General features: G+C 36.3%; 2 protein-coding genes and 1 pseudogene across 26 annotated transcripts; 2 read left to right on the top strand and 1 right to left on the bottom strand.

Annotated features, from left to right (window-relative positions):
- The first annotated feature begins 2,794 nt into the window (after positions 1 to 2,794).
- On the top strand, positions 2,795 to 82,786 carry PARPBP (PARP1 binding protein). Of its 25 annotated transcripts, none has more exons than XM_065887954.1 (10): positions 2,795 to 2,947; positions 13,506 to 13,739; positions 19,198 to 19,305; positions 44,536 to 44,700; positions 46,003 to 46,157; positions 64,277 to 64,460; positions 67,439 to 67,617; positions 69,930 to 70,011; positions 81,839 to 81,974; positions 82,446 to 82,786. In XM_065887954.1, the coding sequence occupies exons 1-10, from the start codon at positions 2,795 to 2,797 to the stop codon at positions 82,784 to 82,786; spliced, it is 1,737 nt and encodes a 578-aa protein (XP_065744026.1). The 25 variants fall into 25 exon arrangements, with proteins under 25 accessions (XP_065744026.1, XP_065744025.1, XP_065744029.1 ...); XM_065887953.1 differs by having other exon boundaries at positions 44,530 to 44,700; XM_065887957.1 differs by lacking the exon at positions 13,506 to 13,739 and having other exon boundaries at positions 44,530 to 44,700.
- On the top strand, positions 9,864 to 11,097 carry LOC136130651 (E3 ubiquitin-protein ligase RNF149 pseudogene; annotated as a pseudogene).
- A 397-nt stretch (positions 82,787 to 83,183) lies between the features above and the next one.
- On the bottom strand, positions 83,184 to 84,551 carry PMCH (pro-melanin concentrating hormone). The gene is made up of 3 exons (XM_065887854.1): positions 84,268 to 84,551; positions 83,721 to 83,919; positions 83,184 to 83,417 (listed from the first exon to the last, which is right to left on the bottom strand). Exons 1-3 carry the CDS (start codon positions 84,514 to 84,516, stop codon positions 83,368 to 83,370), a joined length of 498 nt encoding a protein of 165 aa, XP_065743926.1. The 5' UTR covers positions 84,517 to 84,551; the 3' UTR covers positions 83,184 to 83,367.
- Positions 84,552 to 104,498: the final 19,947 nt, after the last annotated feature.

Here is a 104,498-nt window from a genome sequence, read left to right as displayed (position 1 = left end):
CACTTTTACATGTGCCAGGCATAGTTGTAAAAGCTTACCTTGTATTTATGTCATTTGCTTTTCACAAAACCCTGTGAGTTAGGAGTATTATTATTTTCATCTTCAGTACAGTACAAGGAAGCTGAGACAGGAGAGGTGACATAACTTGGAAAAGGTCTCACAGCTTTTAAGTGGTGGAGTCAGAATTCAGAACCATCTAATTCCAGATTAGTCTTCATTATTAGCAATCCGAACTCATAGTATCTTCAAATAATACCAGTAAATAATTTACTACTGAAGATTGATTTTAGGCAAACTAGTCATATCACTGAAGCTTTATTTCTTCACTTTATGTTTTTTTTTCTTTTAAGAGATGAAGGGGATATTTTGAAGAGAATTTTACTATTTATTAGGATATATAGTTTTATAGATATTTTAATTTATAGTCTTCTACCTGTATCTTTAAATTGCATCACTGATTATATTTATAAATTATTATTTTGTAAATGGCACATGCCCATTTTTTTGATCATACAAACCCAAGATACCTGGTAAACACCCTGGATTCTGTTTATGCCCCATAAAAAAAGAAGACAAAGATAACAGAGGAGTAAGTAAATGGGAATGTGTACAGTAAAATACCCCAAATAAGATAATGGCATGTGACTGTGTTGGAGACTGGGGTACTTAAAAGGAAGTAGGGAAAATAAGGATTAGAGGCATGTCTGTACACTCAGAGAAAGGAATTGGCTGCCTCATATAGGCTTGAGTATATAAAACATTGGAACTACATCCAATTGTTTTGAAAGGCCTTTGTCTATCAGGAGAAGTTATGTAATATAGTGATTTAAGAGCACAGCTTTTGGATTTGGGCATCTTGGATTTAGGTCTATTTCCCCATTTGCTAGCTGAGTGGCATAGGGTATTGCTTTCTTCAGATGTAAAATGAGGATAATAATAGACCTTCTTCATAGGACTCCTGTGAAGATTGAATAAAGTAATATTAAGCTTTTTTAAAAAATTTTTTTCACTTTATTTATTTATTTTTGGCTGCATTGGGTCTTCGTTGCTGTGTGTGGGCTTTCTCTAGTTGTGGCGAGCAGGGGCTACTGTTCGTTGCGGTGCGCAGGCTTCTCACTGCAGTGAGAAGCACTGCTTCTTCCCTTGTTGTGGAACACGGGCTCTAGGCACGTGGGCTTCGGCAGCTGCAGCACGCAGGCTCAGCAGTTGTGGTGCACGGGCTTAGTTGCTCCGTGGCACGTGGGATCTTCCTGGACCAGGGCTTGAACCCGTGTCCCCTGCATTGGCAGGTGGATTCTTAACCACTGTGCCACCAGGGAAGCCCATATTAAGCTTTTGAAAACTATCTGGCACCAAGAAAGCTTCTAAATATTAGCTATTACTGTATTGGTTATCTATTGCTGTGTAACAAAGCACTCTGAAATTTAGTGGCTTTAAAACAACAACAATTTAAAATGTTTATGATTTTGTGGATCAGCAATTTGGGCTGGACTTAGTTATGTGGTTCTGCCAGTCCTGCCGGTCTTGCCTAGGATCACTTATGGTGCTGTATTTCATCTGGCAGGTTGATTGGGTCTAGGTAATCTAAGATAGCCTCACTCACTTGTCTTTCAGTTGGTATTGGTTGTCAGCTGGAGTGCCTTGGCTCTCCTCCATATGGCCTTTCCAGCAGGCTAACTGGCACTTCTTCATATGTCATTCTGAGAGTAGCAAGAGAGTAAAAGCTAAAACTGCAAGGCCTGTGTCAGGAGGTCCCCAAGGTCACCTCAGGTTGAATAATTTACTAAAAGGACTCAGAGGACTCAGCATACAGTTGTACTCATGCTATAATATACTACAACAAAAAGATGCCAAGCAAAATCAGCAAAGGGACAAGGTATTGATACCTGGGGTGAAGTCCAGGGGAGATCAGGCACAAGCCTCCAAAAGTCTTCTCTTAGTGGAGTCACACAGGATATACTTAATTCTACCAGCAACAAGTTACGACAACACATGAAATGTTATCTGTCAGGGAAGCTCTTTAGAGATTCAGTGCCCAGGGAATCTACTGAGGTCTGAACATGTAGGTATCCTCTATGTTCCCAAATTCCAGACTCAAAAGAAAAGCATAAGCTATATTATTTATACAAATAGTTGAGGCACAGTGAACCATTCTTACAGGAAATCGTCCTGAAATCTAAGTTCCCAGATGCCAACCCTGTAAGCAGGCTTTTCAAAGGGCAGTAGTCAGGCCTGCTATATTAACTCTTTTCAGCATGGGCCTTTTGGAACTAGATCTAGGCTCGGAACTCCCATGATGGCATTCTTGCCACATTTTATTGGTCAAATCAAGTCACAAGGCTGACCCAGATTCAAAGGGGTGGAAAATAGACCATCCCTTTTGGGACAGTATAGGGATAGAGGAAATTGTTTCTTTTGCGTTTTACCGTAGATGTTACCATCTATCTCAAAATAAGTATTTTAAAAAATACAGCTTTAATTAGCTACGTTTGTGTCTATAATTATGTTTGCAGAATTTGCATTTATCTGTTTTGTATGAATTTTCAGATTGAAGGTTGGATTTTGTTATTTTCAAAGATTTGGCTTAAGAAAACTAGAGGAGAGAAAAATATGATTGGGCAGAAATTGTATTATTCTGTTTTCCTAAATTTAATTAAAAGCAATCTAATAAATATGAAAAGACCTCTTGTTCACTATTTATTTTTCTGTCACTCTGCTTCCTTATACATGTTAAATATCAATTTCCAATTAAAATAAGGCTTTTTAATATTGCCTTCTGTCTTACTTTAAGAGGATGGCTGTGCTTAATCAGAAGTCTGTCTTGGATATGATTAAAGAGTTCAGAAGGAATTGGCACACTTTTTGTATCTCTGAGAGAACTACTGTATGTGGTGCAGACTCCATGCTCTTGGCATTGCAGCTCTCCATGGCAGAGAACAACAAGCAGGTTAGTAGACTGTATTTAGGTTAACTTTTCTTTTTAAGTGAATTTTGTTTGCTGCACATTTGAATAAACTTAATTACATTAATTTCTTTGCAGTATATGCTCTCCTATGATAATATCAATATACTGTAGTCACAAATGCCTCTGCATATATTTGTCAAAATGTTACAATTGGATTTGAAATGATTTGTTTCAAAATTAAGGCTTTTATATGTATAATTGGACACGGGACATGCACATTTGATATTTAATTTAAAATCTTAAGGTAAATACACAACTATTACGATTATGGTTAAAAATTATTTTTATTTGATAAAACTTCTTCTCTGAAAAGTTCTAGAAAGCACACATAAATAATGTTTATTTAATGCAAGTATTTTATGACTAATTTCAGGCTCTGTAGTATAGATTAATTATTCCTAAGCCAGGCTGAGAAGCAGAATCATTTGGGAGGGCTTTTAAAAAATACTGGCTTCTGGGGCTTCCCTGGTGGCGCAGTGGTCGAGAGTCCGCCTGCCGATGCAGGGGACACGGGTTCGTGCCCCGGTCTGGGAAGATCCCACATGCCGCGGAGCAGCTGGGCCCATGAGCCATGGCCGCTGAGCCTGCGCGTCCAGAGCCTGTGCTCCGCAACGGGAGAGGCCACAACAGTGAGAGGCCCGCGTACCACACACACACAAAAAAAATACTGGCTTCTGTACCCCAGTCTTGGACACTGATTTTCCTAATCTGCACTGAGACCCTAGAAATTGTCTTTTTTTTTAACCTTTTAATCTTTTTTTAATCTGAAATGATTCTTACACAGTCGTCTTGGGCCAAACCAGTGTTTGGAATAAGCTCTACCTAAGGGGCTAGAGGCATTCAGATGAGAGAAGGATGAATGTAGGCTGGAGTGGTAAGGAAAGCCTTCTTGGATTTTATATAATATACTTAAAGGAGAGAAGTCTTTGGATGGGAAGGATTTAAAGAAGCGATGAAGGAAAGGAAAAGTCAGTTCAGTGGAAGCATCCAGGGGGATTAAAATCATGATGGTTTGAAAATGGTAAGGAGACTGTCTTGACTAGAGAAGAAGATTTTTGAAGGGTGGAATGGTTTCAATGGGTCTGTTGGGCTAGATAGTGAAATGGCATTCTCATGAATTTTTTTTTTTTTTTGGCTGTGCCATGCCGCATGTGGCATCTTAGTTCCCCAACTAGGGATCGAAGCCGTGCCCCCTGCATTGGAAGCGTGGAATCTTAACTACTGGACTGCCAGGGAAGTCCCTGATGAATTATTTTAATCCTATAAGTCACTAGTTCCCAGACTTTTAGATTTCATTTACCAATAAAATTTCCCCCCCAAATTGGATATTGACAGATTTGAACATTTCTCATGTTAGCACGTAAAGCCATTGAGAAAAAATAGTGACTAGAACCATCATTTTGAAAAAGGAAGAATAATTTAACACCTGAAAATTAGGAATTCTATAATCTTAAAACAAGAGATAGTTTTTCCTAAGTGTGGATAGTTTGCTGTTTTGCATATTTAAAACAATGTATATTAAGATAAATTTTGAACATAGAAAAATTTTGACAAAATTCTATCTTAGGTAGTCAGTTATTCTTTCCACACATTTATTAAGTTCTTAGAATAATGTTATTCTAAGAATATATATATTCTAGGAATATACCACTGAAAGAAATACCTGCTCTTATGGGATTTATCTTCTAGTGAGGAGAGACAGATAATTCTCTAATAAATAAGACATTTAGCATTTTAGGTCATAATAAGTGCTGCAGAGGAAAATAAAATAGAGATGCTACTAAGGAGTGTTTAGAGTTTGGGGTGGGAGAGTTCTTGTGATTTGGAATAGGGTGGTCAAGGAAGGCCTCATCAAGATGATGCCATCTGAACAAAGATTTGAAAGGGGGGAAGAAGGAAGAGTTGTGGAAATTTTTGTGGCAAGGGACTACCAAGCAAAGGGAACAGCAGATGCAAGGGCCCTGAGGTAGAAAATGCCTCGCATGTTCAAAGCATAGCAAGGAGGCCAGTACAACTGTTTAGCTGTCTATATACATGTTAATTTCTTCCCTTTCTTCCTCCTTGCCCCAGATTTTTTTTTTTTTTCGGTTCGTGGGCCTCTCACTGTTGTGGTCTCTCCCGTTGCAGAGCACAGGCTCTGGACGCGCAGGCTCAGCGGCCATGGCTCACGGGCCCAGCTGCTTCCTGGACTGGGGCACGAACCTGTGTCCCCTGCATTGGCAGGCGGACTCTCAACCACTGCACCACCAGGGAAGCCCCCCTAAACACTCTTGGTGTTGTACATTCTGTGGGTTTTGACAAATGTATAATGATATATGTCCACCATTATAGTATGTATGGAATAGTTTCACTGCCCTAAAAACCCTCTGTGCTCTACTATTCATCTTTCCCTCTCCTCAGTCCCTGGAAACCACTGATCTTTTTACTGTCACCATAGTTCTGCCTTTTTCAGAGTGTCACATAGTTGGAACATAGTATGTAGCCTTTTCAGATTGACTTCTTTCATTTAGTAATATGCATTTAAGGTTCCTCTGTGTCTTTTCACGGTGTGATAGCTCATTTCTTTTTAGCAGTGCATGATATTCTGTTATATGGATATATCAATTTATTTATCCATTCACCTTGTTTTACTTTTCTTTCAACCAATAGTCAAAGATTCAACATTTAATAGTTTTTTAGCTTAATGGTGACATAATTATTAGATTTTCTGCTAATGTCCTCTTTATTTCTAAGAGCCCTTTTTTATTCTCTTTTTATAATGTCAGACTGTTCTTGATTCCTGGGTCTAATATTTTCTCCTTTGAGACTATTAATAATATTTTGTTGAGGTTTTCATCTTCTTGCATAATGTGTTTCCTCCAAGTTCCTTGTTTTTGTTAGTTTTATTTGGGAAGGACTTCCTTTCTTCTGATTAGAGACTTCCTTCATGGTGATCCTTGGCCATCCACCTATATTTAAGCAGAGCACTAAAATGTTTATTGGAAGCTCTTTGTGCAGGGTTAGGGCTTGTCAACCTGATCTTGCTGGGCCATTTGGTTGGAGAAGCTTTGATGTTGATATCTTTAGGATATCCGTTTTGGAACAGTTTCCTCGGAAAAGAGTCTTCTTTCCTCCTGCATGAAGGGTGTAAAGTTGAGCTGCGTATGTGATGGGTGCCTGAAAAGTGTGTCAAAATTTAGAATATAAAATGTCATGTGATTCCTATGATTTTCATTTGGGTTCTCTTCCTCAGCTGCATTCTTCAATCCAGAGACTATTTTACCCTGTCCAGGGAATAAACCCCCAATTTTCTGCCAAGGTAGATGAGTGGTTTCCCCTATCTCAGCAGAAACTAAGTATTAGGCAAAAATCTAAGTGAAGATTACCCAGAGAGGTAAGCACAATGCTGAGACTGCTTCAGAAATCTCTTCACCAGCAAGTATCTCTACCATCACCTTCTGCTGGGCAGATTTTGTTCTAGTGGACACAGTAAGAGTGTTGATCTTCAGGGGCTTTTGGCTGTATATGGAAGGTGGGCAAGGAATGTCTCTGATCCAGTTTCCTGCCTTCTTATGGTCAGCTTTGTCTCCTAAACTTTGTGCTCAGAGTTCATAAAAATCAGGTTCTTAAATGCCAGGGTGTGGTAGACACCAGGGGAGCACAGACCCTGCCATTTGCTTACCCTTCTCTATTGGCACTTTTTCACTGCTTTTGACCTTTTGTAATTTCCCTTCTCTTATGGACAATTCAGTCATGCTTAATAAAAGTTTTCCTATTTTCTCCGTAATTTTAGGTATTTTATACCAGGAGGTGCTTCTCTGTATATCCAGTTGTACAAATTGCACTGTTAAAGTGTCTGTTTTAAAATTGTAACAAATGGTATACATTTTTCTGTGTCTTGGTTTTATCATCCAACATTGTTTTCAGGACTTCATCAGGTACTGATAGAAAATTTGATACGATTTATTCATTTTAACAGTCATCCTTTGTGTGACTAATACATTTTATTCGTAGATGGACTTTTGGGTTGTTTGAAGTTGTTTGGTATTACAGTTTTGCACTGAAATGAGATGTCTGTGCACTGAGCAAGATGTAATCTAAGCCCCATACTCAGTGGGTCATATAGTAGGTACATCTTTAATTTGCCTTGATACTTCCATACTGCTCTTCAACTTGGCTGTTAGAATTGACATTTATATCAACAGTGTAGGAGAGTACCATTTTCTTATTTCTTTCCATATTAGGTGTTATCAAACTTCATTAGAAAAGAAAAGTGATATTTCATTTTGATTTTTCTGCTAGCTAAAGCATTTAGCACCTTTTAAAATTCTTATCTGACCATTTAGGTATCCTTTTTTGAACTGTTTATTCATTTCCTATGCTTATTTTACTGTCGACTTATTTTTGTCTCTTTCTCACTCTTTGAAAGAGTTGTACATATATTTTAGATACTCTCTTGTTTTACACTTTGTTGATATCTTCCAGTGTGCTCCGTTTACCCCCTTTCACTGGATATACTTCCCGTTTCACCAGTATTCATATGCTAGACCTCTCTACTGAGTCTTACTGTGGTATGGTCAAGTACTCACTGGATATTTTACCTTGATTACTGTCTCCACATCAATTTTTAAAAGTAGATCACATTGTTTGCTTCCTCAACTTACCACCTACCTTACCTTCCACACTCAGTCACTGAAGCTAGATACCTAAGGATCATCATAGGGTCTCTTTCCTTTGCTCCTCTTTGCAATTCATTTTCAAGTCTTGCCAATTTTACTGCCTGAGCATTTTTTTAAAAATCTGTCCTTCTTTAGTAATCTGAAGAAATGGTACTAAGGTAAATAATATATTATGAGGATATTGTATAATGGAATGGGCCAGCTGAAGGTTAAACCTTGGTGACCATGCACTAGAAAATAAGGAGAGAGAGAAAGTGAAATTATTAAGAATCATTGAATAGTGATTGAGGACTATTGTTCTGGAATCAAACAGACCATGTTCAAATCACCTCCTTTGTTTGTTTGTTTATGAATAATTAAAAAAATATATCCACAAGCTAAGTGAAATGTACCCTGAAGAAAATTTAGTTCTCATTGTAAAAATTTTGACATATTGAAATATTCAATACAAGTCACTTTTTGTTCAGGATTTGTCTATGTAGCATTCACTCAGTATCTCTTTCTACTTGTTAATTTTCTACTTGTTAAATCACTTAATTCACTGTGAAAATTCAGACTCTGAGTGGGAAAGAAGAGGAAAGATGAATTGTAACTACATTTTTCCAAGTTCATGTATATATGCATGCACGTGTGCAGTGGATATGGTGGGTCGTGGGTCAGTTTTACTTTAACTCTCCATGTACAGAATCAGCTCAGGCATCCCCATCTGTGCTCAGACTTCAAGTCACTTGGCAATGTGAAACAACATACACTTGCCTGCAGGTGCATTCATAAGTAGCAGATAGTAATAAAAAGGTGGAGTTGGTTGTATATATCCTTCACCTATATTTTCCACCCTCTACTTTGAGCTCTGTTTAGTTTTTTAATTCTCTGAAGTTTGAGAACATAGGCCCCTAAAGTAATAGTCCTTACAATAACATTTGATTACAATGAAACCTTTGAATACCTGGTAGAGTTGTTAGTCTGTTTATTGGTGCGCTTGTTTTCTTAACTGCTTTAGTGGGGAGAAAGAAAATAAGTTTTGAGTTTTAGGGTCTTGGAATATTTTCTTAGCTGGGGGGATATTTTAGCTTAAATAATATAACACCTCTCTAGCAGTTTTAATACTGCTAAAGATTTAAGCTATTATAGATTCACTGAGGATTATTAATTTCGTTATATGGCAAATATGTATAACTTCATTACTACATTGCAAATAAAATTTTAGCCTTTCTTTTCTTCGGAATTGGCTTCATAGTTTTAATTTGTCTGGCCATTATGTTATTAAGGCTGTTATTCACCTTAAGTAGCCTTAAGAACATTACAAATGGTCCTTTGGATGAAACAAAGCTATTAATTTTATAGCTTCATAGGAAGCAATCACAGCACCTGGGGTTGACTGTTAGATTTGAAAATGATCCAACAGTGACATAACAAATAAGAAGAAACTGTTTTTAAAATTGTATTACATTTATCTACTACCCTTCCCCCAACAAACAAATACTTATTTTACTTTGAATAAGAAAAGAGAAAGGAAACTGACAGTTTTTATTACCTAACATTTATCAGGTGTTATTTAATCTGTACAGTCTTACTTTATAACCAAGGAAGCTGACTCAGAGGGATTTCAGTATCTTACTCAAGGTCACACAGCCATTTAATGCTCTTAAGTAAATCTGTTATTTTTTTCTCTTTCCATAACAAGAATTCCAGTTAGTTAAAAATGTAAAGTTTATCTAAAATTTTGAATAATTATAAAAGTAACTTTGGTAAAATGTAAAAAGTACAAGCGCTCTGATAAAACGTAACTCTCCATTTTTCTCATTTTTTTCTTGTGAAATACAATCCTTCTTATGTCCATCAGAGAACTAAAGCATTGAAGATTTTGAACTTCCTTTAGATGTTAGCCAGCTGGCATGTTTTCCTAGCAAAACATTTTCTGATTTGACCACAGACCCTCTCAATCAGTTGTTACTGGTTTGAATAACATTATGCTGTCATGGTGGGCACCTGATCATGAAAACTGATATTTGGAATGCATTTTTATTTGTATTTAAAATGTTTTTATAATCCCAGTATAAACACTGTTAATCTAGTCAAAACCTTTTCTCACAAGATCAAGAGCTTGTATAGGCTGCTGGGACTGGGTCTTCCCGGGCTCTGCAGCTGGCGTCGACTTCTCCGCGCTTTTTGGTGGCCTCGCACGCCAGCGCCCTCCGGCTCCCGCCCGGCCCTCTCCCAGTCAGCCTGGCGGCAGGGCCATGGCGTGGCGGCGGCGGCGGCCCGAGGCCCGTGGCGGGGCCCGCGGCGCGCTGGCGCTGCTAGCACTGGCCCTGTGCGCGCCCGGGACCCGGGGACCAGGGACCGGGGCCCGGGGCCGGGCACTCCAGTGATACTCGGCCATGGTGAGCACCGAGTACGTGGACCCGTAGGCCAACCAGAGCGTGTGGAGCGCGCCTCGGAGAGCGGCCGCTTCGGCGAGAGCTCGCCCAAGGAGGGCGCGCGGGGCCTGGTGGGCGTCCCGCACACCGAGGACCGTGACCCCGAGGGTTGTGCGTCCTGCACGCGCATCCTCGTGCCCCGCGGCCGCGGGGGCGGCACCTTCAAGGACAAGGTGTTGGCGGCAGTGTGGTGGAACGCCTCGGCCGTGGTCCAATACAACGAGGAGCGCCACGGGAACCTCACCGCGCCCTTGTCCCACGCGGGAACCAGAAATATAGTAGTCATTATTGTTAGCGACCCCAAAGGAAGAGAAATTGTGGATCTGGTGCAGAAAGACATTCCGGTCACAATGACCATAGGGCTCGGCACACGGCACGTACAGGAGTTCATCAGCCGTCAGTCAGTGGTGTTTGTGGCCATCGCCTTCATCACCATGATGATTATCTCATTAGCCTGGCTAACATTTTACTATATACAGCGCTTCCTATACACTGGCTCACAGTTTGGAAGTCAGAGCCATAGAAAAGAAACAAAGAAACTTATTGGGCAGCTTCCTCTTCGTACTGTAAAGCATGGAGAAAAGGGAATTGATGTTGATGCTGAAAGTTGTGCAGTGTGTATTGAAAATTTTAAAGGAAAGGATGTTACCAGAATCCTGCCATGCAAGCATATTTTTTATAGAATATGCATTGACCCATGGCGTTTGGATCACCGAATGTGTCCAATGTGTAAACTTGATGTCATCAAAGCCCTGGGATATTGGGGAGAGCTTGAGGACATGCAGGAGACGCCTGCCCCAGAATCTCCCCCAGGGGCGTTTCGACTGCAGATCTGAGTCTTACTTTACCAGATGGTGACAGAAGTGACGCGGGCAGCTCAGCACTGCCCACCACCAGCGACTCCGTGCTGCCTTGCGAGGCCAGTTTTAAGGAGGATGATGATGAAAACACGGCCTTGCTAGAGACAAGCAGGAGTGACCCTCAGCTTGAAGGACCTTTCTCCTGGCGTATTACCTGCCGGCAGTTTCATGGACAGAGCTTGGGCTTGAATTAAAGGACATTTTATTTTTTTTACTTTAGCACATAGTTTGTATATGTGAAAATAATGTACATTCTTTTACCTTTCAGGTTCTGATTTGATATACAAAGGGCTAAGATACTTTATTCTTAAAAATAATTTTTGATTAGTCTTCATATATTTATCTACTAAAATGTATCATAAGATTAATTCTAATCAAGGATGGTTCTAGACTAAGCACATTGAATTCAGACTAGTTCAAATGGAGTTGTGTGATTATATTCAGTAATTGATCACATGAGGTTCCCTGGAGGAAAGGCTTTTTTAGAACATTAAACTTGTAAATGTGATGAGAGAAATCTATCGCTTCCTTACACCTCTGTACTATAGAGAGATTTCCAAACCTTAGAGCACTTTCATTGTTGTTTTTTATTTGGAGTTATGGGAAAAGCACTGGTTGACTTTAGGATTTGCATTTCTCCCTTTCATTACCTAATTTCTTCTAACAACCTTGATGGGGAGGGAAGTTTTGTCCATTTTTTTCTGTACACATAAAAAAAGCTACGATTCCGTATTGTGCACGAGCATGAAGTTCTTCATTGCTTGTTAAAGAAATGGAGTAGACAGACTCTGATGTACTCTGATATGGCGTTTTTTGGGGTAAATGATGAATATACTGATTCCAACTGCAGTTTAATCTTTACAGTTATAAAAGGTGGTAGATGGGGACTTTTCATTGCTGTTGTAACACAATAAACAAGTAACCAGTTTTCTTGAAAAAAATAAAAAAGCTTGTATAGTTTTACTTTAACTAGTTATAGTCATTAGGATGAGATTTGTACATTTATTTTAGGCAAAATCTTAATTTATTTTTAACATGAAGGATGTTATACCAAAATAGTTTTTAGGAATTTTTGAGATAAAACAATTTAGTTTTGAAACTCTAAATAACTGGATTTATTTAACTTAAATACCACTTGGAAATTTTATGGTACGTAACCTTTGTGGGATTGGGAAGTAAAGTATACAATTTTGATGCAATGCTGAGATATTACAAATCTGTCTTACATTTGGGTTATGGGTCCAGTGTTTGAGAGTTACTCATTCTTTTGGTTGTTCATTGAACTAATTTCATGAAATATAATTAATTTTCGTAATTTTTATATAACAGGTCTCTACTCCAAGAACAATAAAGATAATTTCCTTAGTTGCCTCCATATGGTTGAGTAAAGAGTTAATTATTTTAAGGCAGTTTGAGCACCTTGTCTTAAATTTGGATAGTAGTTAGAAAATATCTTTATAAAAGATATAGAGATTTGAAAGAGTCAGATATGTAGAAAATAATATATTATTTGGCTGTGTTTGATTTCTTTCTATTAATCTTCATTGGCTTGGCTAAAGATGATGTTACAATTTAGTTCCAATGACTAGTACTATTTAAATACGCACCCATTATTTTAAATGCTATTAATGGGAAGATATTGCTGTTAGCAGAAACTACTAGCATATTAACTATGGAAGAGGACAACAAAATCTGTATCTCAAAACCACGTATGGATACTTAAAATTATTTGTTACTCATGCTGCAGAAAGGAGTAGTTAGAATTTTTTTACTGAATTAGGTCTATCATGTTTTGGAGGGCACCATTATTAATATCTGAGATATTAAGTGGGATGGAATGCAATCAATTAAAAATCTTCAACATGTCCACTGAGATAATTTATCATGTAGATATTGAAGAAGAGGAAAAAACGAACAATTTTGTCTGATTAGTAACATCTGACAACTTATAGAAAGAAACCTGACTATGGGCTTCTCAGCACTTGTTTGTTATAGTTTAGTGCGATGATGAGCAGGGAATATTCAAAATTCTTTTCTGACCCCAAATTTTAGCACCGATATTTTGCTTCTGAAATAGTAATGAAATAAAACATAATTTTTAAAAATTTAATTTTTATGTTCATGCATTAAGACTAACACTTGGAATAATGTGATATGTAGGAATTCAGTATGACATGACAGTTTTAAATAAGAGATTAAAAATACATTAGCAAAAAGAACTAAAAGGAACTAAGTATTAACAGAATCAAATGTTTCCCCAGTCAATAGCACTTAAGTTCGGTTCACTGCTCACCCATCTCCCCACTTTGGGTAGAAGAAATTTAGTGAAGTTCAGGAAATAAGATGACTATATTTGCTAAATTTGTCATGTGCAAACTTATTATAGTTGTTCATATTTTTAAAAATCATCAAAATCTTTTTCTTTTATATCTGGTTTTAAAATTATGCCATAGCTCAACTTTGATGTTCTTTTAAAATCCACAGGAATTCAATGTAGACTTTTCTATGACAAAATTCAGTTTGTACTTTCTATCTTAATTGTAAGTTAATGAATATCTAGCGTCCAACTTTATCATTTTATTTTTGGCATTATCTCTTTCAGTACAGTGGAGAATTTACAGTCTCTCTCAGCGATGTCTTATTGACCTGGAAATACTTACTACATGAGAAATTGAACTTACCAGTTGAAAATATGAAAGTGATTGACCATTATGAGAACATTAGGAAGATTTATGATGATTTCTTAAAGAATAGTAACATGTTAGATATGATCGATGTTTATAAAAAATGTAATGTTTTGACTTCTAATTATGAAAATTATGCCAACATATCTCCTGTAAGTATTTTTTAAATAATTTTATCTTAATCAAATTAAAATTTGGGTAGATTTATTTTTACTTTAAATGATGGTCAGCATTTATAATAACTTGATAATGCTTTTGCTCTTTGGATCATGTTAAGAATGGAAAATTTAGCTACTTGAAAGCTAGTCATTACTGGAGAGAAATATTTTGGTGGTAAATTTTGTTGAATTTGTGTTATTATTTGGTTGAAATATAAGGACAGCTACTTATTAGATCAAAACATTTTTAATAAATCAGTATCAAGTACGTGATTTCTTTTTGAATTATGTCAGGGATTGATTTTGTATTTTATTTTCTTGGTTTAATGTGCATCTGTTCATTTGGCATATATTGTATAAATGATTGCTATGACTCTTTCTATGGATTAGTAAAGTTTTTTATTAAGATAGAGTATCATTTCATGAGGATAGTATGATGCAATATACATGAGGTAATACACTATTCCTTTTTTTTTGCAGACACATTCATTGCCTTATTTTTTTATAGAGTATAAATTTTAAAGTTAATGGAATAGCATCCCTTGCAGTTTGGTTTTGTCTACATTATAGTTGATAAACTGTTTTAGAATATATTTGAATGTATCTAGTTTGTTTTAAAGTATTGAAAATATATTTCTTTATCTTAACATATACCAAGTGCCACTAAAGTAATAATTAAACAGTGGTAATAAAAGAATAATTGCAGCCATAACTAGAAGAAAATGTTTACTGGCTTTTCTCAGATATTAAAATAGTTTATAAATATTACTATCTGATACTTGGGAATAATGTTTTGTCTGCTTAGAATAGAAACCGCAATAACAGTTGTTTAAGGCAATGGAAGTTTGTTTCATTCTTTTATAAAAGATGTCAAAAGGTTAGCATCTAGGACTGATATGATAGGTTCATGGTTATCTGATAGTACCTAGGATTTTACTGTCAGTCTGCTCTCCTATCTTAGTTCTTGACTTCTACCCTCAAGATCATTTGTGGTCCAAGATAGTTGTTGGAGCTCCAGACATTGTATCAGCATTTCATGCAGCAGGAAATAGTAAGGGAGCACCGCACTCTCTTTTCCTTTGAAAGAGATGTAGCTCTTTTGCTTCCATCTCATTAACCAAAGCTTAGTCATATGGCCAGACCAACATGCTAGCAAGGATGGAGAATATAGTCTTTATTCTGGGTAGTAATATGCCAGAAGATAAAAGAAAGCTCTGATACTAAGGAAGAAGGGGAGAATGGATACTGGCAGGTGGTTTGTTGTCTTTGCCTCATGGGGCTATCATGGAAACCTGTGCCTTTTTGTAACTTTCTCAAAATACATGCACACACGTGTACATGTATACCCACACATACTCATCCACACCATGATGAGGATACTTGTGAGTGAAGACAGTTTTTTTATTCTTCTCTAGTTATGTTTTATTTGCTTACCTGTAGAGATGATTTTTAACTACTTTTCACAAAGTTAATTTAGAGAAGTTCATCAAACACAAGTATTAGATTGTAGGAACAACAAACATGAGTTTCTGATAAGCCAGTGAGAGTATAATCTGCCTGAAGTCTTTGTTTTCATTTTATCCTTTGCCTATAAGTCCTCTAATAAGTTTCTTCATTTAAGTGAATCAGCTTATAGTGTGAGATATATAAGGTTTTACGTTTGAGGAAGTTCTGTCTCCAAATATCAATATGTCTCCTTTGAAGAACATCAGGAATGAAGTGGGAACTGCTGAGATGGTAATATATGAAGCAGAAAATTTTCTGCATTTAAATCTTAGAAGGCTAACAACTTGATCTCTGGTACTTATGTTACTCAAAGGAGATTTGCAGCGAGGAAAAAGTGAGCAGGAAAATATCCCTAGATTGACATTTCAAAAATATGCTAAATGTAACCCTAATTTATGCTAAAAGCATCTTTAAAGATACATATCAGAAAGTTCTAAATATTTCTGAGCTTCAGGGTCCTGAAATATCATGATTCTAATAAGCTTTTTTGTTTTTGATTTATTGTAGCCTAAATAAGGCAAGAATTAAGAGGAATTAAGATAAAGGTAAGAACAGGGAAGTTCTGGGAACATAATTTGAATGATAGCCCTTTCCCCTTTGTTTCCTACTTTTATAATTCCTCTCCCGAGGAACATGGATGCAGGGCCCATGGGCATCTGGGAGCATAGAAGTCCTTGGATGCTAACTGGACTCTAAGTAGGGAGAATTGTTACAGAGATTGCTCTCATGAACTGAGTAATTATCTGGAGGACAAAATCAGAGACCTGGGCTGAGGAGCAGAAGTAGTAGGTCCTGAGAAGAGCTAAGCAGCCCTCAGAAATCTGAGGAAGGTCAATAAATGCCTTCTATGAGTGTGCCAGGGTTCTTTTACTCTCAAGAAGCAGCAAAGTAGCTGAGTGGATGGTCTTACTGTTGGTGAGGCTTGAGAGACCACAAGAAGACTGTTTTTCAGCCTAAGCAGGTGACTGGCAGCTTGCTTATTTCTCCACTGCTGCTCAATAAGGAGTAGAGACCATTTCAACTTCCATTACTCATAGAACTGTCATCACTTAATGGACCTCAACAGTCAGCTGGGCCCCAAAGAGCCAGTGAGGAGAAGCAACGGTCACCTAAGGGGTCTCAGTGGCCAGAAAGATGAATCAGCTAAGAACACACATGCCTAACAAAATAGAGCTGCTCGAAGGGAATGATAGCAAATTGAATCCAGCGAAATAATAAGTACTCAAGGAACTTCAAGTATATACCTAAACATAAGACTTTCTAGACATTAAAAAAAAAAGAAGAAAAGTTTTCCCAATGTAACAGATGAATTCAGACTCAAATTAGTATCCTGAAAGTCAAGTACAATAAGTAAAGCACAGAGTAAAACACATAAAGAAACAAAGAGGGAAAGTTAAGAAACTTGGAGGTTAGATCTAGAGGATTAAGAAACTTAGAGGTTAGATCTAGAGGATTTAACATGTAAATGTTAGGAGTTCTAGAAGGAGAAAAAAGAACAGATGCAAAAGAGGCCATGATAAAATAAATCATATATTTGTTAACAACAACATTTGTTATAATAAATATTTTCCTGAGTCTCCTAAGGAGTGTTTATGAAGTTCCAGGCTGAATTGATGAGAAATGACACATACCTAGACATATCCTGGTAAAATTCCTGAACTCTTAATTTCCTGGCAGAACAAGTTATTTAAAAAGAACAAAAAATTAAATAGCATGTCCTGAAAGTGACCTAAGAATTCCATCCTCAACCAAGATATCATTTATCAGCCAAGTTAAGGAAGGATTTGTGAGGATATGCAAAAATTTAAAGAATGTCATCATCATACCTCGTGTGAAGCATTTACCTTTCCAAAGACTAATAATTAAACAGATGAACTGGAGCAGCGGTCTATCTAGGGAAAGATGGTAGTGAGCACTAAAACTTGGAGTGTGTATGTGCAGTTAAAATGATAAGGATGGACTGGGAATATGTGAGCTAAAATGGAAGACTTACACTAAGAGAGATTCTGATACTAGTTTAGAAATAAAACTGCTAAACTTCGTAGTTTGTTAGGGGTAAGTAGCAGGCATTATCACTTTTAAAAAAGAATAGAGAAATATGAGTCTGATTTGAGTACAGGGAGAGTAAAGGCAACTATTAATGGAATCGAAAAATACAGTACATCTTCCAAATAAGAGGATAAAAATACAGTGAGTAGCAACCTGTCAAATCAGTAAAGATACAAATCAGTAAAATTAATAGTGTACCACAGCAAATATATTGTGATTTTTATCTTGCCTAAGAAAGCTTTATGCTATATATATATATATATTTTTTTTTCTTTTTTTTGCTGTATGCGGGCCTCTCACTCTTGTGGCCTCTCCCGTTGCGGAGCACAGGCTCCGGACGCTCAGGCTCAGCAGCCATGGCTCACCGGCCCAGCCACTCCGCGGCATGTGGGACCTTCCCAGACCGGGGCCTGAACCCGTGTCCCCTGCATCGGCAGGCGGACTCTCAACTACTGCGCCACCAGGGAAGCCCTATGCTATATTATCTAGAGTCCTTGTCTAACTTTGAGGTCTAGGAACTGCTTTACACTAAAAATTATTTAAGACTAGAAGGAGATTTTGTTTATGTGGATTATATCTATTGATATTTTCCATATTAAAAATTAAAGAAAATGTTTAAAATGTTTATCAGTTATTACAATATTGATATTGAACCTATTACATTTTAATATGAATAACATTATGTTATGAAGAATAACTTTATTTTCCAAAAATAAAAAAATTGTGAGAATAGTGACATTGTTTTACATTTTTATGAGTATCTTTAATATCATGTGTGATAGAAAATACCTGGATTCACATGTCTGCTTCTATTTGATAAGTTAGTTTGATTGAAGTATATCAAGAAAATTCAGATTCACATTGATACATAGTTGGAAAAGGAGGACTTCCCAGATCTCCTGAATGGGTCTTAAGGACCTCAGAAGTACTTGGATCATACTTTGATACCCACTGAACTGATCTAGAATAATGTACTTTGCATGTAATTAAATATGAAAGTGTTTTTTAACTAGAAGGTAATATTCTCCCATTTCTAAAAATAATATTGTGTTTATGGAAAAATAAATCTTTGCTTTCAGTATCTCTTCTGAAAACATAAGAACCACAAGTGTGAGTACCACCATTATTCAAAATTTGTTAAATAGTAAATTCTTATTTTGGTGATCTTGAATTTTGAGATTGAAAAATTGTATATGTTATAAACAACAAAATTCTAGGCTTTCTAGTTTTTTTTTTATCACTTGATTAACTCTTTATGAGTACCAGCTTATCATATCAGTAGAACTGTGGCAAATGCTATTTCTTTTCAAGGAGTATATATTGGTGAGTTACTTTAGTTATAATTTTGCAATATCTCACTGGACTTTGTTAATTCAGTTTGTCCCTTTCCTTCAGGTTTACTTATCAGGAATTGTGTGTGTGTTTGTGTTTGTACATGCCTGTATAATCTTCAATCCCTTAGAATAAGTGAAATAATATGGAGATACTGAGTAGTGTGTCAGGCTGAAAGCAGATATCTCTTTATAAATTATTTTTTCGTGAAAGCTCTTATTTTGTTTGAAATATTGTGGCTTAGGAAAATAGATTTACTTATGTATATTCCAAAATGAAGCATTTATTGTGGGCATTAGTTAAGACTTTCTTCCGTACAAATAAAAGGCTCAGATGAAATTTCCAAGGTCATCTTTTAACTCTGAACTTGTAAAACTCTTTGAGTACAAGTGCCATTGGAAACAGATTGTTAGGAAATTTAATTGCGTGTATATTATGGACTGCCAACAAAAGTCAGGTAATGTGCTGTACGCTGGAACATCAGAGACACTAAGTAGAGCTAGGTGTGAAATATTTTTTACAGTTGGCGTAGCATTTTGTTAGTAACATCTTGTATTTCTTACAGAGTCAACTACGGGATTTTCTGTCTGGCAGACAGTATGCAGTAGATAATGAAACTGATTTTTCTGAACCAATGTCACCAATTCGTAAACACAACCAGGATAATGAAAAGGTATGGCTAAATTGTGAGTAAATAAAAGCAGGATATGATCCTCTTAAAATCACTATGACTTTGTACGTTACAGTTACTATTTTTTTTAATTTTTAAAAAGTTTTTAATTTGCTTAAATAAAAAAAATTTGTGAAGAGTAGTACATTGGAGACTGCCAAGAGCATGGTAATAATCAGTTTATTCATGGTTTTGGGCCATGGTAACAGGCACTGTGCAAAAATAGGTATCACTAAGTATCGGAAAAGTTGGTACAGGTTGCCAGAGTTCTTTGAATTGTTACATTTGGTATGCTTCACAGTTAGTATTTTATTTTATTTTATTTCATTTAGTAATATGCTTATTTATTTATTTATTTTTGGCTGCGTTGGGTCTTTGTTGCTGTGCGCACTGGCTTTCTCTAGTTGTGGCGAGTGGGGGCTTCTCTTGCTTGCGGTGCGTGTGCTTCTCATTGTGTTGGCTTCTCTTGTTGCAGAGCATGAGCTCTTGGCACACAGGCTGCAGGAGTTGTGGCACGCAGGTTCAGTAGTTGTGGGACACGGGCTCTAGAGCCCAGGCTCAGTAGTTGGGGCACGTGGGCTTAGTTGCTGCGCAGCATGTGGGATCTTCCCAAACCAGGGCTCGAACCCATGTCCCCTGCATTGGCAGGCAGATTCTTAACCTCTGTGCCACCAGGGAGGTCCCACAGTTAGCATTTTAAATGGTTGATTCTTAGGAGAATATGTTCTGTTCTCCACTCTTCAAAAAATCTGTTTCTACTCTTTGCAGTAGAATAGCTGATGCATCATGAGTTCTGATAACAGGATTTGCTGTCCAAACAAACCACAGAAAAGTAGTACAGGTTTGGTTTAATATAAGTTACTTTCAGCTGAACACTATTCTAGGTACCTAATTACATGTAGTAATTCCTCACTAACGATGGGAGTTGTGTTTATGAAAGTTTCTTACTAAAATTACCATTGACAAGATGAAAGGTTAAGAGTACTGGAAAGAGCATATCTAAAAATATGTTATGTGAGATTGGTTCAAGATGGCGGAGTAGAAGGACATGCTCTCACTCCCTCTTGCGAGAACACTGGAATCACAACTAACTGCTGAACAGTCATCGACAGGAAGACACTGGAACTCACCAAAACAGATAACCCACATCCAAAGACAAAGGAGAAGCCACAAGGAGATGGTAGGAGGGGCGCAATCACAATAAAATCAAATCCCATACCTGCTGGGTGCGTGACCCACAAACTGGAGAACACTTATACCACAGAAGTCCACCCACTGGAGTGAAGCTTGTGAGCCCCACGTCAGGCTTCAGAACCTGGGGTTCCGGCAAAGGGAGGAGGAATTCCTAGAGAATCAAACTTTGAAGGCTAGCGGGATTCGATTGCACAACTTCGACAGGACTGGGGGAAACGGAGACTCCACTCTTGGAGGGCACACACAAAGTAGTGTTTGCATCGGGACCCAGGGGAAGAAGCAGTGACCCCACAGAGACTGAACCAGACCTACCTGCTACTGTTGCGGGGTCGCCTGCAGAGGCGGGGGGTGGCTCTGTCTCACCGTGAGGACAAGGACACTGGCAGCAGAAGTTCTGGGAAGTACTCCTTGGCGTGAGCCCTCCCAGAGTCCGCCATTAGCTTCAACAAAGAGCCCAGGTAGGCTCCAGTGTTGGTTCACCTCAGGCCAAACAACCAACAGGGAGGGGACACAGCCCCACCCATCAGCAGGCAAGTGGATTAAAGTTTTATTGAGCTCTGCCCACCAGAGAAACACCCAGCTCTACCCACCACCAGTCCCTCCCATCAGGAAACTTGCACAAGCCTCTTAGACAGCCTCATCCACCAGAGGGCAACAGCAGAAGCAAGAAGAACTACAATCCTGCAGCCTGTGGAGCAAAAACCACATTCATAGAAAGATAGACAAGATGAAAAGGCAGAGGGCTATCTACCAGATGAAGGAACAAGATAAAACCCCAGAAAAACAACTAAACAAAGTAGAGATAGGCAACCTTCCAGAAAAAGAATTCAGAATAATGATAGTGAAGATTATTCAGGAACTCAGAAAAAGAATGGAGGCAAAGATCGAGAAGATGCAAGAAATGTTTAATAAAGACCTAGAAGAATTGAAGAACAAACAGAGATGAACAATACAATAATTGAAATTAAAAATACACTAGAAGGAATCAATAGCAGAATAACTGAGGCAAGAACGGATAAGTGACCTGGTAGACAGAATGGTGGAAGTCACTGCTGCAGAAGAGAATAAAGAGAAAAGAATGAAAAGAAATGAAGACAATCTAAGAGACCTCTGGGACACATTAAATGCAACAACATTTGCATTATACGGGTCCCAGAAGGAGAAGAGAGAGAGAACTGACCCAAGAAAATATTTGAAGAGATTATAGTTGGAAACTCCCCTAACATGGGAAAGGAAATAGCTACCCAAATCCAGGAAGCACAGAGAGTCCCATAGAGGATAAAACCAAGGAGAAACATGCCGAGACACATAGGAATCAAATTGGCAAAAATTAAAGACAAAGAAAAATTATTGAAAGCAGCAAGAGAAAAATGGCAAATAACATACAAGGGAACTACCATAAGGTTAACAGCTGATTTCTCAGCAGAAACTCTACAAGCCAGAAGGGAGTGGCATGATATACTTAAAGTGATGAAAGGGAAGAACCTACAACCAAGATTACTCTACCCAGCAAGGATCTCATTCAGATTCGATGGAGAAATCAAAAGCTTTACAGACAATCAAAAGCTAAAAGAATTCAGCACCACCAAACCAGCTCTACAACAAATGCTAAAGGAACTTCTTTAAGTGGAAAACACAAGAGAAGAAAAGGACCTACAAAACAAACCCAAAACGATTAAGAAAATCGTCATAGGAACATATATATCGATAATCACCTTAAACGTGAATGGATTAAGTGCTCCAACCAAAAGACACATGCTTGCTGAATGGATACAAAAGCAAGACCCATCTATATGCTATCTACAAGAGACCCACTTCAGACCTAGTGACACATACAGACTGAAAGCGAGGGGATGGAAAAAGACATTCCATGCAAATGGAAATCAAAAGAAAGCTGGAGTAACAATACTCATATCAGATAAAATAGACTTTGAAATAAAGAATGTTACAAGAGACAAGGAAGGACACTACATAAAGATAAAGGGATCTATCCAAGAAGAAGATATAACAATTATAAATATATACACACCCAACATAGGAGCAACTCAATACATAAGGCAACTGCTAAGAGCTGTAAAAGAGGAAATCGACAGTGACAGTGGGGGACTTTAACACCTCACTTACACCAATGGACAGATCATCTGAACAGAAAATTAATAAGGAAACACAAGCTTTAAGTGACACAATAGACCAGATAGATTTCATTGATATTTATAGGACATTCCATCCAAAAACAGCAGATTACACTTTCTTCTCAAGTGCGCATGGAACATTCTCCAGGATAGATCACATCTTGGGTAACAAATCAAGCCTCAGTAAATTTAAGCAAATTGAAATCATATCAAGCATCTTTTCTGACCACAATGTTATGAGATTAGCAATCAATTACAGGGAAAACAACGTAAAAAACACAAACACATGGAGGCTAGAAAATATATTACTAAATAACCAAGTGCTCACTGAAGAAATCAAAGAGGGAATAAAAAAATACCTAGAGACAAATGACAAAACACAACGATCCAAAGCCTGTGGGATGCAGCAAAAGCAGTTCTAAGAGGGAAGTTTATAGCTATACAAGCCTACCTCAAGAAACAAGAAAAATCTCAAATAAACAATCTAACCTTACACCTAAAGGAACTAGAGAAAGAAGAACAAACAAAACCCAGAGTTAGTAGAAGGAAAGAAATCATAAAGATCAGAGCAGAAATAAATGAAATAGAAACAAAGAAAGCAATAGCAAAGATCAATAAAACTAAAAGCTGGTTCTTTGAGAAGATAAACAAAACTGATAAACCATTAGCCAGACTCATCAGAAAAAGAGGGAGAGGACTCAAATCAATAAAATTAGAATTGAAAAAGGAGGAGTTACAACAGACACCACAGAAATACAAAGCCTCCTAAGGGACTGCTACAAGCAACTCTATGCCAATATAATGGACAATCTGGAAGAAATGGACAAATTCTTAGAAAGGTATAACCTTCCAAGACTGAACCAGGAAGAAGTAGAAAATATGAAAAGACCAATCACAAGTAATGAAATGGAAACTGTGATTAAAAATCTTCCAACAAACAAAAGTCCAGGACCAGATGGCTTCACAGGTGAATTCTATGAAACATGTAGAGAAGAGCTAACACCCATCCTTCTCAAACTCTTCCAAAAACTTGCAGATTAAGGAACACTCCCAAACTCATTCTATGAGGCCACCATCACCCTGATACCAAAACCAGGGAATGATACTACAAAAGAACAAAATTACAGACCAATATCATTGATGAATATAGATGCAAAAATCCTCAACAAAATACTAGCAAACAGAATCCAACAACACTTTAAAAGGATCATACACCATGATCAAGTGGGATTTACCCCGGGATGCAAGGATTCTTCAATATACGCAAATCAATCAATGTGATACACCATTTTAACAAATTGAAGAATAAAAACCATATGATCATCTCAGTAGATGCAGAAAAAGCTTTTGACAAAATTCAACACCCATTTATGATAAAAACTCTCCAGAAGGTGGGCATAGAGGGAACCTACCTAAACATAATAAAAGCCATATACGACAAACCCACAGCAAACATCATTCTCAATGGTGAAAAACTGAAAGCATTTCCTCTAAGATCAGGAACAAGACAAGGTTGCTCACTCTCACCACTATTATTCAACATAGTTTTGGAAGTTCTAGCCATGGCAATCAGAGAAGAAAAAGAAATAAAAGGAATACAAATTGGAAAAGAAGTAAAACTGTCACTGTTTGCAGATGACATGATACTATACATAGAGAATCCTAAATATGCCACCAGAAAACTTCTAGAGCTAATGAATGAATTTGGTAAAGTTGCAGGATACAAACTTCATGCACAGAAATCTCTTGCATTCCTATACACTAATGATGAAAAATCTGAAAGAGAAATTAAGGAAACACACCCATATACCATTGTGACAAAAAGAATAAAATACCTAGGATTAAACCTACCTAGGGAGACAATAGACCTGTATGCAGAAAACTATAAGACACTGATGAAAGAAATTAAAGATGATACCAACAGATGGAGAGATATACCATGTTCTTGGATTGGAAGAAACAATATTGTGAAAATGATTATACTACTCAAAGCAATCTACAGATTCAATGCAATCCCTATCAAATTACCAATGGCATTTTTTATGGAACTAGTACAAAAAATCTTAAAGTTTGTATGGAGACACAAAAGACCCCGAATAGCCAAAGCAGTCTTGAGGGAAAAAATCGGAGCTGGAGGAATCAGACTCCCTGACTTAAGACTATACTATAAAGCTGCAGTAATCAAGACAATATAGTACTGGCACAAAAACAGAAGCATAGATCAATGGAACAGGATAGAATGCCCAGAGGTAACCCAACGCACTTATGGTCAACTGATCTATGAGAAAGGTGGCAACGATATACAATGGAGAAAAGACAGTGTCTTCAATAAGTGGTGCTCATTAAACTGGACAGCTAAATGTAAAAGAATGAAATTATAGCACTCCCTAACACCATATACAAAAATAAACTCAAAATGGATTAGAGACCTAAATGTAAGACCAGACACTATAAAACTCTTAGAGGCAAACATAGGAAGAACACTCTTTGACATAAATCACAGCAAGATCTTTTTTGATCCACCTCCTAGAGTAATGGAAATAAACACAAAAATAAACAAATGGGACCTAATGAAACTTCAAAGCTTTTGCACAGCAAAGGAAACCATAAAGAAGACGAAAAGACAACCGTCAAAATGCGAGAAAATATTTGCAAACGAATCAACAGACAAAGGATCAATCTCCAAAATATATAAACAGCTCATGCAGCTCATTATTAACGAAACAAACAACCCGATCCAAAAATGGGCAGAAGACCTAAATAGACATTTCTCCAAAGAAGACTTACAGATGGCCAAGAAGCACATGAAAAGCTGCTCAGCATCACTAATTATTAGAGAAATGCAAATCAAAACTACAATGAGGCATCATCTCTCACCAGTTAGAATGGGCATCATCAGAAAATCTACAAACAACAAATGCTGGAGAGGGTGTGGATAAAAGGGAACCCTCTTGTACTGTTGGTGGGAATGTAAATTGATACCGCCACTATGGAGAACAGTATGGAGGTTCCTTTAAAATCTAATAACAGAATTACCATATGATCCAGCATTCCCACTACTGGGCATATACTGAGAGATAACCATAATTCAAAAAGACACATGCACCCTAATGTTCATTGCAGCAGTGTTTACAATAGCCAGGTCACGGAAGCAACTTAAATGCCCATTGACAGACGAATGGCTAAAGAAATTGTGGTACATATATACAATGGAATATTAATCAGCCATAAAAAGGAGCCAAATTGGGTCATTTGTTGAGACGTGGATGGATCTAGAGACTGTCATACAGAGTGAAGTAAGTCGGAAAGAGAAAAACAAAAATCATATATTAACGCATGTATGTGGAACCTAGAAAAATGGTACAGATGAACTGGTTTGCAGGTGAGAAATTGAGACACAGATGTAGAGAACAAACGTATGGACACCAAGGGGGGAAGTCGGGGGGTGGTGTGATGAATTGGGCAATTGGGATTGACATGTATACACTAATGTGTATAAAATGGATGACTAATAGGAACCTGCTGTATAAAAAAATAAAATTAAATTAAAAATAAAAACTATGTTATGTAAAACATCTAGAACATGCCTACTTCCAAGTCAAATGCTCCAATAAGTTAATGCATTTGATGAATCACTTTCTTCATTTCCTGGAAGCATTGCTAAGGTAGATTCTCCCGTAAGTCCCATGCTCTACAGATTGCAATTCTTTTTTTTTTTGGCCTCACAGCGTGGCTTGTGGGATCTTAGTTCCTCAACCAGGGATTGAACCCCAGCCCTTGGCAGTGAAAGCGTGGAGTCCTAACCACTGGACTGCCAGGGAATTCCCCAGATTGCACTTTTAAAAATATATTTGATCACTACTGTCAACTACTTGTATATGTACTTCTTAGACTTAATAATGTAGCTTATATGTGCATCTAATGTTTTTTCTGTCCTGTTTGAAAGTTAAATTGCTGACGCCATGACAGTTAATCCCTAAGATTCTTCAGCATATCACTTCCTGAAAATAAGGACAGAACCACAATACCATCATCATATATAAGAAAACTGAAGTATTCCCTAATATCATTCATTTACTATTTTCCCTATTCAAATTTCTCCATTTGTCCCTGTAATGGGTTTTATGTCTCTTTAGAGTCTTTTAGAATTCTCCTCAGGTTTTTTTTTCTCTTGTTATTTATTTGTTGAGTTCCTACTGGTATTATTTAACTTGTTCCTCTGTTTCCAATAAACTGGAAACATCTAAAAGCTTGCTTAGACTGAGCAATGTAATCTATGAAATACTTTATAACTGATGCTGAGTATTTCATTTTGTATCACACTAGGAGACACAAACTGAAGTTGTCCTGAGTTTGTGAGTTCTTTCCAATATAAAGATGTAGTTTTTCTTTTGCTGTCAAAAAAGATCTAGTGATACTCTAACTCTGTAAATATCCTGTTTCCCAACAACCTTTCACCGAATGGTTTTGAGCATGCACTGATGATCCTTGTCTGAATCAGTTATTTCTTTAGAGTTTGCAGAATGGTTACTTTCCAACTCTATCATGTCTTTATAGTAATTTGCTGCCATTTCTCAGTAAAGAAGAGCTTTATCTTATTAACTAGGATGAAGTACAGTTCCCTAAAAATGGCAGGGTCACTACTTAATTCTTTCTCTTTAATTACCAGTTTAGGAGTTAGTATAATAATTACTTACAGGAAGAAAATTAGATGTTTTTATTTCTGTTTATGTTTCTCTTTTTATATGTGTTTACATTAATATGGACTCATGGATTTTTATTTATCCAGAGTTTTAAAATCAATTTGTCATTAATCTTTGATGCTAAAATGTAGGGGTCCCCTTTGATCTGGCTTCTGTATCTTTTTTTACATGCCCTATTAGACTTTTGAGCACTTATCTCTTTTCTGGTACAAGAAAGTATCCCAAGCCCACCTTTGGTTGTTTCCTGCTTAGGCATGGTTTCTTTTAGTGATTGTAACTATTTTCTGTTGCTTTACATTCATTTATTGCTTACATTCTCATTGTTTGTTTTTCCTACCTTGACAAGATATTTACCAAATTGCGTGGTCTTTTCTCAGTGATACTTAAGGAGTACACTCTTTTTTTTTTTTTTTTAGGAGTACATTCTTATAGGCTACAGGGAGGAAACAATAATTGTTATTGTGCCTTTCATTTAAGAGGAATGAACTAATTTGTACATTTAAAACAACCTAAATAACCAGGAATGAGGACCTGCCCATTCCAATGGAAAATCCTTATAAGGAGCCTCATAGAAAATGTATCTTGTGTGGAACATGGTTAGATTAAAAGAATGTACAGCTTTTTTCTCAGTTTATTTTTCCATTTATAAGATGAATTTATGGAAGGGAACATAATAGGTCTTTGTGGAAGAAACAAAAAGAAATTACAGAAGCAATTAAGAGAGCTCAAATAATGGGGTTTATGTCAGTTGCATTTATTTATTTATTATTTATTTTTGGCTGCGTTGGGTCTTCGTTGCTGGGTGTGGGCTTTCTCTAGTTGCAGAGAGCGGGGGCTACTCTTCATTGTGGTGCACGGGCTTCTCATTGAGGTGGCTTCTCATTGTGGACCACAGGCCCTAGGTGTGCGGGCTTCAATAGTTGTGGCATGTGGGCTCAGTAGTTGTGGCTCATGGGCTGTAAAGCGCAGGCTCAGTAGTTGTGGTGCACGGACTTAGTTGCTCCTCAGCATGTGGGATCTTCCTGGACCAGGGATCAAACCTGTGTCTCCTGCATTGGCAGGCGGATTCTTAACCACTGTGCCACCAGGGAAGTCCCCAGTTACATATTGATATAAGGATCCTGCATATCTCAAACACCCTAATGTTTGTAACATCAAATACCGGCAGTAAACTATGTAAAGTTGTCATCAATAAACTTATTTTATGATTAAAAAAATCTTAAAGGGATAGCCATGAAAAAGAATTATAGTATATAGAAACTGAAGGGTCTTCACTGTAAGCATATAGTTTTCTCATTTAACAAACAATGGTAGTTTCGTCGTGTTAATCCTCTACTTTTTATCTTTTGCCTTCTTGGATTATATTTTCTAAGAGAATTTTATCTACCAGTTAGCTGATGGATTAGATTTTATGAGGACTATTAAAATAGCAGCTATCCTCTCAACCATTTTTCTGTTACTTGCGGACTTCTGATTTTTCTTTTGCAAAGTATTTTATTTCTATTAAAATTCCTAAGTGACTTTTTGGGCTACAGTCGTAAAAAGATATATTTTGATCACCAAATGCTTACTAATGTCACACCAGCTCCTCAAGTAGATGAATGAAATGGACTGGAGAAACAATATTTTTGTTTACTTATTTTATTTTACTTTATTTTATTTTCCCCTGAGGTACTAATCTATTGCTTTAGAAATTCTGAAGTAATGAAGGGAAAAACAGAATAAAGGCCCCAAAAGAAAATCATCAGTTAAATAAAAACATTATACGAGTATATTAGTTCTAGTCCAATCTTGTTTGTTCATTATATGTAAGAATTTATGTGTTGACAAATAAAAACAATATTTGTATAAATTTTAATATCAATTTAGAAAAACTGACTTTATTCAAATTGAGATTGAACATGAGCATTTCAATAATAGTTAAGAGTTAGTAAAAGCAACTTGAAGTTGTCAAAAAGCTTAAATAAAATTGTTCAACTTCTAAACAAACATTGCAAATATTTTGTGGTATGGATAGAATCAGTTTATTAAACAGATAAATGGAACAGTATCTTTATTTTTGGTATCTGGGTAAAAGCTTCAATATTGTGGATTTTTTCAATTTAAGCCCTTGCTTCTGGACATCATAACTGTATTTATGTGGAATGCTTTTCCAGAGAGCCTCTTTAAAACCCACTTGCAAATACAAGAGCAGGGAAACCATAACTGCCATGTTATCTGACCATAATGATAGGGATAGATTTCCAATTGCAGCCATGAGTTAAAAGAAACACTCTAACTGTGAGGACTCCAAGATGTTTTTCGCTGATGTTTGCCTAACATCACAGATCAGAAGGACACTATTTGCTAGCCTTTAAGAACAAGTTGTAGATGTGGGAGTTTAAGCCCTGGTCTTGTACCCAATAAGGGTCAGACATATACATATTAGTAAACTCTCATTATTTCTGGACAGCAGAAGCACAGTGAAACAGAGATTGCATGAAATTAAATGTAGAAAGAGTAAAGGAATTTCTGATTACGACGTGAATATCTCTTTCCTCTGCTTTGATTTTTGGGAAATTGTGTCACGCTTCCTGTATGTTTTAGACGGGCTATTGCACTGTTAGGTTAAAATGGAAACTTTGTATTATAGATTCACATGAAGTATTATGATTTACTGTGAAAGTAAAGATAAAAGGACTTTTGAAATAAAGCAGAAAACTATGTTATACCTTACTTTATAAAATTTTAGGACAGCTCTTTTTTAAAACAATATATGTGAAAGCACTTTAATGATGAAAAGTAACCTCCTACTACTATTAATAATAATAGTAATAACAATAACAACAATAATACTTAATATTAGCAGTAGTATGTTCTACCGTATAAAATAATCTTACAGTTTCAGGAGTAGTATGTGGCTAAGTTGAGTCCCCAGAGAGTAATATACTACTTATTTAAAGAAGAAGAAATAACTTTCAAAAAATGTTGAAAAACATTTCATTTATTACTCTGTTTCTCTAGCATTAATGGTAACCTAGGGTTCTTAAAGATTTTTGTGCGTCCCCAGGTATTCAACTCACTACTAGAAGACTCTCTTCTTTCTTTCTTTCTCCCTTCCTTCCTTTCTCCCTCCGTCCCTCCTTCTCTCTCTCTTTCTTTCTCTCTCTCTTTCTCTTTCTTTCCTTTCTTTTCTTTCTTTCCCAATCGCCCAATTCAGCACACCACCATCCACACCCCACCGCGGTTTTACCCCTTGGTGTCCATACGTTTGTTCTCTACATCTGTGTCTCAATTTCTCACCTGCAAACCAGTTCATCTGTACCATTTTTCTAGGTTCCACATACATGCGTTAATATACGATATTTGTTTTTCTCTTTCTGACTCACTTCACTCTGTATGACAGTCTCTAGATCCATCCACGTCTCAACAAATGACCTAATTTGGTTCCTTTTTATGGCTGAGTAATATTCCACTGTATATATATACCACAACTTCTTTATCCGTTCATCTGTCGATGGGCATTTAGGTTGCTTCCATGACCTGGCTATTGTAAATAGTGCTGCAGTGAACATTGGGGTCCATGTGTCTTTTTTTTTTTTTTTTTTTTTTTGGTGGTATTCAGGCCTCTCACTGTTGTGGCCTCTCCTGTTGCGGAAAACAGGCGCTGGAGGCGCAGGCTCAGCGGCCATGGCTCACGGGCCTAGCTGCTCCGCGGCATGTGGGATCTTCCCAGGCTGGGGCACGAACCTGTGTCCCCTGCATCGTCAGGCAGACTCTCAGCCACTGCGCCACCAGGGAAGCCCCATGTGTCTTTTTGAATTATGATTTTCTCTGGGTATATGCCCAGTAGTGAGACTGCTAGATCATATGGTAATTCTATTTTTAGTTGTTTTTTTTTTTTTGCGGTATGCGGGCCTCTCGCTGTTGTGGCCTCTCCCGCTGCGGAGCACAGGCTCTGGACGCGCAGGCTCAGTGGCCATGGCTCACAGGCCCAGCCGCTCCGCGGCATGTGGGATCCTCCCGGACCGGGGCACAAACCCGCGTCCCCTGCATCGGCAGGCGGACTCCCAACCACTGCGCCACCAGGGAAGCCCTATGTTTAGTTTTTTAAGGAACCTCCATACTGTTCTCCATAGTGGCTGTATCAATTTACATTCCCACCAACAGTGCAAGAGGGTTTCCTTTTCTCCACACCCTCTCCAGCATTTCTGGTCTGTAGATTATCTGATGATGCCCATTCTGACTGGTGTGAGGTGTTGCCTCATTGTAGTTTTGATTTGCATTTCTCTAATAATTAGTGATGTTGAGCAGCTTTTCATGTGCTTCTTGGCCATCTGTATGTCTTCCTTGGAGAAATGTCTATTTAGGTCTTCTGCCCATTTTTGGATTGAGTTGTTTCTTTAATATTGATCTATATGAGCTGTTTATATATTTTGAAGATTAATCCTTTGTCCATTGATTCATTTGCAAATATTTTCTCCCATTTTGAGAGTTGTCTTTTCATCTTGTTTATGGTTTCCATTGCTGTACAAAAGTTTTGAAGTTTCATTAGGTCCCATTTGTTTATTTTTGTTTTTATTTCCATTACTCTAGGAGGTGGATCAAAAAAGATCTTGCTGTGATTTATGTCAAAGAGTGTTCTTCCTATGTTTTCTTCTGAGAGGTGTATAGTGTCTGGTCTTATATTTAGGTCTCGAATCCATTTTGAGTTTATTTTTGTGTATAGTGTTAGGGAGTGTTCTAATTTCATTCTTTTGCATGTAGCTGTCCAGTTTTCCCAGCACCACGTATTGAAGAGACTGTCTTTTCCCCGTTGTATATCCTTGCCTCCTGTGTCATAGATAAGTTGATCATAGGTGCGTGCGTTTATCTCTGGGCTTTCTTTCTTGTTCCATTGATCTATGTTTCTGTTTGTGCCAGTACCATATTGTCGTGATTACTGTAGCTTTATACTATAGTCTTAAGTCAGGGAGTCTGATTTCTCCAGCTCCGTTTTCTTCCCTCAAGACTGCTTTGGCTATTCGGGGTCTTTTGTGTCTCCATACAAATTTTAAGATTTTTTGTTCTAGTTATGTAAAAACTGCCATTGGTAATTTGATAGGAATTGCATTGAGTCTGTAGATTGCTTTGGGTAGTATAGTCATTTTCACAATATTGATTCTTCCAATCCAAGAACATGGTATATCTCTCCATCTGTTGGTATCATCTTTAATTTCTTTCATCAGTGTCTTATAGTTTTCTGCATACAGGTCTTTTGTCTCCCTAGGTAGGTTTAATCCTAGGTATTTTATTCTTTTTGTTGCAATGGTAAATGGGAGAGTTTCCTTAATTTCTCTTTCAGATTTTTCATCATTAGTGTATAGGAATGCAAGAGATTTCTGTGCATGAAGTTTGTATCCTGCAACTTTACCAAATTCATTCATTAGCTCTAGAAGTTTTCTGGTGGCATATTTAGGATTCTCTATGTATAGTATCATGTCATCTGCAAACAGTGACAGTTTTACTTCTTTTCCAATTTGTATTCCTTTTATTTCTTTTTCTTCTCTGATTGCCATGGCTAGGACTTCCAAAACTATGTTAAATAATAGTGGTGAGAGTGAGCAACCTTGTCTTGTTCCTGATCTTAGAGGAAATGCTTTCAGTTATTCACCATTGGGGATGATGTTGGCTGTCGGTTTGTCATATATGGCCTTTATTATGTTTAGGTAGGTTCCCTCTATCCCACTTTCTGGAGAGTTTTTATCATAAATGGGTGTTGAATTTTGTCAAAAGCTTTTTCTGCATCTACTGAGATGATCATATGGTTTTTATTCTTCAATTTGTTAAAATGGTGTATCACATTGATTGATTTGCGTATATTGAAGAATCCTTGCATCCCGGGGTAAATCCCACTTGATCATGGTGTATGATCCTTTTAAAGTGTTGTTGGATTCTGTTTGCTAGTATTTTGTTGAAGATTTTTGCATCTATATTCATCAATGATATTGGTCTGTAATTTTGTTTTTTTGTAGTATCATTCCCTGGTTTTGGTATCAGGGTGATGGTGGCCTCGTAGAATGCGTTTGGGACTTTTCCTTAATCCGCAAGTTTTTGGAAGAGTTTGAGAAGGATGGGTGTTAGCTCTTCTATGTTTCATAGAATTCACCTGTGAAGCCATCTGGTCCTGGACTTTTGTTTGTTGGAAGATTTTTAATCACAGTTTCCATTTCATTACTTGTGATTGGTCTTTTCATATTTTCTACTTCTTCCTGGTTCAGTCTTGGAAGGTTATACCTTTCTAAGAATTTGTCCATTTCTTCCAGATTGTCCATTATATTGGCATAGAGTTGCTTGTAGTAGTCCCTTAGGATGCTTTGCATTTCTGTGGTGTCTGTTGTAACTTCTCCTTTTTCAATTCTAATTTTATTGATTTGAGTCCTCTCCCTCTTTTTCTGATGAGTCTGGCTAATGGTTTATCAGTTTTGTTTATCTTCTCAAAGAACCAGCTTTTAGTTTTATTGATCTTTGCTATTGTTTTCTTTGTTTGTATTTCATTTATTTCTGCTCTGATCTTTATGATTTCTTTCCTTCTGCTAACTTTGGGTTTTGTTTGTTCTTCTTTCTCTTGTTCCTGTAGGTGTAAGGTTAGATTGTTTATTTGAGATTTTTCTTGTTTCTTGAGGTAGGCTTGTATAGCTATAAACTTCCCTCTTAGAACTGCTTTTGCTGCATCCCGTAGGTTTTGGATTGTCGTGTTTTCATTGTCATTTGTCTCTAGGTATTTTTTGATTTCCTCTTTGATTTCTTCAGTGATCTCTTGGTTATTTAGTAACGTATTGTTTAGCCTCCATGTGTGTGTGTGTGTTTTATGTTTTTTTCCCTGTAATTTATTTCTTATCTCATAGCGTTGTGGTCAGAGAGATGCTTGGTATAATTTTAATTTTCTTAAATTTACTGAGACTTGATCTGTTACCCCAAGATGTGATCTATCCTGGAGAATGTTCCATGCGCACTTGAGAAGAAAGTGTAATCTGCTGTTTTTAGATGGAATGTTCTATAAATATCAATGAAATCTATCTGGTCTATTTTGTCATTTAACGCTTGTGTTTCTTTATTAATTTTCTGTCTGGATGATCTGTCCATTGGTATAAGTGAGGTATTAAAGTCCCCCACTATTACTGTGTTACTGTTGATTTCCTCTTTTATAGCTGTTTGCAGTTGCCTTATGTATTGAGGTGCTTCTATGTTGGGTGCATATATATTTATAATTGTTATATCTTCTTCTTGGATTGACCTCTTTATCATTATATAGTGTCCTTCCTTGTCTCTTGTAACATTCTTTATTTTAACGTCTATTTTATCTGATATGAATATTGCTACTCCAGCTTTCTTTTGATTTCCATTTGCATGGAATGTCTTTTTCCATCCCCTCACTTTCAGTCTGTATGTGTCACTAGGTCTGAAGTGGGTCTCTTGTAGACAGCATCTGTATGGGTCTTGTTTTTGTATCCATTCAGCAAGCGTGTGTCTTTTGGTTGGAGCACTTAATCCATTCATGTTTAAGGTGATTATCGATATATATGTTCCTATGACGATTTTCTTAATCGTTTTGGGTTTGTTTTGTAGGTCCTTTTCTTCTCTTGTGTTTTCCACTTAAAGAAGTTCCTTTAGCATTTGTTGTAGAGCTGGTTTGGTGGTGCTGAATTCTTTTAGCTTTTGATTGTCTGTAAAGCTTTTGATTTCTCCATCGAATCTGAATGAGATCCTTGCTGGGTAGAGTAATCTTGGTTGTAGGTTCTTCCCTTTCATCACTTTAAGTATATCATGCCACTCCCTTCTGGCTTGTAGAGTTTCTGCTGAGAAATCAGCTGTTAACCTTATGGTAGTTCCCTTGTATGTTATTTGCCATTTTTCTCTTGCTGCTTTCAATAATTTTTCTTTGTCTTTAATTTTTGCCAATTTGATTACTATGTGTCTCGGCGTGTTTCTCCTTGGGTTTATCCTGTATTGGACTCTGTGCTTCCTGGACTTGGGTGGCTACTTAATTTCTCATGTTAGGGAATTTTTTGACTATAATCTCTTCAGATATTTTCTCGGATCCTTTCTCTCTCTCTTCTCCTTTTGGGACCCCTATAATGCAAATGTTGTTGAGTTTAGTGTTGTCCCAGAGGTCTCTTAGGCTGTCTTCATTTCTTTTCATCATTCTTTTTTCTTTATTCTGTTCCGCAGCAGTGAATTCCACCATTCTGTCTTCCAGGTCCCTTATCCGTTCTTCTGCCTCAGTTATTCTGCTGTTGATTCCTTAGAGTGTATTTTTCATTTCAGTTACTGTATTGTTCATCTCTCTTAATTTGTTGTTTAATTCTTGTAGGTCTTTGTAACATTTCTTGCATCTTCTCGATCTTTGCCTCCATTCTTTTTCCAAGGTCCTGGATCATCTTTACTATCATTTTTCTGAATTCTTTTTCTGGAAGGTTGCCAATCTCCACTTCATTTAGTTAGTTTTCTGGGGTTTTATCTTGTTCCTTCATTGGTAGATAGCCCTCTGCCTTTTCATCTTGTCTATATTTCTTTGAATGTGTTTTGTGTTCCACAGGCTGCAGGATTGTAGTTCTTTTCTTTTTCATTTATTTCTCATCTGATCTTTTTTTTTTTTTTGCGGTATGTGGGCCTCTCCGTGTTATGGCCTGTCCTATTGAAGAGTACAGGCTCTGGACGTGCAGGCTCAGCGGCCATGGCTCACAGGCCTAGCCACTCTGCGGCATGTGGGATCTTCCCGGATCGGGGCACGAACCCTTGTCCGCTGCATCGGAAGGCAGACTCTCAACCACTGCGCCACCAGGGAAGCCACTTTTTTTTGTTTTTTAAAAATTTATTCATTCGTTTATTTATTTTTGGCTGTGTTAGGTCCTCGTTTCTGTGTGAGGGCTTTCTCTGTTTGCGGCAAGCGGGGGCCACTCTTCATCGCGGTGTGCGGGCCTCTCACTATCGCGTCCTTTCATTGCGGAGCACAGGCTCCAGACACGCAGGCTCAGTAATTGTGGCTCACGGGCCTAGTTGCTCCGCGGCATGTGCGAGCTTTCCAGACCAGGGCTCGAACCCGTGTCCCTTGCATTGGCAGGCAGATTCTCACCCACTGCACCACCAGGGAAGCCCTGATCTGATCTTTTTGCTTTTTTTCCTTCTGCTAACTTTGGGTTTCTTTTTCTTCTTCTCTTAATTTCTTTAGGTGTAAGATTAGGTTGTTTATTTGAAATTTTTCTTGTTTCTTGAGGTAGGATGTGTTGCTATAACCTTCCCTCTTAGCACTGGTTTTGCTGCATCCCATAGGTTTTAGGTTATCATGTTTTCATTGGCATTTGTTTCTAGCTATTTTTTGATTTCCTCTTTGTTTTCTTCAGTGATCTCTTCATTATTTAGTAGTGTATTGTTTAGGCTCCATGTGTTTGTATTTTTTATGTTTTTTTCCTTAATTGATATGTAGTCTTATAGTGTTGTGGTCGGAAAACATACTTGATACGATTTCAATTTTCTTAAATTTACCAAGGCTTGATTTGTGACCCACGATATATTTTATCCTGAGAATGTTCCATGAGCACTTCAGAAGAAAGTGTTTTCTGTTCTTTTTGGATGGAATGTGCTATAAATATCAATTAAGTCCATCTTGTTTAATGTATCATTAAAGCTTGCGTTTTCTTATTCATTTTCATTTTGAATGATCTGTCCATTGGTGAAAGTGGGGTGTTATAATCCCCTAGTATTATTGTGTTACTGTCGATTTCCCCTTTTATGGCTGTTAGCATTTGCCTAATGTATTGAAGTCCTTGTATATGGTTGGTGCATAAATATTTACAAATGTTATATCTTCTTCTTGGATTGATCCCTTGATCATTTTCGGACAGATCTTAAAGATGATTTTAATTTAGTTGTATCTTAGTACTTTTCTTTTTAAGGCAATGTAATAAAAATATATGAGCACTTATTTGATCCCAACTTCCCGATAAGTTTTTATCAATAGTTTCTATTTTGAAATATCTAAAAGGGGCAAATACATGTATTAATTTTTCTTTCGTTTATCATTGTACAAATGCTGATTGAGAAGTTATTAATAAGAATGGATTGATTACCTGTTCTTATGCCAGTCATTCTTTTAGGGCCTAAGGATACATCATTTGCTCTCAGGGCACTCATAAAATAGTAGAAAGATTAATAAAATAGACAAAGTATCAGAAAGTATTAATATTTATGTAGAGAATTATAATTGGTTCATATGCATTTTTATAACAGGTTGATAAGAAAGAGAATATGTGAATTGCTTCTTTATACTGGAAAATCAGGGAGCCTCTCTTCAAATGTAACATTTAGTATCTTTAATATTTAAGAAAAATAGTTTCATAGAATTCATATCAAACTTTTTGTTTTAATGAATTTTGCTTAGATTTTATTTGGAGTCCATGTTTAAGGTAACCTTTTCCTGTGCATTGAGGTTTTTTAAATTGACCCTGACTGCCTTACATGTTTTAAGAATTGTTTTTTACATGAAAGTTAAATAATACCAAAGCATGTTATCTTTAGAAGTGCTTTTAAGATGTGTATGAACTTGAAACTTCCTTTATAACTGTCTGAGAGACTTCCTATTGATTTGTAAGTTTTATTTCTACCTTTTAACTCTCTTTTATGCTTCTTAAGTTAATGTGATTAGACAGAATATTAAGAAATCTTAATTTTAATAAGGAAAATATTTTCTTAGAGTTTACAGATGATAAATTATTGGGTCTTTAGCTAAGGTGTCAGTCACTGATAGACTTATGAATTTCATGAGTTTTGAGCATAAGTTGAGTTTAGCATTTGTGAGTCTATTTTCCCAGGGTAATAGGCAAGGAGAGGATTTCAAGTGCACATTCTGGGAGCAACATCTAAGAATTAAAAACAAACAGGATTCCAGAGCAGGGTGAAAATAGTTGAGAGTGTGAGAATAAGGAGAGAATTTCATGCAAGGAGTTTAATTTTGATGAAATCCAATTTATCATTTTTTTTCCATTATGTTTTGTACTTTTTTTTTTTTTTTTTTTTTTTTGCGGTACGTGGGCCTCTCACTGCTGTGGCCTCTCCCGTTGCGGAGCACAGGCTCCGGACGCGCAGGCTCAGCAGCCATGGCTCACGGGCCCAGCCGCTCCGCGGCATGTGGGATCTTCCCGGACCGGGGCACAAACCCGTGTCCCCTGCATCGGCAGGCGGACTCTCAACCACTGCGCCACCAGGGAAGCCCCTATGTTTTGTACTTTTGCTGTCATATCTAATAAGTCTTCCTAATCCCAAGTCATGAAGATATTCTCCTATGTTTTCTTCTGAAAGTTTTATAATTTTATACTGTACATTTAGGTCTGTGATCTACTTTGAGTTAATTTTTATAAAAGGTGTGAAGTTTAGGGGAAGTTCATTTGTTTTGCATACGGATGACCAGTTGCTCCCACACCAATTATTGTAAAGACTGTCCTTTCTTTATTGCTTCTGTTGCACCTGTATCAAAAATCAAATGCAATATCTGTGTTCTCTTTCTGGACTCTATTCTGTTTCATTGATCTGAGTGTCTGTCCTTTTGTAAATACTATGCTTTTTTTGGTTTTGTTTTTACAATTTATATTCACTTATTAAAAGGAAACGTTTATAATCTCAAGGTTGAGAAGGATTCTTAAGACCCAGAAAGCAAAAAAAATTAGGGAAGAGATTAATGAATGTGATCATTACAAAATGTAAAAATTTCTTGACCTATATTATTAACAGTGGTAAAATATAAGAAACAGACTGAGAGGAGATCTTTGCCAGTACATAATATATGAGGGTTAAAATCTAGAATATAAAAAGAATAAGAAAAAAGCAAACAGATTACACAATAGAAAGCCATGCAGTCAGTTAACAGGAAAAGAAATAAAGATGGCCAACACATTTTTAAAAAGATTCCTAGTCTTCCAGGTAACAGAGGAAATAGGTAAAACTTTAAAAGTTTTATAACATTAAGTATTGGCCAGGATATAGGAAAATGGGAACTCTCCTTCACTGTTGGTGGGGGTATAAATAGGTACAAGTGAAGGACACTTGGCAGTATGTATTAAAATAATAAAAAAGTACATTCTCTATAATCCCAGCAGTACTATAAAAACACTCAACATATATACAGGGAGATCAGTATCAGAATATACATGCAGCGATGCTTATAATAAAATTTGGAGGAATCTAAATGACCCTCATTAGGGGAATGACTAAATTGTAATATTTTTATATTAGAATGCGATATATTACTGTTTATAAGGAGACAGGTTAAGTTTCTCTTTATGGGCCTGAAAACTTCCTGACACTCATTATATAAGCAATATTTTTTCCTTCTTTCACAGAAGAAAGGTAGAATTAAATTGTAACATTGGCAGTTTACAGCAAGATTTGTGTGCTGTTTTCAAGAAAATGGATACTCCTGTGAGAAGTCTTTGTTCATAAAAACATGTTTTTCTGTTGTTTAATGTATCTATTGGGTTGGCCAAAAAGTTCGTTTGAGTTTGTCCGTAAGATGGTACAGAAAAACATGAACAAACTTTCTGGCCAACCCAGTATTATAAAATAAGAGGGAAGCACCCCTAGTGCCTCAAAGGAAATAAGAAAATTAAGACTGAATATCACCTGGGTTCCAAGTTTCTGCCATGGGAAGGAAATCAATACTGTGCTATCTTGACTATTGTAATTGTAAAGTACTTTTTAAGATCATTTTTCAGCAGATCATTTTTCAGTCTTTCAGATCATGTTTCATTGTCTTCTAGCTTACATACTTAATTTTTGATGTTCTATTAACCTTACTATTGTTCCTGTGTATGTAATGTGTCATTTTGCTCTGGCTGCTCTTAAGATTTTTTATCTTTGGATGTCAGAGTTTAAGTGTAAAGGAGTGATTTTCTTTGTGTTTTCCTACTTGAGTAACTTCTTGGATCTATAAATTGATGTTTTCCACCAAATTTGGGATGCTTTTTGCCATAATTTCAGCAAATATTTTTTCTGTTTTTTTCACTCCTCTGCAGGGATTTCAATTACATGTATGTCAGACTTGTTTAATTTGACCTGCAGATCTCTTTGGTTCCTTCTTCTTTTTTTCTCTTTTGTTTTTCAGATTTGGTAATTTCTATTTATATATCTATATGTGCACTGATAGTTTCTTTCACTTTCTTCAAGTTGCTGTTGAGCACACCAAGCAAATTTTGTTTCAGTTATTGTACTTTTTATCTCTAGAATTTTCTCTTTATAGTGTCCACTTTTCAGTTCTCATTCCTCTATTAAGTCACTGATAACATAGTTTCCTTTAATTCATTGAACACATTTTAGTTTAGTTCTTCGACTATATTTAGAGCAGATGCTTTGATATTCTGTCTGAAAATCTAACATGTAGGTCCACTTGGTGACATTTTCTATTGACTGTTTTTTATCCTAAGAAGGGGTCACAGTCCCTTTTCTTTGGCTGTCTAGTAATTTTTGGATGAAACCCAGACATTTCAGGTAATATTTTATAACAACTCCAGTTTTTTCTCATGTTCTTCTGAGCAACATTGGTTTTTATTTCTAGTAGGCAGGTAACTTGCCTAGATTCCAACTTCATAGTTTGTTTCCTTGGTGGTATGCATTGGATATCTGTTCTTATAGTTTCCCTTCGCTGATTTTTTTAGCTTGGCTTTTATAAGCCTTCCCTCTGCCTGCCAAATTTGGCAGTCAGCCAAGCATTTGGGGGAGATATGGAGCTTATTTCTGTGGATTCCGTTTTCCTAGGGATTTTCATGAATTTTCCAGTTGTTCTGACAGGTTTTGGCTTTGTATACTTAACATTTCAAGCCTGTTCAGCTTCAGTTTTCTGCCACTTAAGCTATACACAGTTGTAGAGTGCACTCAGTTTAGCAAACCTTCAGACGCATAGCTCTGGTTCTTTATAGCTCAATCTTTCTAATATATTTCTTTCTGTTTTCTGTCTGTGTTTTTGATGGACCCCCTGGAATCTTCCCCATGCTTGCATAGTTTTGCTGTCAGCTAGGGGTTTTGGATATTATGCTCTCAATTGTTTCCAGGAATTCCTCCTTTAAATTTCTAGCTGTTTTCCCAGCTCTGAATTCTAATCTCTGGCACCTTTAGTCACTTCTATAGTCATGAAACTTGGGCCAGTAAACCACAAACTTAATTCATACCCTTCTTATTGCAGTTCTTTTAAAACTAAATGTTCCTCCAGCCTCTAATATTTGGACACTTACCAGTGTCTTTAAATACTATTTAAAATTTTTTATTTAATATTTAATGTTTGTTATTTAAGGGGTTCACATGATAAGTTGCGTCCCCTCCTTTACTGGAAGTTGTAGGGACTTGAATAAGCACAAACTTGCAATTCTTACCCTTCTTGTTGCAGTTCTTCTAACATTAAGTTGTCCTCCAGCTTGTGTCTGCTTTTTGGATGCTTTCCAGTGTCTTTACATAGTTATGTTTTAAAAATTTTACCTAATACTTTGTAGTTGTTACCTGTGGGAGTTCACAGTATCACTTCTGTAATACTAGAAGTTGCAAGGCTTTGAAAAGCTATAGTTAGCTAATTTTAAGAAAAAGATCATTGAATACCCTGGTTTATCACTTGGCTGTGAAGGACAAGTGCCGTATATATGAAAGAACTGTTGCCCTATCAAGTTCTCACAAATGTTACTTATCTTGTGTTTGAACAGTCTATAGCTCTGTTTTAGGCCAGTTAATGTCAACATCAACTACTTGCTATTATTTGCTAACATTTGGTTGAATCTCTATTTTAATTCTTAGTTGGTTATTTGGTATTGTGAAAGTCAGTATCTAGTAATTCTTCAGAAATTTAACAATTTAACTTCAGCCCTTATATCTTGCCCTGTAAAGAGACATGGGTATGGGACCAAATAGTGGCAGTTGGCCCATTCCCTACGCTTCAGGGAGCTTCATTGTTAGTGATTATTTAGTGGCAAATGTATGTAGGGAAATGAGATCAGGTCTCATCAGAAATGCAGCTGTATCTTTTATATCATTTTCTAAGAGACATTTTCCAACAATTATGATAGTTATTTACTTATAGATTCTCATTGGTGGCAAGTTGTTTCACGAGCCAGGATATGTTCATTGTTTAACCCAAACTTTTGGTTTATATGGCAATTCTCTTTTCCCAAAGAGCTGAGTGAGATACTGTCATTGAATGATCATAAGTATTTTTGCTGCGTATTAAAAAAACATTGTTGGAATGGGAGAAAATATTTGCAAATGATACGACAGGCAAGGGCTTAATCTCCAAAATATATAAACAGCTCATACAACTCAACAACAAAAAAATAAACAACCCAATCGAAAAATGGGCAGAAGAGCTTACTAGACATTTCTCCAAAGAAGATCTACAGATGGCCAGTAGTTACTTGAAAAGATGCCCAACATCACTAAATTATTAGAGAAACGCAAATCAAAACTACAATGAGGTATCAACTCATACCAGACAGAATGGCCATCATCAAAAAATCTACAAACAATAAATGCTGGAGAGGGTGTGGAGAAAAGGGAACCCTCTGGCACTGTTGGTGGGAATGTAAATTGATACAGCCACTATGGAGAACAGTATGGAGGTTCCTTCAAAAACTAAAAACAGAACTACCATATGACCCAGCAATCCCACTACTGGGCATATACCCTGAGAAAACCATAATTCGAAAACAGTCGTGTACCACAATGTTCATTGGAGCTCTATTTACAATAGCCAGGACATGGAAGCAACCTAAGTGTCCATTGACAGATGAATGGATAAAGAAGATGTGGCACATATATACAATGGAATATTACTCAGCCATAAAAAGAAACGAAATTGAACTATTTGTAGTGAGGTGGATGGACCTAGAGTCTGTCATATAGAGTGAAGTAAGTCAGAAAGAGAAAAACAAATACCATATGCTAACACATATATATGGAATCTAAAAAAAAAAAAAATGTTCTGAAGAACCTAGGGGCAGGACAGGAATAAAGACTCAGACCTACTAGAGAATGGACTTGAGGACACGGGGAGGGGGAGGGGTAAGCTGGGACGAAGTGAGAGAGTGGCATGGACTTATATATACTACCAAATGTAAAATCGATAGCTAGTGGGAAGCAGCTGCATAGCACAGGGAGATCAGGTCTGTGCTTTGTGACCACCTAGAGGGGTGGGATAAGGAGGGTGGGAGGGAGGGAGATGCAAGAGAGAAGAGATATGGGGATATATGTATAGCTGATTCACTTTGTTATAAAGCAGAAACTAACACACCATTGTAAAGCAATTATGCTCCAATAAAGATGTTAAAAAAAAAAAAAAACAACTCCAATGAGGTACCACCTCACACTGGTCAGAATGGGTATCATTAAAAAGTCTACAAATAACAAATGCTGGAGAGGGTGTGGAGAAAAGGGAACCCTACAACACTGTTGGTGGGAATGTAAGTTGGTACAGCCCCTATGGAAAACAGTATGGAGGCTCCTCAGAAGCTGAAAATAGAGTTTACCATATGATCCAGCAATCCCACTCCTGGGAATATACCTGGACAAAACTATAGTTCAGAAAGATACATGCGCCCCTATATTCATAGCAGCACTGTTCACAATAGCCAAAATATGGAAAAAACCTAAATGTCCATTGACAGGTGAATGGATAAAGATGTGGTATATGTATACGATGGAATACTACTCAACCATAAAAAATAATGAAATAATGCCATTTGCAGCAACATGGATGCAACTGGAGATTATCATACTAAGTGAAGTAAGTCAGGAAGAGAAAGACAAATACCATATTATATCACTTATATGTGAAATCTAAAATATGGCACAAATAAGTTTATCTACAAAACAAAAACCGACTCAGATATAGAGAACAGACTTGTGGTTGCCAAAGGTGGTGGGGGGAGAGGGATGGACTGGGAGTTTGGGGTTGGTAGATGCAAACTATTACATTTAGAATCGATAAACGACAAGGTCCTACTGTATAGCATGGGGAACTATATTCAATATCCTGTGATAAACCATAATGGAAAAGAATCTGAAAGAATGTTTATGTGTGTATAACTGAGTCACTTTGCTGCTCAGCAGAGATTGGCACAGCATTGTAAATCACTTATACTTCAATAAAAAATAAATAAAAGATTATTTATGAATTTAGAAATCTTCAATGAAGAAAATATTTTATTGTACAGGTACAGTTACTAGCAAAGAAAATTATCTACTCATATTTAAACCTGCTGGTGAATTCAAAGAACGACTTGGCTCTGGCTCATATTCTCAATATTCCTGATAGAGGACTTGGAAGAGAAGCCTTCACTGATTTGAAACATGCTGCTCGAGAGAAACAGATGTCTATCTTTTTGGTATGGACATGTTACCTTTTCAATATTTATTTTAAAGACTCTCTGAACAGTGGATCCGTGTACCTTAATATAGAATTCTTTTAACTATGACAGAGCAACTTTTAAATTGTGAATATGTGTTCTATGTCATGTATTTGAAAATCCGTAGTAGTTTTGTTTTTTACTGTATATTTTACTATATATATAGTTCATAAGGGAGAATTTCTCTAAAGCTGTGTTTCCCTACATGTGTTCTGCGGAGTGCTAACCCTGTTAGATTCTCCTTGAATAAATTATTTCCAGAGGCAAAAGTGCCTGTTCAATGCTCTTTGAATAAATGTTTCCAAGGGCAAAAAGTTGGAAATCGTGTATACTCTTACTGGATATATGTAATGCATGTATACTTCTTTCAAGAAGTCCTACCATAAAGAAACCTGCTTAAGTTAACCTTGTTATTTAACCTGTCATTTCCTAAGTTATTTAACCATGGAACTTTCCCCAGATTATTTAAATTTCATAGATTTTTCCTTTCTTAGGATATGCTTTGGAAAATACAGCTTTAGAACATTTTGTCTTTGATGGAGATGGCCTAATGTATAGCCATCATATTATATATACGTATTTTTATCATTGTAAAGGCAAGACCTTTTGAACTACACATGATCAAATGATCCTAAAATGTGCAAGCTAGATGGGGCTTAGTGATTATCTAGTCTAAATCTTTATTTTACAAATAAAGAAGCTAAGGCTTGGAAGAGTTGAATTAATTGTTCAACTTTGAATAAATCAACACAATTGACACAGAAAAATCCCTTTGTTCCATATAACAATTCCAGTAGCCAGTCTATTTAAGAATATATTTATTTTTTATAGGATACCACTGTTTAATTCTTTATAGACAGTGATATACTCTTTTTTTATGGCCATGCTGTGCGGCTTGCGGGATCGTAGTACCCCGACCAGGGATCTAACCGGAGCCCCCTGCAGTGGAAGTGCAGAGTCCTGACTACTGGACCACCAGGGAATTCCCAACAATGATATACTCTTATGAACATATTCTTACGCCCTTAATTTGTCTCTAACTTGGCTCTTCAGTTTCAGTCTCCACCCGTGTTGCCATCACCCTTGCTGGCATGAATTCTACATAACAGTTGTTTCTTTGATTATTTGCTTCCGAATGAAAATGTGGCATGAGTTATAAAAAGTGCTTCTCTTTACCTGTGTACCTAGAAATATGTAAATGTGCCTAGCTTCATAAAATAAGGTGTAGTTTTAACTTACTAAATCATTAAACATAACCAAATTATTTGTTTTAATTCATAGGTGGCTACATCATTTATTAGAACAATAGAGCTTGGAGGGAAAGGATATGCACCATCACCATCTGATCCTTTAAGGACACATATAAAAGGATTGTCTAATTTTATTAATTTCATTGACAAATTAGATGAAATTCTTGGAGAAATACCAAATCCAAGGTATGACAAATGTGTTATTAGTCTGTCCTTAAAACTTCACAGAATCAGAGGTAGATTAAAAATTAAGAGCTATTGAGGGCTTCCCTGGTGGCGCAGTGGTTGAGAGTCCGCCTGCCGATGCAGGGGACACGGGTTCGTGCCCCAGTCCGGGAGGATCCCACATGCCGCGGAGCGGCTGGGCCCGTGAGCCATGGCCGCTGGGCCTGCGTGTCCGGAGCCTGTGCTCCGCAACGGAAGAGGCCGCGACGGTGAGAGGCCCGCGTATCGCAAAAAAAAAAAAAAAAAATTAAGAGCTATTGAAATGACCAAGCATCAGACTAAGCTAGGAAGAAGAAACAAAATATCTATATGAGGGAGGGATAAATTAGGAGTTTGGAATTAGCAGATACAAGCTACTATATATACAGTAGGTAAACAACAATGTCCTACTATAAAGCACAGGGAACTATATTCAATATCTGTGATAAACTATAATAGGAAAGAATACACCAGAAATTAACATGACATTGTTAATCAACTATACTTCAATTAATAAAATATCTAGAAATAAATTATAATCACATGACCTTTCCCCTTAAATTTCTGCTTACCTGTCATTCTAAAATTTTTGCCAAAGTCAAATGGCATGTTCAAATTAAATTTGACTAGAGAAGAGGGCTTACCATTCATTTTTTTTCTGGAAGAAATAGATATTTGAGGATTGGAAATGACTGAATAGATAATTTCTTTAAACTTTTTATTTAGCAATAAAGGAAACTCATACCAAGAATGAGTCAGGAAATTGATAAAAATATGATGAATTTTATATTCCGTTTTCTGCTAGGTTTTTTCATTTTCTTTTTTTTTTTTACATCTTTATTGGAGTATAATTGCTTTACAATGGTGTGTTAGTTTCTGCTTTATAACAAAGTGAATCAGTTATACATACAAATATGTTCCCATATCTCTTCCCTCTCGCATCTCCCTCCCTCCCACCCTCCCTATCCCACACTTCCAGGCAGTCACAAAGCACTGAGCTGATCTCCCTGTGCTATGCGGCTGCTTCCCACTAGCTATCTACCTTACATTTGGTAGTGTATATATGTCCATGCCTCTCTCGCTTTGTCACAGCTTACGCTTCCCCCTCCCCATATCCTCAAGTCCATTCTCTAGTAGGTCTGTGTCTTTATTCCTGTCTTACCCCTAGGTTCTTCATGACATTTTTTTTCTTAGATTCCATATATATGTGTTAGCATACGGTATTTGTCTTTATCTTTCTGACTTGCTTCACTCTGTATGACAGACTCTAGGTCTATCCACCTCAGTACAAATAGCTCAATTTCGTTTTTTTTTATGGCGGAGTAATATTCCATTGTATATATGTGCCACATCTTCTTTATCCATTCATCTGATGATGGGCACATCTTCTTTATCCATTCATCTGATGATGGGTTGTTTCCATCTCCAGGCTATTGTAAATAGAGCTGCAGTGAACAATTTGGTACATGACTCTTTTTGAATTATGGTTTTCTCAGGGTATGTGCCCAGTAGTGGGATTGCTGGCTCATATGGTAGTTCTATTTGTAGTTTTTTAAGGAACCTCCATACAGTTCTCTACAGTGGCTGTATCAATTTACATTCCCACCAACAGTGCAAGAGGGTTCCCTTTTCTCCACACCTTTTCCAGCATTTATTGTTTCTAGATTTTTTTTTTTTTTTTTTTTTTTTTTTTTTTTATGCGTTACGCGGGCCTCTCACTGTTGTGGCCTCTCCCGTTGCGGAGGACAGGCTCCGGACGCGCAGGCTCAGCGGCCATGGCTCACGGGCCCAGCCGCTCCGCGGCATGTGGGATCTTCCCAGACCGGGGCACGAACCCGTGTCCCCTGCATCGGCAGGCGGACTCTCAACCACTGCGCCACCAGGGAAGCCCTCTAGATTTTTTGATGATGGCCATTCTGACTGGTGTGAGATGATATCTCATTGTAGTTTTGATTTGCATTTCTCTAATGATTAATGATGTTGGGCATTCTTTCATGTGTTTGTTGGCATTCTGTATATCTTCTTTGGAGAAATGTCTATTTCGGTCTTCTGCCCATTTTTGGATTGGGTTGTTTGTTTTTTTGTTATTGAGCTGCTTATAAATTTTAGAGATTAATCCTTTGTCAGTTGCTTCATTTGCAAATATTTTCTCCCATTCTGAGGGTTTTCTTTTGGTCTTGTTTATGGTTTCCTTTCCTGTGCAAAAGCTTTGAAGTTTCATTAGGTCCCCTTTGTTTATTTTTGTTTTAATTCCATTTCTCTAGGAGGTGGGTCAAAAAGGATCTTGCTGTGATTTATGTCATAGAGTGTTCTACCTATGTTTTCCTCTAATAGTTTGATAGTTTCTGGCCTTACATTTAGGTCTTTGATCCATTTTGAGCTTATTTTTGTGTATGGTGTTAGGGAGTGATCTAATCTCATACTTTTACATGTAGCTGTCAAGTTTTCCCAGCACCACTTATTGAAGAGGCTGTCCTTTCTCCACTGTACATTCCTGCCTCCTTTATCAAAGATAAGGTGACCATATGTGTGTGGGTTTATCTCTGGGCTTTCTATCCTGTTCCATTGATCTGTCTTTCTGTTTTTGTGCCAGTACCATACTGTCTTGATTACTGTAGCTTTGTAGTATAGTCTGAAGTCAGGGAGCCTGATTCCTCCAGCTCCATTTTTCGTTCTCAAGATTGCTTTGGCTCTTCGGGGTCTTTTGTGTTTCCATACAAATTGTGAAATTTTTTGTTCTAGTTCTGTGAAAAATACCAGTGGTAGTTTGATAGGGATTGCATTGAATCTGTAGATTGCTTTGGGTAGTAGAGTGATTTTCACAATGTTGATTCTTCCAATCCAAGAACATGGTTTATCTCTCCATCTATTTGTATCATCTTTAATTTCTTTCATCAGTGTCTTATAATTTTCTACATACAGGTCTTTTGTCTCCATAGGTAGGTTTATTCCTAGATAGTTTATTCTTTTTGTTGCAGTGGTAAATGGGAGTGTTTTCTTGATTTCACTTTCAGATTTTTCATCATTAGTGTATAGGAATGCCAGAGATTTCTGTGCATTAATTTTGCATCCTGCTACTTTACCAAATTCATTGATTAGCTCTAGTAGTTTTCTGGTAGCATCTTTAGGATTCTCTATGTATAGTATCATGTCATCTGCAAACAGTGACAGCTTTACTTCTTCTTTTTCAATTTAGATTCCTTTTATTTCCTTTTCTTCTCTGATTGCTGTGGCTAAAACTTCCAAAACTATGTTGAATAAGAGTGGTGAGAGTGGGCAACCTTGTCTTGTTCCTGATCTTAGTGGAAATGCTTTCAGTTTTTCACCATTGAAGACGATGTTGGCTGTCGGTTTGTCATATATGGCCTTTATTATGTTGAGGAAATTTCCCTCTATGCCTACGTTCTGCAGGGTTTTTATCATAAATGGGTGTTGAATTTTGTCGAAAGCTTTTTCTGCATCTATTGAGATGATCATATGGTTTTTCTCCTTCAGTTTGTTAATATGGTTTATCACATTGATTGATTTGCGTATATTATGGAATCCTTGTATTCCTGGAATAAACCCCACTTGATCATGGTGTATGATCCTTTTAATGTGCTGTTGGATTCTGTTTGCTAGTATTTTGTTGAGGATTTTTGCATCTATGTTCATCAGTGATATTGGCCTGTAGTTTTCTTTCTTTGTGACATCCTTGTCTGGTTTGGTATCAAGGTGATGGTGGCCTTGTAGGATGAGTTTGGGAGTGTTCCTCCCTCTGCTATATTTTGGAAGAGTTTGAGAAGGATAGGTGTTAGCTCTTCTGTAAACGTTGGATAGAATTCGCCTGCGAAGCCATCTGGTCCTGGGCTTTTGTTTGTTGGAAGATTTTTAATCACAGTTTCAATTTCAGTGCTTGTGATTGGTCTGTTCATATTTTCTATTTCTTCCTGATTCAGTCTTGGCAGGTTGTGCATTTCTAAGACTTTGTCCATTTCTTCCAGGTTGTCCATTTTTTTGGCATAGAGTTGCTTGTAGTAATCTCTCATTTTCTTTTGTATTTCTGCAGTGTCAGTTGTTACTTCTCCTTTTTCATTTCTAATTCTATTGATTTTAGTCTTCTCCCTTTTTTTCTTGATGAGTCTGGCTAATGGTTTATCAATTTTGTTTATCTTCTCAAAGAACCAGCTTTTAGTTTTATTGATCTTTGCTATCGTTTCCTTCATTTCTTTTTCATTTATTTCTGATCTGATTTTTATGATTTCTTTCCTTCTGCTAGCTTTGGGGTTTTTTTGTTCTTCTTTCTCTAATTGCTTTAAGTGCAAGGTTAAGTTGTTTATTCGAGATTTTCTTGTTTCTTAAGGTAGGATTTTATTGCTATAAACTTCCTTCTTAGAACTGCTTTTACTGCATCCCATAGATTTTGGGTCATCGTGTCTCCATTGTCATTTGTTTCTAGTTATTTTTTGATTTCCTCTTTGATTTCTTCAGTGATCACTTCGTTATTAAGTAGTGTATTGTTTATCCTCCATGTGTTTGTATTTTTTACAGATCTTTTCCTGTAATTGATATCTAGTCTCATAGCGTTGTGGTTGGAAAAGATACTTGATACAATTTCAATTTTCTTAAATTTATCAAGGCTTGATTTGTGACCCAAGATATGATCTATCCTGGAGAACGTTCCATGAGCACTTGAGAAAAATGTGTATTCTGTTGTTTTTGGATGGAATGTCCTATAAATATCAATTAAGTCCATCTTGTTTAATGTATCATTTAAAGCTTGTGTTTCCTTATTTATTTTCATTTTGGATGATCTGGCCATTGGTGAGAGTGGGTATTAAAGTCCCCTACTATGAATGTGTTACTGTCGATTTTCCCTTTTATGGCTGTTAGTATTTGTCTTATGTATTGAGGTGCTGCTATGTTGGGTGCATAAATATTTACAATTGTTATATCTTCTTCTTGGATTGATCCCTTGATTATTATGTCGTATCCTTCTATGTCTCTTGTAATAGTCTTTATTTTAAAGTCTATTTTGTCTGATATGAGAATTGCTACTGCAGATTTCTTTTGGTTTTCATTTGCATGAAATATCTTTTTCCATCCCCTTACTTTCAGTCTGTATGTGTCTCTAGGTCTGAAGTGGGTCTCTTGTAGACAGCAAATATATGGGTCTTGGTTTTGTATGCATTCAGCCAATCTGTGTCTTTTGGTGGGAGCATTTAGTCCATTTACATTTAAGGTAATTACCGATATGTATGTTCCTATTCCCATTTTCTTAATTGTTTTGGGTTCGTTATTGTAGGTCTTTTCCTTCTCTTGTGTTTCTTGCCTAGAGAAGGTCCTTTAGCATTTGTTGGAAAGCTGGTTTTGTGGTGGTGAACTCTCTCAGCTTTTGCTTGTTTGTAAAGGTTTTAATTTCTCCATCAAATCTGAATGAGATTCTTGCTGGGTAGAGGAATCTTGGTTGCAGGTTTTTCTCCTTCATCACTTTAAATGTCCTGCCAGTCCCTTCTGGCTTGCAGAGTTACTGCTGAAAGATCAACTGTTAACCTTATGGGGATTCCCTTGTGCGTTATTTGTTGTTTTTCCCTTACTCCTTTTAATATGTTTTCTTTGTATTTAATTTTTGACAGTGTTATTAATATGTGTCTTGGCGTATTTCTCCTTGGATTTATCCTGTATGGGACTCTCTGTGCTTCCTGGACTTGATTATCTATTTCCTTTCCCATATTAAGGAAGTTTTCAACTCTAATCTCTTCAAATATTTTCTCAGTCCCTTTCTTTTTCTCTTCTTCTTCTGGAACCCCTATAATTTGAATGTTGGTGCGTTTAATGTTGTTCCAGAGGTCTCTGAGACTGTCGTTAGTTCTTTTCATTCTTTTTTTCTTTATTGTGCTCTGCAGTAGTTATTTCCACTATTTTATCTTCCAGGTCACTTATCCGTTCTTCTGCCTCAGTTATTCTACTGTTGATCCCATCTAGAGTATTTTTAATTTCATTTATTGTGTTGTTCATTGTTGTTTGTTTCATCTTTAGTTCTTGTAGGTCCTTGTTAAATGTTTCTTGCATTTTGTCTATTTCCAAGATTTTGGATCATGTTTACTATCATTATTCTGAATTCTTTTTCAGGTAGACTGCCTATTTCCTCTTCATTTGTTAGGTCTGGTGGGTTTTTATCTTGCTCCTTCATCTGCTGTGTGTTTTTCTGTCTTCTTATTTTCCTTATCTTACTGTGTTTGGGGTCTCCTTTTTGCAGGCTGTAGGTTCGTAGTTCCCGTTGTGTTTGGTGTCTGTCATTTTCTTATGCATAAGTTTTTGATTTGTTTTTAAATGATACTGGAATTAAGAGGTGTTTTTAATCAGATAGACTCTTATTTATAATATTGGTATATTTTATGGTGAGTTAATTTTAGATTAATTTGTGGGGGGCAGAAATGGGTTGTATATGCTAGCAATCATGAGAGATCATTGTCAGTTTGATGGGTATGCCATAGCATAGTACTAATAAAAATAGCTGGTATTTATTGAACACTTACTATGTATCAGACATTACACTGAACTCTTTATGGGGATTATCATTTGATCATTAAAAAAAACCTTACATTGTAGTTGCTAGATAAATACTCAGTTTAGAGAGGAAGAAACTGAAGCACTGGTGTAACTTACCTTAGTCACATTGTTATTAAGTAGCAGAGTTAGGATCTGAATTCACTTCTGACCCAGGGACCCATTCTCTTAATCGCTATATCTTATTCTACGAAACATCTTTCCATTTTAAGATTCCAAGAAGAATTTTTTTCAGGATTTTATTCTGAATTGTTTCCTTCTGTCTTCTTATATGGATATCTATTACAATGAAGTGAATTTGGAAGAGGGTTTGAATATGACTTATATTCAATATCAGTGACATCTGAATTTCTAAATAATATATTGGCCAGCCATTTCTTCTGAGATAGCAATATAATTAATTTTAAAGAATACTATATTTTTGGCAAAGCAAAATAGATATATTTTGTTGAAGTCAAATGGTACTATAGACTTACAGTAATAAAATCCTCAGAGGAATTGACTTTTAATATTTTTATGTGTGTTTATTTCTCTATTTACCTCATTTAAATGAAATTTTTATACAGCTATTTTTAAAATTTTTATTGAACTATAGTTGATTTACAATATCATGTTAGTTTCAGGTATACAGCATAGTGTTTCAGTATTTTTGCAATTTATATTCCATTATAGGTTATTATAAGTTATTGGGTATAATTTCCTGTGCTATACAGTAAATCCTTGTTGCCTATCTATTTTATGTATAGTAGTTTGTATCTATTAATCCTGTACTCCTAATTTATCCCTCCCCCCTCTCCCCTTTGGTAACCATAAACTAGTTTTCTATGTCTGTGAGTCTGTCTGTTTTGTATATATGTGTATTTGTCTTTATTTTTTTAGATTCCACATACGAGTGATATCATTTAGTATTTGTCTTTCTCTGTCTGACTTACTTCACTAAGCATAATATTCTCTATGTCTATCCACAGTGTTACAAATGGCAATATTTCATTCTTACCTGTTGGATTAAGCGCTAGGGTTGCTTCCATGTCTTGGCTATTGTAAATAGTGCTTCTCTGAATATTGGGGTGCATATATCTTTCCGAATTAGTGTTTTCATTTTTTCCAGATATATACCCAGGAGTAGAATTGCCAGATCATATGGTAGCTCTATTTTTAGTTTTTTAAGGAACCTCCATACTGTCTTCCATGGTGGCTGTACCAGTTTACATTCCCAGCAGCAGTGTTTGAGATTCCCTTATCACCACATCCTCTCCAACACTTGTTATTTGTAGACTTTTTGATGATAGCCATTCTGACAGGTGTGCGGTGATACCTTATTGTGGTTTTGATTTGCATTTCTCTAATAATTAGCGATGTTGAGCATCTTTTCATGTGCCTGTTAGCCATCTGTATGTCTTGTCTGGAAAAATGTGTATTCAGGTCTAGTGCCCAATTTTTGATTAGTTGATTTGTTTTTTGATACTGAGTTATATGAGCTGTCTGTTTCTTGGATATTAAGCCCTTGTTGGTCTATGCAGCTAATTTTGAGTTTCAATTTTAGGCATTATTTATTAACTTCCTACCATGGAAGATGAGGATTTGCCACCCACTCACCAACCTCCCAATACTCCTCTTTTCCTCTCCCCCTCCTACCACACACACAAACACATACACACACTTCTCTTCTTCTCTCCTTCTAATATAGTTATACCACAGTATCAGGTTAAATCATATTTTAGAGTTTATATTATTATAACTCAGTAATTATTACCTACAGCTAAGCTGTATTATATACTGTTATTATACTTCCTTTCTTGTATACATTTTTGGTTTTTTCTGGAGTCAATGATTATCTACTTTTTTCTCTTGCTTTGCTTCTTATATATTTATTATCAATTCTTTATCGTTTGCCAATGAAAGTATACAATTTCTTCTTTTTTATTAGGTCATCTATCAGTTCTTATTTTTGCCCTTGAAGACATTCCTTCTCTAGAGTCATCTATCTTCTTCATTCAGTTTGTATACTTTTGCTTGCTAGGCCTGTTTCAGAGTGTCAGCCATGAAGCTTCATCACCTTGTGAATTTTCTTTGCCTCTGCCTTGTTTCCAGGATTCCATGACTTTATTTTTAATTGGTTAAACCCCTTATTTTGCTCAAGTATCTTCCTGAGAAAAAGTAAGTGGGAGATATATATCATTATTCTCACATTTGATTCTATGTGATCTTATGCTTCATTTATTTCTCCAAGGTTATTTAATTTATGTGATCATTTTTCATCTGCTTCCTGGATAGTCATTGTTTTATCTAGTTGAATGCTTTTCTTTTTGCTTCTGTTGCCCTCTTTCATGTTCCTAAAATGTCGGGTGATTCTGGACTGTTGTTTCATATTTAGGAATGAGACCCTATAAGGGTGATTAGCAACTCTATACAGTGGACTTCATTATAGCATAGTAGCCAGTTGGCTCTTTTTTTTTTTTTTTTTTTTTTTTGTGGTAAGCAGGCCTCTCACTGTTGTGGCCTCTCCCACTGCGGAGCACAGGCTCCAGACGCGCAGGCTCAGCGGCCATGGCTCACGGGCCCAGCCGCTCCACGGCATGTGGGATCTTCCCGGACCGGGGCATGAACCCGTGTTCCCTGCATCGGCAGGCGGACTCTCAACAACTGCGCCACCAGGGAAGCCCCAGTTGGCTCTTTTATTGGGAATTCTCCAAATGTGAATAATTGCAGGTCTTTTCTTTGGAACTTACCCCAAAATTTCCACAATGGCATCCTTTAGTCTCTTTCTGAAAGCAGTAAGTCTGGCTAGCAATATTCTGGGATTTGAGGGAGGGTAGGTTGATGCTGAGCCACCCAGTTCAATATGTAGACTTTTGCTCAGTCCCTCTGTTTTCAGTCATTGGTACCTATAGGTCTGGAGCCTCTCTGGCTTAGTTTCTTCAGCGTAATCCTGCTTTCCATGCTGAGGTGACAGAAGTGCACTAGCCTGATTGCTCAGAATAAGAGAGGAGATTCAGGGGTCTAAGTGTTCCTCACATAGACTGTCAACCAGCTTTCTTATTTGCAATGACACCTTCACCATAGCCTTCAGTATTGCCTTCAGTTTCTGAGATTACTTCTTATTGGTGTATCTTTTAGCAGTTAACTTAGGTTGTAGCTTTCTGTGTTCTGGGTAGTCAGTTATCACCTTTCCATCTGCTCTTCGTCTTTCTGTACTTTCATGATATGTCTCTGCTCTCGACTGTTGTCTCCTCTCCCATTCTGTTTTTCTTTATGGATTTAAAACATTTTCCTTTTTGTCACTTTAGTGGCACTTTAGGAGGGAACAGATATAAGTGCATATATTCAATCCAATGTAATTTGTTATAATTGCATTCCTTTTTGGAGGAATTTCTAGTTGGGGTAAGTTAACAGGGTAAAAGTACATCCATACATACACTTTTGTACAAAAGGGTAGAAGTACGTTTTAGAGGCACCTAAGGTAAACTTCAGTTCTTCAATTTAGCAGCCATCTATTTTGAATATCCTGTTTGGTCATAATGAGCAATTAATCTGTGTTCTAGGGACGATACTGAAGAAGTGGGTGTTTAAATAGTCCATCTGAGCAATCTCTATTTTCTTCTGTAAGGTGATTTTTGCATATGTTAAGTATATATGCATTTCATGGTTATAAATAGTAAAGTTATCAAAAACTTAAAACATGTATTCTATTTATGTAATAATGGAAAGATGTACAGAGGAAAGGACAGTTGACTTAGTTTGTGGGAGCCGGGGATAAGAGTGTCAGGAGTATTTACCTGTATGTTTGTTAATGGTTGAGCTTAAGGATGAACTTGAAGGAGTTAACCAGACATGGAGAATGGTGGTGAAATGAAGTCCAGATGGGGAGAAGGGAGGATATTTCCTATAGTATGGGTAACCTATTGGGACAATGTTTCATTGGTTATTCATTTTGTCTCATAATTTCAACTTCTACTAGTCCTTTAGCCACAGTCTATAAAGATTATAAGAAAAAACAACAAATCATCTTCTGTTTTTGTCAGTTCATTCCTTTTATAGCTCAAATTCTTGAAAAAATACTGTCTTTTATTCCACTTCCCAATTTCTAATGATTTAAAATATCTTGAATATGTCTCATGAGGCTGTAAACTCTATGAGGGCTTTATTGATTTTCTTCACTAATATTCCCTAGCCCTAGCACAGGTTCTGGCACAGAGTAGGCACTCAATACTTATTTACTTGTCTGTTTTTAACTGACTCACACTTATTCACTTTTCCACTCTACTGAAGCTGTTTTGCGAAAGATCTTCTTATGATCTTCTAGTTGGCATAGCCTCTGGTCTCTTTGAGTCCTGAAGTTTGATCATTTTCTCTTTTAGAGCTCTTTTCCCCATAACTTCTGAGATTTTGTTTTCTTATTTTCTACTTAGCTCTCTGACTGCATATATGCAAATTCTAAATCCATATTTCAGTGAAATCCAAACTCTTTCCTGAGCTTCCAAAATATATCTTTATGTACCTATAGGTTGTTACGTCAAATGAAACTCAAACTTAGCATCTCCCAAACTAAATCTTCATCTTTCCCTGCGTACCTGCTTGATGGGTACCTCCTCCCAAAGTACCCAGCTTGATGAAGCCTTTCTGCCTCCAGCTGCCCAAGCAGAAATTTGGAACATATCTTTTTATTATTATTATTTTAGTACATCTTTATTGGAGTATAATTTCTTCACAGTACTGTGTTAGTTTCTGTTGTACAACAAAATGAATCAGCCATATGCATACCTATATCCCCGTATCCCCTCCCTCTTGAACCTCCCTCCCATCCTCCATATCCCACCTCTCTAGGTTGTCGCAAAGCACTGAATTGATCTCCCTGTGCTATGCGGCTGCTTCCCACTAGCTATCTGTTTTACATTTGGTAGTGTATATATGTCCATGCCACTCTCTCACTTCGTCCCAGCTTACCCTTCCCCCTCTCCATGTCCTCAAGTCCATTCTCCCTTTCTCTGTCCCTTCATTCACTAAGATCCATCAATTCTTCTTACTTAACATTTTTGATATTCTTTATCTCTATTCCTGTAGCTACTATCTCATTTCCATTTTTTATGGAAAGTCTGTTTTCAGACTTTCATCCTTTCTTGCCTGGACTTTTTTTACTTATCTCCAAGTTGTTCATTCTGCCTCCAGTCTTGAGTTGCCCCATCCTTTTGTGCTCACTGCTGTCAGTGGTCTTTTCAAAACTGCAGATGTTACCGCCATAATTAAAACCCTTCAATGATTCCATATTAGGTACAGGATACAAATCCAGAAACCTCAGTATGGTGTACAAATTCTATACTCTCTACCTCCTGATTGTATCTCACCCTGGCCTCTGTCCCTCAACCTTAAAACTCAGAGATAAAAATGTATTTAACCCTTGTAGCTGAGTGTAAGTTTGTACTAATTGTCTTATAATAGGGTGGTGGTGGTGGAAGGGAATCACAATAATCTTTGAGTCCAAGGAATGGTAGGGAATAGACAGACAGGGGAGGAATCCAAATCACATTTACCTCTCTGCTGCCAGCTTTTCATCAGACCATCTTAGCTATAGTATGGCTGCATTTCTACACTTTGCCAGTAGGTGCCACCATAAAATACATACTGTACTTTCACCTGAAAAACATCTTAAATTAGGAGTTTCAGGTTACATAAATTAGTTAGTACCCTGTTGTTCAAATGTTTAAAATTCTGTATTTCAATTTTATTACATAACAACTTTTTAGTACACACCTGCATTATATTTATTGGACTAAATATTATGCATTTATAGAATGTTAAGTCTAGCTGAAATTATCCAGTCCAGAATCCTAGTGTTACATTTTTCATTTTAAAATATTTCAGAATCATTTTTGATACATTTCATGTAGTACCTTTAATCACATTTAATTTTTAAAGATACAATTTATTTAGCAAATAGTTATCAAATTCTTAAAGATGGTAGGGAAAAGACAAGTCATTCTATATAGTAAAGATAGTCAATAATTCATTAAAATATTACCCACTATTTGTATTATTGCTTATTGTTCTCTTTCAGTCACTGTGTTTTGATTCAGTCTTGGGGATTTAATTGTGTTTTTCCTCACTAACTTCATTTTTCTGTTTCTGCCCCAGAGTTTTAATGTGATGCATTTAGCAGTCAGGAACTTTGGTTAACCTCTTTCTCACCTAAATTCTTCTATTAATGTTTATCCAGAGTAGTCATATCTTCTGGGATGCTTTCCTGAAGACCTCCTTGTTCTCCTACCTCCCCACTTAAATCCCCTCTATACCTTTGTTATCTCATTGTATCAACTGATCAATCGTGACCTCTTAAAAAGAAATCTTTTATTCATTTTGTATCCCCAGTGCCTATGACAATGTCCTGGCATCATTTGGATTAAAACTTCAGGAGTTTCTAGGCTCTAGAGGCAAGAATTTGAATTATGCTACGTTGCTGAGCAGGTATTTGAGGAGCTAATGTTGGCTCTTATAGTGAACATATAGCAATAGACTAGTCATAGCACTGGTGTTTGCGGTATTTTGCTAAGGGTCAAAATGCTGAGCTTGGCAAGCAACTGAAATACAAATCTTATGAATTTTTCCTAAATACAGTTCATTCAGGGGATTATATCATCTTTAAAATTTAGAATATTTGTTCTTGTAGAAGGAATGGGAAAAGAGGACAAATGTGACTTTTACCTTTAATAGTACTGAAAGCTTTTTTTTTTCTTTTTTGTTCTTATAACTGATACTGTGACACTTTCATATTTGATTATCCTTCTGAATCTTTTCCAAAACTCTTCCATTAGAGATTACTTCCCAGAAAAATCACATAGTGTTAACTATGTTTTCATTTTGGCTACATTTCATCCAATTATTTTCTGTGTTTTTAAATGAAAATTAAGAAAAAGCCAGTTGGAAAAGAGTGCCTGTTTACATAAAATAATTCTTAAGAGTCCGTTCAGACTTCTGATTACAGATGTATCGCAGGCTAGGTCCCTTGATTGACCCTTCCATCGAAAATAATTAATACTGCTGGACAACATATTTATAAAGTACTTAAATGCATTGATGAGTAGGTGAATGTAATGAAAATAGGCCAAAAACTGGGGGAAGGAAGAAAGTCAGAGAGGGAAGTCAAGAAGGGAAGCCAACTTTTATTTTGAAAGAACTTGCTGAATTTGATGATCTGGAGGGTCTGTTCTTATAGTCACTAAAGTCTGAGGGAGCAGGGGACAAAGCCCAGGGACTGCCCAAGGTGAGGTGTCTGTTGGGACATACCCAACCTGTAGGGATACTACCCTTTCAGCATAAAATGAACTAAGAATGAGAGCTTTAACTTAATATAGGGTTTCTATGAAAGCCTACTTGGTAAAATGTTTTAGCACATTATTTAAGATTTAGAACAAGACAAGAGTTCCTGTTCTCATTTCTTTTCAGCGTAATATTGGATGTCCAATTCAGTGTTGTAAGGCAAGAAAAAGAAATATGAGATGTAACAATTGAGAAGGAAGAAATAAAACTCTATTTAGTGATAATATGATTGTGTATGTAGAAAACTCCAAGAATCTAAAGGCAAATTATTAAAATTAATGGTAGAGTTTAACAGTGTTGCTGGGCACAGATCAATTTAAAAAAGCAATTGTATTTCTACGTCATAACCAAATAAAAAATGTTTTTTTTAAAAAACTTCAAAAATATAAAATACATAGAATAAATCTAATAAAAGCCATACTAGCTCCCTTCCCCCTTGGAAGGTTCAGACTCAGTGTGGAAATCTCTCTCCCACTTAGGGTTTGCGTCCTGATCATATTGCTACTAGAGATTTTTGTCCTCAGGAAAACCCCCATTCATCCTGCTTACCACTCACAGCTTTCAACTTTCCATTCCAGCTTTTGTCACTTTTTTAGGGAAGAAATTAGGTGGTACTTGAAGATTTCCCCCGATTCTTACCAAGCTTAGGGGAATGTTCCCCTAGAGTAACTAGTCTGCCATAGTGTAAGTTGAAACTCTCTGAGTGCATTTCTACTGCAAATAATAATATGAAAAATAGTAAAATGTATGTCTTTTAATCTTACAAGTAAAAACTTCACACTCTTATGTGTGATAGCGGTCATTTATTCAATAGTGGTATCAGTTACTTCTTCTGTGTGCCAAGTTAGTATGATGATTAGTAAAGTATGGTTCCTTTCTCAGGGAGCTAATTTTTTCATGAAATGTTTCCCAAGCTTGTCTAGTCATAAGAATCTCCTGTGATATCTTCAAAAGAAATGCAGCTATTTAGTATCCTTGTCTGGAGATTGTGATTCAGTAAGATGGGATCTGGAGCTGATATTTTATTTTATTTTCTATTTTTTACTTATTTTTTATTTTTAAAGAATCAGGCCCTTTTTATTATATGTGCTCTGACCAGACTCTAACAAAGGGCTGTTTGGCCGTGATCCACATCAAGCTCAGCAGATGACATATAGGTGAGCCCCTAACCCCTAAGAAGGACAGCAGTGCACTGAAATTAGCACATCATTGAGTGGGTTCTTTGTATCAGCAGAGACTAATCTACTAGTCTCCCTTTCAGATATTAACCAGTTACATTGTTAGTATTTGCATTACAGCTCCTATATTTTAGACTCATTTATTAGTGAGGGGACCTCCTTTTTCTCTGGCTTCACGTGTCCATGTGGAGGAACTTCCTCCAGAAAACACTACATTTCTCTGTCTACCTTTCATTCATTCTCCCCGACTCATAACTGGTAAGATTATAAGAACTGGGTATGGTTCCCTCAGCCTCTTTCTCCCTTTTAGAGCCGGCCTGCCCTCCAGGTGGAGGTGTACTCACTGGAGCTGACATTTTAAACAAATGCTGAGTATGATTCTGATGATCAGGCAAATTTGGAAGATACTGATGTAATGCACTCTCTGCAGTTTTCTTCTAACTTTCCTTCTCTATTTGGACAAGCTATTTGTATGTGAACGGTCATGTTTCCAGTGTCGTTAGGGAACCTAGCTTCTTTCCTAAAACATAAAGCCTGGCAATGAGGCAGTGAGGATGAGCACTATTCATAATTTCCTTTATGCTACTATAAAAGTCACAGAGAGGTTAAATAGCATATTCAAGGTAGAAAGTGAGGGAGCTGTGATGTGTGCTTAGGTTGTCTGACTCCATAGCCAGACCACACCACCTTCTCATTAGACACTGTGCAGCCTTTCCAGGGATACCTCTAGGGATGAAGATCTCTTAACTTCAAAAAAGAGCCCTCTTTTATTGTTGGACACCTTTAATGTCTTCCTTGTAATGGACCAAAATCCTTCCTCCTTGTAACATTGATTTTAGGTCAGCCTTCTAGAGCAGAACTGCAACCCAAATTCATTGAGGTTCAGGCTCAGTATAAAGAAACAATTGATTTCATGTTTGCAAAAATACTTGTCTGTTGGCCATAATTGGTCCAGTCTCTGGTTTCCTTTAGATTAGTATTAACTAGTTTAATTTCCTCTTCCATATAATAACCCTTCTCATGTTAGAGTGCAATATCATGTATTTAAGGTCAGTCTCCTTCCTTACCACCTTCTTCCTAGCCGAGAACAAACACTGTGTGTTCTTGGACAAGCTATTAAACCTTTTTGAGACTCAATTTTTTCATCTGTAATAATACTTATTGAATTGGTTTAAAGATTAAGTTATGTAACCTTATCATTAGTGTACAGGAATGTAGAGATTTCTGTGCATTAATTTTGTATACTGCTACTTAACCAAATTCATTGCTAAGACAGTCTCTTCAGTAAGTGGTGCTGGGAAAACTGGACAGCTACATGTAAAAGAATGAAATTAGAACACTCCCTAACACCATACACAAAAATAAACTCAAAAAGGATTAAAGACCTAAATGTAAGGCCAGACACTATAAAACTCTTAGAGGAAAACATAGACAGAACACTCTATGATATAAATCACAGCAAGATCCTTTTTGACCCAACTCCTAGAGGAATGGAAATAAAAACAAAAATAAACAAATGGGACCTAATGAAACTTAAAAGCTTTTGCACAGCAAAGGAAACCATAAACAAGATGAAAAGACAACCCTCAGAATGGGAGAAAATATTTGCAAATGAAGCAACTGACAAAGGATTAATCTCTAAAATTTACAAGCAGCTCATGCAGTTCAATATCAAAAAAACAAACAAAGCAGTCCAAAAACGGGCAGAAGACCTAAATAGACATTTCTCCAAAGAAGACATACAGATTGCCAACAAACACATGAAAGGATGCTCCACATCACTACTCATTAGAGAAATGCAAATCAAATCTACAATGAGGTATCACCTCACACCAGTCAGAATGGCCATCATCAAAAAATCTACAAATAAATGCTGGAGACGGTGTGGAGAAAAGGGAACCCTCTTGCACTGTTGGTGGGAATGTAAATTGATACAGCCGCTATGGAGAACAGTATGGAGGTTCCTTAAAAAACTAAAGATAGAGCTACCATATGACCCAGCAATCCCACTACTGGGCATATACCCTGAGAAAACCATAATTCAAAAAGATACATGCATCCCAATGTTCATTGCAGCTCTATTTACAATAGCCAGGACATGGAAGCAACCTAAGTGTCTATCGACAGATGAATGGATAAAGAAGAAGTGGCACATATATACAATGGAATATTACTCAGCCATAAAAAGAAACAAAATTGAGTTATTTGTAGTGAGGTGGATGGACCTAGAGTCTGTCATACAGAGTGAAGCAAGTCAGAAAGAGAAAAAAAAATGCCTTATGCTAACACATATATATGGAATCTAAAAAAAAAAAAAAAAAGGTTCGGAAGAACCTAGGGGCAGGACAGGAATAAAGACGCAGACGTAGAGAATGGACTTGAGGACACGGGGACGGGGAAGGGTAAGCTGGGACAAAGTGGGAGAGTGGCATGGACATATACACACTACCAAATGTAAAATCGATAGCTAGTGGGAAGCAGCCGCATAGCACAGGGAGATGAGCTCGGTGCTTTGTGACCACCTAGAAGGGTGGGATAGGGAGGTTGGGAGATGCAAGAGGGAAGAGATATGGGGATATATGTATATGTATAGCTGATTCACTTTGCTATAAAGCAGAAACTAATACACCATTTTAAAGTAATTATACTCCAATAAAGATGTTAAAAAAAAAGATTAAGTTATTTAGGATTTTAGGTTTTTAATGAGAGGTGGCTAGTGTTATCTTCGTTGTACCTAAAGGTATGTATTTTAAGTATATTGCATGTATATAACTGCATCTGAATCTTTTATCATATATCATATATAACTAAATTATTTCCCCTAGCTTTTAAATCAAGGAAGAAGTAACTTACCTTACTGAAATAACTTGCTTTTAGAAAAACTTTTAAATTTTGTTTCTAATGGTTCTCATCCTTTTCTTAAATATGTTACTGTTTGATTTCTAAGATTAAAGCCATATTCTTTGAAAAGTGTTGATTAACTCTGAGAATTATATTTTCAAGCTTATAAGCATATTGACATTTCTCATACTATTATAAAAGTGATCTTATTTCTATTTTCAGTATTGCAGGGGGTCAGATACTCTCAGTGATAAAGATGCAGCTGATTAAAGGCCAGAACAGCAGGGATCCTTTTTATAAAGCAATAGAGGAAGTTGCTCAAGATTTGGATTTGAGGATTAAAAGTATTATCAATTCTCAACAAGGAGACTTAGCTCTTAGTACCACTGACATCAGTCCTGCACGGGTAATGAGGTTTTTATTTTTCATTATCCTTCTGTACAAAACATTATATCTTCTACTTGCTGTAGAAATGGTTTACAATTGCTACTTAAGTCAGAAGAATGTGTTTCCTCTGTTATAAGATGTTGAAAATATAAGTTTCTCAATAGATTATGCAGGATTATGTTCAACTTGGGTAAATCATAATCTCTATGGGCCAAATTGTCTCTGTTTGTTAAAGAAGCACATTGGATAGTCTTCAGTATCCCTTGTAGCACTAGAAATTTATAATTCTTGATGGATATTAAGGTATTTTGTCATATTTTTCAATAATTATTTTTCTAAAACAATTATTTTCCCATTTAATCAGGTATAAAATAAGAGTCTGGTGTCTCTGGTTATGACCCCAGTACTAGGCACTCCACAGAACAACAGCAGAAATAGTTTCTACTCAGCAGTTTATTTTTCTTTTATAGAATTTTTCTATTTCCATGATCTCTTATTTACTACCTCCATTGCCAGATTACTGCAGACATTAGGAATTTTTCCTATGCTTAGTAATTGTTTAATTATATATTCCAGAAAATTTACCTCTTTCTTGTTTTTCTTACATAGATAGTCTGACATTATAAGGTATTAAAACTATAGTTTTATAGGAGAAATTGACTACCATGTCTTTAGTTCTAGAACAGAATTTTGGAGTACGTGTTATAGTAATTCATCTGTTGCAGTTTAATTGTTCGGGTAACAAAATCCCCTTTTTATTAGGTATAATTGTGATAGCCCGTGTATGAAGAAAGACTTTTGCTTAATTTTTATGATTCACTTATTCTTCTGCAGCCCTCGGTCACTATTTTTAGCTATTTTCTATAACAATGCGTGTTTTTAGTTTAACTTGAAGGCGGGACGTGGGGGAGATTCTGAGTTATTTCCCCACATATTTCATGTGTGTTAACACTTCCTATGACAGCTTGGCTCAAATGACAACCAGGTTTTATTATAAGTATAAATCAGGAACTGTCACAGCTCAGATAATTAAGAGCGCCCAATCTCTCCCATTTCCTGTCACAAGAAATAAAGATGCAGACAACCTGGTTCTTAATTTTATGTTTTCAACTAAATTAGACATCTTTGAAAAATACGAATCAGTAATTCTCAATGAAGTTAGTATTAAACAGTATGGACTTCTCGGGTACTAATGAAAAATATATGTCAAGCACTAGATTGTGATAGGCAATTTGTTAAAATTCTGGTGTAGCTATACATTACAGTTCACTTGGCAGCCTGAGTCAGCCAAGTAGAGAAAGGAGGCCAAGACCATGTTGATGAAACCTGAGGAAAGTGGTACAACTATAATAGATGTCCTCAAAAGGGTGACTCTGATATTTAAGCACAATGTCCAACAACCCTATGGGTTAGGCACTATCATCATCCCTATTTTACCAATGATTTAACTGAAGCACAGTGAGGTTAAGCAACTTTCCCAGAGGTATACAGCACATACAACTGGTTAGTTGGTATGAACCCAGCCAGAAATGCCATCAGAGTTTGTTCTTACGTGTGTCTATGTGTAATATTATCTTATCATATATTTTCCCTATTCTCCTATCTAGTTACTAAGTTTTTCCAGCTCTTCCCTTTTAATCTGCTTTTTCTTTATCTCCACAGCTACTATTTTAGTTCACTGCTACTACCTTCTTCATTTCTGAGCTGGACTATTACAGTCTCTTAATTTGTGGTCCTGTCTCCAGATTTAATAACAGTCTTACCCTGGAATATAAATATTTTACACATTTCCATCGTTGCTGTCATTTTTCTAAAATGTAAATAGTATCATTTTATTTCCTTGCTTAATAAAGGAAGAGATTTTATCCTTGTAACAGATTGACTTATAACTTTTTTGTCTGATATACAATGCTTTCCCAGGCTCATCTCACATGACTCCCTGTCTGTTACCCTGATCTTCAGCCATTTCATGCCATGTAGTCTCTGAAAATACCATGTTCTCTCTTACCTTTTGTGTCTCCTCTATGAAGCCATCCTTGATCCCAGGGTAAATTGATCATGACCTTTGGGTGTGCTCCCACTGCACAATTTATACATTCTCTTCGAAATAGCACTTAGGGGACTTCCCTGGTAGCGCAATGGTTAAGAATCCGCTTGCCAATGCAGGGGACACGAGTTCGATCCCTGGTCCGCAAAGATCCCACATGCCGCGGAGCAACTAAGCCTGTGTGCCACAACTACTGAAGCCGGCACGCCTAGAGCCGGTGCTCCACAACAAGAGAAGCCTGCGCACTCCAACGAAGAGTAGCCCCCACTTGCTGTAACTAGAGAAAGCCCACACACAGCAACGAACACCCAATGCAGCCAAAAATAAATAAATAAATAAATTTAAAAAAAGGAAATAACACTTAGCACTCTGTAATGCCATTATTGGTTACTTATTTATTTTATAAAAGAGCCTACGGGTTCCTTGAGACACTAGTTTTTACCTTTGTAGCCTTAGCTTCAAATGCAATTCTTGGGACTTAGTATGTGCTTATGGGTGATTACTGAATGAATGAAGGTCAACTAGTTTTTTTATTTTTGCATTTGAGTAGATCTTTACAGCCATCTGTGGGGTTGGTATTCAGATCACCAGAATCTCACTTCTGGTATAAGAGAGAAAAAATATCGGTATACAAAGAAGTTAAGTCACGAGGCTGAGATCACATAGATTGTAGCTAAACTTTCTGACTTATAAAGACTAATGTTATTTTGACCAAAATCTAATGTCTTCCTTTGATGATACTATTTTCTATATTTTTTGTGCTTCTGGAAGTTCATAAGATTGATTTTATTATGGCTTATGGCTCACATGCTGTAGAGCCACTTCTCGTGGCTGATTTTTTTATAGCTTAATAGAAGAGGAAGAACAATAGCACATGAAATGGAAAAGAGTGGCTGATTGACCCAGCTGGGGTGATTGTTACATTTATTTGAAACTGTTTCCTGTTCTAGCCAAAATCTCATGCCATAAACCATGGCACTGCATACTGTGGCAGAGATACTGTGAAAACTTTACTAGTTCTTTTGGATGAAGAAGCAGCCAGTGCTCCTACCAAAAACAAAGCAGAGCTTTTATATGATGATGAAAACACAATTCATCATAATGGAACTTCTATTCTTACACTTTTTAGGTAAGTAATATGGAAGTTATATGTATGTGAATATTAACTTAAGTCTATAAAGGAAATTTTTGAAAAAAACACCTCATTTGTTATAAAAGAAATACATGCTATGGTTAGGAAGCTTGGGAACTACAGAAAAGTATGAAGAGAAAATATAAAAGTTAGTTAAAGGGAGATTGAACATTTGAATGTGAGGGAGTTATATAGAAAAGTATTTTGTGAGAGTATGACTGGTGTTTTTTGTTTTTGTGTTCTTGTTTTTTGCTGTGGAAATATTTGCATAGATATTTGTGTCAAAAACTTTGCTAAATGCTTTCACTTATATCAGCCCTCACAGCAGTGTCTCCCCAATTTATAAGTGAAGAGTTAGAGACTTGAGAGAGATAGCAAGCAATTTGTCTAAGTTGGCAAGCAGCAAAGGTGTCTTTCTCCAGAACCTGAGGTCTCTGCTCCAAAGATTGTGCTATTTTGCTTGAGAATAGGAGAGTTGGTATACACCAGACTTACACTGGAATTGACATTTACTTGTTCTTCATCGCATTATGGAGAAAATACTAAATTACTGTTGGTATTCTGTGCAAGACATTGATACTCACCAGTTTTAACAACAATTCGGTCAAACACTGAGTTGGTGGTATTTTTAATTAATGAACATTCATTTATAGAAACATTTAAAATTTTAGAATAGCGGTTTAAAATTGTATTATTACATTGTGGAGGATTTTTAAAAAATTGTCCTGTTTGATCTTTTCTATTTTCTGCTTGAGCCACTTTCTAGAAATCTGATTTTAGTCTAAAATTGTTCATATCTATCTATGATTGCTTTACCTTCTCTCTCTCTCTCTCTCCTGTGCTTCACTATCTTTTCTCTTTAAAGAGAAACTTTATAATGCTCTATCATTCAGTGTTGTCTTCTAATTCCTTTGCAATGAAAATTTATTTTATCAATGATTTACTTATACCCTGTGTTGGAATCCCAGAAAAGAGTATAAAGAAAATGAACCTTTGTTTTTTTCCTCCTGTCAACTTACTTCTGTTTAACAAAGTTTGCTTTTAGGTAGAAATATAAATGATTTAGATTTTCTCTTAGATTGAATTCTGTCATTTTCTTAGAGAAAGTTATTTTGTGTTTGTAGGATTTTCTAAATAAAATTAATCCCCACATACATTTTAAAGAGGTATTTTTCTATACTCAATTATGTGGCCAAACACGTTTATAGTTACCTTAGCATTTTCAGTTGTCATTGTGCAGACAAGTACCAGTCCATGGTAAAGTATATATATATATTTTTTAAAGTATATTTTTAATGGTCTGCATTGAAATGATAAAATTAAGGACAATGTATATGAATGTAAGTCAATGTAGGGTTATAAACTAGTCTTTCTTAGAATAGACTATCCTTTATTCTTTTTATAAAAAATAAATTTATTTATTTAATTAATTTATTTTTGACTGCATTGGGTCTTCATTGCTGCGCACGGGCTTTCTCTAGTTGTGGCAAGCGGGGCCTACTCTTTGTTGCGGTGCATGGGCTTCTCATTGCGGTGGCTTCTCTTGTTTCAGAGCATGGGCTCTAGGCACACGGGCTTCAGTAGTTGTGGCACACAGGCTCAGTAGTTGTGGCTCTCAGGCTCTAGAGTGCAGGCTCAGTAGTTGTGGCGCACGGGCTTAGCTGTTCCCCAGCATGTGGGATCTTCCTGGACCAGGGCTGGAACCCATGTCACCTGCATTGGCAGGCGGATTCTTAACCACTGCGCCACCAGGGGAGCCCCCTTTATTCTTATGTAATGGTCTTTTGACACAAAGGGGTTATGACTTTGGCTCTATTAAGCTAAAAAGGAATTTACTGAGGAATCCATGTTTGGCTCCAAATTGCCAGTGTCTCCTTCTCTATCATGTCTTCTCTGACCCTCCTATTTCTAAACTATGCTTTTCTCTTTTGAATTTTCCTGCCATGGCATCTGTCCTTTTTTATTTTGAATTTTAGTTATGTGGATATCTTATTTCCCTTCCTTAGATCAAGATGCCTGAATTCAGAGCCAGTGAATGAATGAACTTTCTATTCTTCACAACGTCGTATACAGTGCCTTACATATAGTAGAAGCTCAAATATTTAGTGGCTGAATTAATTAATTAAGCAAATTATTAGTATTTAGAACTCTCAGAATAGAAATATGCACACTTTTAAATAGTATTGTAAACAACTAGGTTCAGTTGTTCAGAATAAACTTTTATTCTCTAACTGCTTTTGGATAGCGGAGAGGTGTAAACTAGTTTAAAAGCTACTTTGGTTTATAAACTTTTGCTTTCTTTGGACTAGATCTCCCACACAAGTGAATAATTCATCGATGAAACCCCTAAGGGAACGTATCCATATGTCAGTGCAAGAGAAAACAATTAAGGTACAATTTAATATACTGTCATGAAAATGATAAAAATCGGTTTACTTTTAGAAGAATAAATATATAAAGCTGAGCTGGGTATTATAAACATACATTATACATGGAACAATAGGGATTAAATGGAAAATAAGTTATGACAGTTGACACACAGAAACTTTCCTTTTAATACAATCTTGGCTAATCTGTCTCTGGTTTATTCAATACCTTGGACCTAAAAGAAGGAAATGAATAAGCACCTGCTATGGTAAGTGTTCAATAAATATGTGTTCAGTGAATGAGGGGGAAAATAAAGAGGAGATGGTTTTCTCATTTACATTTCTAATATCTTCAACTGAATCTTGAGAGTCCATATAATTTCAGTTTTGTTCCCATCTGAAGACATAATGGCAGAATATAATTGATTTTGGATTGAGACAAGGAGAACATTTCACATTGTTCATTGACTAGAGCTATTCTTTATATTTTCACTTGGTTTGAACTGAGTATCCCAGTTCTCATTTGAAACATTTGTGCCTATAAGTAGTCAGTAACATGTTTTTAGGCACTTAAATTTTTCTTGGTCTTATTTTTCAAAAAAGAAGCTTGCTTTTAACTCATTGATTTATTCAGCATACATTTATTGGGTATCTGCTATGTGCCAGACACTGTTCTATGGTTGGGAATTCATTCATTTGTTCAACAAAATTTTCATGTAAAATTTACAATTATCCTTAAATTATCAAATAATTATTCATCTTTTGATATAACTTTGAGAACTCTAATTTGTTCTTTATATTCCCATTTGGAAAGTTAGTCCCAATTAGCAAAGCCTTTAGTTATCTGTTTCTTCTACATACCCCAAATCCATTTAGTTTATTTAGATTAATAAGTCTTATCTTCCTATTGGTTATTAGTAGCTGTTAGTAGTTAACATCTATGGAATACATCATTGATTTTTATATAATTTTTCTGTGAAAAAACTTGTCAATTCTTTGTTATATTAACCTAAGTACTTGTAGTCGAGGTGTAAGATTTTTGAAAAAAAACATCTATCCTTTGGACTTGATTAGAAACGGAAATGTAACAAATTCTTTATTTTTTCCCTGCTATGGCTACTGACAAACTTTAATATTTTCATTTAAAAATCATTGGGAGATGCAAGAGGAAGGGGATATGGGGATATATGTATACATATAGCTGATTTACTTTGTTATACAGCAGAAACTAACACAACATTGTAAAGCAATTATACTCCAATAAAGATGTTAAAAAAAAATTCAAGTAATATCATTAAACAGTGAAGTAGATATCTGTAAACTACTTAGAAAATTGTCTGGAACCTAATAGATTAACGATAAAAGTTATCTTCCTATGAAATCTTCTATATGTAATAAATTCAAGTAAAAAGTAAAAAAATAAAGATCATTGGGATATTTTGTTAAACTAAGTAAATCAAAATGAAAAGATCTGTCTGAATAATGAGAAGGTGTTTTTAGAAATTGGTAAGAGTCAACTAATTACTGTAAAATTTATGAACCAATTTGTAAAGTTTTGGGAGGTAGAAGAGACGGTATCTGATCCAGTCTCATTTATAGATGAGGAGATCAAAATCCTTGAGAAAGCACCTTATCCAAGATATCATAACTACCAGGAAATATTTTATGCCATTGTGCAAAGCCATGGATAAATACTAATAAGACTATAATTACATTGCTTCTGTTACTTAATAGTGGAGCTGGCTTACTCCACGTAGCTCTGAAACTAAATGGCAATAGAGAAAGGAAGGAATTGGTGTTTTTGGTTATATTTTATAGTACAGTACTCTTTATGAAAGCAAAGTGTGAAAGTAATTGGTTTAGCCAGGTATACAGCTGAACCATGGCCAGATCGAGTACTTGCTGGAATAACAAAAAATGCTGCTAATATTTAGTACTAAGTAACTATGGGAAAGTAGTTTAACAGCTTGTTACCTTATTATCCTGTTACTTTTTCTCTTTTGGCATTTAATTCTCTTTTTTATCATGGAAAGGATATATGATCTACACTTGAAAAACTGTCTTGGAAAGACAAAGGTAGATACTGTTAGAGAACTTAGAATTTTGATGTTGTAGATCATACTTGATTGTGAAATATCCATGTCATTATTATTTGGGGCAAATTAACTTTTCTTGGATTTTCATTTCCTTGTTCATAAATAGAAATAGGCACTCCTGATCCCCAAATCCTATGAAACCACTTTGGAAAGTGTTCATTAACTCATTTGAAATGCTCAAGTTTTATTTTCTACTGTAGCTTATTTGGAAAATTGTCTATGATGGTCAAATAAATTCCCCTGGGAAGGAAATTAGAAGGTTCTTCCTGAACCTTTATGGGTTTGGTAGGAGCCTTTAGAGAATGCTTTCTTCCCATTCTTACCCCAGTTTCCAAGCGATTTATACAAGTACCTTCATACCTTTTTATTATAAGATCTTTCCAGGAGACATTTACCTTCTTAAGTCCCTGTAAATTAATTAGTTTTATTCCTTCCAGCTTGATTTAGCCATATTTTGCTTTTCAGACACAACTGAAAAGTTGTATATACATATCTTTTTCCTTATTCTGAGTCTAGTGTTTTCCTCCGTATTATATGTATGTCCGAATAATCATCACTGTTAACTAACTTAATAACTTGTCAGTGGATCAGAAAAATGCTAGATCTTTAAAAGTTGACATAGTTGGGACAGTGAAAATTAGGACATAGGTAGTTGGAAAAAATAGACTGGCTCTAACTCTGGTACCTATTATAAGCAGCCAGGCAGTACAATGCTCATGGTGTTGGAAAATTAGACATCCATGTTTAACCTTTAGGGTATTCCAAAACTGAGTATATCCATATAAAATGGTATATTGAGTTCAATTAGAATTTCTTTCCCCTAATACTTAAAATGAGTACAAAATAGCAATAACTAGCAAAAATATTCACCAAGAGCAAACAACAGAAAATAATTTGATTGGATACAATAAACTTCAGAAACGATGGCCAAGGAAGGAAAGATTTCAGAGGGAAAAGGCACAACATGATTTAGCAACTTAATCTAGCCCCAGTCTCCACATAGTGTGCTAGTGAGTTGACAAAGTCCTGAGAATTATCACTAAAATATTTCCAAAACTGAGAAGCCAACTGTGTGTTCTTTTTTTTTTCTTTTTAGAGAAATAGTAGAAGTGGCAACTACATAGTAATGTGGAGAATGAACTCTGGGATTTACACATTGACACAGTGAAGGCTCTAGTGCTGCATACTGAATTGTGGAAATTATCCAAATGATCCCCTTGCATTTGAATGAAATACAGCCTCTAAATAGAGGGACTTTTTATGGTACATATAATACACAATAAATTCTTAGAAGAAAGTGAGGAACCAACCCAGAAATTTTTTCAGATTGCCTATCTCCTCAACTGAATGTTACTTTTGCCTCCAGGCTCCAGCCTGCCTCCTTCAGGCTACAGAAAAATGGGGGATAACAGAAAATATGCAGCCTTCAACATGTAACTGAGGAGCAAGTAAAATGCTGTCAAATAAGGAGGAAACAGAATCAAGAAACCACTCACAGGCTTGGAGGCTTCTGTTTCTAACTAGGATGTAGTAGATCATGGCAAAATACCATTTCTGCTACAATAACAAAATAAAAGGCAGATAAGTTGGGGAAAATATTTTAAAAGACATAAGAAAGCTATGTAAGCAAAACAGTTTAAATAAACTAAAAATCTGGAGAGGGTAAAGTTCTTCTGAGGTGAACAGACTATTATCAGAGTTTTCTTCCCTGGGATTATTTTTCCAATTTTGGGTATGAGCCAAGGATTGATCTTGGCCCATGTAAAGAAACTCACTGACAGAGGAACTAACAAATATTTTGATGTCTCGAGGGGCTGGCAACAATTTGGAAACTTTGGGGCCCTGAATGCACAGTTATTTTTACCTGCGGCACCTATGCTGAATTTTGGAGCTGAGTGGGAGGTTAAGGAACCTCAATCCAGTATACTAAAATCACCTGTAGTCTTGCAGTAGCTCAGAAGACAAGGCTCCTCTTGAGGAGTGTGACCTGGCTGAAACGCATGGCTGTTGCCTTCTCAAGATATTTGCCACGTTTGGAAATGAAGTGGGTTGGGAGCCCGAAGAATACAATGTAAAAACCTTTGGAAGACAGACTGAATCCCCCAGACTTTCAGGTCAGAGATGATAGAGATCCACAAGGCTCTCAGTTGAAAGCTTGGGAGGGACATTCCCGAAGGAGAGGTTAAGAACCAGAAGTCAAATATGAGTTATGACAACTGCAACCCAGCTTTGACTCAGGTCAGTCCCTGTCGGCATTGCGGTTATCAGCCCCTCTCTGTGTCTGCCTAACAGAGACAAAGGAAACCCTTGATAGAAGGTTTCATCTGGAGCCTCTATAGTTCCTTTATATACTGGACATGAGAAGAGACAGGAAGACTTGTCCTTTAATCAAGAGAAAAAACTAACAATAGAGGCAGACTCACAAATGACCCAGCTACTGGGATCAGCTGACAAGGAATTAAATTTTTTTTTTTAACATTTAAAGGTAATTAGGCTTCCCTGGTGGTGCAGTGGTTGGGAGTCCGCCTGCCGATGCCGGGGATGCAGGTTCGTGCCGCGGTCTGGGAGGATCCCATGTGCCGCGGAGCGGCTGGGCCCGTGGGCCGTGGCCGCTGGGCCTGCGCGTCCAGAGCCTGTGCTCTGCGGCGGGAGAGGCCACAGCAGTGAGGCCGGTGTACCGCAAAAAAAAAAAAAAAAAAAAGGTAATTAAAGGAAAAGGGCAAAATGGATGAAAAATTGGGAAATTCCAACAGAGAATCAATTTTTTTACTTTTTGGCAAGGTGCACAGCTTGCGGGATCTCAGTTCCCTGACCAGGGATTGAACCTGGGCCATGGCAGTTAAATTGCCAAATCCTAACCACTAGACCACCAGGAACTCCCAAGAATCAAAAATTTTAAATCAGAACCAAATGGACATTGCAGAACTATAAAAACATTATCTAAAATTAATAATTTATTAGGTGAATTTATTTATTTTAAAGATTTTTTGATGTGGACCATTTTTAAAGTCTTTATTGAATTTGTTACAATATTGCTTCTTTATTATGGGTTTTTTTTTTTTTTTTTGGCCCCGAGGCATGTGGGATCTTAGCTTCCCAACCAGGAGTTGAACCCGCACTCCGTGCATTCAAAGGCGAAGTCTTAACCACTGGACCATCAGGGAAGTCCCTAGGTGAATTTAATAGTAGACCAGACATAGCATTAGGTAGCATAGTGGACATGAAGATAGGTCATTAGAAAAAAGTCCAAACTAAAGCAAAGAGAGAATAAAGAATAAAAAAGCAGAAGAGAAGAGTAGGACACAGAAAATGTCTAACATATGCCTAACTGGATCCTCAGAACAAGAGGAGAAAATAGGATTGAAATAGTATTTGAAGATATAATGATTGTAATATTTTCCAAAGCTTAATTGGTCCTTTCACATCAGGTAGTAGTTAGAAGATGTGAGGAACAGATGTGTGGTTTCCTTTAATAATGTACAGTTGCGTATGTGTTCCAATATTATGGACCTAGCAAACTAAAAAATGTCCCTGAGTCCTTTGAAAATCCATCTGCCTTTCATGTATGTGCCACACACACACACAGGACATAGATTGTAAAGCTTCTTTCCAGAGCAGTGTTCTCCAGTAGAACTTCTGTGGAAATGTTCTGTAATTTGTGCTATCCAGTACTGTAGGTGCTAGCCACGTGTGACTTTTGAGCACTTGAAATGTGGTACTGCAACTGAGGAACTCGATTTTTAATTCTATTTAATTTTAATTAATTAGCTACATATGGCCAGCATATTAAACAGTTGCATTTCTAGTGGATTAAAGATACACACAAATGCAATAACTGAAAACCCATAATAAGTAGAGGAAATGGTGCTCTGACCATGAGAGATTAGAATAAATAGGATTTAAATAGGGAGAGAGGATGGAAGAGAGCATTGCAGGTGGAGCAAACAACTGATGAAAAAGTATAAGATTGTCTTAGCTAGTATAAAGAGGCTGTGCATTCCATAGTGAACAAAATAAGTGAATAAATAATGTGGGGCAAGGTTAAGGAAGGTGTGGCTTTTGTGGTTTTAAGGAACAGTTACTTTTTGTGGGGCTTATTGTAAGGATATGTGCATGAGAACCTAAGAAAGGTGGAATATTTAAGAACTTGAAAGTAATGGTGGATATAATGGGGCTTAAGGACTTCAGCTGCATGGTTCTCTGTACTTAAATGTGATGTAACTTTGTGTGTATACCTCTCTCTTGTTTCTGTACCAAATGGTTTTCTTACTCTATTGAACAGAGTAGTTTACTCTGTACATGTTTTTCTATTGATATATCAGAGCTTTTGCCCTTAGGGTGCTTTAAATGTTCTTTACCAGTCTACTTCTCTCATTTCTGTGTGCTGTGGTTTCTTTACTCTCCATACATCTCTTTCTACCTCCAAGCTTTTGCTTACTCTTGGTTTCTGTTCCCTCATACCTTCTGCTCGCATACACCTGTTAGAGTGTGTTATAATTTTACTTAATTAATGCACTCAGCAAACATGTATTAAATGCCTACTGGATACCGGGCTCTGTCCTAGGCACTGTAAATATATCAGCAAGCAAAACAGACAAAAACCCCTGCCCTGATGGGCAAGTTGTCCCCCAATATTTGTGGGACTAGGGTGGAAGAACATAAATGGAAACCCCTGGTCTACCCCCGCAGTCCTTTTAATGCTAGTTCTGTTCCATACTGTTAGACACACTCCACCCAGAAATGTATACATCCCGCTCCCTGTCACCCTTGTCATAAACAATCAGCCCTTCCTAAAGGAAGAGGCCAGTGCTGGCCCAGTGCCTAGGCAGTTTAAGCAGGGAATTCTGGGGTGCCAGGTTCTTGGAACAGGATCTAAAAGGGAATCATAGTCTCCTAGTGGGCATATCCAAGTCCCTGTGGACTTATTCCTCACCCGGCGTGATGAAGAGGGCCAGAGCAGGCCATCAGTTGGCAAACTAAGGTTTTGTTCATGGAGCTTACCTTTTAGTTGGGAGAGGCAGATAATAAACAAAACAAACAAGTGAATTATATGGTATATTAGAAGGTTATCAGTGCTATGGCAGGAAATAAAGTTGGGGAGGGGGGTAAGAAGAGTGTGTTCCTTTGTGTGTGTTTTGGTTTTAAAGGGAACGATCAGTACAGGTCTCTTTGAGAAGGTGACATTAAGCAAAGGCTTTAAGGGAATGAGCAGCATTTTTCATTAGAATGAAAATGGGATGTTTGTATTAGTCTGAACTAAAATTTGAACTTGTTTTGGCTGAAGTAATGAGGTTGGGATTTATTGCGTACCTCCTAAGTGTCAAGTGTTATACTAGGTATTTTATATCCCTCATTCCAATTAATCCTTGTTGAAATCTAGAAGGCATTATTTTCCAGACCATATACCTAGTAAGTAACAGAACAGTGGTTGTATTCAGGTGTAAGACTTCAAAATTTATGCTGTTTCCAAAGTGTAAACGAAGGCATAGTAATTATAATAGTCATCATTTGATATACTTACAAATTCATATGCCATTAAGAATAGCAAATCTCTGTTCTTTTGAAAATGTGATAATGTAAGAATGAAAAGGTGAATTTTGAATATTTATTTTAGTTATATATTTAATAGGTATGTTGAGTAATTTCTTTTTCCAAACTTGTTGATAAAATTTATAGCCCCCGCTATAATGGGGGCTTAGAAATTTCATTTTCTTATTAATACAGCTAACTGAGAGTTTCTGTGACTTTTCAATATTTTGACTCATTTGTCTTAATTTAACTGGAGTCAGGCTTTCCTATGTGAAGTACTATTTTCCTCAAACTGGGAACCTACTAATAATTTCAATTTAAAAAGAGCTTGTGGCAAAAGGACTTTTCCAATTCTTGGCAAGTTTGAAGTTCATTGCAATTTTACTGTGGATAGAAATCTTTCCAAAGGGGGGAATTCACTCTACAAAGGAAAACTTTGAATCTTTTTCTCTCATGTGACTTGAACATAAAATGATTTTAACAGCCATGTATGAATCTGGACATTATTCTTAGTTGTTAAGTACTTCAAAAGCACTTTCAAAAGGGAATTGTTTTGCTTATTTGTGATTCCAAATCAAATACACAGAGAGATTTGGAAGATTTGCAACAGGAAGTAATCTCAATTCTATGTAGCCACTAATCTTGTGCAGAAAAATTCAACTTTTATGAACAAAGGAAAAGCAATCTCTTTTAAGTTATAAATACAAGTCAATGTAGCTTGTATTGTTTTAATAACCAAAATGAAGAAGCTGATTGTAAGTTCATTTTTTGAGCTGCATTCCTAGAATCATTTTAGGGTTGGCCAGGTCCTGAGAAACCTAATTCAACAGATTTCTTACTCTATAGGAGTACTTTCTTTATATGTTACTACATTAATAACTGTATAGTATCTACATATATCTTTAGAGTTACATAGCTGTTTCATATTTTTAACTTCATTTAATCCTCACAACTCTATGAGGTAAATATTCCCATTTATATGTGGATAAGTGAGAGGTTTAGAGGTTTACCCAAGATCATCTACTTAGTAAGTGATAGGGCCAGTATTAGAAGCCAGGTCTTTTGACCACAAATCTGATGCCTTTTCCATCACATCATCTTGTTTCTTTGTGCGGGTTTCTTAGTTGGACATCACATTGTTGGCTCCAGTCAAGTTCATGATCAGTTAAAATCTCTAGGTCTTTATTTCATATGTTGTTTTTAAGTCAGGTTCTCCTCATCCTGTACATCTGTAATTGATATTTTGAACTTAAATACAGGACTTTGTTTATCCTCATTCATTTTCATCTTATTATTTTCTACTTATGGTTCTAGCCTTCTGAGATCTTTTCAATCTTGATTCTATTATCCAATTTATTTATTATTTCTTCCAGCTGTGTGTCAACAGCAAATTTTATAAGTAGAATGTCTTTGTGATTATGGAAGCCATCCTAGTAATCTCTTTAGTATACTGTGTGCCTGTCACATAGTTGGAACTTAATAAGTGGTAATTGATAAAAAAGATCTTTGTACAGGGCAGGGAAAAAACACACATATAATCTTTTACAAAAAAGAAAAAAAACACCCTCAATATAACTACTCTCGGTTATTACTTTTGGATATAAGTATTCCAAGATTGCCATAGAACCATTGTGGTTCTCTCTTGTGTTTTGATACGTTTATAAATAATATTTTTCATGGTAAATATAGTGGTTAACTGATTTTCTTTCACATCTCAACCCATAATCAGTATTTTAAGAATTTCCTTCTAACTCTAGTTTTCTGAAACTGCCCTACTGTCACTAAGGGCTAGAGAAGTTCTCTATGGGGGGCCTAAGGAGAAGAAATCTAGCTGTTAGGAGGGTTTATTGAACTTATTTTGCGACTGTATTTACATAGCAAAGAAAGCTTTTTACTCAGATGTATGTTTAAAATTAATAAAAATGCCAACTTTCTAAAGAAATTTTTATTCACATGCAGCATGAGATTGAGAAAACATCAGTTGTCTGTATTAAATAATTATTGTATTTTTATTTAGAGTGCTTTATGAGTGGTACTGATGAAGGTTTTGTGGTGGGAGGCTCTAGTCCCCCAAGCCACCTGTAGGTGCCATCACTATCTGGATATTATGGGAGTGATCCTTGCCAGCCACTTAGCATCCATTTACTTTCATGGCCTTACCATACTCTTTATAACTCTCTGTAAGCAATAAGTTTATAATTTTCTATAAGTAGTAACTGGCGAAATGAAAGAAACGTATAAAAAGATGTCAGCAGCTAGTATTGGTTTTGTAGATGGAAATAAATGTTTTTGGATAATTTACTACAGTGATGATATGATGTAATATAATATAAAGTTTATTTTATTAACAAAATTTATTTTAATGGCTTTATTAATTGTTTTAATTCTCTACTTATGGAATTAATAAAATCCAAAAAGGCCTAGTTAAAACCTTCAGTTATATTTTAGGGCATCTCATGGTAGAAAATATATAATAGTAGTTGCATTCATGTGGATTCATGAAGATATTGGGCTGTAGCTCCATTCATTATCAAGAGCCTACTGTATTTCACTTCTAAAAAAAATAGTTTTTCATCTTTTACATTTTCACATTTTTTTCAATTTTGTGTATTTTTGTGCTTAAATGGAAGATAAATTCTAATTGTCTACTTCTTCAAGCAAATTAAATATAATTTTTAGTCCTCTGGGAGTTACAGTCTCTCATAGACACCATTACTCAGAAAGATATAAAATTTGTCATCCTGAGAAAACTTGATTTATGGAGCAGCTGGACTGGAGACTATTCTGATTTCTTCTAAAATATAGTCAGTGGATTTCACTGCTGTTATCTTTGCAAACATCTGAGTGGGTTAATGTAGTTATCGTTCTGAATATATAGCATAGTGTATAATTACTGAATATATAATGTAAAGTCATGCTGTTTTAGACTTCGTGAACTGTATCAATACATGCTCTGTGAGTATTATTCAGCATAATGTAGTTATACTTTGAAGTATTAATTTTTGAATTGTTGAAGTCCTCTTTATTTAATCATGTATTTGAAATAAGCTTTGTCTGTTTCTGAAAAAGATTTGAGATGATTTCTAATTATTTGGAGAAATCTCCCTACTATAACCAAATGGCATTACACAGCAGCTGCAATTGTTGAAATTTGCATTATCTGTGTAGATTACTTTTGTTCTGAAATTAAGTTCTCTCCCTAAAACAGCCACTGGTTTTATGTTTGCAGAATACATTTCCAAAAATACTTTCTTGGCATGGTGCTTAAGAATTAAATTTAGCTTTCTAATTTTCTCCTATTTGTCATGTTTGAAGATAATTACAGGAGTATACTTTGAATACTCAACTATTAAATTCCTTGGTCACATCTTCTTAGAATGATATAATCAAATCATATTTCTTAATTTTCTAAATATTCATGTTTTGTTTTGTTTTTTGCGTTACGCGGGCCTCTCACTGCTGTGGCCTCTCCCGTCGCGGAGCACAGGCTCCGGACGCGCAGGCTCAGCGGCCATGGTTCACGGGCCCAGCTGCTCCGCAGCATGTGGGGTCCTCCCGAACCGGGGCACGAACCCGCATCCCCTGCATCGGCAGGCGGACTCTCAACCACTGGGCCACCAGGGAAGCCCTAAATATTCATGTTTTTAATTAAATAATGCCTTTCATTCACCACTTTGTTTTATCTTTCACCTTCTTTGTTAGTTTCCTATCTTTGTTTCTTTCACCTTCTCTTATTTTTCTTTTTTATCCTAACATTTCTCCCTTCCTTAATTTCTCTAATTTCTTGAATTCCATATGCTATTTTTTCCTAAAAGAGTTGTACCCTGTAATTCTTTAAGATTGAAAACTTGTATTTTTCTAGGATTACATATATCATGTATATCATTATTAAACATAATAAGACCACTTTCTAAAGCATCTCAGACATAGGAAGGTGTAACAAAGGCCTTTGAAGAGTTTATAATTGATTTGCCTAAGCTTTTACAAAAATTATCAAAAACATACACAAAGCTGGTATTACTGAAAAGAACAAAAATGCTGATTGTAGCAGTGAATGAGTTTGCAAACTATGAAACATCAAGGATTAAAAGTTCCCACAGATAATGAAATATTTAAGGGAAATTTTTATGATACCTCAGTGACTACAGAGTATATTTCTGTCTAGATGAAAAACTAAATAAAAATAAAGGATAAATTGTGTATTTTCTCCTTTTTTCCTGTTACCAGATGAAGCAAACCTTAATTAGATCTCAGTTTGCTTGTACTTACAAAGATGACTGCATGATAAGCAAGGATAAGTGGAATAGTGTTAATTCAGCATCAAAGCCTTTGTGTGTTCTTCACATGGAAAATGACCATTCTGGTAATTGACCTTATTTGAGCAATTTAATAACAATTCAATTCTAGTGTACTAATTGGTTTTAACTTAAGTAAAACTAGATTTTTTTTGCAATGTAAAGGTTTATATTTTTATAGACCTGAGTTTATTTAAAAAGTTATATCTAAGTACAAATATATGTATAGGAATAGGACTCAGTTTGATTTAACTAAATGTATTTAAGAAATAACTTGCAGCATTTAAGGATTAAGTGTTATGCATTCAGACAAAGCAAATTTATTGTTTGTAGGGATGAAAAGTGATATGGTAAAATGCAAAGAAATGTGATAGTAATATAGCTGTATTTGTTCATCATGTAATTTATATCATTATTTGATTGTAAATCATAAATTTAAAAATATTCTTTAGCCATTTAAAAAGTTTTTTGTAAAATTCTCATGTGTAATAATTTTAAGTATTATATAATTTCTTTCCTCTTTTCATCTTGCATAACAGGAGGTGTAAATTCATCTGTTGGAAGACCAACAATTGGAACAAGTTCTGGAAATGTTCATCTGGACAGAAGTAAAAATGAAAAAGTGGCAAGAAAATCAATTAGTCTGACAGGAAATAAAGGCTCAAAAAGGAAACAGGTGGATTTGGATGATGAAAATATTCTCTGTGATAATGGAAACGAACCACCTCAACACAAAAATGTTAAGATACCTAAGGCATCAAAAGATTTGCAGAGTAAATTAGATGGCAAACTAGTTAGAGCTGCAAAAAGCAACAAATGTACCGCCAAGAACAAATTGATTACTGGCCAGACAAAGTTAACTCAGTTTTTTAGACTATGAATTTGTCTTTTATGTTCTTTAGGTTTATGTATATATAAAAACATTCACCAAAGGCATCTGCTTAATTTTTTTTTTGTTTTTTGTGTGGTATGCGGGCCTCTCACTGTTGTGGCCTCTCCCGTTGCGGAGCACAGGCTCTGGACGCGCAGGCTCAGCGGCCATGGCTCACGGGCCCAGCCGCTCCGTGGCATGTGGGATCTTCCCGGACTGGAGTATGAACCCGTGTCCCCTGCATCGTCAGGCGGACTCTCAACCACTGCGCCACCAGGGAAGCCCCCATCTACTTAATTTTTAAGAGATCAAGGTGTAAATTATGGTGCTTTATTATTTTGGTCTGCAGTGTATGTAAGGTTAGCATGTTAAGCATTGTTTAAAAAATACTAGTAAGTCGTAATTATGCAGAATATTCACAAAGTTTAATGCACAGGTAAAGCATATCATTTAGGTATATCTTAATACTACTTTCTTTGAAAACAGACATTTAAAATAATACAAGTCATAGTAACATTAAGGGCTTTTTTCCCCACAGGCAATTAAATGATTTTGTTTTCTTCTGAAATGATGATGTGGACCAACAGGTATCAGACTTGCCAGCAAGGTCGATAGACTCTTCCCAGCATACACCTGAGCACTGAAGGAAAAAAAAGCTTAAATTGTTTAAAGGACTAGTATCACACAAAATTGATTAGAAGTGAAAGAATGGATCTAGTATAGCTAATTCTCAGTAAATCAAAATTATAGTAACTAATAACTAATTATAGTAACCAATTAAATACTTTTTAATTTCACATCTTTTGCAGGGGTCACTTAAAATCAAGTAAATTGAACCATGGTCTGTTTGATTTTGTTGTGATTGGACCCAAATTCAATTAAACTCAGATTTCTATTTTATGATATTAAGATATAAGAATTGAATTTTAAAAAGACTACTCACTGTCAAAATCTCTCCTTCCTATAGGAAATTTAGCTGAGTTTTCTTCATCTGCAATTTCTCTCTTTTCTTGTATTGATTCAGTATTTTGAACTTCATTCTCAGCTGGAAAAGCTACAGATCCTTTTAGTGCAAGATAAGGTTTTATAGCCAGATTCAGTGGCAGACCATTATTTAAGAAATTGTGTTTGGAACCTGCATTCTGTAAAGAAAAGGTTGATTTGTGTTTTAGCTGTCTTATTGGGAATAGAACTATGATACAATTGTGTAATATTCTTATTGATCAAAGATGCTCTACACTGTTTTGACTCTAAAAAATATTTTAGATACAAGGTTTTCAGGGAATAAAAACCTTTTGAATAAGAGATGTTTTCCAGAATTTTCCAGAAGAACAACCTGGTATGTAGGAAATTTGATCAATTGTCCTAATGCATATTGTGACTTTTTTCACATACTTCTGCTTATAAAAGTATCGACTTTACTTCCAAAGGATTCATAAACATCATTCAAATTTCCACTGAAATAAAGGATAAGTCACATTGCCACTTACCTTTGAATTTTTGTTTTCCTCATCATTCATGAAATTGCTCTCATCATTTTTATATTCCTCCGGGGAAGGAACAACAATTGATTTTTCTTCAGTATCTTCCTTCTGAAAGGCTTTCCCCAACCTCAGTGTTTTAAATACCATGTCATCTTCTAAATTTCTTATTGACTTGGAGGCTGAAGGTGAAACACCTTGAGAAAGCAAAGAAAAAGTTAGTATTAATATGTAGGAAGAGAAACTCATTTTTGCCATTCTTAGTTTGATGTTTGCATGGAGTCAAACAAGGATGTGTAAAATGAAGTAAAATTTCTCAACCTGCTTTGTAAATGATTCCTACCTTTATATATTTTCCAGCTTGAATAGAAAGCACTTGAAAGACTTAGACTTTCGTCATTTTAAAAATGACTCATTAGATAGAAGCTAACTTTTTGTATAGCTGCTAATACTTACACTGTTTGGGTTTTAGTGGCATATTGTTTATTTTGAGTGTGAATTTTCTCAGAATCTGATTAAGATCCTTGGTAGAGAGCTTCTGTTGAGATTATAGTCTCTTGAAAATGGGTTGTTATTAAGAAAGACCACAGGACATCAGGCTCTCCATATTCTTGTTTATTCATATTGTTCCCTTCTGTTTATTTTCTGATTAAGTAAAATATTAAAACTAAAGTTATTTCTTTCACTCAGGATAATAAGCGTCAAAGTTTAACTACATTTAATCCTGATTAAGTGGAAATAATCTTCAGAAAGAATTTTTTCCATAAATGCTCGGAATAGCCTTTGGTATTTAAAGTATATATGCCTGTCAGTATGAACAAAAAGTCATTCATGTTATATCTAAAATTGACCTGTCAGGTGTGTTTTATCTCTATATTTACAAAAGGGTATTACTGATATTTATTAATGAGTTTAGCAATTAATGAATAAGAAGTCCATGAAGAGAATATTTATGTGCTCCATAAATGTTAATTTTGGATAATGAGTATGTTGTATGATTTTTAATTAAACATTTCAGAGTTAATTTGTAATGTTGGCCCTGTAGAGTAAGAGAATACATTCTTGTGTATGTCTTCTGGTATATATGTGCAATAGTTTTTCTAGGGTATATTTCTAGTTATGGAATTGCTGGGTCTTGGAGTATGTACATTTCAGCTTTATTAATGCCAAAATGGTTACAGAATAGTAGTAACCAATTTAAACTCCCACCTGCAGGTTATGAGAGTTCTTACTGCTCCAGGTTCTAGTTAACACTTGGGTATCTTTTTGTGCTTTTAATGTTTATTTCTCTAATTACCAAAGACGTAGGATGCCTTTTCATATGCTTAAGTAAAATGCCTTTTAAAGAAAAATTTGTCTATTTCTCTATCAGATTGTTTGGGTTTTTCTTGTTGATTCATGGGAGTTCTTTATATATGCTGGATATTAATTCTTTGTTAGTTGTATATGTTTAAAATATTGTATTTTTTCTCACATTTCTTATCTTTTGAACTGCTTCATGGTGTCTTTTGGTGAACTAAACTCCTTAATTTTAATGTTTAAATTTCTTTTTTTTTCTTTTTATGGTTAGTATTTATGTTATTTGGAAATCCTTCCAAACCCTGAGGTCATTATCATACTTCTATATATTCTAAAAGTTTAAGTGTTTTGACTTTCACATTTAAATTTTTAATTCATCTAGAATCTTGTGTGTGAGAAAGAAATTTTAACTTTTCCAAATGTCCTTATATATTTCTTTTTTTTTAACATCTTTATTGGAGTATAGTTGCTTTACAGTGGTGTGTTAGTTTCTGCTTTATAACAAAGTGAATCAGTTATACATATACATATATCCCCATAGCTCTTCCCACTTGTGTCTCCCTCCCTCCAAGCCTCCCTATCCCACTCCTCTAGGTGATCACAAAGCACCGAGCTGATCTCCCTGTGCTATGTGGCTGCTTTCCACTAGCTATCTGTTTTACATTTGGTAGTGTATCTATGTCCATGCCACTCTCTCACTTTGTCCCAGCTTACCCTTCCCCCTCCCCGTGTCCTCAAGTCCATTCTCTAGTAGGTCTGTGTCTTTATTCCCGTCTTGCCCCTAGGTTCTTCATGACCTTTTTTCTTTTTATGTCCTTATATATTTCTTGAATAATTCATCCTGTCTCCACTAATCTGCAATGCCATCTCTGCAGTATATTAGGTTTCTATACATGTGTAGGTCTCTTTCTGAACTCTCTATTCCACTGCCAAATCTACAGTATTATTTATTATTACTACAACTTTAAAATAACTTTTTTTTACATCTTTATTGGAGTATAATTGCTTTACAATGGTGTGTTAGTTTCTGCTTTATAACAAAGTGAATCAGTTATACATATACATATATCCCCATATCTCTTCCCTCTTGCATCTCCCTCCCTCCCACCCCTCTAGGTGGTCACAAAGCACCGAGCTGATCTCCCTGTGCTATGCAGCTGCTTCCCACTAGCTATCTGTTTTATGTTTGGTAGTGTATATATGTCCATGCCACTCTCTCACTCTGTCCCAGCTTACCCTTCCCCCTCCCCATATCCTCAAGTCCATTCTCTAGTAGGTCTTTGTCTTTATTCCTGTCTTACCCCTAGGTTCTTCGTGACATTTTTTTTTTCTTAGATTCCATATATATGTGTTAGCATACGGTATTTGTCTTTCTCTTTCTGACTTACTTCACTCTGTATGACAGACTCTAGGTCCGTCCACCTCACTACAAATAACTCAATTTCGTTTCTTTTCATGGCTGAATAATATTCCATTGTATATATGTGCCACATCCATCTTCTTTATCCATTCATCCGATGATGGACACTTAGGTTGCTTCCATGTCCTTGCTATTGTAAATAGTGCTGCAGTGAACATTATGATACATGACTCCTTTTGGATTATGGTTTTCTCAGGGTATATGCCCAGTAGTGGGATTGCTGGGTCATATGGTAGTTCTATTTTTAGTTTTGTAAAGAACCTCCATACTGTTCTCCGTAGTGGCTGTATCAATTTACATTCCCACCAACAGTGCCACAGGGTTCCCTTTTCTCCACACCCTCTCCAGCATTTATTGTTTATAGATTTTTTGATGATGGCGATTCTGATCAGTGTGAGGTGATACCTCATTGTAGTTTCGATTTGCGTTTCTCTAATGATTAGTGAAGTTGAGCATCCTTTCATGTGTTTGTTGGAAATCTGTATATCTTCTTTGGAGAAATGTATTTATATCTTCTGCCCATTTTTGAATTGGGTTGTTTGTTTTTTTGATATTGAGCTGCATGAGCTGTTTGTATATTTTGGAGATTAATCAATCCTTTGTCAGTTGCTTTGTTTGCAAATATTTTCTCCCATTCTGAGCGTTATCTTTTCTTCTTGTTTATGGTTTCCTTTGCTGTGCAAAAGCTTTTAAATTTCATTAGCTCCCATTTGTTTATTTTTGTTTTTATTTCCATTTCTCTAGGAGATGGGTCAGAAAGGATCTTGCTGTGATTTATGTCATAGAGTGTTCTGCCTATGTTTTCCTCTAAGAGTTTTATAGTGTCTGGCCTTACATTTAGGTCTTTAATCCATTTTGAGTTTATTTTTGTATATGGTGTTAGGGAGTGTTCTAATTTCATTCTTTTACATGTAGCTGTCCACTTTTCCCAATACCACTTATTGAAGAGGCTGTCTTTTCTCCATTGTATATTCTTGCCTTCTTTATCAAAGATAAAGTGACCATATGTGCGTGGATTTATCTCTGGGCTTTCTATCCTGTTCCATTGATCTATATTTCTGTTTTTGTGCCAGTACTGGACTGTCTTGATTACTGTAGCTTTGTAGTGTAGTCTGAAATCAGGGAGCCTGATTCCTCCAGCTCCGTTTTCTTTCTCAAGATTGCTTTGGCTATTCGGGGTCTTTTGTGTTTCCATACAAATTGTGAAATTTTTTCTTCTACTTTTGTGAAAAATGCCATTGGTAGATAATTTATTTTCTTATTCACGAACATGAATACAAAGTACAAAGGTATTTTTCCATATTTATTTTGAACTTCTTTAATCTTTTAATGACATTTTGTTGTTTTCTTCATAAAAGTCTTGCTTATCTTTTGTTGCAAGATTTATAATTGTTTATAATTTAATTATAAGTAAGCTCCTTATTTTTAGTTATTATAAATTTTATCTTTTAAAATACCTTTTCTAACATTATTGCTGGTTTGTACACATGCAGTTGGCTTTTGTTTAGTGCTCTTATATACAAAAAACTTGTTAAAGTCTTTAATTCCCTAATAATAATAATTATTATTTAATTCAATAGTTTATAAATGTATTAACTCTTTAAGGTTTTCCATGAAGACAGTTGATATAAATAATAAAATAATGACATTTTATTTCCTTCTTGCAAACGTGTGTGTTTGTGTGTATTTATCTGTGTGTCTGTCCATGTGTGCGAACAGACTGACTGAAACCTTCTGTAAATGTTGGACATGGAGATAAGATATCTTTGAAGTATTACTTATTTTACAGAGAATGCTTTTAACTTTTCACCATCGAATATGATGTTTGCTCTAGATTTTTATGTAGACACCCTTTATACCTTGCAGGAAGTTCTTTTCTATTTCTGGCTTACTAATAACTTTTGTCATGAATTGTTGAATGTTATTGAATACTTTTTCTGTATCTATTGAAACGATCATACTTTTTCTCCTTCAGTGTTTCATTGAGAAAATGAACAGATTTTTCTCATGTTAAAGCAACCATGTGTTTATGAAACAAATCTTTTAAAATATTATTGTATTCAATTTGGTAATATTTGATTTATATATTTTTCATTTATTATCATGAGTGAGATTGATCTGTAATTTCCCTTTCTTCTATTGCCTTTGTCTGCCAAGGCATTAAGGTTGTACTAGCTTCATAAAATGAAGCAGGGGGCAGGGTTTATTCCTTTTTTTCTTCTCCTGTAAAGTGATGTGGGCTTGGTGTTTTGTTGGTGGGCTTAATGGTTGATTCACGTTTTTCAGAGTTGTAGGAACATTCAGCTTCTCTGTTTCTTTTTGTTTCTTTTTTTTTTTTAGCGGTACGCGGGCTTCTCACCGCTGTGGCCTCTCCCGCCGCAGAGCACAGGCTCCGGATGCGCAGGCCCAGCGGCCATGGCTCACAGGCCCAGCCGCTCCACGGCACGTGGGATCCTCCCGGACCAGGGCACAAACCCCCCCTGCATCGGCAGGCGGACCCCCAACCACTGTGCCACCAGGGAAGCCCCTCTGTTTCTTTTTTAGTTTGTTTTGAGGATTTAAATTTTTATAGAATTTGTCCATTTCTCTTGTTTTCAAATATTCTAGTGTAAAGTTAGTTATGATATTTTCTTCTAAGTTTTTTAAGCCTTGCTTCATCTGTAGTTGTATTTGATTCTAATTATGCTTATTTGTGATCTCTTGGTCTCTGCCTCTCTCTCCTCTGCCTCTGTAATTTGATCACACTTGCTATATAGGTTTATCAATTTTGCTGGCCTTTAAAAAACCTTTTGGCTTTGTTGATCTTCACTATATATATTTTCTATTTTGTTAATTTCTGCTTTTTATTATTTCTTAAATTTGAGGTTCATTTTACTATTTTTCTAACTTACTAATTTAGAATAACTCATTAATATTTAGACTTTTAAAAAATACTGGCATTAAAGATTATACATCTCCCTTTATGTATCATTTTTATTAAGTCCCGCAATTTTTCTTTTTTTTTGGCTGTGCCCTGCGGCATGCGGCATCTTAGTTCCCAGACCAGTGATCGAACCCTTGCCCTATGCGTTGGGAGTGCAGAGTCTTAACCGTTGGACCTCCAGGGAAATCTCTAAGTCCCACAGTTTTGATAGGTAGAATATTCAATGTTTAATTCCAGGTTTTTATAATTTTCATTATTATTTCTTCTTCAACCTGTTAATTACTTAGATATTTTTAGCATTTAGAATATATGGGAATTGAAACTTTGGGGGAGAGGATACTGAATTCCAAACAAATTGAGTTGTTGTCAGAAATCTTGTTCTATAAATTATAGAGTAATTGAAATCAGTATTAGGTTGAAGTATTTGCAAGTGATGATTTTCAACTGTTTTTGACATACAAATAGTAATTTCATATGGTTCAACATACAGAAACTTGCCTTATGGCCTATGATATCTTTATTTTGTGTAAAAGTTCTGAAAATTCTTGAAAAGAATATGTAGACATTATTTTTTTAATAAATTTATTTATTTTTGGCTGCAATGGGTCTTCATTGCTGCATGTAGGTTTTCTCTAGTTGTGGCGAGTGGGGGCCTCTCTTCATTGTGGTGCACAGGCTTCTCATTGTGGTGGCTTCTCTTGTTGTGGAGCATGGACTCTAGGCATGCAGGCTTCAGTAGTTGTGACATGTGGGCTCAGTAGTTGTGCTCGTGGGCTCTATAGAGCAGGCTCAGTAGTTGTGGCGCATGGGCTTAGTTGCTCCACGGCACGTGGGATCTTCCTGGACCAGGGATCAAACCCATGTCCCCTGCATTGTTAGGTGGATTCTTAACCACTATGCCACCAGGGAAGCCTTATGTATACATTATTTTTGAAAGCAGGGTTCTGTATGTGTGTAGAGGATGAAAAATGATAATATGTTGTTCAAATCTTCTGTCTTATTGATTTTTTTGTCTGCATGAACTGTCAGTTACTGAGAGAGATATTTGCAAACCTTTCACTATGATAATGGGTTTATCTAATTATATTTGTAGTTTGTAATTTTTTTTTTTTTTTTTTTGCGGTACGCGGGCCTCTCACTGCTGTGGCCTCTCCCGTTGTGGAGCACAGGCTCTGGACACGCAGGCTCAGTGGCCATGGCTCACAGGTCCAGCCGCTCTGCGGCATGTGGGATCTTCCCAGACTGGGGCATGAACTCGTGTCCCCTGCATCGGCAGGTGGACTCTCAACCACTGTGCTACCAGGGAAGCCCTGTAGTTTGTAATTTTTGCTTCATTTATTTTGAGTTTATGTTATTAGGACATTCAAATTAGAGATTGTTTTGTCTTTCCTGTAAACCAAACTATGTGTCATGACCCTCTTTACGTTTATTAACGTGTTTATTACTATCACCTTTCCTGTATCATCTGTATGTCTTATATGTGTATGTTGAAAATATCATATAGCTGAATTTGGAATTTTTTATCTGACCTTTGTCTTGGAGAGTTTAGTCCATTTACATTTATTCTGTTTACTGAATTACTAATATTCAGTACTACTGTCTTCTTTTGTGATTTTTATTTGTTCTAATATGTTTCCTCCTTCCCTTTCTTGCCTTGTGATTTACGTTTAATCTATTTCTCATTGTTTTAAAGGGTACCCTAGACATTTTAATATCATCTTCAGTTATTTACATTTAAAGTTAACCAGTATTTTTGTCCTCCTCACAAATAATGTGAAGACCTGAAAATCCTTAACTCTGGTCACCACTGTTCCTAATTTGGATGCTATTATTTTCAGAGATTTAAGTTCTATCTTGATTTTTTTAATGAAACAAATTAGGGATTATTTTATTATTTTATACAGTTAACATTGGTTTAGATTTACCTACAAGTTTACTATTATTTTCCTCACCATTTCCTTTTATATCTGAGATCTTTCTTTGGACAATCATTTATCTTCTTTCTGAAGTACATGTTTCTGAAGTATACTAAGTTAGATGCTAACTTAGTGAAGTTCTGTTAATAATAAACTAAGCTTTGTTTTGTTTTAATTAAATGTCTCTTGCTATTGAAAATTATTTTCATGACTATAAAATTACTCAGTTGACAATTGTTTTCCCTTAGTACTTTATTATTGCTTCAATTCTTCTGGTTTTCATTGTTACTGCAGAGAATTCAGCTATTGGTTTTAATCATGATTCCTTTATATGTAATCTCTCTATTCTATCTAGCTGCTTTTAAAATCTTCTCTTTGACCTCATTGTTCTGCAGTTTTACATGATGTGTCTGGGCATGAATTTCTTATAATTTATCCTGGTTTAGATTCTTGAATCTGAGGGTTAATGTTTTTCATGAATTCTGGAAAAGTATTAGTTATTATTTCTTTGAATATTTCTTCTCCCCGTTCTCTTGTTTTTTCTTCTGGAATTCCCAATAGATATATATTGGGCCTGCCTGCTCACTCTATCCTCCATATCTTATAACCTCTGTTTCCTATTTTTCTCTTTCTCTCTGTGTGCTGCATTTTAAATAATTTCTTCAGAGTTGTATTCCAGTTCACCAGTACACTTTCACTTGTATTTAATCTGCTGTTTAACCTGTGTATTGAGCTTTGAATTTAACTTCTTATATTTTTTAAGAGTTCTAGTTGGTTTCTTTTCAGATCTGCCTGGTTCAATTATGGTTTTCTATTTTTTATTCATATTTTCAATCTATTTTATTGTCTTAAATCTATTAAACATTTATTTATTTTTATCTTTAAACATTTTATATTTGTACCTAGTTATTCAAGTGTCTCTTATATTTGCTTATTTGATTCTGCAGTTTGTTACTTCTTCTGATCCTAGCTCATAATGTCTTCTTCATGTGTTTAGTGAATTTTTATTTTGTTCCTGTATTCATTGAGCTGCATCCAAAGGAAAATTTGAAATTCCTGTGTTTTCTTCTGCCAGGTGCCTGGAGCAGTACCAATCCAGGACCACTTTATTTTATGGGTTTTGTGGCCATGTTGGGTCTTATTTGAGGCATGTGGGATCTTTGTTGTGACATTCTGGATCTTTCATTGCAGCGTGGGCTGTTCGTTGTGGCACGTGGGCTCTGTAGTTGTGGCACACGAGTTCTAGAGCGTGTGGGCTCTGTAGTTTGTGGCACATGGGCTCTCTAGTTGAGGCGCGTGGGCCCAGTAGTTGAGGCATATGGGCTTATTTGCCCTGCAGCATGTGGGATCTTAGTTCCCCGACCAGGGATTGAACCTGCGTCCCCTGCATTGGAAGGCAGATTCTTAACCACTGGAACACCAGGGAAGTCCTTCCAGGGCCACTTTAAACCAAAATTTCTTCTTGCAGTTTTTCAGGCCACAGAGTTAGTGCAAGTACCAAACTAAGCGAGTATTCTTTTGTCATTAGGAGTTCTCTGGTGTGTGTGTGTGTGTGTGTGTGTGTGTGTGTGTGTAATTCCCCTCCCCCCACCCCCCACTTCTTCTCAGAGCCATTCCTGACACAGGCATGTTTCCTTCTATGGCCCACATGTGCTGTCTTCTCTTTCAGCACATGTGGGCCATTAAAACCAGGTGCTAAGCCACCAGGAATTCACAGAATCTCTGAGCAAATGCAGGCTCTAATCCTTGTTAACCCCTGTGGAATATTGCACTTTCTCTTTTCTGGCCTTCTGTTGGTTTTTCTTATTTTACCACCAGTCCAGCCATACTTAGCATTTTCAGTTTTTTACTGAGAGGTGTTCTGTATACAAGTAGTCTGCCATATTGCTGGAAATGGACGTCTCAATTCATTCTTTAGTGGAATCTCTGCAAGGGAATTTGAATCCATTTGCACAAAATGTATATGGTATTGCATATTAAATTATTTCCTTTTAAACTCGTGTTATGGGGCTATATTTCAAATTCTTAAATGGTGCTGTTTAATATTCTGATTTCTTTAAATATATTTGATCAGAGATGGGTGTAGTTAGCTGCTAATTCTCTTGGGGACTATTTAAATCTAATTAGGTACATGTTTCCTGAGAGTGTATTTATAAATAAAAGACTTCGAAGTCCTCTGACTTTGCTCTTAGGGCTGCCTTATTTTTTTAATGTTGTTTAATTGTGCCCTGGTTTTTTTCCCAGGGTATGAACCTGCTTTGGAGGTGGCTGTTTAATCTAAAAAAGTCCTCATTAATGGTAACCTTTTTTCTTAGCTGTTGTTCTGGAAGTGTAATAAATATTAACAATTATGTATTTTGTTTTAAATTTCCACCAGATGAATTGGTTTGGCTGATCTTCACCCAAAATTGGGACCAAATCCAAACCATTTTGACAGTTTAGAAAACTTAGTTAATGTTTTCCTTTATTTTGCTTAAATTGTCATAGTCTCTGAACATTATGAGGTTTTCCCATAACCGTTTAATTACGGAGATAGTTTCCAATTTTTTTAAATGATAATTTTTTTAAACATTGGTTACTCTGATGTGCAATGGAGCATAGTAGATTTCTTTTCCATCGATGCTGAAAATTAAGTGTCCCCAAGTGGTAGAAAGGAACTTTGAAGAAGAAAAACTATTGCCAGATGGGCTTGGGTGGTTCAGAAAACCTTGGAAAGGCAAAAAGTTTATATCAAATGCAATCTTCATTTTCTGAAGAACTACTACTAACGCCATATATTTGTAAATCACTTTTTTGAAATTCTCTTTCCTTTAATTAACATATCTTTGCCATGTGATGCCAATAAATTCAATGCAACCCAACTTAGAGATTGGTCATTATTTTACTTAGAACCATGAATTTCTTAATGGCTAATTTTATGAGTCTTAAAACCAAGATTGCTCATTTATATTATCAAAAGATATAAATAAACTTAGAATTCCTTCTCAAATTTATACAGTGAAAAACCCATATACCTCCACCTAGATTCTACCATTAATTTATTAGTGTATTTGTTTTATTATCTGTCCATCTTTCTATCCCTCTAGTAATCATCTTGTTCTTTTAATGCACTTCAAAATATATTACATACATTAGTACACTTTCCACGAATTACTTCAACATGCATGTCATTAACTAGCTTTTAATATTTGTTTAGTTTTTTTCTTTTAAGGTAAAATTTACAAAAAATGTACAAATCACAAGTGTATGTTTCCTGAGTTTTGATAAATGCATATACCTATGTAACCTACCCTCAAGATAAGACATTGTCATCACCCCAGAAAGTTATCTCTTGCCTCTTCATAGTTAATTGCCACTACTCACCCAACTCCACTCCTCACCCCAACCTTCAGCTCTGAGGAAATCACTGTTGTGATTTTTCCCACTGTGAATTAGTTTTGCCTGTTTTGGAATTATGCAGTATGTAATCTTTTGTGTAAGGCTTCTTTCACTCAACATGTTTGAGACATGAAGATATCCCCCTATACTTTGTCTAAAAGCTTTATGGTTTTAACTTTTACATTTAGGTCCTTGATCCACTTCAAATTAATTTTTGTGTGTGGTGTGAGTGTGAGTTAGGGATTAAGTTCCTTTTCTCATATGGATGCCAAGCTGTTTAGGCACCATTTGTTGAAAAGATTCTCCTTCCCCTATTTTGTTGCTTTGGTGCCTTTATCAAAAATTAAGTGACCAAAAGTACAGACTTATTTTTGGGCCCTCTAATTTGTTTATTGATCTAACTGGTGCTTATCTCAGTACCATATTATCTTGATTACTGTAGTTTTAGAGTAATATTGAAGTCAAGAGTGTAAATGACTCAACTCGGTTCATTTTTAAAACTGATTTGGATATTCTGTGTCTCAACAAATTTCATCTTTGAAATCATAGTGTATATTTTCTTATCACACCGGAATTATTAAACTAGAAATGAATAACAGAAAAATACTAAGACTATCTACAAATGTTTAAATATTAACCAACATACTTTTGAATAATGTGTGGTTCAAGAAAACAATCACAATATAAATTAGAAGATATTTTGAACTGGTGATAATGAAAACACAGCATAACTTGTGGGATTCAGTTAATACGTGCTTATAGGGAAATACATAGCTCTAAAATGCATATTTTGGAAAATAAAAAAGATTGGAAACGTCAATGATTTAAGCTTACATCTGAAGGAATTAGTGAAAGAATAGCAAAGTAAGCCCAAAGAAAATATAAGGAATTATTAAATATAAGAGCAGGAATCAATAAAATAGAATGCAATCATACAATAGAAAAATTTAACGAAGCTAAAAGATTAGTAAATTGATGACTTGTAGCAAGACTGATCAAGAAAGAAGGACACACACAACTAATATCAGGTATGTAAAAAGGGAACATTGCTACAGATCTTATAGACATTAGATAATGAGTATTATGAACAACTTTTTGCAAAGAAATTGTCAAATTTAGATGAGATGGATCAAGGATTGGCAAAACGTTTTTCTATAAAGGTCCACATGGTAAATATTCCAGGCTTTGTGGATTATACAGTTGCATCTGCTCAACTCTTCCACTGCAGCACAAAATCAGCCATGCACAATATGTGATGATTGGGTATGGCTGTGTCCCAGTAAAACTTTATTTACAAATATAGACAGCCTGAGGGCCATAGTTTGCTGACCCCTGAACTAGACAAATGCTGTAGACAAAGAGACATAAGACTGGCACAAGAAGAAATAGAAAATCTAAATATTTCTATATCTATTAAGGAAATTGAATCTATAATTAAAACGCTTTGTCACAAAGAAAACTCTAGGCCCAAATGACTTCGCTGATAAATTCTTCCAAACAATAATAACAATCTTACAAAAAGTGTCAGAAAATAAGAAAAGACGAACAGTTTCTGTGTAGCTCTGTAATGTATCAACTTGCCTAGCCTCAGTTACACTTTCCAAAATTTCTGTCCTAGTTGGAGTGGGCCACAAGAGACATTCTTGTGTGAGATTTGGAGGATAGAAATGAAGCAGCGGCCATTTTGTAACTCATACATGGTATTGCTTACCTGTCGGCTCACCTGGTTGGCTTGGGGCAGCAGTCAGACCTGCAACTCCCCTGAATCCACTTTCCATTTCTCTGACTCCTGGGATATGTGCATGTGTGTAGTTCTGTGATAAAGGGCACTAACTTTCCTGCAGGACATCCATACCATCAATGTCAGATGCAGCAAGATCTGATAAGAGTTTCAGTCTGTCCTTATTGGTTTCAACTTGCTTGTGGATTCCAGCTTGTCCTTGCTCTTCCCTACCTTACATCTATCTTTCCTTTTCAACTGTTTGAGGCCCTGTGGACTCCAGCATCAGATGAAAGAATCTTATGAAGACTGCTTAATTAGCTTCCACAGTTGCACAATATCAAATCCCTGTAACAAATCGTGTATGTTTATATGTAAGTATACATGCATATATGTGTGTGTGGTTCTGTTTCTCTGATTGAATCCTGATACATTTACTTACTCTTTTTATGAGTCTAGCATAAACTTGGTACCAAAACCGGACCAGGATGTTATAAGAAGGGAAAATTATAGGCCAATCTTTCTCATGAACATAGATGTAAAAATTCTAAACAAAATATTATCAAACAATCCAGTTATATGAAAAAGGTCACATTTCACGACGAGATGAAGTTTATTTCGGCATTGTAACGTGGTTTAACTTTTTAAAACATCAATTAAATTCAGCACATTAAATGAATAAAGGAGAAAAGACATGATCATCTCAATAAATGAAGAAAAGCACAGTGATCAGCTGTGTCCAGTGCTGCTGGGTGAGTAAGATGAGAACTGAGAATTTATCTTTGATTTGGACGCGTGCTAGCCGCTGGTGACCTTAATGAAGTTTCTCAGTGACTCTGGTAGAGACCAAATCCCAATAGGAGAGGATTTAAGAAAGAATGGGAAGAGAATAAGTGGCAATGGTGAATATAAGCAATATGCCAACAGTTTACACTGAGGAATGCAGAAGAATTGGGCTGCGGGCAGAAAAGGGTGTGGTGTCAAGGGAAGATTTCTGTTTAAAATGGAAGACATTATAGCATGGTGATAACAAGAGGAAGAAGTGGCATGCTGAATTTGTGGGACTGAACTAACAGGAGGTTTTACAAGCTATTGACTGGAGTAAAAATGAGATTCATTCCCATTCCCAACACTTATGTGTGTGTGGTGGTAAAAAGATCACTGAAGTGGAGAAGGCCAGAAGGGTGTTGATTACACAGAAGAGTGGAAAGGGAGGAGAGGGGAAGCACAGAGCCATTTGGAGATGAGTGTGTGGGAGATAGATGACTAGAGTGGCTCGTATTTGGATGGAGAGCAAGGATGACGGTATATGGAGTGGTAGATTTGTCTGGCAAGAGAATTAGTCCTGGCGTTTCCTTAGAAAGGGGTTTCTCTCTCTCTCTCTCTCGTTTATGTAGTTGGCAGGGAAGGATATCTCCTGGTGGGCATTTATGCCACTCAAAATTCAGGAGTTGGAATTAGGAAGTTACACTTCTGAAAGAGTTTGAATCTGTATGCTGAGTTGTCTCCATTCTTTCCGGGAAGAATCAATTTTAGTCTGTCTTTAATTTGAGGGTTCAGAGGAGAGATTGAAGGCTTCCAGAACCCAGCCTTGCATGGAGTGCTTAGAGATTCTTCATGTATATGGGGCTCAGCTGAGAGTTGTGGAGACCATAAAGCTCTTCAATTTTGCTCTAACAGTGGGGTTGGGTAGGGGTTCTTCCCACCATGCTCAGTGCAGTGGATTTGTGGGATGGTAGGTGGGAGATGTGGGGAGAGTTGATGATGCTTAAGAGGAATTAGTCCAGTGAATATGAGACCAGGTGAGTAGCAACATTGGTGTCCTCAAACTTTGTTCCACTGTTGCAACTGCTAAATGTGGGTTAATTGATTTAAATATTTATATTGCTATAGTATGTATTTGAGTTACGGGCCTGCCTTGCATACACTTTCCTCCTTTTAATTAACTGTGTAAACATTTGAATTCATCTCTGTCTACGAAGGCTAGTGGACTGGCTTTTCCCTGAGTCTCATAACTAGATGATATGTCGCTATTAGTGTCATATAAGCACAATTAGTAACATTTGTAAACAGCCAAGTGAAGAGCCAGTCTAGTGAATTGCGCGTTGCCAGTTTTTAGAGCTTAGACTAATATCTTGATAATTGCCTTAAAACTTTAATGCAACAAATCAAGGTAAAAGTAACATCAAGAGTTATATGAACATGCTTGAGATTGTTTCTGGCCAAATTTTTCAATTTCTTGCCAAGATGATTCTTGGATGTTGTTTTGATTCTTTGCAATTTTGGAGTCATACGATAGCATCCTTCCAAAATAACAATCTGATGATAGCTCTTAATATTGGGTTACCAAAAAGGATTATTGCATTGTATGCACTGATTCATAATTTCAGGCTTCCTCACCATTTTGGTAAATACTGCATTGAATCTTCATTGTCGCACATGTTAGGAGTCCTAGTATTTGTACTCTCATGACTGTCTCAAGCCCTTAGACATTCTTGATTATCGTGTTGAGAACTCTAGACTCTCACATTTTGAAATGCGGTGGTTTCTCCTATGTAGGATGAATATGAGATTCAGTTTTTCTACTTCATTTTCTTCTGTTTGTGGTAGAGATTAGATAAGATAGAAGCATCTTGATATTGATTTACATGCCATTCTTTTCTTTCTGTTTAGGTACAGTGCTCTTTTCTGCCATCACAAATTTGTTCATGTTATTCTCCATTCTTAGAACTCCCTCATCTTGTCTCTCCACCCATCTAAATCTCAAATATTCTTCAAGACCTTTCTCTTTTTCTTAACTCCTACTTTTGTAATGCATAATCATCCCATTTAGAAAATAATTGTTAGTTATATTTATTAGTTTATCAAGGCCCTACATATCTGCAGAAGCTTGCATTGATAGCTTCAGTCGTTCATTGTTTCCTATATCCGTACCATGTAATTTTGCGTTCCCATCTTGGGCAGGGTGACCTGTCCATTTCTTGACTTTGGCCTCAGGTAGGTGACTTGCTTTAACTAATGAAGCAGTCTTTCACATTGGGGGATTCCCTCTTGAACCTCTGCCATCACCATGAGAACATTCCCCTGCTAGCCCGCTGCAGAGAGGACCACATGGGGCAGAGCCCCAGTTGTCACAGCTGAGGCCATCCTCAGCAGACATCAATTCAAATAACAGACTTTAGAGCAAGTCCAGCTGAGGTCAGCAGTGCTTCCTGGCAGACTCCCAGCAGACTCCAGAAACACAAGCTATAGGATGAAGTTTTGTGTGTGACATAGCATTACTGTAGCAGTAGCTAATTGCAAATGTCCTACGTGGCCTGGCCCATGCCTTCCTTGCTAAGTTTATTTCTTATTCTTCCCTACTTCTTTCATCACTCTCCAGCCAAATTGCCCTTTTTTTGTTCCTCTTAAATGCCAAGATAATTTTTGGCTTAAGATCTCTGCCCTGCTGTCCCCTCTGTCAGGAGCATCTTCCTCCTGTTATCTGTGTGGGCATCGTCATGAGGTTCGTAATGTCCTACTTTCTGAGATTGCTTCCTTGTCTCCACTGCCTAGGGGAACCTTCTTCCCAGTTATTCCCTATTCCATTTCACTCTTTATTTTCTTCACTGTGCTTATTATTTTCTAAACTTATTTGTTTACATGTTTATTGTCCATCTCCCCCAATGTCCCTGAGGTAGGGACCTTGTTTTTTTATCCCCAATATCAAGAATAGAGTCTGCCATATAATAGACTTTCAATAAGTAAGAGATAAATGTATGAATAAATTTTTATTAAGAGGCCAGATGGGACAAGGTATGATAGGTTCTAGAATATGATAGAGTATTGTATTGATTTCCTAGGGCTGCTGTAACAGATTTCCATAGACTTGATGGTTTGAAACAACAGAAATGTGCTTTTCATAGTTCTGGAGGCCAGAAGTCTGAAGTCAAGCTGTAGGCAGGGCCACACTCCCTCCACAGGCTCTGACATGGTCTTCTCTGTGTCTGTCCTCTGTGTGTCTGTCCCCAATATCCCTCTGCCCCTCTTTTATTCACGTGATGACATTTAGAGCCCACCAGGATAATCTAGGATTACCTCTTCATCTCAAGATCCTTAACTTTAGTCACATCTACAAAGATAGTTTTTCCCCTAATAAGGTTTCATTCAAAGATTTGACATGAATACATTTGGGGGTGGTGGTGGCAGTATTTTCTGGCCTACCGCAAGTATAGATATGATAAACTCTAGCATGTGGGAGGCAGAATAGCATCGTTTAAGATCCTGTGCTGTGGAGCCAGAGTGTCTGGGTTTGAATCTTTCAGTTTTGCCACTTATTGTATGCATGTGACCTTGTTACTTAACCTCTCGGCTTAGTTCCTCTCCTGAAAAACGCAGGTAATGTTGGTACCTACTGCAGAAGCTTGTTGTGAGAATTGATATGTAAGCACTTAGTTGTTCCTGGGACATAGTAAGTGTTCAGTAAATATCATTACACTTGTAAAGCAATACCTACTGAGCATTTGCAATGTGCCAAGCTTTGTGCTAAGCACAATTTGTATCTTAGCTGATTTAATCCTCACAACAACCCTATGAGGTAGAGACTACGCCACTTGCTCAGGATCGTACGTCTAGAAAGGTAGAGGTAAGAGTCAACTCAGACAGTGTCTCATGAGTCTGTCCTCTTAACCACTTCATATATAGTTTCTCTGCTGCTGCTGCTGTTATTTTAAAATAATTGCTGTGAGATTTCTTTTGGCTATTAACATTTCCAGGAAAACCAGAGATTTCTGGATGATGTGAATCAGAGTAGAAATCATGAATCGTTATAGCCTTTTTTTAACCATTTTTTAAATTGAAGTTAGTTAATTTACAATGTTTTGTTAGTTTCAAGTATACAGCAGAGTGATTCAGTTACACACACACACACACACATATATTCTTTTTAAGATACTTTTCCATTATAGGTTATTAAAAGATATTGAATATAGTTCCCTGTGCTATACAGTATGTCCTTGTTGTTTATCTATTTTATATATAGTAGTATGTATATGTTAATCCCCAAATCCTTATTTATCTCTCCCCCCACCTCCCTGCTATGCCTTTGGTAACCATAAGTTTGTTTTCTCTGTCTGTGAGTCTATTTCTGTTTTGTAAGTAAGTTCATTTGTATAATTTTTTTAGATTCCACATACAAGTGATATGATATTTGTCTGACTTACTTCACTTAATATGATAATCTCTAGGTCCATCCATGTTGCTGCAAATGTATCGTCTTATTTAAGTAGACCTTCTTTTGGTAATATAATAGTTTGGTAGTCAAGACCTTTTTATGAAACATGAATTGGCTGGGAAAGATTATGGAGACACCCACCCCCTCTTTAGATATCTATGTATGTCAAACCAGCTAGCTAGCCTCTTCCTGTTATCTTGCTCAGTGCAGAATATACTTGACAAATCTCCTTTTAGAAGCTTTTAGTAGAAGCACCTGCTTATCTACCATTTGTTGTTGTTGGAAGTATCCATGAGATCAGCTTTTAACCAGTTGTGTATTTGCATAATTAAAACACTGAATTAAGAAAGGTCCTTTGTAAGATTGAGAAGTATCTGCTTCTGGTCTGTTAGAATGTAAAGGAACTGAGGGCCAGGAATTTTGTCAGTTTTGTTCCATTCTGTACCCCACCTTGGCCCCAACAGTGTCTTCAATATTGCACGCAGAGTACACCTTTAAAAATGCAAGTCAGATCACTTCACTTGCCTCTTCAAAATCCTCTGAAGGTTTCGCATCATTCTTAGAATTATATTCAAGGTCCTTATATTGCTTTCCAAGCTGCTTCTTGATCTGCTGCCCTCTCTGACTTTCTGATCTCGTCTTCTACACTCCTAAGTTTGCTCACTCATCTTCAGGCACATTAGCTTATTATTTGCTGTTCCGGGAACATGCAAGTTCCTTGAACTTGCTCTTTCCTTGCCTAACTCTCTTTCCTCAGGTATCTGCTGGCTTGCCCCTTCATCTCCAAATTTTGTCTCAAATGTCATCCTTTCAGTAAGGTTTTCCCTAGCCAGCCATTTCCCTCTACACCCTGCCCCTCTTACCTGCTTTTTCTCCATAGAACTTAGTAACATGTGACATGCTATATATTTTACTTATTTCTTTGTTGACTGAGTGTCTCTATCCACCAAAATATAAATTCCATGAGGACGGGGCTTATATCAGTTTGTTCCTTGCTCTATCCCTAGTGCTTTAAATGGGTTTGGTACATAGTTAGCGCTCAGTAAACATATATTGAATAATTGAATAAATGTGCTGCAGTGTGACAGTCCCATTAACCATCCAGCACAGATTGAGCTGGGATACGGCCTGCCTACCTAACACTATTATGGAGATATTATTTCCATGGATTTATTTGTATTCTAAATGTTTGATTTTATAACTTTAATATTGTGTACTTGAAATGTTGTTAGTTCTCTGTATAGTTAAAGATGGCTAAACTCTCTTCTACCCTTTCTTTAACCACGACTTGGTGGAGTGGAATTCCCAGGCAAACAACCTGTTAACCATCTTTCTTGGATTTCATTTAGTTGTGTATATTTTGGGGGCAGTACTAGCAGGGGAAAAGGGACATTGTTTATTGGAAGGGCATAAGTTAGACTTCCCCATTTGCTATTTCAAACTCCCATAAATTCTTAATTGAAATTTTAATAAAAGTCAAATGAGGCTATATAGCATAAGATGAGGACAGGGTAATGTAGCGTAGTTGCACTAACCACGTTTCAAGTGCTCAGTTGCCACATATGGCTTGTGGCTATCATATTGGACGAACAATGTAGTCATAGAACATTTTCATCATTGTAAAAAAGTTCTGTTGGATGCACTGCCCTAGACAGTGGGAACTGTGAAGATTAATCTACACGATAAGATGTTATTTTATGTTTTGTCTCTCTAGTGGGGAAATGAAAGTATTGTGTCTTGTAATTCCCTGGTACATTTATTCATTCAACAAGTGGTTATTGTGTATCTAATAATATATGCCAGGCACTGTGCTAGGCACTGAGAATTCAGTAGTGGACAAGATAGCCTCAGGCTCTTCTATATGAGGTTTGTATTCTAGTGGGAGAGATATTCATTAAATAGACAATCATAAACATAACTGTAATCTGCATAGTGCTGGGTGTATAGTAGCTGTTTAAATGACTGTTGATTAATTAAGGTACACAGTACCACCAGCTTCTTAGATCCTGACAAATTGCAGTCCCAAAAAGCTACATGGTAATTCATAGTTGAGGTCTACAGACAACATCAAAATTTTCAGTGCAGTCAATAAATTTAGTAATATTCAGGCTGTTTTCTGTATTTTTCTTATTTCTGACATAGAGCAAAGCTTATGTCAGTTGCCCTGTGGTTTAAAGCCACAGTTATTCTGGTAGTACACAGTTGCCATCATTGAGCAGTAGCTGATCCAAAAGAATTCCAGCCAAGGTCTTGCCAATGATGGAAAGAAATGATGTGCCCTGGAAGTTGCCAAAAAGTATGTTTTTCTTGTTAATGGCAATCATTGTGTCTTTGAAGCTCTTCAGATGTTGTGACATGTACACACATGAACG

The sequence above is a fragment of the Phocoena phocoena genome, chromosome 11, assembly GCF_963924675.1.
Source record: "Phocoena phocoena chromosome 11, mPhoPho1.1, whole genome shotgun sequence".
Taxonomy (NCBI): domain Eukaryota; kingdom Metazoa; phylum Chordata; class Mammalia; order Artiodactyla; family Phocoenidae; genus Phocoena; species Phocoena phocoena.
This window is presented reverse-complemented; position numbering and strand designations above follow the sequence as displayed.

Excerpts from the sequence above, each read along its gene's own strand:
- PMCH (XM_065887854.1), bottom strand. The coding sequence starts at position 84,516 with ATGGCAAAAATGAGTTTCTCTTCCTACATATTAATACTAACTTTTTCT. Across the intron at positions 83,920-84,267 it reads AGGAAAACAAAAATTCAAAG|AATGCAGGTTCCAAACACAA; the intron begins GTAAGTGGCAAT and ends TTTTCTTTACAG. Across the intron at positions 83,418-83,720 it reads AGGAAGGAGAGATTTTGACA|TGCTCAGGTGTATGCTGGGA; the intron begins GTGAGTAGTCTT and ends TTTTTCCTTCAG.
- PARPBP (XM_065887953.1), top strand. The coding sequence starts at position 2,795 with ATGGCTGTGCTTAATCAGAAGTCTGTCTTGGATATGATTAAAGAGTTC. Across the intron at positions 44,701-46,002 it reads AACAGATGTCTATCTTTTTG|GTGGCTACATCATTTATTAG; the intron begins GTATGGACATGT and ends TTTAATTCATAG. Across the intron at positions 46,158-64,276 it reads GGAGAAATACCAAATCCAAG|TATTGCAGGGGGTCAGATAC; the intron begins GTATGACAAATG and ends TTCTATTTTCAG.